At 40.9% G+C, this 144,179-nt stretch overlaps 1 protein-coding gene across 2 annotated transcripts; it reads left to right on the top strand.

Moving 5' to 3' along the window:
- The first annotated feature begins 30,037 nt into the window (after nt 1–30,037).
- Nucleotides 30,038–132,113, top strand: CDH24 (cadherin 24). Of its 2 annotated transcripts, none has more exons than XM_075828934.1 (12): nt 30,038–30,443; nt 34,741–35,113; nt 100,572–100,866; nt 102,703–102,822; nt 103,991–104,158; nt 105,423–105,610; nt 106,127–106,380; nt 107,518–107,654; nt 109,866–109,987; nt 127,774–127,882; nt 128,737–128,985; nt 131,236–131,352. In XM_075828934.1, the coding sequence occupies exons 2-12, from the start codon at nt 34,886–34,888 to the stop codon at nt 131,268–131,270; spliced, it is 1,905 nt and encodes a 634-aa protein (XP_075685049.1). In that variant the 5' UTR covers nt 30,038–30,443; nt 34,741–34,885; the 3' UTR covers nt 131,271–131,352. The 2 variants fall into 2 exon arrangements, with proteins under 2 accessions (XP_075685049.1, XP_075685048.1); XM_075828933.1 differs by having other exon boundaries at nt 30,040–30,443; nt 131,210–132,113.
- Nucleotides 132,114–144,179: the final 12,066 nt, after the last annotated feature.

Here is a 144,179-nt window from a genome sequence, read left to right as displayed (position 1 = left end):
GTCTATTAGAACACGTAACAAGGGGTTGTCTGATACAGAGTGTACCCTTATAGCGCTTCAATTTCCAGCTGAAATAGCTTTTTTTCCCCCCAAACATTGCAAGAGCTCTGTTTTCTAAAAGGAAATGATGTAATATACAGTATGTCAATCTTTTGTATTTTCAAATACATTAGTGGATCTCTACAGACTCAACAGATCTTGCCTTTGCATGTTCCCTCATCACTTTCTAGGTAATAGATTTATTGTTTATGATCACTTCTGTGAAGTCTGCCTCCCCGGCTACGCCTCACCAATAACTAGGGGCCGCCTCACCAATAACTAGGGGCCGCCTCACCAGTGAGGCCCACCTCAAAGTTTCAGAATGACATACCAAGAGGAGAAGCTATTTTCAAAATGACAACTGTGGATATAATTTAACCTCTTAAGGACGAAGTACCATTTTGGGGTACATAGAACTTACTGATTAACTTTTACAGATTTTTTTGAGGGGAGGTAAATAAAAAGAAACACAACTCTGGTTTCTCTTTTACCGTGTAGATAAATTACATGTTAATGTTATCGTATGGGTCGTAAAAGTGGCGGCAATATCAATTATGTATAGTTTTGTTTTTTTTAGGCGGGGCCTACATCTCGGGGATTAAACAGCAGAGTTATTTCTGTTCCCGGCTATTAAAGCAAGGTGTCAGATGGCTGATTGCACGGGCACACCTCCTGAGCCCATTGACGGAATTTACGGCGCTTTACAGAAAATACATCCTGCATTGCGGTACGCAAAGGGTGTTAAAAAAAGAAGGTCAAATTGGAAGTTAGGCTGCAGTAAATAATTGGTTTAGATAAAACATGGAAACTGAAATGTTTTCTTTCGCAGGAACAGCAGAGCCAGGAAACAATAGAGAATCACAGGCAAAGACAAGCAGCAAATGAAGGTATAAATAGACCGAGGGCGGGAGCTAGAACCGTCTGACCAGGCTGTGATAGGTTCTCCCACTCCTCAGCCTACCAGCCTGAGTGGTAGCAGATCGAGTCACTCTATTGAGTGGTAGCAGATCGAGTCACTCTATCAGACCTAGGAGCAGATGTAGACTGATTAACCACGGGCGTCGACACAGAAGCTGTGTCTGGCAGATCCTTTTTTTTTAAATCAGATAATTTTTTTATTGAAGTTTCAAAATTATATAGTACAAAACATACTAAACAAACCCTATCCCAAACCTTCCCCCCCAGGCACCGTCACAAAATTCCAAATTAGATAGTATATGAAATAGAAATTGTACCAAATATCGAATACATTATTCACAAAATACAAGGTACATGGGACAGATCATTTTCCAAATGTCAAGTAGCTTAATCATGTACAAGCATGTATAATACAAAACAGATATAATATATGGCATATATTTAATTTAATCCTCTCTATTTCCCCCCTTCTCCTTGTCCCACATCTATATACATAACCCAAATACCGTGTAAAGGCTGGCAGATCCTTTACAAAATGTGAGATACTGAAAGAACTCAGCATGCTCTGTCATGGTTAAATTTCACATATGTTTTCTATAAAAGAGGGTGAGCGTGCATGTACGTCCACCTCTTCGTGACAAACAGGGGACATGGAACAATGAATTTAATGTCTAAGGTCCCTATAATATGGTATGTTGACCACCATTGCTCTGTAACATACCTACCACACTAACATGTCCACTATTAAATGCCCATACACATCAGGTGATCCTGTCTGGTCAGCTTTGGCTGTATCATATGAAAATCCTCATGTCTATAGGTGACATCAAGCAACCCCAAGTTACTGCTATATATCTCCCAACCAATGGAAATTTGCTCCATTGGTAAGAACACTCATTGTTCTCTATTAACTATTTGTCTTGATCATTTGGATGAGGTCATTTTTTGGTTGCTCCCCCATGATCCCCCTTAGCTGTCTAACTGCTCCACCCCACATAGATATAAACATGTACCCTCATCATCGCAGGCCATGAACCTTACCATAGATGGGGAGCTATACAGTGATTCTGATGATCAAAATAGCTTTTTTATCGCACAAGAAAGTTTTACATGTTACAAACATTTTTGTCATTATGGGATCCTTCCTTTTTGTGAGAGAAGAGAAATGTCTGACCCACCTGCTGTGCTACAGTATCATCAGAAGGTAATAGAAAGGTCTCACAAACATATGTCTTAAAGGAACAGTGTCATGGCAAATAATTTTTTTTATATGTTAAAGATGTTAGTGCTTTAATAAAAACGTTTTTATTCATTTGTGTGTTTGTGTTTTACTTTTTCTTATTTTTACACTTTTTCTTCCCTATGGGGGCTGCCATTTTTTGTTCCATTTCTGTGTGTGTCGATTAACGACACACACAGACATGGAGTACGGCAGCCACAGTCCCATAGGGACTGCGAACGGCTCCCGTCCCATTGACTGCCGTGTACGGCGTCTGTGTGGGAACTGCGCATGCGCCGCTCCCACACAGTCCTATTCGAAATTGGCGCCGTCCGGCGCCATTTTCCTGTGGACCGGAAGTCGCGGCCGGACTGTAATATTACTACTTCCGGTCGCGGCTTCCGGACTTGTGCACATGGAACAGCGGCAGCAAACGGAGCGGACGGGCCAGAGGGAGCCGCGGCGGCAGGAGCAGGTAAGAGATTTCAATGTATGTTAGTGTTTGTGTGTGTTTACTACTATATGTAAACCTACTACACTGTGGGTTACCTCAAAAAATGGCGACACGCAGTGTAGCAGGTTAAACCTTTCAAACCCCTCGTTTATCCCGGCACTAGCCAGGATAAAGGAGGGGGGGATGCTGAGAGCTCACTAGAGCGAGGGCTTTTAACCCAATGTTGCAATGCTGCAATTTTGGGAACAGCCCCATCTAGTGGCCAAAAATGGGTAGTATTATAAATTAGAAATAATTTATAATATTACATGGCTCGTGCCAAAAAAAAAATAAAAAATTTGAACAATGTTTAATCACCCACACACTAAATGTTTAATTTTTAAAAAAAATACATGTTTTTAGGGCAACACCATGCCTTTAAGGTGCATGGCCACCTTTAGGTGAAAACCATCTGTACACAGCAGAAGACACTCTACACTACAAAGACCCCCTATAGACATTAGTTTTCTGAAAGATCCCACTAAAATTGGTGGTATCTGTCAAGAACAATTTGATGTCAATGACTTGTTTTACAGTATGGCTAGGAAGACAAAGATAATAGAACATGAGTATGTGAATTAACACATTAAGCATCTAGTTAATGTCTATTACACTTGTTCCGAATGTTCCTATCAGTAATTAAATCCTGTTGAATGTCCAAAATATGCAGACGTATGGGTAAGGCCCCATGGAGTGGCATTGACTGTTAATGACCACACGGCGTTGCGGTTAAAACTGCTGTTTACCTGGAAAATTCTGCGCCCAGATTTGCAAATTCTTACGGTTGCACGATTTTGCAAATCACCAGCAGATTTACCTGCAACACTACGTGACCATTAACAAGCAATTTTACAACCACGCCGAACAGCGTGTCAATACCGCTCTATGGTGCCTTACACTAACGCTAAAGCTGGTTTTATATCGCCCATGTTTACCACCTGTAAATGAGCGCCAATAGACACTACAGCTTGTCGGTGCTCCTTTGCTCTCTCCAAGCAATGATTGTTTGGTATGGGGACGAACTATCGTTATTGGGGCCTTAAGTGAACGACTGTGAAAATTTTGGCAAACATGTAGATTTTTGGATAAAGTGCTCATAAGAGGCAGGATTGCTTTGCTAAACTGTCCTATTGTCTCAGAATAAACGATAAATGGGCTGTGTCTGCACGCAGATTGCACTTTCTGTGCATGCCATTACACTGTGTCTGGTTGTCTGGTACACTCTGGGCACATGGTAACACTATACAATCTCTTTCACCCCGTCTAGAAGACGACTGTTTAAGAGGACCTTAGCAACAAACAATAAAGATAGGTTCTGTAGCGCACAGCCTCTTGCCTATCATCCATCTTCCTATCACCTTGTACTTGTTTTAAGGTCATATCACTAAAGGTTCATGTCCTTAACAGCCTTGTTAAGCAGAAGCCACTAGATGTTACGCTCACAATGCTGCAGACTTTGTGATAATAAAGGAGTCACGCTTTCTCAGGGGAGCCAAACCTAAAATATAAAGTGTTACGTTTGCTCACACATTTTACGTTTTTAGCTTATCAGAAACTGGAAGTGTAATTATTTTTATTCATGGGAGACGTTCTTTCAGCAAAGAAGCTGGGCACAGATCTGGAAGCAATAAAATGATTTCATAGATAAGTCAGTCTCATAGGCGTTAAGGCCCTTCAAACCAATCAAGCAGTTCTACATCCAGGTACAGGATAAGTTGGTCATGTCTGAAGGCAATGTCATAATTGGAGGATACCTAAACACTAATATAAATCTAAACACATCTATTGAAATGTCTTAGTAAAACATGTAAAGGAATTTTCTAATTAATTAAATCAATTAATTTAGCTGTGGAGAAAAATTCATTTGAAGCTGCCCATAGACATAATGATTATCACTAATGATCCAAACCTCTGTGGTACTAAAAATGATTGGTTCAACTAATGGAAATCTGTTCCATCAGTCAGAACACTTATCGTTCATGTGTCACAATTTTTCTTTTCTTGGTCATCAGTAGTAAACACTACAATAATATCGTCTGAGAAAGATGTACATGGGGCAAGGCAAAGGCATAATATTTCCCCAATACAAATTTATTTCTATGGGAAAAATAATTTATTTAATGGAAAATATAAGCTTCTTTTTGCCCCTCTTAAAACCAGTGTTCGGATTGAAAAAGACTAAACCCTTGTCGTATTTGCCTAAAGCTGGCCATACAAATTAGATAGCTGCCAGGTGAACAGTGTTTCAGCCAAATGCTGTTTCAGCTGACCGCTATATATCCAATAGGGCAAATTAATTTCAATGGGGAGAGGAGAATAAGCCATTTCTAGACACCACTCATCTTCCCGAGGAACAAAAAATATGGGCAAGTTGAAATCCAATATGTCCGATCTTATTTCGGGGCAGAGTCTGAGGGCCCAAGATGACTTTTATCTAATATGTATCGCCAACTTAAAACATTCAACATCTTTTTCACTTATAAATTCTCTATATATTAAAATATATCTAAGGACATGTTAACCTGCCAAGAATGCCTAAAGATCCATACCAATAGGTTATACTGAATGTGAAAAAAAAATGATGCAGGAACTAACTAATAGACCTAACCTTGTCAAACGTCTCATGGAAGAAATACTCTAGGCAACTGTTCCAAAAGAGGTAAGGTCTAGAGGTGAGGGAATTTCCTGATTCGGTCTGGATAAATTTGTCGTGAATCAAGAGTGCCCCGATTGCCCTGAACGTATGACACTCTGAGATCTTCTAGAACTGTATCCAACCCCTTTTCAAGTTCTTTAACGCCAAGACATCATTAGTAATTTAAAAGTCACAGCAACATATATGGCTATGGGTAAAGAGATGGTAGGCAACAAAAAGCCTGTTTAAAAACACATTGTACTGTCAGACTATTTTATGCTTTTTAAAATGTGAAAACATTTAAAAAATAATTTCTTTATGGGGATAGATACCTGCCGGTGCTTATACACACACACACACACACAGTGTTATCGAAAGAAGCAATGGTTTTTTAACAAGTGGTCCCAAAATTATCCCTTTATGATGGCAGATACTTGCTGGTGTTTATTCACACATAGTAGTATCGGGAGAAGCAATGGCTTTTTAACAGCTGCAGCAAAACTCACAGCGATGGCTGCCTGTACTTGCCTAACTAAGACCCCATGCACACGACCGTAAAACCGTGGTACGGTCCGCGGTTTTACGGACCCATTCGGTTCTATTGGTTGCGGACACCTTTCCGTAGCGCTACGTATGGGTGTCCGTGCCGTAGAACCGTCTCGGGAATTATGGAGCATGTCCTATTTTTCGTATTTTACGGGCTGTGCTCCTATACTTTGTAAGGGAGCACGGCCCGAAAATCCGGGCGGCCATGCCCGCAATCGTGGACTGTGATTACGGGCACGGTCGTGTGCATGGGGCCTAACACACTGACACTGACTCCTATCTCTCTCTAAAATCTATTTCCTTATCAAATTATTGCAAATCTAACTATCTATTCTCTTCTCACTATAAAACACATTCACTGACACTAATCCACTATCCATCTGTATTCTGTGTTTTACTATCTCTCACTCTCTGTCTGACGTCCTCTCTCTCTCTCCTCTCTCTCTCTCCTCTCTGTGTCCCCACAAAGCAGCAGGATTTACTGGTTGGGCTGTTTATAGTGACTATGACTCATATGACTGTCATCCTCCGATTCATCTGTGACTCACACCTATACCCCTCATGATTTGTTGTGCTAGAGGGAGGGCTGCCTCAAAGGCATTATGGAGAAACCTGTTGAGTGGGCGCTCGAGAACATGTGATCCTTTTTCTTTGTCAACATGTCTTTTTCTGATCTGTAAAATGCCAGCCGTCATTTTGAGCGATACATGCGGGACAAATCCCAAAGATTTCGGATTTGCGTAAAATACTAAAATAAAATTCGTAACAAATTTCATTCATGTAGAATCGATTCGCTCATCTATATTAAGGTCCGATCCTCTTTTAGCAAGCCTGCAGATGAAACTCTCCTTTCCAGCAACTAGACACATCATGAAATGCTGCAATTCAAGCCAAGTTCCAATTTGATGCACCAGTAAATTGTCAAACTGGACATGATTTGGTAGTTCAGTGCTTAGGCAGCCAAATTCTCAAAGTACTGTCAATCTATATACATAAATTGTTAGATTATATTAGGATTATATTTTCCTAAATAGCCTTAATAGAACATTTGCTGGAAACGATGACATACTAGGCAACCAAACACTGTCTACTCAATTTAGTATATTGAACAAGTCAGTGTCACGTGTTGGATGTGTCACGTGTTTGAATTACACTTCCTCCACTAAGTAAAAAACATAATCCCTAGTAGGACTCCTTCACACACACTTTTTTTTCAAAGTTTTTTTTCCTTTGTTGGAATGGAGCTTATATTCAGTTGCAGAAATTTGTGCAAAAAAATCTTCTGCGTTGTGTAAGTAGTGCGGTTTTTCCTCAATGGAATTTGTTGTGGAAAATCCGCAGCATAATACAGTAGCAGCAAAGTAGATGAGATAGAACAAATCTCGTCCACACGCTGCGTAAATACAGTGCGGAAAAAACGCTCAGAAATTGACATGTGGTGCAGAATTTTATTCCACAGCATGTCAATTGTATCTGCATATACGCCCTGCTTATTTGTTGCGGGTTTTCCCCATTGAATTCAATGGTGAGGTAAAACTCGCAACAAATAGCTCTTGTTGCGTTTATTGTGACGGAATTGCAGCGATTCCACAACAAAAAACGCTTCTCAGAAAAAAAAAATCTTATACTTAGCCAGAAGTCTGTGTTTCTTCCTCCAGGCCGGCCTCCTGGGATGACGTTTCATCCTAAGTGACTGCTGCAGCCAATCACAGGATGTAGCGGCGATCACATGGGATTAAACATCATCCCAGGAAACCGGCCTGGATTACGTCAGAGGGACAGCCTCCTAGGATGAAGTTTCAACCCATGTGACCGCCACTGGAGCCAATCACAGGCTGAAGCGGTCTCCAGGCCGCCAATCACAGGCTATTGCAGTTTTCCACAGCGGACATTCCGGGCGAAATAATGCACCACAGATTGGTGCGGTTTTCCGCCCGGAATTCCCCGCGGTCACCGGGACGGATATGCAGTGTAACTTTATGCAGCTTATCCGCCCCGTGTGAATTCGTGAGACTAAAAGTTGTGCAGCACAATGAATTGCCATTTATGTCCAAAATGTGATCTCAGGTGTTGAACACTGGGCCCCATAACAAACTTTTGACTGGGCTCCCCTCCCCAGGGTGCCACACGCAGCCTGGCATTGTAGATAGTGCCCCCCTGTAAATAGTGCCATACAGCCCCCTCCTTTAGGCAGTGCTATACAGCCCCCCTGTAGACAATTATATACAGCCTCCCCATACAGTGCTATACAGCCCTCCCTGTAGACTGTGATATACTTTCAAGTATCACTAAGAAGGACAATCGATGTGGCGCGCAGCATACATTTTTTTTCTTTTAAGCCACGCCTCTATTCCCACCCAATCCCCGCTCATACACACCCGTTCAGCCCACTCAGTATAATGCCCCCATAGCTGCCACCATACAGTATAATGCCCCCATACAGTATAATGCCCACACAGATGCCCCATACAGTTTAATGCCCACACAGATGCCCTATACAGTATAATGCCCACATAGATGCCCCCATGCAGTAAAATGCCCAAACAAATTCCCCCATACAGTATAATGCCCCATATCTGCCTCCGTGCAGCATAATACTCCCATAGCTGCCCCACAGTATAATGCCCCCATAGCTGCCCCACACAGTATAATGCCCCCTTACTGCCCCCACACAGTATAATGCTCTCCATAGATGCCCCCACACAGTATAATGCCTCTCATAGCTGCCCCCACACAGGATAATGCCCCCATAGTTGCCCCCACAATAAAATGCCCCCTATAGCTGCCCTACCGTATAATGCCCCCATACAGTATAATGCCCCCCATAGCTGTCCCCACAGTATAATGCCCCCATACAGTATAATGCCCCCATAGCTGTTCCCACAGTATAATGCCCCCATAGCTGCCCCCACAGTATAATGCACCCCATAGAGTATAATGGCCCCATAGCTGTACAAATTAAGCCAGAATTCGGGCGCACATGTTGCGTGCCACATTTATTAACTGTTTTAGACACTTTTTGTGTCATGCTTGACAAGGGGACATGGCTTAAGGGGAAAGGGGTGTGAACTATCAGAAAGAGGCATGGCCTAAAATGCGCCGACACGCAGCAAAATTGCGCCAAAACTGGCACAAAAAACTGGCCTAAACTAAGACAACCAAGGGGAGGTAAAAGGAAGAGAAAATTGTCTAGCATTATGCCCAAAATTTATCCTACAGCGATAAATTTGGTGCACCTTATAACTGTCTTGTCTAAGATTACGCTGTCTACATATTTGTGAGCATTAGTAATTCCGACCCAGTGTGCTAGTTATACGTCAGTTTTACTAATTAATGTGGACATGAAGGATTTAAAGTGGTTGGTCAGATATTTATGCTGCCCTGTCTGAGAGCAGTATAAAGTAGTGACAGACAAGCTGATTTCAGCGTGCTGCCCCTTATTAGTTTAATGTTAAGTAGTTATTGAGTATTTAGATCTTACACCGGCGGTGCGGGTCCGAGGCTGCAAGTATGAGTCCAATGATATTCATATATTCATGCACCCCCCCCCCCCCCGCCCTCAAGGCAATCATTAACACTTTCCTCCCTGTGCACAGTACTAGGGTGAAAATTGTCAATCAGTGGCCGGAGGGTAGGGGGAGGGGGAGGAGAGCGCAGAATAAATGTATGAATATGAACAGATTCGACTCGCAAATTCATCCATCTTATGAGATCATTGATAAATCTCCCCAAGTGCGTCCTTGTGGTTGATTCTATAATGTTTATAGGATGTTTTATAGATCCTAGGGGCAGACAAACAAACCCATCCAATTTTAAAAATTATTTCTAGTAGTCATAGAAAATGAAAGCATATCGGTAGTGTAGTAGCATGAATTTGTGAAATCTCGAAAATAGCGCAAATTATGACAAATTTATTATATTCATGCCAGCGGCAGTGTCATGGACAACAAAGGCTCATTGATGAGCGTGGGGAACAAAGGCTAGTACATCTGGTGCAATCTGACAAAGAACTAGTATAGCCCAAATTCTAAAACAGTTAATGCTGGCTGTCAAATAAAAGTGTCAGAACACACAGTGCATCACAGCTTCCTGCATTTGGCGATGCAGAGCCACAGACCGGTCTGAGTGCTCATGCTCACCCATGTCCACTCCGAAAGCACCTACAATGGGCACATGAGCATCAGAACTGGACCATAAGGGCAATGGTAGAAGGTAGCCTGGTCTGATGATTCACATTTTCTTTTGCATCGCATGAACGGCCGTGTTTGTGTGTGGCTGTGTCACTGATCTGATGCCACCAGGATGCACTGAGGGAAGAAGGCCAGAAGGCGGAGCCAGTGTGATCCCCTGGGAAATGTTCTGCTGGGAAACCTTGGGTCCTGGCATTCATGTGGATGTTACTTTGACACGTTCCACCTACCTAAACATTGTTGCAGACCAAGTACACCCCTTTATGGCTACAGTATTCTCTAATGGCAGTGGTTTCTTTCAGCAGGATAATGTGCCCTGCCACACTGCAAATATTGACTTGGCTTCCAAATTCCCCAGATCTCAAACTGATCGAGTATCTGTAGGATGTGCTGGAAGTTCAATCCACAGAGGTCCCACCTCACAACTTACAGAACTAACAGGGCTAACGTCTTGGTGGCAGATACCCCAGTACACCTTCAGAGGTCTTGTGAAGTCCATGCCTCGACGGGTCGGAGCTGTTTTGTCAGCACATGATGGCGATCTAAACAATATTAGGTAGGTGGTTCTTAGTTTTTAGGCTGGTGTAACCTTTTTAAATCTCAGCAAATGCCACAATACATTTACAATCACTTTTATCCATACGCATATAGCTATGGTAAGTAATTTTACATTTAATGCATAAAACTTAACGGTTAGGCCCCATGCACACGACCGTAAAAAAACGCAGTTTTTGCTGACCGCAATTGCGGTCCGCAAAAACTGGCCCATTCACTTTCATTGAACGCGGACACCTTTCCGTAGCACTACGGAAGGGTGTCCGTGCCGTGGAAATGTTCAGAGAATTATGGAACATGTCCGTTCTTTTGCATTTTGCGGGCCGTGCTTCCATACTTTGTATGGGAGCACGGCCCGAAAATGCGGCTGTCAGTCGGCGGCCGGCCGTGCCCGCAATCGCGGGCCGTGATTGCGTGCACGGTCGTGTGCATGGGGCCTAAAAGGTTTGTCAGAACCACTACTCCAAGCATATGGAAAACATACAATAAAGCTGCCTCAGTCATGTGACCGTTCCTGCTGCACGCTATGTAATCGCTGTACTACTGCTACAGCAATTACATAGCGTACAGCGGGGCCGATCACATGATGACGAGTCGTGTTGGCAGCACTGTATAAATCTATTAAAGTATCATAATCAGAGTGACAGGGGACCATATTAGCAGTATACTCACATACTGCAGTGAGTACACTGCTAATACTTTTCTGTCCCCAGATAACCGATTTCAGCTGGCTAAAGACATTACAATTATCATATAAAAAATCTGAATAGGGGAGAATTGTGAGTAAAATCCATGTTTTGGGGTCAGCTTTAGATTGCTGATGAATGGCTAACCATCTCAATAGGGGTGGCGTTACTGAAGATGCTATGGCCTGGAATGGGGAATCAGAGATATAGTCAATGTTGGGAACAAGAGCTTTTACACTCGGTTCTCTTCCATGCACATGTAGCTACAATAAAGTAATTTTTTCGTGCATGAAATCTTTAACCGATGAAGCATATATTAAAGTATGACATTACTCAAGTCAATGTGTCCAGCTTAACAGCTTTAGGGGATCTCCAGTCAGGATCTATTATTTATCCCTCCCCCATTCTAGTAGAACAGTGGACTCACATTCTCTGCACGGAGAATCATTGTTTGTGTATGATGGCATTTGTAGTTAGAGTGAATTTTCTAGTAAGCATGGATGAGTCTCCGGTGGCCTTGTAAATACTTACATCTGCATCCAGCATACTCATTACCCGGTAAATATTAATAAAATGATCACCATCTTGTATTTGTGGCACATCTGTCCTCCAGTGAGTCCATTTATACGTTTCCTTTCACACCTGTCATGACATTTATAGGCTTTATATTTTGTCACTGTCTTTGTAATGTTGTATTTGCCTTAGGGCTGTAGGCGGTTTACTTAAATCTTCACATTATCTGATGCATTCATTAACCTTAACTTGGTTTGTACTGCGTATAAGTTCCTGAAACATGAAATTTCGTTTTTCGATTGAGTTCAGAACCTTAATTTACCAAATTCTCTTCTGTTCTTGGGGAATTTGTACCAAATCCAATCTTATTAGTCTGTAATCCAATGTTATCTGTTTGTAGCTAACAGTTTCTGGTCTGTTACAAAATGTTCTGTCAGCTCAGTTAACACTGTGTATACTTGTAGAATACCAAGCTTTCCTAAATTGTTATTCTACGTCTTTTTTATATTGCTAGAGGCTACATAAAAGTTTAGTAACTTGGCAAATTATGTGCATTATACTGTGCTCAAACTAGTGTCGTGACTTTTACAGAATCCATGACAGATCTTTTATGATACATCATGATATGTTATGAGTTTTAGATTAATAAGTAATGATTTATCACGATCCACCCATTGATTTATAATGGATCCATGAGGCCTTTTTTTAATGGATAAAATATTAGTGCAAGAGAAACCTGATGGTAAAGACGAAGCAAACGTGAACAGAATCTTACTTACACAGCATGTAGTGTACCGTAGTCCAGAGCTGCATTCACAGTTCTGCTGCTTTTAATTAATCATCAGTCTCAACAGTTTATTGACACACATCCCTAACAGCTAAGCTGAGCTTTGCTAGACTGGCCTACTAGAGTATCCAAGGGTCCTCTGTGGACCCAGGTTCCAACACAATAATGGGCCCCAAACATCCATTAGAACACAACCCCATTTGAAGCTGATTTGTAGCCCAACACATGCTGCTAAGGACTTATGGGTTGATTCACTAAATAACTTACAATTTATTAACAACCTGCGTGCACAATGATAACAGCATCATTTAGGATGTTATTAATAGTCGACATGTACTTGTTCTTTACGGATTGACAATTAGCCCTCAGAATTGTTTCCTCCGGTGGATCCAAGGCATGCCAGTCCAACATTGACTGCATTGCATTTGCAATACCAAAAATGTTTATGTCTTATAATGTTTCATGCTGCTTATTAACAAATATTTTTTAATTCTGTTTGTTGTATTTTTTCTTTTTTGACTTTATTATTTTTTTCATTAACATTTTGATTTTGACTTGCCCAAATATATATTTTTTAACTGTAACGTACTGGCATATCAGTATATGGTTGTATGTCTGTGTATACAGTGGGTGACTGAATAACCAAAGACAGCTCTCCGCAGTTTCCAAAATAACTAATTATTCTTGACAACATAATAGGAAGAGAACAAACTGCTTCTCTAAGGCTAAGTTCACACTAGAGTTAGTTTACGTTTACCTCTCTTCCGTCAGAGGCAGAGAGGATCGAAATATTAAATGGAAAGCAACGGTTCTGTCAGAAATACCATTGATTTCAATGGTAATTCTTTTGTTTCAGTTGCTTTCTGTTTGTCTCCGTTCGCTAGGTTTCCGTTTTTGTTTCACGGAAACAAAAACAAAAGTTCTGCAGACTGCACGTTTGCAAAGGTAAAAGAGAGGTAAACGTATACTGACGGTAGTGTGCAAGAAGCCTAACATGTGAAATACTGTACAGGCACAGACAGAACAGAAGCATTCATGAGCATATGTACGTTTATTATTTGCACAGAGATATGATATAATATTTACAAACAAGCACACAGTTGATACATTTAGGGCATGTTCACACGTGGCGGAATTGCTGTTGAATTCCGCTGCGATCAGTCCGCAGTGGAATTCTGCAGCAGCCGTTTTTTATATTTATTTCTATACATTTTTAGGAAAGTTAGTTCAGACGTTGCAGAAAATAACTGTGTGGAAATTAGGCTGCGGTGCAGAATTATGACGTTGCGGAGAAGAAGCAGAATTTCACTGCAGATTTCAGCCTTTGCAATTCAAAAACTGAAATCTGTGGCAAGTTATCTGCAACGTCTGAATTACCTGTCAAATATGCAAATGTTGGTGCGGATTCGTTGCGGAATTGCCCCAAATCTGCACCAACATTTGCAGCGGAAAAATTCCGTCACGTGTGAACATGCCCTTAGGCTCTATTCACATTGGCATTGGGATTCTCAGTCATATGATGCCTTGGGGGTTCCAAGTCACTTTTGACGCCAAGAATATGGTAGCATGCAGTGCTATTGTAGACGTCAAACTGATGGACTCTTCTATAAGGCTGAGTTCACACGTCGCGGATTTGACGCAGATTTTCAGCGCAGATTTTACACTTTGCAATGCAAAAGGGTGGGATCTGCGTCAAAACCGCAATAAAATCTGCAACAAATCCGCAACGTGTGAAGTCAGCCTTAGTCAATAGGGTCCGTCTTTTGTCATTTGGATCCCTCATGAACAGAGCCTTACATACATACCTGCCATTTACAATTTATTACATACATACATAGGATTTATAATGCTTTATAAGAAATGATTGTTGATTTCAGTGATTTATTTGTTAATTTGTACCTGAAATGTATAGTAAATATAAACATACCATATCAAGATGAAATTTACAAAACATGTTATTGATGCAGATTGCAGTGTATGAAATAATCATATGCAAGATTTGCATTTAGATGCAAATGATCTCTGGTAACAAGTCTAAAATATTGATATCTAGATGTTGTATCAATTGCATTCTATTTATTAAAGTGTTAGCATGTCCTGTGGTTATGGTCAATAATTGTGTAATGACAGTGGCAAAACGTATACCACAGCGTGTATATTGATTTCTATGGTCAGGACGGATGCCCTAATAGTGTAGTTTGTGTATACGTTTTGTTTGCTTACGTTCTATCCTTTTTTTTTTTCATGTCCTGAATAGCGTAGTCTAACTACAATTTTCAGTACTTTTCCAAAACGTATACCACACATATAAATTTTTATCTGTATAGAAGTTGATGGCGACGTATGGACGACGTATGCAATCTTAAACCCTACGTTTGCATATGTAAAACGTATACGTTTTTGTCACCATATATGGGAAATTGCCCAAATTATGAGACAAAACAGTCCTTTCCTCTGCTAAGCCCCTCAATACTGCTGCCAGAAAATACTGCAGTGACTCCCTACTTCTTCCTTTATATTTTGGCTTTACAAATCTTAACTTTACAAAGTTTGATTTCGCTCAAGAACAAAAAACGTATAAGTTTTTAGAAGAACGGACACAAACGTATAAAAACGTATGCAACGTATACTACAAAAAAAGCGTATATTACAAATGCTTATGTTTTTGTAACTTTAACCCCTTAACGACTGCCAATATGCCTTTTCACTTTGGCCGTTAAGGGTACTTATGCCAGAGTGCCGTATTTTCACGGCGCTCTGACATAAGCCTGGCACGGGGGTCCAGTGCCGGCTAAAGCAGGTGTCGGGCGGTCTAAAGACGGCCGTGCACCTGCTCTAACGGGCTTGATTGATTTCAATATCAATCTCACCCGTTTAACCCCTTAGATGCAGCGCTCAATAGCAAGCGCCGCATCCAAGTCGTTTTGGAGGGAGCTCCCTCTCTCACCCCACCGGTACCCTGCAATGGCAATTGCTGGGTGCCGATGGCTTCTAGGGCAGCCTCCACACAGGCCCCCAGGTCTGCCTGTAGTGGATGCCTGCTAGGCCATGCCCCTAGTGGGACTAAAAATAAAGTTATCAAAAAGTTTAATAAAGTTTATAAAATAAAAATTCCAAATAAAAAAAATTAAAAACCCACTTTTTCCCTTTAAAATACTTTAATATGAAAAAACGTTTTTTTTTTTTTAAAAACCATTGCACATATTTGGTATCTCCGCGTCTGTAATGACCCCACCTATAAAGCTATTATGTTATTTAACGGTGAACGTCATAAAAAGTAAAATAAAAAACAATGCCAGAATTGCTGTTTTCTGTTCATCCTGCCTTCAAAAAAATTTGGTAAAAAGTGATCAAAAAGTTGGATGTACTCCAAAATGGTACCAATAAAAACTAGAAGTCATCTCGCAAAAAACAAGCCCTCATACAGCTGCATCAGCGGAAAAATTAAAAAATATGGCTCTTAAAGTAGTAAAACATATAAAATCTATATAAATTTGGTATCACCACAATCGGTATGACCCACTGAATAAAGTTATTATGTTATTTATACCACACAGTAAACGGCGTAACTCTAAGACGCAAAAAAGTGTGGCGAAATTTATGGGGTTTTTTCCATTACCTCCACAAAAAAGTTAATAAAAGTTAATCAATAAATTATATGTACCCGAAAATGGTGGTATAAAAAAAATACAACCTGTCCCGCAAAAAACAAGACCTTATACAGTTATGTCGATAGAAAAATAAAAAAGTTATAGCTCTTGGAATGCGACGATAGAAAAACGTAAAAAATAGCTTGGTCATTAAAGTGTAGCTAAACGTTCGACAAACTTCTGACATGTCATAGTGACAGGTCAGAAGTTTGGATTGGTGGGGGTACGAGCACGGAGACTGCCACCAATGGCTAGAACGAAGCAGATGAAGCACTCGTGTGAGCGCTCAGCCGCTTCGTTTCTGTTCGGCTTTTTCCGGAAAGCCGATGTATCGGAGTACGGGCTCATAGGCATGGTATTGAGTCCATACACCGATTCATTTATTTCCAGAAAAAGCCAAACAAACACGAAGCAGCTGAGTGCTTACACGAGCACTTCTGCTGCTTCGTTCTAGCGATTGGTGGGGGTCTCTGTGCTCGGACCCCACCAATCCAAACTTCTGACATGTTACTATGACATGTCAGAAGTTTGTTGAACGTTTAGCTACACTTTGAGGTCTAAAATAGGCCGACCATTAAGGGGTTAAAAAACATATACGTCGTCGTATACCACAAACGTGTGCCCAAAACTAGATGTGAATTTAGCCTTAGGAACCTTAAAACAGAGGCGTAGCTAGGTTCTCCAGCACCCGGGGCAAAGATTCAGTTTGGTGCCTCCCCCCCGAACCTCTTTTCCGACATCTCCTTCCCCCTCGCCATGTTTGTTTTCTCTACCAATCAACGAGGTGTCATTTATTTCCACTTTTTTTTATGTAACTTGAGCATAAAGCCATTTGTACATTTTACAAGCAATATAGTTCTATATAAAACACCAGAACCAAGCTCATTACATATATACAGCACCAGAACAAAGCTCATTACATATATACAGCACCAGAACCAAGCTCAGTACATATATACCAACTAACTACCAACCTGATTTATTTTTATGAAGAGTTGAGTAGAAGCCTAGACAGAGGGGCCACTGTGGCTATAGTGTTTTTGGACTTTGCAAAGGCATTTGACACTGTCCCTCATAGACGTCTAATGGGTAAATTAAGGACTATAGGTTTAGATAGTATAGTTTGTAATTGGTTTGAGAATTGGCTCAAGGACTGTATCCAGAGAGTTGTGGTCAATGATTCCTACTCTGAATGGTCCCCGGTTATAAGTGATGTACCCCAGGGTTCCGTGCTGGGGCCACTATTATACAACTTATTTATTAATGTTATAGAAAATGGGATTAATAGCACTATTTCTATTTTTGCAGATGACACCAGGCTATGTAGTAATGTTCAGTCTATGGAAGATGTTCGTGAATTGCAAGCGGATTTAAACAAACTAAGTGTTTGGGCGTCCACTTGGCAAATGAAGGATAATGTAAATAAATGTAAAGTTATGCATCTGGGTATCAACAACCTGTATGCATCATATATCCTAGGGGGAGCTATACTGGGGGAGTCACTTGTTGAGAAGGATCTGGGTGTACTTGTAGATCACAAACTAAATAACAGCATGCAATGTCAATCAGCTGCTTCTAAGGCCAGCAAGATATTGTTGTGTATTAAAAGAGGCATGGACTCGCGGGACAGGGATGTAATATTACCACTTTACAAAGCATTAGTGAGGCCTCATCTAGAATATGTAGTTCAGTTCTGGGCTCCAGTTCATAGAAAGGATCCCCTGGAGTTGGAAAAAATACAAAGAAGAGTAACGAAGCTAATAAGGGGCATGGAGAATCTAAGTTATGAGGAAATATTAAAATAATGAAACCTATTTAGCCTTGAAAAAAGACGACTAAGTGGGGACATGTTTAACCTATATAAATATAATAATGACACATACAAAAAATATGGTGAAATCCTGTTCCATGTAAAACCCCCTAAAAAAACAAAGGTTCAAGCGGCAGAGGCGACAAGCCTTCTTTACTGTGAGAACTGTGGATCTATGTAATAACCTACCGCAGGAGCTGGTCAGAGCAGGCACAGTAGATGGCGTTAAAAAAGGTAGATAAGTTCCTAGAACGAAAAACTATTAGCTCCTATGTGTAGAAATCTTTCCCTTCCCTTTTCTCATCCCTTGGTTGAACTTGATGGACATGTGCCTTTTTTCAACTGTACTAACTAAGTAAATATATACAGCACCAGAACCAAGCTCAGTACATAAATACAACACCAGAACAAAGATCAGTGCATAAATACAGTGGCAGAACCAAGCTCAGTACATATATACAGCTCCAGAACAAAGCTCAGTACATATATACAGCTCCAGAACAAAGCTCAGTACATATATACAGCGCAAGAACCAAGCTCAGTACATATATACAAGACCAGAACCAAGCTCAGTACATATATACAGCACCAGAACAAAGCTCAGTACATAAATACAACACCAGCACAAATACAGCACAATTTAGTGCAATCCCTGTTGTATAGGTGTACACTAAAGTGTATACAGCTCCCAACATGACACAAAAAATGGTAAGGATATTGTGGGAGATGCCGTTTCACAAAAAAAAAAATCATACCACCCATCATCTGACTGCAGATCATGCAGTGACTACAGTGCTGATTAGAGGCAGAATAAACATTTACATTAAGTAACTCACAGGTGACGTCAGATTCTAGTTGTTATTTTTCTCTTTTATTCTCCATCCGGTCCAGACCTCTATGACGACTTCTCCTGGCCACAGCCAATTTCTGCAGTTTGCAACTCAGATGTCTTCAGCTTCTTACTTTTCAAACATTTCTGCATCTATAAACAAAGATAACATTCTCATGGTACCAGACACTGTGCCACTAAATATAATAGCGCCATACACTGCACCTCTATTTATAATAGCACCATACACTGTGTCCCACACACACACCGTGCCCCCTGTAGATAGTGCACCCTGTTGATAGTGCCCTACATAGATCCCCCGGTAGATAGTGCCGAAATATAGCCACCCCTGTAGATAATGCCCTACATATAGCCCCACTGAAAATAGTGCCCCATATGTAGCCCCCCCTGTAGATAGTGCCCCACATATAGCCCCTCCTGTGGATAGTGCTCCACATATAGCCCATCCCTGTATATAGTGTCCAACATATAGCCCACCCCTGTAGATAGTGCCCTACATATATCGACCCCTATAAATAGTGCTCCACATATAGCCCACCCCTGTATATAGTGCCTCACATATAGCTCCCCCTATAGTGCTCCTCATATAGCCCACCCCTGTATATAGCCCACCCCTGTATATAGTGTCCAACATATAGCCCACTCTTGTAAATAGTGCCTTGCATATATCTCCCCCTATAAATAGTGCCCAACATATAACCCACCCCTGTATATAGTGCCTCACATATAGCTCCCCCTATAGTGCTCCTCATATAGCTGACCCCTGTATATAGCCCGCCTGTATATAGTGCCTCACATATAGCTCCCCCTATAGTGCTCCACATATAGTCCACCCCTGTATATAGCCCCCCTGTATATAGTGCCTCACATATAGCTCCCCCTATAGTGCTCCACATATAGCCCCCCCATGTAGATAGAGCCCCCCTGTAGATAATGTCACAAATTTTTATTAGGATAGAAAAAAAACAACTTTACATACTCACCTTAATTCCGTTCACGCGGCAATGCAGACCTGCTCTCTTCTGAGCAGGTCTGCTGGGGTTGAATGATGCAAGCGGTGTGATGACGTCATCGCACCGCTTGCGTCGTTGAAAGGCACCGATTGGCAGGGCACTATGACTTGCCCTGTCAATCAGCGCGTTTCAACAACGCAAGCGGCGCAAAGAAGTAATCGCGCCGCTTGAGTCATTGAAAGGCGCTGAATGGCCGGACACGGAACATACCCGGCCATCTCCTATAGTGCAAGAGGGAGTGGCTGCGGCTGGTTTCAGTGGCGCCACTGCCCCCTCAGAGAGGCAGCAGGCCGTCGTCATGGATGGTGCAGCCCTGGCGCACCCCCCACATTCCCTCTTAGTTGCGCCAGAGGCACATGCCCCACCTGCCCCCCCTAGCTACGCCCCTGCTTAAATCTATTATTATTATCATTTTGTCTTTTATTGTCAGATTTAATTATTAATTACATAAAATTTATATTTTATGAATGGGGAAATGAGAAATTGAAAACAGCTTGGGCACTTGACTCTATCAAGGGCACTGCTGCTATACAATTTGTGGTAACTTGGGGTCAAATTGGACTATACCATGGCTCTTCTATTTCTGAGGGTAAAATTGCTTCTTAATCAATAAACATGCAAAATAATGATACATGGAAGCATCTGGAGTGATCTTTATAATGTTTCATTACCTAATGTATAACTAAGCACTGCTCCTATGATGTGTTCCTGCTCACACTATAATGCAGGCCTGGATACTGATTTCAAATGTATCACAAGGCTTTTCAGAGCAGGAGGACTTCACAATAGGGGGTAAGATTTTCTTAAATTCTCCCCCAGTAAGAGAACAAGCCCCCCCCCCCTTTACCTTGGATTATCAGGTAGCAAGTACTGTGCATTAGGCTCTGTTCACAATGTGCATTGGTGCTAAGCTCACCATATATACCACGTGTCCAGTAACTAGATGCAAAAAAAATGTATACCACACAATTTATTTTTTCTTTTACAATGGGCGACAATGGCAGTACACATGCAACCCTATAGGCATATAGTTGCATACCACTAACACATACATTGATTTGCACACTTCAAACATGCACACCGAACATATGTGGAGGGTGAAAAGAGCCTATCCCATAGTTTATACCAGATACTCCAGCAGGGGCTCACCAAATGGGAGATTCTGGGAAAGCAGCTGAAGGGAGTCTCCTACAGAAAATTGTCACTTATTTTAATATAGAGAAAGGTAGTCAGTATTACAGTTAGAATTGACTTCAAGGAAAGATGGGGATAAAGTCAAAAGTTATCAAAAGTTTTCTCTGGCTCCCATCTCTTGAGGATTTTCCTGATCTAGGACAGGTGGTTTTGGTTCCTCTAACATTGTGCTTTATCCCTCTTTGGCCCAGGAAATTTGACAGATTTACCTTAGTCTAACCTCGGTTCCTCCCGACCCCCTCAAAATGACTTTTCCCCTTGTTCTTATTCTTGATTTTTTTCAGCCCACTTCTCCTTGTGTTTTGGTCTGTTGTCCTGGTCCTTTTTCTTTTGTAACCCCTATACCTTGGTGGGCACAGCAAGAGTTGATACGTGTCTCTAGTACAGTACACTTTTTTATTTTCTGCTTGCTTTTTTTATATTTGCCCTTGTGAACCTGTTCCCTACTGTTTATCTATGACATGCTGGCTTTGGGTATGTATATAATGCCTTTCACTAAAAACTTTGATTGACCCTAAAAGTTATATATCTGGTCACTCTCAAGTTTAGGTGTGAAGAACACTTGTTCTTGTAAATCAAAACTACTTCTGGATACTACTCAAGCTTTGTCTCTTGAATAACTTTACATGCACAAAAATACGAACACCTACGGTACAAGTGTGGACTAAATAATATAAGGGTCCGAAACTAAACAGAAGAGGTTCATCTGAGACACTTGCTGTCCACTTTTTTTAGGAATATGCTTAGTCATCTATCTAAACCAAATATTATGATCGATTAGGTCTTTATGATTTCTCAAACCCAAAAATGCAGGCCAACAAAGGCCATGTGATATTATTTGGCTGGCTACAGTCCCTGCCTCTAAAAGAGGAGATGTTGTCAAAAGCATGGCAGAAATATGCAGCGGAGTTCATGAGGTCTCAATTACATTTCTTTCCAGATGTAACATGTACACTGCTTCAGAGATCAGCATTGAAAATCTTTTTAAGAAAATTGCAAGAACATAGTTTTACCTTTTGCTTTGCAGGTGTGTCATAGTGCCCCACTGTTTATTTTACATCATCCCCAGGAACTGCAGATATACTGTATTGTTCACAGCTAGAACTTCCAGCTGTAGATCTTCAGGGTTGAAGTACGTTTGATTTCTATCCTTTTCTATTTTATAAAGTCTATGCTCCAGCTTCAACACACCCTTGACACCAGTCCACTAATGTATTAACCCAGGGTTCCCAGATAACCTTGAAGACGAAGATCTGGATATGATGAGGCCACGAAAAACTCTACCACATGAAGACTATCCATAATTTACCCTCCCCTGCCCCCACATACGTGTGTGTTATAGTGCGCCTATCATCATCATTATAACTGAAAGGCTTATTGTCGAATCATATAAGGATTCATGAGGTTTGAGAACGACTATTACCTGGTAGCAACGAGGGCAGGGGTGGAAGCAGTACAGTTATGTATTGAAGGCTTGCCTTTGCAGCAAGAGCAATAGGTACCTTAACTGTGGCTGCTATCAAAGGGCATCTGAAAAAGGGGCATTCAAAAAAGCACCATCCTCTGTGTGCGACGTGTACCTGTCTTAGTAGATCAAATAAGTCATGCTTCACAAAAAATAGATTCCATACTGAAAATGTTTGGACACTTCTATTTATTGAAAAATTGCTTTTTCGATATTTCAGCTTTTTCATAGGCCCCCTATTACATTACCACCCGAGGGGCCAAAGATGTTCTTTCGCCTTTCACCTAGTTGTATTTAACTCAGAAGTTTTTATCTTAGTGAAACAGTTTGTCTGTGTTTTATATTCCACCATATTATTTCTTAGTCTTCCAGTCCTTGACATTCTTTTTTTTTTCCTGTATGTTTTTGTTTGCAAAGTCTTGTAGTGTCCAAAGCTGGCCATGCACTAGAGCAGTGGTCCCCAACCAGTGGCTTGGGAGCCATATTTGGCTAGCAACCGCCTGCTGTGTGGCTGGCTATAGGAAATCTGAGTAGTAACCATTTGCTCCTGCTATAATATGACATCCACATTAACAATATTATAGACATAGCCTATCCGCAGAAAAGTGCCAGTTTGGGTGGTGGAATACCAGTGTGTTAAATTTCAAACTAAAATATTTACCTGCAAATTGAAATTTCATTATTTAAGTTATTTTTTTTCTACATTTTAAATTTACAATTTTTTACTAAAATGTGTCTCACTAGGCATAAAAGGTTCGGGGCCTCAGCTCTAGGGATTTTCTGCTGACCGTCGGTACCTTTTTCCAACACCCATGAGTGTGACAGACGTTAATCGAGGACAGATATCTGTGGAAAAGTTGATCTGCTGTGTTGGTTTTTATTTTCCACGTGGTTGCGGGTGAAATCTTTTAAAAAAAATTTTTTTTAAATAAATATATAAACAAGTACGGAAAGAAAAGGCACGCAGGCCCTACAGTACAAAGTACATATAACAATAAAGAAAACAAATTTGCAATTTGCTAAAAAAAAGTGAGTCTTCTATATCCCCACCAGAAATCTTTCCCCTCTCTGTCCAATTCAATTCTAAACTTATATCCCTTGTCTAATGTCTGTTTATGACCTAGGTCACTTTCAACTTGCCCAATGAGCCTTTTAGATTTTCCAGATGGTACCAATTTGTTAATGAAAAAGGTGTCATAATTTGCGTGATCTTTTCTGCCGTGAGATGCTGTGCAATAAAGATTCTCTAAAAAGATCTGTGCTTTGTTTTTCCTTTCAGCATCTGTCTTTTCTAGAAATAATAATTTCTTCATTTGGTCTAATATATCCTGTGTAGATGGAACTGTTGGCCGATGCTAATGTACTAATAAAACTCTTTTAGTAGCTAGGCATATGGAGTGAAACAAAATTGGTAAATGCTTCCTCGTGTTTGTTCCCACCTGTTTACCCATTTCGCAATAATAAAAAAGATAAGAGGGGTGCAGTCTTTTAACGTCATTCATGCCAAACAACAGATCCGCATCCCATCAATTGAAGCTCAGACCAAGCCACAGATCAAAGCAGAGAGATCGACAATTTATGGCGTTGTCATCCAGAATGACGACCTTCACAGACCAACCATGAACGACAATTTGTTAGAAAACGGCCATCCGAAATCCCTAATATATGGCCAGTTTAAAGGAGTTATCCGGGGACCAAAAATTGCTTTGCATTCATATTTTTATGTAAAAAGAAGTCACTTACTAATATACTTTAATTAAAAATTCAGTACTAAATGGTGCCGTTCAAACCCGGTGAACTGTTCCCGGAAGTCCTGGAGCTTTTCTAATATTGATTTTCTAATGGCATGACTGCAAGGGGCTGTCACGTTGCCTATGCTCGCGGACTCCAGCACTGCTGCCAACGTCACTGTCCATATATGGACAGTGACGTCTGCAGCAGTACGGGAGTCCCCAGGCAGAGCATCAGCTGATGCTCTGCTCGGGAAATCCAGCTATAGGAAACCCCTGAAGTCCCTGACCAATTGTCGGGTCCAGGGCTGGAGTCCCGAGCAAAGCGCTAGCTGATGCTCTGCTCGGGGACTCCAGCAATAGGCAACGTGACAGCCCCTTGCAGTCATGCCATTGATAACATGCCGACACGAACAGCATAGGAAGCAAACCCTCAGACACGTTGGGCCGTGTCGGCGCGTCAATATTAGAAAAGCTCAAGAACTTCCGGGAACAGTTCACCGGGGAGGGAGAGGGAGAGGGAGAGAGGCTGAGGGAGGGAGAGAGGGAGAGCGAGGGAGAGAGGGAGAGGGAGGGAGGAAGAGAGAGAGAGAGGGAGAGAGGGAGAGAGAGAGAGAGAGAGAGAGAGAGAGAGAGACTTTGCTCACATCTGTGTCCTAGGTTCTGTTTATAATGGAAACCAGGACGCAGTGCCAGAGCTGCCGTATGAGTGATACCAACATCACCCGATAGACTCAATTAACTTAAAATGTAGTCCGTCCGATTCTATCATGGTGTCTGCAGTTTTGACTAAAAAAGTTACTATCTATTTCGGAAAATATAATGGAATTTGCAAAGCAGTTGTGAACAGAAACTCATGCAGTTACACATACTTATCGATTTGGGATTTCTTTTCTGTCTTGCTGTTGATATTTACTTAACTGCAATACATATTTTGTGAGAAAAAACAAACAAATAAAAACAGGCTTAGGCTAGATGCACACGTTGCATAATTTGCTGCGGAAAATAGGCACCAAAACCGCAGCAATACGCAGGAAATTCGCAGGTGAAAACCACACCTTATCGTGCGTTTTTTCGGTGCGGTTTTTTAAATTTTGATGCGTTTTTCAGCGCGTTTTCATGCTGCGGATTTTGGTGTGATTTCCCACAGCACTAGGCAGATACAATTCGCAAGCGGAAACGCAAGATAAATTGACATGCTGTGGATTCTAAAAAACGCACCGCAGGTAAATTTCTGTCCCGAAAAATACCTCAGTGTGTACATGAGATTTCACAGAATCTCATTGACTATGCTGGTACTGTATTACGCTGCAGAATTGCTACACGCAAATCCGCAAATTGTGTGCATTGAGCCTTATAATGAGGCTTTTCTTTTGTTCTGGGTGAATTTTCAGGTTAACAGAAAAACATATGTCAGGATTTAGAATGGTAACATGCCACGCTCTCTGTTTGGAATATGACACCTGAGATATGTTAGCTCCATAACTCCGAGCATTGCTTGGTGTGCCGGTATTAACTTACCTTTCAAGGCTGACTCAAAGGAGTTTTCCCACAACATTAAATTTCTTCCTAAGATCACACAAAACAAACCAATTTTTCAATTGGAATTATTTTTTCAAAATGTTCCTATGTCTAGATACTGCTGTCACATATTTGTTATGGCGCCCCCTAGTGTCCTGAATTCCGATTTTTTTAAAATATATTTTGTGTGAACTAACGGAGAAATGTAAAATTTAGTCATGGGGAAAACACCTTTAAAAGCCACTAAACCTAAAACAAACATGGCATTTTATAAAGAGATATTAGCAAAATTCACAGGCTTTCTCAATGTATTAACATTTAACTATGAAACTGAGTGTAAACTCTTGCAGCAGCTATATACGCTTATGGAAAAGGTGGTTGCAGCGTCCTTTCATAATTACTAAAAAAGGAAATCTCTCCATTCAGGAAAATATTTTATAACTTTATTTCAAATATTGTCAGTTCTGCAACAAAGGGCTTGCAGTGTTTAGCCCTAGAGACCAGTCTGATAGCACACTATTATCTATCCAAATTCTAGAAGACAATTGTCACTAACTATAGCCAGCAACAGAAAAAAGTTATATAATAGGGTGGGATGGAGAGCGTTCATCTACCTACTAATCTTGAGTGCTGACCCCCAATTCTTTCAATTTGAAAATATATACAGTACTGTGCAAAAGTTTTAGGTAGTTGTGGAAAAATGCTACAAAGTAAGAAAGATTTAAAAAATAGAAGTGTTTTTTGATCAATGCAACAAAATGCAAAGTGAATAAACAGAAGTGAAATCTAAATTTAAATCAATATTGTGACCACCCTTTGCCCTCAAAACCGCATCAATTCTCCTAGGTACACTTGCACACAGTTTTTGAAGGAACTCTGCAGGAAGGTTGTTCCAAACATCTTGGAGAACTAACACAGATCTTCTGTGGATGTAACTTCCTCAAATCCTACTGTCTTTTCATGTAATCCCAGGCAGACTCAATAATAAGGCTCTGTGAAGGACAGATCATCACTTGCAGGGCTCCTTGTTCTTCTTTACGCTGAAGTTAGTTCTTAATAACATTGGCTGTATGTTTGGGGTGGTTGTCCTGCTGCAGAATACATTTGGAGCCAATCAGACGCCTCCCTGATGGTCTTGTATGATGGATAAGTATCTGCCTGTATTTCTCAGCATTGAGAACACCATTAATCCTGACAAAATCTCCAACTCCGTTTGCCGAAATGCAGCCCCAAACTTGCAAGGAACCTCCACCATGCTTCACTGTTGCCTGCAGACACTCATCATTGTACTGCTCTCCAGTGCTTCGGCGAACAAACTGCCTTCTGTTACAGCCAAAGATTTCAAATTTTGACTCATAAGTCCAGAGCACCTTGCGCCATTTATGTTGCTGCAATTTACCTGCTGCTATGTTTTGGTGCATAGTTGAATAGCTTGGCCTTGTTTCCACGTTGAAAGGTATGCCTTTTTGGTCGCAATTCTTCCATGAAGACTACTTCTGGCCAGACTTTTACGAACAGTAGATGGGTGTACCTAGGTCCCACTGGTTTCTGGCAGTTCTGAGGCGATTACGCTGCTGGACAACTTCCGATTTCAAAGGGAAGCTGTGTCTTTGATATGCTGCACTAAGTTTCTTTGGCCGACCACTGCGTCTATGTTCCTCAATGTTGCCCGTATCTTTGTGCTTCTTCAAAAGAGCTTGGACAGCACATCTTGAAACCACAGTCTGCTTTGAAATCTTTGCCTAGGAGAGACCTTGTTGATGCAGCATAAATACCTTGTGTCTTGTTTCTGTGCTCAGTCTTGCCATCGACCTGTGACATGAAACTGTCTTCCACAACTTCACCTTTGTAGCAGAGTTTGGCGATTCCTCACCCAGTTTTAAGCCTCCTACACAGCTGTTTATGTTACAGTCAATCACTGTTTCAACCTACATATGAAAATGATCATTATCACCTGTTTGGTATAATTGGTTAATCATATACCTGAATGTAATCCTACAAAATCCATGACTTTGTGCAGGTGTACCTAGAAGAATTGTTGCTGTTTTCAAGGCAAAGGGTGGCTACAACAAATATTGATTTGATTTAGATTTCTCTTCTCTTCATTCACTTTGTATTTTGTTAATTGATAAAAAAAACAATTAACACTTCTATTTTTGAAAGCATTCTTACTTTGCAGCATTTTCCCACAACTGCCTAAAACTTTTGCACTGTACTGTATATTTATAGGTTTCTGGCCAGGTCATATGAGCTAGCCCTGAACTAACAACACACGACCATGGTGGAAAATCAGAGAAATGTATGAGGAGACCATATAATGGAAGAAGTGGAACCTCCAGCATCATAGCCTTTTTCAGTGTTTGTTGCATACTTGATCCCACGATGTGACAAATGTATTAAGAGATGAGCGCCTCTTTAAAAATGTATTGCATCTTAGCGCAGTCGACTACGGTATTGATGGCCCCATGCACACAACCGTGTTCGGTCCATTATATACGGTCCGCATGTCCCGCACCGAACACACTGCAGGGAACCGGGCTCCTAGCATCATACTTATCTATGACGCTAGGTCTCTCTGCCTATCCACGGAACTACTGTCCCGTACTGAAAACATGATTACAGTACGGGACATTAGTTCCACGGACAGGCAGTGACACCTAGCGTCATAGATAAGTATGATGCTAGGAGCCCGGCTCCCTGCACTGTATTCGGTCCGGGACATGCGGCCGACATGTGGACCGTATATCAGGGACCGAACACGCTCGGGTGCATGGGGCCTTACTCTTGTGGCCTTGAGTCTAAGCCTGGCGTATAAAATTCCAGTCTTAGTAAATCTGCCCCATTATTACATTACTTTACTATGATGAAGCTATACGGTAGTTTTGTGCGGACACTGCATTATTATTATCCAAAGCACCAACATTTTATCTGGTAGTGTATGGTACTCTTATGTAGTCACTGTATCGCACTATTATTTAGGGACTCCATGACACTATAATTTGGCACTCCATGACACTATAATTTGGCACTTTATGGTACTAATATTTTTTTTACATAGAGATGAATTGGTTTTGAAGATTTAACAGATTCGTGGGTCCTAGCTATTGGGGCTGAAGTTTTCCACCTCACGTACTGCTAGCACTTATACAGCAATGGTAGGACTAGTACTAGTAGTACCTTAAACTCCTATGGTTTTATACTCTTTGTGCTTCGGATGGAGCTCATTATGTGAGATTTTCACACTCAGTCATGATTTCCAGTGTGATTTTCTTTTCTTGAGCCCATTTCTGAGTCTGAATCGCGTTCCTTTTTTGACCCACTACAATGCCGACTGTGTACTATAGCTGGTGATGTGCTGGCGCGGTGTATAGTTCTCAGCTACATATTCCATGTATAATATAGAAGCTTCTGCAGCAACAAAGTAGAAGACACTTGTCTGTCCTTTCACACAGACTATTATCCTCCTTCGCCCTCCTCTCTCCTCATCCCTGTTCCCCTCTACATCATGTACTGACATGCAATGCCAACATAATGTTTTATTTATTGTACTCTTTATTCAACTCACTAGCCCAATAGAATATGTATACTGGACATCTATCTTCAATCTGGCTCTAGCTATTTCCTTGTATACTGGAAATTGTGTATGTACCCCAGGGGCACAGAGTCACATCGCATCGAAAACCAGTCATGTCAGATGTCCAGTCACTAAACCCTGTAATCCATCACTGTACTGCTGTGTGCACAAGTATCTATCTATCTATCTATCTATCTATCTATCTATCTATCTATCTATCTATCTATCTAATATCTATCTATCTATCTATTTATCTATCTATCTATCTATCTATCTAATATCTATCTATCTATCTATCTATCTATCTATCTATCTATCTATCATCTATCTATCTCTGTAGTATCTATCTATCTATCTATCTATCTATCTATCTATCTATCTATCTATCTATCTATCTATCTATGTAATATCTATCTATCTATCTATCTATCTATCTATCTATCTATCTATCTATCTATCTATCTATCTATCTATCTATCTATCTATCTATCTATCTATCTATCTTATCTATCTATCTATCTTCTCCTCTATGTGCACGTCCTGCTGCTGTCTGCTTATCTCACTCCTTGTCCCTCTGCTTTCAGGCTGTCACTTTGTCTGTGTCTCTCTCTGTTCTTTGTGTCCTCTTGTATTAGAGGAAAGGAGAAAGAGGAAGAAAGAGGAGGAGAGATAGAAAGAAAGAAAGAGAGAGTGAGGAGAAGGAGGGGGAGTGCAGAGGATTTTATTTAGGGGGGAATGTCAACTCGTATTCTCAGCATCACTCGCTCTAAAACCAGGGCAGCATCTGCAAGAACCTGTGTGTGCCTGTCTCCCTATCTCTGCCCTCACACTGTCTGTGCCTCCTTATCACATGGCCTCTGCAGCAGCAGCAGCCTCTCGTAGATGTGGAGCTGTCTCTGCAGCAGTCTTCCCGGGCTCTCTCACATCTGCCTCACAGCTGGAGCGGTCTCTGTGGCGGGCTACGGTGTGAGCAGTCAGCGGTGTCTCTGCAGCGGTCTCTGTCACATCCCGACCTGTCTTTGGCGCGGTCTGTCTCACACGTCTGGAGTTATACGGTGCGTTCAAACTTCTGCCTGAGTGTGTGAGGATCATGTGCGTGCATGTATGTAGTCAGAGTCCGCCGGTGACTGCATGTATAGTGTGTGTGTGTGTGTGTGTGTGTGTGTGTGTGTGTGTGTGTGTGTGTGTGTGTGTGTGTGTGTGTGTGTGTGTGTGTGTGTGTGTGTGTGTGTGTGTGTGTGTGTGTGTGTGTGTGTGTGTGTGTGTGTGTGTGTGTGTGTGTATACATTACAGGGTCTATGGACTAAACAGCAGTGTATGGCACAGACACGGGCACAGGTGATGTACGCAGTGTGGGTGGGTGGGTGGTGTGGTATGGTAGTCATTCATGTGGGCATACATCATCCATAAACATTACACTTACATGGGACTACACGTATCATAGTATCCAGCTGTCTGCATGATCCCTCATACACAGTCACAGGAGGAGTTCACTCACTCGACGCCACAGGAGGCGATATAGAAAGTTCTATTTACTTGTAGTTAGACTTATATGGGAAGGGGCATATGGACCATACTTGGCATACACATGACGAAGCTTGGCATAGACATGACGTAGCTTGGCATAGACATGACGATTTTCACATGAGACCACAAATGATGAGAACAGCTCATCATTATTATTACATCTTTAGTACCAAAACTGTTCTATGAGATTTTCAAAAAACCCTTTAACGGCTTATATCACCAAAATGTACCCCTTACTGCACCTATAAGATGAAATCGGACTTATTGCCCTCAAATTGACACTCAATACTAGTAGAACCAAAGGACTATATGCAAAACCCATTCAGAAGTGATAAGAGGGTTCAATACATTCCCTGCAGCATATCCTGCCACCAACAAGTCTAAGGTGCGGGAAGACAACCAGCGCATCTGATTGGTTGAAGTGATAAGAGGGTTCAATACATTCCCGGCAGCATTTCCTGCCACTAACAAGTCTAAGGGGCGGGAAGACAACCAGCACTTCTGATTGGTTGCAGTGATAAAAGGGTTCAATACATTCCCTGCAGAGTTTCCTGTCACCAACAAGTCTAAGGCCTCATGCACACGACCGTAGCCCGACCGTAGCCGTGTGCACGCCCGTGATTTTCGTGTCGGCCGGCTGCGGACTGTCAGCGGACTGTCAGCCGCAAGCCGCCCGCACATGCACATGGCCGGGCCATTGTTTTCAATGAGCCCGGACCGCAACTCCGGACCATAATAGGACATGTCCGTACTTTCTGCGGTCCGGGTTCCCGGGCCGTGCACGGACCGCAAAAACTACGGTCGTGTGCACGGCCCCATAGAAAAGAATGGGTCCGCAATTCTCCCGTGGATTTGCGGGGGAATTGCGGACGCAAAAACACGGTCGTGTGCATGAGGCCTAAGTGATGGGAAGACAATCAGCGCTTCTGATTGGTTAAGAAGGCTAATTTAAAGGCCACATATTGGGAGTGCTACTCTCAACTCACCCGAATCCCAGCTGTTTGCTGTTAATTGGGTGCCCTCGAACATGTCATAGATGACCAGATGCCCCATTAGGAAAATTGAAAATCAATGGTTTTAATATTTTGATTGTTGTCAATCAGATTCATGAAATGATGCCATGTACCTGGCAGTCTGACAAGTCATGAGTGGCTGCAGTAAACATACAGGTCGTGGATTTTCACTACATGATCAAACACGTAACAATTCTTTACATTGTTACACTTAATTGTATCATTTATATGACACACTTATAAAAAATATATATCATTTATCTTTACTATAAATGAATGATGTACACAGCAGCTTTATAGACAGATGAACTGTAAAGAATGGAAATATTGTGAAAGAGGAGGGGCTTTAAGTGACGGTGACAACATATTGCGTGGCACATTTATTGCAAGGGGTTCAATTGGTAATGAACACAGACGTACGTGTAATTGTGGAGCAATTACAGGATTTATGTGGAGCAATCGGAGAGTTAAAGGCTGGATTGTGGAGCCGTATAATAAGTAATGGAAGAGTCACAGCGAAACGGCTTGAACCAATATAATGCATTGTAAAAAGAGAGATAAAAGGAGGTGCTGTCAGGAGAGATGTCATTGAACAATGGGATCATATGTAGCAAATGGTTTAATGGTTCATTAAGGGGAGCACTCTGAAGAGTTATAGGGACTATAAATGGGGTCTTATAAGGAGTTTTTGGGAGCAGTCAGACAGGTAAAGGGATTGGCTACGGGATGATCAATGCTTCAATTAGACGATCACATAGCACATTCTGTACACACTTCTGGCAGACAATCCACATGACATGTATATTTAAGAGTTTAATTTGTCTGATGCACAGATGCACACCCAGGAAAAATCGTATTTTATATGTGGAAGTTAATACCCAGCAGTCACCATCCTAGAATAATCCACTAAACCCTACAGGGAAAAGAGACATGAATTTTACAAGCAGTTGGAACAGAGATAGCGGGAGGGTGGCATTAAAAAAAACAGTGGTGTGGGGGGGGGGGGGGACTCAGACAGAAGGACAATGAAATATCTGAGTTTAGAGAAGGGAGACTGGATATCTCTTAACTGATATCCACATCCATGGTATGTGACTACATAAAACGCCACATAATACTATGATGGCCACTGTGACTTGTTTAAATTCTGGTCACCTGCTCAAGTCCCCTATGAGGGACTGCAGGAGATGTGTAGCCATCGCTGAGACGTGTCACCAGATGGTCATGTGTGTCCCTTAGAGCCACAGAACTTCTGCAGTGGCACAAATTGTGTCCAGGCAAGCTGCTGTCGTCCGGAAACCATTTCTGTCCCCTCGCCCTTAATGTCCCCTCCTCATGATGATCTCTTTGTTTTTCTCTCCTTTTTCCCCGTTTTTGTTTTGTTCTTCTTTACTGGTATCTTTATCTATCCCTCTTTCTCCCCCTCCTTTTCCTCTCTCGGTCTCTCCTTATGATTTCTTATCCTCTTCTTATTGCAGTAAAGCGTAAAGTGTTGAACATGACGGGCATACAAAGAGACAGAGGAAGAGGGGAGAAGCGAGGGGAGAAGGGGAAGGAGAAGTGGAGAGGAGAGACAGATGGTACAATTTGTACGCAGCAATCTCCTAGCAGGGGAAATAAGTTCTACATAAGGGGGAGCGCAATGGGGAGAGGATACAGAGGAGCAGAGGAAATCATATGAGACAGATATAGTCAGAAATAAGACCAAAACAAAACCTCCTATGGTCTGAGGGAAAAGCAGAGGTAGAAAAGAACAGTCAGAACCTTCTCACTTGAAATATCAGGCCTGCAGGGAGACGGGAGGTGGAAGAGGCGATGGTGAGAGGAAGAAGCGAGAGATGCGCACAGAAACAATAGCGGCAGTGCAGCACTCAATGAATCTACTCACATGAGTTCCCTTTGGTTTTTTTTATATTTGCCAGAGTTTTCTGCATTGCACAGTTTTACCACCTAAAATAACATTGCCGGTAAATATGAGTATAGGTGACCTTTTCTGTCAGCTTGTCAATTAGAAAGGTCATAAAAATAGGAGAAGTTTGGGTCTGACCCTGCCCCCTTTCCCCTGTTACCCAGAACAAGATGATGAAAGTGCTGATTCTCAACATAATCTGGCTATTTTTTGTCAGTCCCAATGATTTTTCTGGAGAGTGGCACCTTTTTTTCTAGCTGAGAATCGGGACTTTGTTCTTGGTGACGGTGCGGGTCCCACAAATTCGACAGTCACCCATTGTACTCTTATGACCTATCTAAAACAACCCCTTTACACATTTGTTCAGTTAAAAAGTGATATATCCCCCAATCCCATGACTCTGCATAGCTAGGCAGGTTTGCTATTCAGGACTCTAGGAAGTGGGTTGACAAAACTCTAGGAGTTGTAATGGCGGCCATATTAGATGTCATCCTAGAAATAGAGATACATAAGAAATGGATGAATAGGATTTGTTAACAACTTGGCAGAAGAAAACAACGCAAAGACTTTAGTTAGTGGTTACCATTTCTATTTTACAGAGAAACGCACAATGTAAATAAATGCATCAACAAGATGCCAACCCAAGATGCCCACTTTACGGCTCACTGAACCTGAATTCCAATGCTGATTTGCTGCTAGCATTTGACAGACAGGGTTCCCCTCACACACATCACTTATCTAGAGAATACAGTGTGCACTCAGCTTCCATGACAAAATCTAGCAGGTGAACATGGGTTAGGTCACGTAGTAACACAGCACAGTAAAACTATTTATAGCATTTACATATTAGATTGACATTGTAATCCAATTTATTTTTCTTTCCTTCTCATTTATTTTTGCCAGTTTCAAGCCTCATGGTTTAAGTTACAACCCAAACTAAAAGGACTTCACCACATGGAAGACTCTGACATACAGCATAGAAGTCGCAGTCTGTTGTGACCATTGCCCCTTGGCCCCATTGTGTTATTGCGGGGTCTCCATCCTCCCAATGCCTGCCCTCCAATTGTGTCCTCTACTTTCCTTACTACTTTTGGGCTGTTCCTCCACTGTTCCTGTCATGGAGGGATCTTCTCCAGGGCTAAGTGGAGATATTGGATCCCCATCTTCGCCTCCTCAGGGTCCTGGTCCTCCACTCCGATCTAAACGTAGCTGGGTCTGGAACCAGTTCTTTGTGATAGAAGAATATATGGGACCAGAGCCTGTCCTGATCGGAAGGGTGAGTAAGTTTATTTCCAAAAACAATATGCGCCAAAATGTTGGTATGAAATGAAATAAATTTGATGTTTGGGTAATAGCTGTTGCTGTAAATTTACAGACTCTGGAGTATCCCATAAATGAGAAGAAATGCTTCATTTGTCATAGTGGTCACAACACAGACCAGGCTTTCAGGAATGTCATTTATTCATTTTGCTTTGCCTTCCTCTGGATAAACAGTCAGACCTTTGGAAGGCTGAACTTGATGGACATGTGTCTTTTTTTCAACCTCTGTAAGGGTATGTTTACACAGCCTATTTTCAGACGTTTTTCGGGCCGTAAACGTCCCAAAACACATCTGAAAAATTGGAAGCAGAACGACTACAAACATGTACCCATTGATTTCAATGGGAAATACGGCGTTCTGTCCTGAATGGGCACTATTTTACGCCTCATTTTCAAATAACGAGGCGTAAAAAGACGCCCCCTAAATAAAAGAGGTGCATGTCACTTCTTGAGCCGTTTTTGGAGCCGTTTTTCATTGACTCAATAGAAAAACAGCTCCAAAAACGGCCGTAAAAAATGCTAGTTGCTTAAAAAACGTCTGAAAATCAGAGGCTGTTTTCCCTTGAAATCAGCTCCGTATTTTCAGCCGTATTTTGTTAAGCGTGTGAACATAGCCTAACAAGCTTTTGCATTGGCAGCTCTTTACCAGCAATAGATACATTGTAGAAAAGGATTAAAACTAAGGAACATTACTGACCAGAGAGTCCCATTTCACATCACATCCACAGGAAATAAGCATGAAACCTTTGTTTAGCCATCGTCAACAAAAAGTAATTGGCCTAACAGAATTGGGGTCCTATAGAGCAGTGTGTAAAGACAAGTACCCCCTACCCAAATAAAGTACATCAAAGTAACCCCAGGACTATCATCATACACTGTCCTGTGCCTATTTAAGCACAGCTTGAGGATAGTGTGAGTACCCCCAAGAAACATGGCATGTAACCCTTGAAGTACACATACCACAGATTGAGAACCAAGGCTAGCGGTAGTGTTTTCCATGGATGTTTGCTTTCATTTTGTAATCTTCACTTGGCGCATGAGAACAGGAATCTGACTATTCGCCATGGGTAACAACATTATCTTTATTTCTACTTGGTAATATATATGGTCACACTTCCTTCCCATCACATTCCATTATACTGGATACAAAAGAAAAAAATTCTGTGAAGAATGATCATTTCCAAAATGGCTGGAGGCAGCTACACATGACAGCCACCTGAGGTAAATCACGGAGAGATAGCTATAGCCACCAATAAAAAGCACTAATATAATACTGTTGCCCAATTGGCAAGTTAGTAACAGCATTGGAGCGGTATATGATATAAAGCTATCTCATGACAATTATTAGCATTCATAAGTAATATTGGTTCATGCATGTAATTCATCAGAAAGTGTATCTTTACAAATGGAATTTCATTACTTCCTTCTGAAAAATAAAGCTGCCGAAAAGCATATGATAAGCGACGGTCGCCGGAAATTGTTCCACTGGCAATTATTACCATCGACAGCCACCAATTAATATGCATATTCAGCTAGGCTAAAAGTGCATATTAATATCTATGACGTGGGTGGGGGAACGGCTGACTGCTCTGGAGATGCTTAAAACAAAAGAATCAGCTGAAAAAAAATCAAACATGGCTGATTCATTTCACTTTGTCTTCCGCCGACAACAGCCTCTATACACGAAGATCACTAGGAAATTCAGTCATTTACATAGACGGCTTTAAGCTGGCCATACACATCAGATATTTGTCGGCAGATACTCCTGATTTCAGTGGGATCCGCCTACAATCTATTGTGCGTGGGGGCAGTCCTATCCATGTGACTAGATTGTGCGCCGCTCAGATTGTTTTATAAAAACGTTACGTGATCTTTATTTGACAGTTATAAAGCACGTTATTATAAGCAAAATAGTCAGCCATGGGTATAGCTTCATGTGCACACAACAGTAATGCCACAGCTGGATCCAATCTTGTAAACAAATACTGGGTTTTGTATATTTTTTAGATTTGGAACAGTAATACAGGGTCAGTTTTGTCATTGGCGTGTCAGTTATAAAAAAAAGAGGGTCCTGGAAAATGCTATAGATAAGGTTGTGTTCAAATATGCGTTGTGGCTTCCATCTATACCGGAAGGCACAACGCTGTGATGGATCCCATAGACTTATAATGGGGTCTGTGGGGTTCCGCCGAGGTGTCCATGATTTTGAAGGAAAAAATAGCTCTGACGTTTGATATGCCAGTATTAATTTAAAATAAGTGTAAAAATATGCATCTAATTTATTAGGAGGCGCACGCCTCTAAATAAATGGATGCGCTTCTCTGGCCAACCATGCGCTAGAAAATCAAATTTACGCTAGCCAGGAACTGACATAGTTTTTCACTATACTTTATTGCAGTGTTCTTGCGTAAATAATAGTAATTTTATTTTTGGGCTGTGGTGGCACCTCTCCCGCAAAGCCCCACACATTTTTCTTTCAACTAAAAAGAAGTCGCATAATTTCTATAAAGGAGGTTGCTACGCAAATTGTGAGGGCGCGTTCAGACGTAGCAGATTTGTTGCGGAATCTGCATCAGATTTTCTTTCCTTTGGTCTCTAGCTTTTGCAGAAAAGAACTTTGCAGAAACTAGCTTGGGGTGAGGAGTCTGTTACGGTTTAAGCAGCAGATTTTCACTGCGGATTTCAGCCTTTGCCATGCAAAGGCTGAAGTCTACGGCAAGTCCACTCTGAAATCCGCCACGTCTGGACGATTCCTCAAATATGGTCATTTTTCGACGAATTTGCAGCAGAATCTGCAGCCTGAAATTTCCGCCATCTGTGAACGTGCCCTAAAGCTGGGTTCACACGTTGCAGCCACAGTTTATGCCATTAATCGTCTGAAAATCAGCGTGGTTTTCAAATTGATTGCGAATGACTGCGCGGTTTTGCATGTAAACAGCAGTTTTACCCACAAATCCACACGGCCAATAACAATCAATTTAAAAACTGTGACGATTTGCGGCAAAATCACATGTTTGAACCAAGCCTAATACATATTTACTAATGTTTAACGGATCTTTGTAGTCTTTCCACTGCTTTGTATTGCAGCACACAGTGGACAGCTTTTACATGTATGTGACTGAGATTTTGTATTTTGAAATTGCACCTTTATGTTTGTTTGTTTTTTACTCTTTTCATGTGCCTTTGTGGCACTTTTGCCCGTTGATTTTGGAAAACAACAATCTCGTGTTTTACATACAGTACAACAAAGTATTTCAAGGACCTGCTTCTTAAAAAAAAATACAAAATCGCAGTTGATGATTGCAGCAAAACGGCATGTATTAACTGGTATTTTTACACTATCTTTTTCTCTGCAGTGAAATGTGAACATGGTCCTAATCCTTCTACTAGTATTGATAAATCTGCCCCACTGACTACATACAGTGTAGGGATTAGACTGATGTTGAAGTATATAAATAAAGCATAGATGCCTTGGTCATGTTAAATACGTGATAGGAATGTCATGTATATACTTACTTTATTATGGTTTCATATACAGCGATGCTTTGATCCTGGACATCTGTGTCTATGATTTTACATGCGGCGGCACTGTCCACCTGGACCTGTGTACACAACAGTAACCATAAGATGTTACAAGATAATGCTGGTTTTCTTCTTTTTAGCATTACTTTATAATTACAAACTATTTCAATCTCTTCTTTTAAAGGGCTATTGTACTTTAAAAAAATATATATCTCAGTAGATAAATATTATAACGTTAATTTGTTTTCCTCACTGAACTGCTAACTGCTACAGTAATGCAAATATGTTTGCTCTGTGGTTGTCATGGTAGCATCAACAGACTTTTCTTTATGGACATCCTGTCATGTGATTGGTACTCTTGTGAAAGTCCATGTAGAGTTGTTGATGACACCATGGCAACCCCAGAGCAAGCAGTAGTGAGGAGAGGAGAAAAAAAAATTAATTAAAAGAAAAAAAAAAAGTTACAAATATTAAGCTACCATACAATACCCATTAAAATTGAACTGAAACATTTATGGATTATCCACTGAATATGCCATGAATGTCTGACAGATGCGGGTCTGGGACCTACATCTAGCAGACATTTATGGAATATCCCTTGCATATGCCATCAATATTTCGCTTGGGAATACCCCTTTAACTGTATTCAAACCCCACACAATAACCAGGATTATAATCTATCTGAGAGAGGGCCTGATTGTAAGCCTGACATCAATTTATCGGATCCACAGATACAGACAAGTAACAACACGAGGTCCAGCTTTGTCTGATAACTGGGAGATTTTTTTTCCTCCACTGTAGGAATTTGGGGAAGTGGACAGATTCTCTTTACATTTTCTTAGTTTAACTGCCTTTCTTATACAAGGTCTTGAATGGTGTCATTGGCACCCCCAAAATGTTTTGCTTATGCATTGAGCAGTCCAGAGCACAGTGGAGTTCCTATTCCACACCTCATGTGCCGGATTTTTGTGGTTGGGGCACAATGAAATTTTAGCTCTATTTGTCATGCACCGTTTTTTAGCCAATCGCAGGATCAGGAGAGGCAGAGCTCTTGTATAGCCAATGTGCATAGAAGGTGGCAGTGAGTCACTTTTTACAATAAATTGAAGAAGAAAAGGAGGTAACTACTTGAATTCGAAAGAGACCCTGTCATTTATGTTACTTTTCTATGGGAGGAAAATGTGACAGATCATTTTTGTAATTGCTTGAATGATGATGAGAACTTCCAATGAGGCCACTTTTAATATTACTCCTTTTTAATTCTGAATACCGAGGTTTCATAGTAACGTAGCAGTGACAATTCTATTAAAACAGGAACTGAAAATAGTAATTAGTATCGGTTGGCGACCATGCTTGATATACCGCTCCAATAAGAGATTTTTTTTCATATCATCTAGCCCTCCATATTGGTATGCATGGAAGAGGCTACGGATATTGCACATCATCAGCATTTTTATAAGGCCCCCAGGTGCAAAGAACAGCTAAACTGAATCGCTAAAGTGTAATCAGCCCATAGAGAGTTGTCCTTTACCAGGAGAATACCTCGCAGTACAATGTACTGACTAATCTCAGAGTAGTATATTCCCTTCTGACAAACTTGTCTGACCTATATATGCATGACTTTTCTTTTCTCTCAGTAGCTGTCAGCTGTGATTGCTACTTGCAATAAAATCAATATGCATTCTCACTGAGGTAAATAAAGATGTTTTCTTCTTTGTCCGGGACCTCCAGGTTTACTAAGTCCCAAAGGCATTTTTCCTATGGCTACATATGCATAACCCATATTAATTTGCATATAGGCAATAAATATACCCCAACCTTTTATAGCTCAAAAAGCACATTAAAATATAACAGGTGGTGATATAACAGGTGGTTTTTCCTTAGTTAACTTTTAAGATGTGTCAATCCAAGTGGTGGGACCTGCACTGATCTGGAGAAAGAGTGCAACCTGAGCCAAAGGTTCAGTAAAGTGTAGTATATACACTATATGGACTGCTGTATTGGGACACCTACACATTACACTACAGGAGCTTTTATGACATCCCATTCTAAATCCATAGGTATTAATATGGAGTTGGTCCCCCTTTGCAGCTAAAAAAATTACAAGATTTTGCAGTTTTTCTGTGGGAATTTTTGCCCATTCATCCACTGGTGTTGAACAATATTCAGCAAAAATTTGAACCATACACGGCGCTGCAACACATAAAACCAAAGGACAGTAGGTAAAGTAAGGAATATTCAATGATAATAGGGCTACGAGTTTCAACGCTGGACTAGCATCTTCCTCAGGCCATGCATAAAACAAACAATGATGTTCCGTAAATACTGTGAGAATATTTGAAAAAGAACCGCCAAAGCACAGAGGTCAGGGAGCAGCCATGACGTCATTACAAAATAAATACACTAAAACTAGCTCTCCAATTATCACATTAGTAGCAAGTAACATGAACATAGTATGTAAATAAGTCCACAACAAATGAATACAATATAAATAAATAAAACATCAGAGGAATAAATGACAAGCGCTAGAAGGGATAATGATACATTACAGACTACACAGCGCTACTAGAGCGCAACTTGAGTAGTTATACAATCTCCAAAAGCAGTAATGTTTGTTGTGCTAAAAGTAACACATTACTCAAAACTCAGGATAAAGGGGACTGAAGAAGGAAAGCGACAAACCTCCGCCGGCTGCACAAATACACAGGCGACGGCACAAGAATTATCACAATAGCATGCGTTGTTGGCATAAAAACGAGGGTAAGAGATACTCTTTAACCCCTTGAGGACCAAGCTCATTTTGGCCTTCAGGACCAGACCCATTTTTTAAAATGTGTCACTTTATGTGGTAATGACTTGGGAATGCTTTTACCTATCAAAGCGATTCTGAGATTCTTTTCTCATGACTTATTGTACTTTATGATAGTTGAAAAATTTGGTCGATAAATTCAATATTTATTAGTGAAAAACACCAAAATTTAGTGAAAAATTGCAAAAATTAGCATTTTTCTAAATTTAAATGTATGTGCTTGTAAGACAAGCAGTTATACCACACAAAATTGTTGCTAATTAACATCCCCCATATATCTACTTTAGATTGGCATCGTTTTTTGAACATCCTTTTATTTGTCTAGGATATCACAAGGCTTAGAACTTTAGCAGCAATTTCTCACATTTTCAAGAAAATGTCAAAAGGCTATTTTTACAGGGGCCAGTTCAGTTGTGAAGTGGCTTTGAGGGCCTTATATATTAGTAACCACCAATAAGTCACCCCATTTTAATAACTTCACCCCTCAAAGTATTCAAAACAGCATTTAGAAAGTTTCTTAACCCTTTAGACATTTCACAGGAATTAAAGCAACGTAGAGGTGAAATTTTCAAATTAAATTTTTTTTTGCAGAAATTCATTTTTAATCTTTTTTTTGTAACACAGAAGGTTTTACCAGAGAATTGCAACTTATTGCCCATATTCCGCAGTTTTTAGAAATATCCCACATTTGGCTCTAGTGCGCTAATGGACTGAAGCACCGGCCTCAGAAGCAAAGGAGCACCTAGTGGATCTTGGGCCTCCTTTTTATTAGAAAAACCATGTCAGATTTGAAGGGCTCTTGCGGTGCCAAAACAGGGGAAATCCCCCAAAAGTGACCCCATTTGGGAAACTACACCCCTTGAGGAAATTATCTAGGGGTATAGTGAGCATTTTGACCCCGCAGGTTTTTTGCAGAAATTATTGAAAGTGGGCCGTGAAAATGAAAATCTACATTCTTTCAAAGATAATGTAGGTTTAGCTAATTTTTTCTAATTTCCACAAGGTCGAAAGGAGAAAAAGCACTGCAACATTTGTAAAGCAATTTCTCCTGAGTAAAACAATACCCCACATGTGGTCATAAATGGCTGTTTGGACACACGGCAGAGCTTAGAAGGGAAAGAGCGCTATTTGGCTTTTGGAGCTCAAATTTAGCAGGAATTGTTTGCGGAGGCCAGGTCACATTTGCAAAGCCCCTAAGGGACCAAAACAGTGAAAACGCCAAAAAAGTGACTCCATTGAGAAAACTACACCCCTTGAGGAATCCATCTAGGGGTGTAGTGAGCATTTTGACCCCACAGGTGTTTCATAAATTTTATTAGAATTGGGCAGTGAAAATAAAAGAAAAACTTTTTCTTCAATAAGACGTAGCTTTAGCTCACAGTTTTTCATTTTCTCAACAAATAAAGGAAAAAAGAACCCCCAACACTTGTAAAGCAATTTCTCCCGAGTATGGCAATACCCCACACGTGGTCATAAACTGCTGTTTGGGCACACGGCAGGACTCAGAAGGGAAGGAGCGCCATTTGCTTTTGGAGTACAGATTTTGCTGCATTTGGTTTCTGGTCGCTATGTCGCATTTGCAAAGTCCCTGTGGGACAAAAACAGTGGATCCCCCCCCAGAAGTGACCCCATTTTGGAAACAACACCCCTCAAGGTATTCACCTAGGGGTGTAGTGAGCATGTTAACCCCGCAGGTGTTTTGTAGAAATTAGTGTGCACACGATGTTGGAGAGTGAAAATGGGATTTTTTCCATAGATATGCCAGTATGTGGTGCCCAGCTTGTGCCACCATAACTAGACAGCTCTCTAATTATTATGCTGTGTTTCCCTGTTTTAGAATCACCCTACATGTGACCCTAATCTTTTGCCTGGACATTCGACCAGGCTCAGGAGTGAAAGAGTACCATGTAAAATTGAGGCCTAATTTGGCGACATATAAAGTATTGGTTCACAATTGCAGAGGCTCTGATGTGAAATAATAAAAGAAACCCCTGACAAGTGACCCCATTTTGGAAACTACACCCCTCAAGGCATTTATTAAGGGGTGTAGTGAGCATTTTCACCCCAAGTGTCTTTTCCATAAATGATTGCGCTGCGGAAGGTGCAAATTATTTTTTTGCCCTAGATAAAAAAACAATAAAATGATCCATAGATGTGTGTTACGCTGTGATCGATCCTTTCTGCACAGGCCAGTGTCGCACTGATAAATGGCGTCCTTTCTTATCCCCCTTTTGGTCCACACTCCGCACCTTTGTAGTTTGGGAAATTTTGCCGGGAAAGTGTTGTCCTGGTATAATACGGGCGCCCTAGCTTCCAGCAGATATGTTTGGGTCCTCCCCTTCCTGGTTCCCTAATTTTAGTACCTTGATACATCGCCTTTTGAAACCAAAGAAATGTTCCCCTCAGACTGCAAAACTGGATATTTTTCTATCCTGAATTATTGGAGCCTTAACTTATTTTATTTTTTCATAGACGTATTAGTATGAGGGCTGTTTTTTTGCGGGACAAGCTGTAGTTTTTATTGGTACCATTTTGGGGTACATGCGACTTTTTGTTCACTTTTATCCTTTTTTTGGGAGGCAAGGTGACAAAAAAACAGCAATTCTGGCATAGTTTTTTAGTTTTTTTTATACAGCGTTCACCATGCGTTATAAACTACATGTTACCTTAATTCTGCGGGCCAATACGTTTCCGGTGATACCTAATTTATAGCACTTTTTTATGTTTTACAACTTTTTGCACAATAAAATTACTTTTGTAAAGAGAATGTATTTTTTCTGTCGCCATGTTGTGAGAACCATAACTTTTTAATTTTTTCGTCGATGGAGCTGTATGAGGGCTTGTTTTTTGCAAGACGAGTTATAGATTTTAAAGGCACCATTTTTGGATGCATGCGACTTTTTGATCACTTTTTATTTACATTTTTGGAAGACAAAGTGACCAAAAAACAGCAATTATGGCAGTATTTTTTAGTTGTTTTTTTACGGCGTTCACTGCACAGGATAAATACCATAAAATTTTTATAATTTAGGTAGTTACGGTCTCAGCGATACCAAATATATATGGTTTATAATTTTTTTCAATAATAAATGACTTGATGAGCGAAAAAGTGGGAGATTGTGTTTTATTTTATTACTTGAAACTTTTATTGTATTTTTACTTTTATTTTTACACTTTTTTTTACACTTTTCTTTAGTCCCACTAGGGGACTTGAAGGTCCAACTGTTTGTTTTATGTTCTAATACATTACACTACATAGGTAGTGCAATGTATTGGAACTGTCAGTTGTTCACTGACAGCAAGCCGACATGGAATACGGCACATACAGTCCCATAGTGAATGCGAACGGGGCCCGTTCTATCCACTATGCTGTACGCCGTCTGTGTGGGAACGGCGCATGCGCCGCTCCCACACAGTCCAAATTGAAGGTCTTCGGCCGAGCGACATCCGGCGCCATTTTCTTGTGGACCGGAAGCCGCGGCCGGACAGTAAGATTACTACTTCCGGTCGCGGCTTCTGGACTTGTGCACTTGGAGCGGAGGGTTCAGACTGAGGCGACGGACCGGAGGGAGCTGCGGCGGCAGGATCAGCTAAGTTAGGTCTGTGTATGTACGTGTTTTACTGTGTGTTTACTACTGTATGTAAACTTACTACACTGTGTGTTAGCTCAAAAAATGGCGACACACAGTGTAGGAGGTTTGACCGTTCAATCCCCTCGTTTCTCCCGGCACTAGCCAGGATAAAGGAGGGGGGATTCTGAGAGCTCACTAGAGCGAGTGAGTTTTCTCAAATTTTGCAGCATAATGCAATGTGGTTGCTTTACCACATGCCAATGCTGCAATTTTGGGAATTGCTCCATCTAGTGACCAGCACTGGGAAATGGAAATGTTATAAATTAGAATCTAATTTATAATATTTCCTGAATCGTGAAAAAATGAAAAAAATTAGAACAATGTTTAATCACCTATACACTAACTGTTTAACTAAAAAAAAAATGTTTAATGAAGCTGCCAATTGAGGACCTCAAACTAGAGACTCTAATGTACTTGTCTTGTTGCTCAGTTGTGCAGCGGGGCCTCCCACTTCTCTTTCTACTCTGGTTAGAGCCTGTTTGTGCTGTCCTCTGAAGGGAGTAGTACACACCGTTGTAGGAAATCTTCAGTTTCTTGGCAATTTCTCGCATGGAATAGCCTTCATTTCTAAGAACAAGAATAGACTGTCGAGTTTCACATGAAAGCTCTCTTTTTCTAGCCATTTTGAGAGTTTCATCGAACCCACAAATGTAATGCTCCAGATTCTCAACTAGCTGAAAGGAAGGTCAGTTTTATAGCTCCTCTAAACAGCAAAACTGTTTACAGCGGTGCTAACATAATTGCACAAGGGTTTTCATGTGTTTTCTAATCATCCATTAGCCTTCTAACACAGTTAGCAAACACAATGTACCATTAGAACACCGGAGTGATGGTTGCTGGAAATGGGCCTCTATACACCTATGTAGATATTGCATTAAAAACCAGACGTTTGCATCTAAAATAGTCATTTAGCACATCAACAATGTATGGAGTGTATTTCTGATTAATTTAATGTTATCCTCATTGAAAAAAACTGAGCTTTTCTTTTAAAAATAAGGAAATTTCTAAGTGACCCTAAACTTTTGAACGGTAGTGTATATATATATGTAAAAAGCAATTGTTATTATTGAAAATGGATGTGTAGATTACTACATATATATATATATATATATATATATATATATATTCTTCCTTTCGCTTTTCCTTCTTCAGTCCCCTTTATCCTGGGTTGTGAGCAGTGTGTTACTTTTAGCACAACAAACATAACTGCTTTTGGAGATTATATAACTACTCATGTTGCGCTCTAGTAGCGCTGTGTAGTCTGTAATGTATCATTATCCCTTCTAGCGATGTATCATTATCCTCTGATGTTTTATTTATTTATATTGTATTCATTTGTTGTGGACTTATTTACATGTATTTACTATGTTCATGTTACGTGATAGTTGTAAAGCTAGTTTTAGTGTTTTTATTTTGTAATGACGTCATGGCTGCTCCCTGACCTCTGTGCTTTGGCGGTTCTTTTTCAAATATTCTCACTGTATTTACGGAATATCATTGTTTGTTTTATGCATGCCCTGAGGAAGACGCTAGTCCAGCGTTGAAATGCGTAGCCCTATTATCATTACATTTTCCTTTCTTTACCTACTGTCTTTTGGTTTTATGTGTAGCAGCGCCGTGTATGGTTCAAATTTTTGCTGAATATTGTTCTATATGTTGTGGGGACATTCCTTGTTCACTGGCTCGGATCTTGGCAGCAGCACACCTCCTGTTCTCACCTTATCATACCTACATCAGAGTTGTGTCTGTACAAGCACAACCAATATAGCTGAGCTTATCTCTGTCTCTACCTATATGTCCATCTTTCTCTGGTTTACCTGCACTATGTGGCGCCGTGCAATTGTTCTTTTTCTCCTCATTTAGACACTGATGTTGGAAGAGAGGGCCTGGCTTGCAATATATTCCATTCTAGTTCATCACAAAGGTGTAGGATGAGGTTGAGGTCAGGGCTCTGTGCGGGTCAGTCAAGTTCTTCCACAATAAACTCACGCAACCATGCCTTTATGGTACTTGCTTTGTGTACTGGGGCACAGTCATGCTAGAACAGAAAAGGGCCTTCCCCAAACTGTTCCCACAACGTTGGAAGAATACAATTGTCCAAAATATCTTGATATGCTGAAGAATTAAGATTTCCCGTCACTAGAACTAAGGGGCCTAGGCAACCCCTAAAAATCAACCTCATAGCATTATCCCTCCTGCACCAAACTTTACAGTTGCCACAATGTAGTCAGACAGGTAACGTTTTCTTGACATTCGCCAAACCCAGACTCGTCCATCAGACTGCCAGATAGAAAAATCTGATTCATCACTCCACAGAACACGTTTCCACTGTTCCAGAGTCCAGTGGCATCATGCTTTATACCACTCCATCCGACACTTGGCATTGTGCTTGGTGATGTAAGGCTGACATGCAGCTGCTCGGCCATGGAAACCCATGTCATGAAGCTCCCGGTGCACAGTTTTTGTGTAGATTTAAATACCGGAGCAGGTTTGGAACTCTGCAGTTATTGAGTCAGCAGAGTGTTGGAGACTTCATTCACTATGCGCCTCAGCACTTGGCGAACTTGTAACTTCAGTTGGTCTGCCACTTTGTGTCTGAATTGCTGTGGTTCCTAAACGCTTCCACTTCACAATAATACCACTCACAGTTGATCATGGAATATCTGGGGGAGAACAAATTTCACAAACTGACTTGTTACAATGGTGGCATCCTATTACAGGGCCACGCTGGAGTTCAGTGATCTCTTTAGAACAAACCATTCTTTCACAAATGTTTATAAAGGCGACTGAATAGCTAGGTGCTGGATTTTATACACCTGTGGCAATGGGACTGAATGAAACACCTGAATTCAATGATTAAGAGGTATGTCCCAATACTTTTGTCCATATAGTGTAGTATCAAGGCAGTAGTAGTCTATTTATGCTATATACACATTGCTGCCTTGATATTACATAGCATTGGTAGCTGGCTAACTGACTTTTGAGGTTCATAATAATGGTTAGCTGCTATTCAGGAGCCGCAATTCGGGAAGTACAGTATACTGCGCACTGCAATGTACATGCCAAATAATAGTACCAGCACAGTAATAACATCCACACAGAACCGCCCACACCAGTGTGGCCACCACACAGAATAACTTATAAAATTGTGCCAGAAAATAGCGGTGATTATAGAATAGCACCCACTGAAGTGTAGTTGTCTTTTCCTGTGCCAATCTCTATGGGCAGACATCAGCACTGGAGAATTCCGTCATGTAGAAGCAAACGATGATTGCGTGCCGGGAGTCCTGTACAATTGTCTGTGATAAGCCATGAGCCGCACAAAAGAGATCCTCAACCCACACGTGGCACGAAAGAGGTCATTAAGCCGCATGTGGCTCCCAAGCCACACTGGCAACCCTTGCTGTATGGTAACTTGGCAGCAGTGTGCATATACTGTATACACGCTGATATTGTATAACATCAAGGTAGTAGTCTGTATATTCTATTTATACACTGCTGCCAAAGGTCCTTACATTAACATAGCAGTAGTGTCCATATACTGTACTATTTACTAAGACTGGCATTTTAAACGCCAGTTTTAGTACGAAGTTCGCAGAAGTAATATGCTCCTAATTTATTAAGAGGCACACGCCTCTTAAAAAATATGTTGCATCTTCTGCTGTCCGTGCACCAGAAAGGGAAATCTACGCCACAATCTGGCATAGATTTCCACTATAATATACATAAGTTAGCACCACTCACTATTTTAGGGAAGCCTCACCATGGATGGCGGAAAACGGCAAAAAGTCGCAAATTCTTGTGCAAATATGGCGCGCACCATAATTTGCAGCTTTTTTTTTTTAAACCAGAAAACTAACGTAAAGCCCTTCATAATTCCCCCTAATATACATTATGCTGCTCTGATAGTATGTAGTATCGGGGTACTGGCCTGTATATGTTATATACACTTTTGTGTAATTTGCTTTTGCCTGAAATTTCACTTTATTCACAACAATTTTCTTTAGGATCCTTCACACATAGATTTTTTCTGGTGCTTTAAACTGCATGAAAATGTGCATGTTAAAACGCCAGCCATTTGTAAGTGTAAGGGTATGTGCACACGACCTATTTTCAGACGTAATTGAGGCGTTTTACGTTCCACATCGTAATACATTACCAGGAAGGTAAATAAGAAATCTGATCTACACAGTGCAGATTTTGTTCTGCACGTAAATTCACCTGTGCGTATTTTAAAATCTGCAGCATGTCAATTTATCCTGTGTTTCCGCTTGCGAATTTCTGACTAGTTTTAAAGAAAAACGCACCAAAATACGAAGCACAAAACCGCGCCTATTTCGACATCAAAATGTACACCTGCAGTTTTTGTGCGGATTTTCCGCATCAAATTACACAACGTGTGCATGTAGCCTAAGACTCCACATGTATGCATATACACAGCTGCAGCTTGTCGTTAGTGCAGAATAGTGTCTGTAGATGATTAAAGCTAGGATGTGACACGCAAGAGGCCTAAAAGAATCGTATGGTGCAAGTCTCTAACTGGGAAATATTATTTTAGATAGTATCATGTTTTGCAACAGAAGTCAGATATATGGCTTCACTATCAGTTGACTACAGAAAGAGGAATTATGACTTTTTAAAAATGAAATATATTGCCAACTTCCCATTCTGAATCAGAAGGTAATCTCATTGCTGGGTAATGCACCATGGAGCATAGCGTAGCCGGGCAATGTCACTTATACTTTTCTCCTCTTCATACCAATAACATTAAGCTACTGCCCGATTTATTATTATTGTCACATATGCTGAAGTCTACAGTCAGCAGAAATACTCATTTTTTCAGAATTGAGTTACTTGCAGGTATAAAATAATAGATTTATAACACATATTACATGAACCATTAAATATTTCAAGGTTACCCTGAAGCGGAAATGATGTTGGAATTTTCTTTTACCTTCTCAAAGCCAATAGAAACTATTGACCAAATGATTTAATTTCCATTCAACAAGCTGAACATACGAAGTATATTCACAGTGGTGTATAAATGGATATATTATATAAGTTTGCTTTACATTAATATAATTTTAATTGTGTGTTTTGTACATATTGCTCCTGTTTAAAGAGGACCTGTCACCAGGTCATATAAGTTGAACTGGTTAACTCAATTGAATAGCGCTGTCTCCATAAGTCCAGCACTATTTTACTTTTTTCTTGCCCCCTCCCCGTTCCAGAGATATTGTCACGATCTAGGGGTATGTGGACTCACTAGACCGCTCTGCCGTAGCGGAGTGGCAGCTGGCCAAATAACAGTCTACACAGTCTGTGCAAAAGTCCTTTAGCACAAGAGTACCTGTATGAGTCCAGACAGTAGCAGAGGCTTAGGCACGGGTAGAACTTGACATGGCCGATGACAGCAGACATGGCCGATGACAGCAGACATGGCAGATGATACACACGACTCCAACTAAAGGCTTAGGTACAGGAAACAATACAGCAACAGGAATACGGGAACACTTAGAGCAGCATACAACTAAGGGACCTTTTGCAATGCGAACATGGGTAGACAACAACGCTCAGGCAAGTAATGAAAGGGTGGAGCCCTTTTTATAGCCCAGGGTGATTGGATAGGGAATTTTTAGTAAGCGCGCGGGCAGAGGACGAGCGCGCGCACTCTAACAGGCGGTCCAGGGCAGGACGGCCGCACGAGCTGGCGTCTCCTAGGAGGGAGACGCTGGCAAGCGGTTAGGAGTTTTCAGTCGTTGGCCTCCGACAGAGGTGAGCGCTGGCGGTCCGCGGCTATAACAGTCCCCCCCTTATGCCCCCTCTTATTGGATCCAGAGCGTAAGAGGAATTTTTTAATGAGCATTAAAATTCTCTTCTGTCTCCCAGGATCTCTCCTCAGGACCAAACCCTTTCCAGTCCACTAAATAAAAAATCCTTCCTCCTACTCTCTTGTAGTCTAGGATCTCCCTCACCTCGAACACATCAGTAAAACCACTGGGAGCAACTGCAGAACTAAGATCTTTACTGTAGTGGTTCAGAACCATAGGTTTAAGGAGGGACATGTGGAATGAGTTTGGAATCCTGAGAGTAGGAGGCAACCGAAGTTTATAGGAGACAGGGTTTATCCGTTGCAGAACTTCAAAAGTACCGAGGAACCTGGGAGCGAATTTGTGAGAGGGCATCTTGAGACAAATGTTTCTCGAGGATAGACAGACCTTGACTCCAGGAGAGAACTCAGGAGGAACTTTTCTTTTTTGATCGGCATGCTTTTTCATGTGGTCCACTGTCTGGAGGATCGCAGACTTTGTTTGCTGCCAGATGTGAATAAAAGTCCCAAATGAAGAATTTGCTGCTGGTACTTGAGCCATGGCTGGCACAGGAAGAGGAACTCGAGGATGCTGGCTGTAAACAATTTAGAAAGGAGACGAGGCACTTGTGGGATTGGTGTAAGAGAATTCCGTCCAAGGCAGAAGTTGTACCCAATTGTCATGTTGGGCGGAAACTAAATGACGAAAGTAATTCTCTAAAATTTGATTGGTCCTCTCCACTTGACTATTGGACTGTGGGTGATAGGCAGATGAGAAGTCCAGCTTTATGTCCAGCACGTTGCACAGGGCACTCCAGAACTTGGATGTAAACTGTACACCCCGATCCGAGACAATATGCAGAGGAAGTCCGTGCAGACGGAAGATGTGCAGAATAAACAGGCGATGAGCAGACAGGAGGCCAGTCAATGGAATAAAATGTACCATTTTAGAGAAACAATCCACTACTACCCAGATTGTAGTACATCCAGATGAGGGAGGAAAGTCAGTAATAAAGTCCATAGTGATATGTTGCCAAGGGGCATCAGGGAAGGCAGGGGTAGTAGCAGACCAGCAGGTTTGGGGCAGGTAGACTTGTTCGAGGCACAGTTCGTACATGAGGAGACAGAGTCCGCAATATCTCTAGGCAGAATGGGCCACCAATAGTGACGAGCTATCAAGTCCTGTGACTTACGGACACCAGAGTGCCCAGCCAGTTTAGAGTTGTGTCCCCAGCGGAGAATTCTCCTCCTGTCTGTAGGAAGAACAAAAGTTTTTCCAGGAGGAATGTCTCTAAATTTCAGAGGGTTAGCAGCAATAATCCTAGATCCTAGAAGGATTTATGATATATTGAGTTTCCTCAGAGTCATTGGTTTCAAACGAGCGAGACAGAGCATCAGCCTTCACATTCTTGTCTGCAGGACGGAAGTGAAACAAGAATTGAAATGGGGCGAAGAACAGCGACCATCTGGTTTGGCGAGGATTTAGTCGTTTGCCAACTGTAGGTACGTGAGGTTCTTGTGATCTGTATAGATGATAATAGGATGGACAGCACCCTCCAGCAAATGTCTCCACTCCTCTAAGGCCAACTTGACGGCCAGCAACTCCTGATCCCCGATGGAATAGTTACGTTCTGCTGGAGAGAATAACTTTGAAAAGAAGCCACAAGCCACCAACTTGCCTTTAGAGTTCATTTGGCATAGTAGTGTTCTAGCACCAAGTGAAGACGCGTCCACCTCCAGAAAGACTACCAAGAAGCATCGGGGCGATGGAGAACGGAGGCTGAGGTGAAAGCGCTCTTGAGGTTAGTAAACGCTGACTCTGCCTCTGGGGCCAAACCTTGGCGTTCACCCCCTTCTTTGTGAGGGCCGAGATTGGAGCAGTCAGAGACGAGAAGTTCGGGATACATTTCCAATAGAAGTTTGCGAATCCCAGATCGTTGTATGGACCGAAGGCCCCGTGGACGTGGCCACTCTAAGATGGATTTCACCTTCTCTGAGTCCATCTTGAGTCCATGGTCAGATACGATGTAGCCCAGGAAGGGCAGAGAGTTTTTCTCGAACACACACTTCTCGAGTTTAGCATATAGGCGATTCCCCTTAACAGTGAAAGAACTTGGCGAACATGCTTCCGATGCGTCATCAAATCAGGTGAGTAGATCAGGATGTTGTCCAGATAGACCACCACACAGATATACAGCAGGTCCCGGAAGATGTAATTTACAAACTCCTGGAACACAGCTGGAGCATTACATAGCCCAAAGGGCATCACGAGATATTCATGGTGGCCGTCTCGGGTGTTAAATGCGGTTTTCCACTCGTCACCTTTGCGGATACGGATCACGTTATAAGCTCCGCATAGATCCAGGTTTGTGAACACCTTGGCCCCACAAATTATATCGAAAAGTTCTAAAATGAGCGGCAGGGGGTACTTATTCTTGCCCGTGATTTGGTTCAGACCCCGGTAGTCGATACATGGATGAAGAGATCCATCCTTCTTCTTCACAAAGAAGAATCCGGCTCCGGCCGGGGAGGAAGATTTCCGGAATAACCCTCTCTCAAGTTCCTCCTTAATGGTCATGGTAGGGTCTCTGGCAGGGGGAGAGGATAAACTCGCCCACACGAGGTGGTGAGGCGTCAGGAAGTAACTCAACAGGGCAATCGTAGATGTGATGAGGAGGAAGAGTTTCTTCCTCCTTTTTGCTGAAGACGTTCGCAAAACTAGCATAATGTGAGGGTAGATTGGAGAGGGACTGAGGCAGTGGAGGCAAAACAGGACAAACCTGTAGTAGGCAGCGGTGAAGGCATTTGGACGCCCATTGGAGGACTTCTCCGCAACTCCAGTTGAGAACCGGAGAGAGTAGATGAAGCCAAGTCAGGCCCAGCAGAATAAGGTTGATAGCTTTAGGCAGGACGAGGAAGGTGATCCGTTCTGAGTGAAGAACTACGATTTGTAGTGTCAGTGGTTTAGTGATGGAAACGATAGGATCGTGCAATGGTAGTCCATTCACAGTGTCAACAGCCAGGGGTCTCTCCAGGGGAACTGTGGGTATAGTTACATAGTTAGTACAGCTGAAAAAAGACACATATCCATCAAGTTCAACCAAGGGATGGGAAAAGGGAAGGTAGAAATTTCTACACATAGGAGCTAATATTTTTTTGTTCTAGGAAATTATCGAAGCCTTTTTTAAAGCCATCTACTGTCCCTGCTGTGACCAGCTCCTGCGGTAGACTATTCCATAGATTCACAGTTCTCACAGTAAAGAAGGCTTTTCCCCTCTGCAAGTTGAACCTTTTTTTCTCCAGACGGAGGGAGTGCCCCCTTGTTTTTTGAGGGGGTTTTACATGGAACAGGATTACACCATATTTTTTGTATGTGCCATTAATATATTTATATTAATTAATGATGTCCCCGCTTAGTCGTCTTTTTTCAAGGCTAAATAGGTTTAAATCTTTTAATCTTTTCTCATAACTTAGATTCTCCATGCCCCTTATTAGCTTCGTTGCTCTTCTTTGTATTTTTTCCAACTCCAGGACATCCTTTCTATGAACTGGAGCCCAGAACTGAACTGCATATTCTAGATGAGGCCTCACTAATGCTTTGTAAAGTGGTAATATTACATCCCTGTCCCGCGAGTCCATGCCTCTTTTAATACACAACAATATCTTTCTGGCCTTAGAAGCAGCTGATTGACATTGCATGCTGTTATTTAGTTTGTGATCTACAAGTACACCCACATCCTTCTCAACAAGTGAATCCCCCAGTATAGCTCCCCCTAGGACATATGATGCATACAGGTTGTTGATACCTAGATGCATAACTTTACATTTATTTACATTAACCTTCATTTGCCAAGTGGACGCCCAAAACACTTAGTTTGTTTAAATCCGCTTGCAATTCACGAACATCTTCCATAGACTGAAAATTACTAGATAGCTTGGTGTCATCTGCAAAAATAGAAATAGTGCTATTAATCCCATCCTCTATATCATTAATAAATAAGTTGAATAATAGTGGTCCTAGCACTGAACTCTGGGGTACACCACTTATAACCGGGGACCATTCAGAGTAGGAATCATTGACCACAACTCTCTGGATACGGTCCTTGAGATAATTCTCAATCCAATTACAAACTATACTATCTAAACCTATAGTCCTTAATTTACTCATTAGACGTCTATGAGGGACAGTGTCAAATGCCTTTGCAAAGTCCAAAAACACTATATCCACAGCGGCCCCTCTGTCTAGGCTTCTGCTCACCTCTTCATAAAAACAAATCAGGTTAGTTTGACAACTTCTGTCCTTAGTAAAACCGTGCTGGCTGTCACTTGTAATACTATTTTTTGTCACATAATCCTGTATATAGTCCCTCAATAGCCCCTCAAACATTTTCCCCACGATGGATGTTAAGCTTACTGGTGTATAATTTCCTGGGGAAGACCTAGAGCCCTTTTTGAAAATAGGCACCACATTTGCCCTGCTCCGGTCCCTTGGCACTATACCAGTCACTAGAGAATCTCTAAATATTATGAAGACGGGGACAGAAATAACTGAACTAAGCTCTTTAACTCCTTCCCGACCGCCCACTGTCTTTTGACGTCAGGCGGTGCAGGTGCTTAGTCTACAGAAACGTCTTTTGGCGTCGCTGTAGATCAGGCTGATGAGCGCTCGTGTGAGCGCTCATCCTCTAAGCAGGAGCTGTAACTTACAGCTCCTGATCTTAGAGCAGCCTCCTGAACACAGCTGGGGTCGGCAAACATTCGGACCCCTACTGTTTAACCCTTTGATTACCGCGGTCCGTGACCGCGGCATGATCAAAGGGAATTCCCCTCTTTGATCGCATCACCGAAACGCTGGTGATGCGATCAAACACCGGGGAATCCCTCTGCAATCAGCCCTGGGGAACTACAAAGGACCCCAGGGCTGTCTGTTCCGTGTGCCTGCTGTTCGGGCACACTATGTGCTGCCCGATCAGCAGCCTGTGTCATAGTGACAGTGTGTAATGTTTTAGCATACAGGAGTATGCTAATACATTACAAGTAAAAAAAAAAATTACAAATAAAGTTATCCCTTGATGGGATTAAAAAAAAAAGTAACAAAACAAATAAATAAATAAAAAAAGTGCCAAAAAGAGTCTTTATTTTGCATAAAATACATTTTATTGCCCCAACACTAAATAAAAACAAAAAACCTACACATATTAGGTATCTACACGACCGTAATAACCTGAAGAATTAATCTAATGGGTTATTTAGCGTGAACCGTGAACGGGATAAAAAAGAAACAAAAAAAAACTATTCCGAGAATCGCTTTTTCCTATATTCAAGCCGTTAAAAAAAATTCTTTACCCCCAAACTGTGGGGAAAAAAAAATACTATTTCTCTCGCATAAAACAAGGCCTCATACATCCCCTGTGACCATCTCCCCATTACCACTATCTAAGGGTCCTACATGTTCAGACCTTGGCTTTTTTGCATTTATATACTTGAATAATTTTTTGGGATTTGTTTGTTTTACTATCCTTGGCCACCTGCCTTTCATTTTGTATTTTTGCTAATTTTATAAAAAATTTTACAGATTTTATTACGCTTTTTATAATTTAAAAAGGCTACAGATGTACCCTCAGATTTGCATTTTTTAAATGTCCTGTATTGACCTTTTTTAAATGTCTGTATTTTTTTTGTCCTGTATTGACCTTTTTACAGAATGTGTAAGCCATGTGGGGTTTAATTTTAGTCGTTTATACTTGTTATCTATAGGAATACATTTTGCACTATAATTACCCAAAGTAGATTTGAAAATCTCCAATTTATCATTTGTACCATTACTTGACATTAGTTCTTCCCAGTCTATATCCTGAATTGCAGCCCTCATCCTGGAGAAATTGGCCTTCTTATAATTAAGTGTTTTTGCCCTCCCAGCCTGTGTTTGTTTTTTACAGTATAGGTAAAATTTAACTATATTGTGATCACTGTTACCGAGGTTTTCACGAACATTGACATTCCCAACAAGCTCTGCATTATTAGAAATGACCAGATCCAACAGAGCTTCACCTCTAGTCGGGTCTTCCACAAAATGTCCCATAAAGTTTTCCTGTAACAAGTTGAGGAAATGTCCCTTTGCAGTTGAAGCCGAACCATGACCCCAATTAATATCCCTGTAATTCAAATCTCCCATTATCACTACAGTACCAGCCTGTGCAGCCTGCTCCATCTGTTTATATAGCTGACCTTCCATCTCTGCAGTTATATTGCGGAGCGCGGGACGAGGATAGGTGCGCGCACCCTAACTGACAGTCCAGGACAGGACGGCCTCACGAGCCTCCCTTCGGCCAGTGTTGTGGTTAGCCAACAGGGCGTGAACTACTGATTGGTCAGCATCAGAGACAGGGAAGATAGTTTCAACCCATTGGCTAACTACAGCAAATAAGCATATAGGGAGCCAATACAACAGTGGGCTAAATCTCTGGAACAGAGATTCTAATGACGTTAGAATTAGGAAGACGGTGCTATTCAGGTCAGTAAACCAGTTCATCTTTTATAACTTAGTGACAGGTCTTCTTGAACTGAAGAACATGGGTCTGTGCATCAAGCAAAAGGTGCAGTCACTGGCTGCTTACCTGGTGACTTTGCATGTCATCAAGAACAAATGGTTTTATTTTGCTGTTTCACTTCTATCTTTCTGCAGTTCTCATATAAAGCGGCACATTACATTATTAACTCCATGAATCTGAATCTTAAAATAAGATATTAATGTAAAGAGAGGATATGTCTTTAGCCCTATTCAGAAGACCGTACTTGCTTATGTATTTCCATTAGGCCATTCATACTCCTATATAAAAATATGGTGGTATGCTTTTGCACATTCAAATTCACATTAAAGAGGCTCTGTCACCAGATTATAAATGCGTAATACATAATCTCATCGGCGCTGTAATGTAGATAACAACAGTGGTTTTTATTTTGAAAAACGTTCATTTTTGAGCAAGTTATGAACAATATTAGATTTATGCTAATTAGTTTCTTAATAGACAACTGGGCATTTTTTAACTTTTTACTAATTGGGCGTTGTAAAGAGAAGTGTATGACGCTGACCAATCAGTGACCAATCAGCGTCATACACTTCTCTTCATTCATGTTTAGCTCTACTCACAGCACATAAGCTCACTTCCTTAAGCGCCCATCTCAATCTAATGTACAAGTGATTTGCATCTGATAGCCCATATTCACAATGTAACATTGTGAATGACTTAACCCCCTAATGACCAGGCCTGAAAAGGCCTTAAAGTGTAGCTAAACGTTTGAACGCTCAGCTGCTTCGTGTCTGTTCGGCTGTTTCCGGAAATAAATGTATTGTGTACGGACTCAATAGAAAGCCTATGAGCCCGTACTCCGATACATCGGCTTTCTGGAAAAAGCCAAACAGACACGAAGCGGCTGAGCGCTCACACGAGCACTTCAGTTGCTCCGTTCTAGAGATTGTTGGGGGTCTCAGTGCTCGGACCGCCACCAATCCAAACTTCTGACATGTCACTATGACATGTCAGAAGTTTGTCAAACGTTTAGCTACCCTTTAATGACAGCTACATTTTTCTGTTTTTGCCTCTCTGCCTTTCAGCAGCCATAACTTTTTTATTTTTTCATTGACTTGGCTTTACGAGGCCTTGTTTTATGCGGGAGAAATGTTTTTTTTTTTTTGCAGTTTGGGGGTAGAATAATAGTAATATACATTTTTTATTTTTACGGTTGTAAATATAGGAAAAAGCGATTCTCGGCATCGTTTTTCTTGTTTTTTATCCCGTTCACATTTCACGCTAAATAAGTTTAAATGTTAAATTAATTCTTCAGGTTATTACGGTCGTGTAGATTCCTAATATGTGTAGGTTTTTTGTTTTTATGTAATGTAGGGGCAAAAAAATATATTTTATGCAAAATAATGACCATTTTGGGACATTTTTTTATTTCTTTTTTTTTTTTAATAATCCCATTAAGGGATAACTTTACATACAACTTTATTTTTTACTTATAATGTATTAGCATACTCCTGCATGCTAATATATTATACTGTGCCACTTTGACACAGGCTGCTGTTAGGGCAGCACATAGTGTGCCCTAACAGCAGGCAAACTGAACAGACAGCGCTGACTGCAGAGGGATTCCCCGGTCTTTGATCACATCACTGGGTTTCCGATGACAAGATCAAAGAGGGGAGTCCCCTTTGATCATGCCGCAGTCACGGATCGCGGTGATCAAAGGGTTAAACAGCTGGAGTTAGAATGTTTTCCGACCCCAGCTGTATTTAGCAGGCCGCTCTAAAATCAGGAGCTGTAAATTACAGCTCCTGCTTAGAGGATGAGCTCACAAGAGCGCTCATCAGCCTCTTCTACAGCAACGCCAAAAGACTTCGCTGTAGATGAAGCACCTGCACCGCCTGCCGTCAAAAGACGATGGGCGGTCGTTAAGGAGTAAAAGAATCCTTCTTTATACAGTTGACAATAAATTGTTTGCCCTTCCTAATCCATTCTTCATATTTTTTTTGTTTCTCACCACATTTTAGAAGCGCTATGTATTAACGGAGAGAAGCAAAAACTACTTGGAATCCCCTTTTCACGATCTGTGAATATGTGGACCCACTGGGCCGTACCGCCGTAGCGGGATAGCAGCTGGCCAAACAGTGTACCAAGTCAATGTATATATATTTCAAGCACAAGGGTACCTGTAGCAGTTCAGACAGTAGTAACGGCTAGGCTCAGATGGGACCTTGACAGTAGACACCAGACATGGTGTAATACAGCAGGTGTGACTGGTGGCACAACACGACTCCAACTTTCTAAGGCACAGGAACAAAGGTAGCATGGGATACAGGTAGCAGGTACAGGAACACTGGGAGCAGGATAACACTAAGGGACCATTTGCAAGACTAACATGGGTAAACACAACAACGCTCAGGCAAGGAGCAAAGGGGCAGAGCCTTTCTTATAGTCTAGGGTGATCATGGGCTAATAGATGATTATTTTATGTACGCGCGCTGGCCCTTGCATGTCCATTTTTCCAAATGACTTCTATTTCTAATGTAAGTGTATCCTTGACTGCAAAAATGTTTTCATTTATTACCACAGGGATGTTCTTAAAAAGATAAATTGATTTTCACCAAACTAATCTTTGCAGCCATTGATAGACCCATTTTTTACCTCACCTTTATGTTAGTCCACCAGCTACGGGTCATGGGGACTACATTTAGATCTACATGTTCTTTAACTTGATCTGAAATATTTACCCCCAAATATTTTATGGATTCTGTACCTGTGAAAACCTTTAAAGTGGATGCAATCCTCTCCTCTCTACAAATAGCTCAAATTTGTCTAATGTTAACACTGCTGATATATCCCACTTAAGCAACAGGTCTGAAAAACGATCATAAATATGAATAATGTCAACAACCTTCCTTAAAGAGATCCAAGACCAAAAGATGGTCTGCGTAAAGCGACACTTTCTCCTCCACAGTACCAAACCTAAAACTCTCCACTTCTTTACTATCCCGTAATTTAGTAGCTATCACCTCCATCACCAGAGCAAACATTGGCAAAAGGGACAGCCCTGACGTGTGCCTCTTGACAGTGTGAATGTGAAAGATTTCTCTCCATTCAGACAGATCGATGCATAGATTTCTTTGTAAATCAGTTTTAACCAGCCAGTAAACTTAGGGCCATCATACACAAGGTTGCCCATAAAAAATCCTTTGATGCATCAAGGGACGGGATTGCTCTCGCTCCAACGCTCTCAACTTTGGCACATATATTCACAAAAAGTCTAGACAAAGGGAAACTCTGGCTTCTCAATTGTTTCCATTAAACAGGCCCAGTTCCTCAATTTGCCTAGCTTTATATGCAATGGGCTAGTAACAAAATTCTTACGTATGCCACAGTTATGAGGAACAAGTACCTGACTGCATGTACTGTTGTGAGATACATATAATGAACAACAGCATGTAATTAAGAATAAAATTGTCAGCTAGTGCTTATACTGTAATAATTGTTCTCCATGGACACTTAGTGAAAGTAGCTAAGAGAAAAATGTACTTATTATCCCATTTTCTGTAAAATAAAGCCATTACTTTGTGTATGACAGGTATCTTTGATTACCTTTAAATGATGTGCAATCCTATGTGCCATCACTCTTTTAAAAATTTGCATTTGTAAAAACTCCAAAATAAGGCACAAGGGACAAGCATTTGCTGTTCCAGCGCCAGTCACCAATTGAAAAACAACTCACTTAAGCATCGTTTCATCAAAGGTTATTACTCCCTTCACCTGGGACAGATAAAGTGTCTTAAATAGCTCAGCGTTGGATGAATGAGCTACGCAGAGAAGCATGATTTGGGAGAAATGAGATGCTCTGGAGAATAGTCCCTTAATCTCTTCTCTCGTAAATAAATGATATATAATGGGTAAACTATAGATACAAATATCTATATATTAAAAAGGATTTTGCAGGTGTTTTTTTTTTGTCGTGTATAACAATGCAGTGTGTTTAATGAGGGGCAGCGGTATCTACAGAACAATTCCACTTTGTCTAAACATAAAAGGTTTCGCCCATGGCCATTCATTTGGCAGGTGTAAAACAGAATACTTCAAAGACATGAAAAAGTATACATGTGTTCTCAGCTTTAATTTGGGGTTAACTTGGCTAATATATTAGAGGATTGCTTTAAAGGTAATTCCATATTATACTGTCATTAGCTAAATAGGACCATAGGGCATAAACCTACAGCAATTTGTATTCTCTGATGCTTCCCCCTCATATTAAAATGGATAACTAGACTTCTTATGGAGTTGTATCAAGTTACAGTATTAATTGGTTCCGGGGTGACGATTGTAAGTTGAAAATATTGTAACTTGAGACAATAACTCTATGTAAAATTAAGAATTGGTTCCAAAGCCCGCAAAATGTCAACCACAGCTAATAAAAAATAATGATTTAGCAGATAACTCATACAGATAAAGCAAGTTCTCACATATCAAAGTCAGAAATACTGTAGCTGCTGGAGGCTGTATATCACTTTCTACAATGAGGACAAGAACCTGTACAGTACACAGTGTAGCAGAAATATAACATGGAACCTCACCTGGTGTCTAAAGGAGCAACTCATACTGGCGCAGGAAAAGAGCAGTACCGGACATGTACCGTACAGAGGCGTGACTAGACAGCCAATCAGGGCATGCACTGCATTACAGCAGGTGTTTTACCAGTAAAATGCCCATGCTGATTGGCTGCGTCTTCCAGCCAATCACAGGTGCCTGAGATCCAGACATTTTGTGGTATTGCATGTTGAATGTGGTGTCAAGTTACAATGGCCCAGGAAAGACCATTGTATGTTGAAAATATTGTAACCTGAGGCCAATGTAACTTGAGGGACCACTGTATGGACAAAAGTGTACAACAGCTAAGGAGGTGTATCTCAAAGCATTTAAGTTCTATAAACACAAAAGAGGAAACCCCTATATCGAGGCATGTTAGGTTCTTGCACAATGGCGACCCTAAAGTTTTGAAATTTTGGGGTATTTGTCAGATCAAAATATGTTCAAGACATGGCAATCTCGATACGCAATTACTACATGAGAAAGCAGGGTTGATACACTGCCTCAGCAGCTTAAAGTGGCCCTCTGATCTCAGGACAAGATTATAAATGTAATGGGGTATATGGAGTAATATTAGCTGGTGCCCTCCAGTTGCCCCCCTCTGCTGTGCATCCACCATTTTAGGATCCCCTCTGTGTTGTCTCAAAATAACCGCAGCGCTTCTCAGACTGAGTCTAAGACCCTCTGTTAACGTATTGGACAGAACTGCTCATGTATACAGCTCTGGCCAATCTGAGAACTGAAAGTGTTTCAGACTCGTAGTCTAAGAAGCGAGGGGACCCTAAAACGGCGGATCCATGGCAGGGGGGCACAACTGGAGAGTGTCAGATATTATTACTCAATTTACATTATCATATTTAAAATGTTGTCCCAGATTTTTCCGTTAAGTCTATAGGATTAATGGCCCTGAAGAAAACAATGTTTGAGTAGGTGTCTAGCAGTCCTTAAACTGAATAATGAAGACATCTTCCTTATACACTGAGAACCTGTCAAGTATGATAGTGTATATAATATGAAAATATGCATACTAACTTACATTTAATTAATATAATGTATATATTTTTTATTTAAGTTGGATCAGGCTCAGCGTCATGGCTTTTTATGTGACGCAGCACTCAACTTCCTGAGCGCTGTATCACATACAACGTCCTGATGCTGCCCGTCGTCGGTACATAGTGTGACATGCGGCATGCTGAAAGTGCCTCAGTGGACCCGGAGGTGAGAAGCAAAGAGGAGTTGTGAGGTGAGAATATATATATATTTTTTTATTGTCCTCACAGAGGAGCTGGTGTAGATTTCCGCTATAATTTATACCGGTTTTCTAACATAAATTATAATAAATTTGTTGTGCTGTTGTTGCCCTGCCCACTTTTGGGAAGCCACGCCCCCTTTTCACAAACAACCGTTTCAAGGGCAGCATAAAATGCCCAAAAGTCGCAAATTGCAACTTTTAGGTTCCTTTAGCGACTTTTCTATGCCAGAAAACTGGCGTAGAAAGGTTGATAAATTCCATCCTAAGTTTCTGTCCTAGTTCCCTGCAAAGTATAAGTCCTGGAGTGTGTACTCTATAACTAGAAAGACTATTATAACATACATAATCTAACTAAAGTTCAGAAGTAAAAAATAGGTATCTTAAATATATATTGCTTGCTAACTAAACTCAAAGGGTAAGGCCACACAGTGCGTCGTTGACGCGGTTTTGTTGCATTTGAAAACCGCATTTGGTCAACTGCATGCGTTTTTTATCTCTGTAATGCTGCAGTTCTGTTGCGTTTTTAAAGGAAATAATTGATGGACATAGTTTTCACCCATGTTGAAGTTTGTTAGGTGCTTCCTGTATATAGTTCATTACAATGCATTGCAGAACTGTTATAAAAAACGCAAGCAGTTCAGTAACAACATTAGCAGCGCGGTCATTAACTGCATGCGGTCGGACATTATGAAGATGCAGTTAACTGCACAAAAAACACATTGTAATATAATAGCAGCAGTCTGTCCATAACCAAAATTTCGCCATGGACTTCTATTGAAAAATGATTTGCTTCTGTTTAAAAATGCAACATAGACGCACCGTGGCCGCACCGTGTGGCCTTACCCAAAGTGTCAGCGCAAGCCACCACTAAAAGGACTTGCTAGTAGGGCTGGGCGATTAATTTAATTAATTTGATTAATTCGCCCTCGAGGCCACTGACGATTCTGTTTTTTAACAGAATAGTTAAATCGATTTTCTAGTGCGCCGTACTGCAGGAGGAAGCTCCTTCTCGTCACCTGCCTGGTCTGCCCCGTCTGAGAAGCTGCGTCCCGTTCTGTCCCCATCTGCTCTCTGCTTCCCCACGGAACTTCTGTTTTGTATTGAACAAAATGATACAGCACGGAGAGAAGCAGGGACTCCTAGTATAGTGCCACACTACCCTGTTGATAGCGCCACCCCCCCCCTTGTAGATAGCACCACTGTAGCTCCCTCTAGGAGCAGAATCCCCGTCCAGAGTGTTGTCGACGCTCTGGCAGGGGATTCCGTTCCTAGAGGGAGTCCCTGCCGACACTGTCCATATATGGACAGTCACTTCAGGGGCTCCCTCTAGAAGCGGAGTCCCTGGCCTGAGCATTGCAAGATCTCTGGCCGGGGACTCCTGTCTTGGGAAAGCCCTTGACCTCACTGTCCATATATGGATAGTGAAGTTAGGGGCTCCTCCTGGAGTGGAATCCCCTGCCAACGATCTGGCAGGAGATTCTGCTCTTAAAGGGAGCCCTTGACGTCACTGTCCATAGATGGACAGAACACAAGAAAATGGCGACAGCACTCTGCGAACACTAATGCCACCTAAGCACTACAGATAAGTAAATATGCATTACTGCTGAATCTACTTACAAATAGTGAGGTTCTTAGCGCACATTTTAATCAAATTGTGTGAGCCCACCTGCCACGACAAGGCGTCCTCTATAAGGACATACACCCAGAACTGGGACTAAGCCTACATATAGCTGGGGATGGTAAGAACCAGTATTAAACTAATTTAAATCACCCAGGGCAGAATGGGAGGAGTGCAAGATCAAAAAATGGAGGCAGTCACTAGCCCCTAATATATGAATCACATAAACAACACAAAAGTTTGAACAGCACATTCCAGCAAAACGAAACAAAATGTGTATACAGGTGCAAGAACGCCTATGACTGCAAATTTATACAGCACACAAGAAAATGGGGACAGCACTCTGCAAACACTAATGCTACCTAAGCACTACAAATAAATAAATATGCATTACTGCTGATTCTAATTACAAATAGTGAGGTTCTTAGCGCACATTTTAATCAAATTGTGTGAGCCCACCTTCCACGACAAGGCGTCCTCTATAAGGTGGGAACCTACGCTGCACATACACCCAGAACTGGGACTAAGCCTACATATAGCTGGGGATGGTAAGAACCAGCATTAAACTAAGTTAAATCATCCAGGGCAGAATGGGAGGAGTGCAAGGTCAAAAAATGGAGGTTCTTGTCAAAAAATGTCAGGGAGACTTTGAGTTCAGTATTTTTAAGTATGACACATTGCTACTTTGACATGTTTCTGTATCGAGCGTGAACTGCCATCGGCTCCATGACAAATATATCCTCTGGGTGTTACTACTGCCGGCTGGCAAGAAAATATTAGAAAATATACATTCGTTTTCTGATGATCTGTGGTAGCAATCTGTCAGGTTATTAAACCATGTGGCTTTTAGCGAATAAAATAAAAGTTATATATTTATTTTCATTACAGTATAATTTAAGTAGATTGGAAATTAGGGCATTATTTGCCTTTTGGCAATTTGCATTAAAAATGCTCACTACACACCCAGATGTATTCCTCAAGGGGTGTAGTTTCCTTAATGGGGTCACTTTTGGGGGTTTTCTACTGTACTGGTAGCTCAGGGGCTTTGCAAATGGAACATGGCATTAGAAAATTCCAGCAAAATCTGTGCTCCAAAAGCCAAATTGCTCTCCTTCCTTTCTGAGCCCTGCCTTGTGCCCAAACAGCAGTTTAAGACCACATATGGGGTAATGCAATACTCAGGAAATTGCTTAACAAATGTTGGGGCTCTTATTTCCCTGAATTCCTTGTAGAAATGAAAAAATATGAGCTAAAACTATATATGATTGGAAAAAGTTGTATTTGTCATTTTAACATCCTGATTTTATAAATTCTATGAAACACCTAATGCTCACTACACCCCTATATAAAATCCTTGAGGGGAGATGTTTCCAAAATCCTAATAAAACGGAGGCCCCAAAATCCACTATGTGCTCTGTCATTTCTGAGGCCTGTATTTGAGTCCAGTAGCACACTAGGGCCACACATGGGATTTCTGAGAACTGCAGATTATGGGTAATAAATATTGATTTATGTTTCTCTGTTAACAACGGCAGTGTTACTGAAATAAATGGATTCAAATTGGATACATGCAAAAAAAATTATTTGTAAGTTTCACCTCCACATTTTTTTAATTCTTGTGAAACACCTGAAGGGTTAACAAACTTGGGGGGATTTAGGAGTATTTTTTAATATATAGGCCCCTCAAAGACACTTCACAACTGAAGTGGTATCTAAAATATCCTATCCTATATCTGATCGCAATTATAATGCTTTGGTATACTAAGTATACCAAAGCATTATTGCCTGTCAGTGTAAAACTTACAAACAATCTATTAGGCCTCTGGCATGGCCTAAGAGGCAGTTGCTGAAGGCAGACCTGGGGGCCTTGTTAGGCCCCCGGCTGCCATGTCACACCATCGCGTGTGTGCCGATGGGTTGACAGAGGGAGCTCCCTCCCTCTGTCAAACACCTTAAATGTCGCAGTCGCTATTGATAACGGCATGTTGAGGGGTTAAACTGCCCGAATTGGAGAGCTCTTCCATTCCGGCAGTTAAGGCAGGAGCCTGGCTGTGTATAACAGCCGTGCTCCTGTCGCTGATCTCGTGGGCACAGTGGCAGTACCCACGAGATCAGAGTTACGAATATATCCGTCACGATGTGGGTACTAGCACCTGCTTGTGACGGATATATCTGTCACTCGTCGTTAAGGGGTTAAACGAGTTGTCCCGGAATTAATGAAAAAAGAAAAGAAAATCATACATAATATATTTCATTACAATTTCTTTTTAACACAGGTAGAACCAGCCCTGTATCTTACATGGATCTAGAGATCTCCCAATTCATTGCTTCAAATGCTCTGCTAGATTTTCTTCAGACTGACAGTTTAGGGGACGTGTACTTTCTGCTACAGCTCCTCCTCTTCTATGTCATAGCTTGTATAGGCAGATTGTTCTGTTTCACTGCCTCTGCCTCCTCTCTAGGAGAAGACTTACAAATGCCCCCATTACATGTCTTTTTAGAGAATGAGCCCAGCCCTATATAAATCAAGAAGAGGGAGAGCCTGCCCAGTACTGGCTGTGAAATCAAACACCGATCGACGATACTGCACGTCGATTGGCGGTCGCTAGCTCCAATCACATGGAGTAATCGTCGGTAATGTATGGGGACAAACGATCGGTACTACGATCGCTCATCCCTATGCATTGGCATCATGTTGGTAGCACATCTTCCTATTTACACAGATGTAATGTGCTGCCGACTAGCAACCACTTTTTGGTTTGCATAAAAGATGCGATCCGCTAATGAAAAAGCGTTTACACAGGGTATGATCGGGATCAAGAGTTCGTACAAGCGCTTATTTAACTAATCATTGGCCTGTCTAAAAGGGTCTTAACACACAGTGAGAGGATGAGTAGGAGAGAGGAGAGCTCAATGCTGTATGTAAGTAGTGCTGTATGCAGGCTCTCTCTTCATCTTTTTCCGCTGCAAATGTTGGTGCGGATCTGGGGCAATTACGTAACGAATCTGCACCAACATTTGCATATTTGACAGGTAATTCAGACGTTGCAGATATCACAGCGGACTTGCCACAGATTTCAGTTTTTGCATTGCAAAGGCTGAAATCCGCAGTGAAATTCCGCTTCTTCTCCGCAACAGACAGTGCATGCTGCGGAGGGAAAATTCCGCACCGCAGCCTATGGTCCGCAGCAGAGTTTTCCGCAACATCTGAACTAACTTGCCTCAAAATGTATTGAAACAAATGTAAAAAACGGCCGCTGGAGAATTCCACTGCGGACTGTCCTAAAAGCTTCTTTTCTACTTCTTTAGTGACAAGCAGAGAAGGTATTTTCTATTTGGCTGGTGGCAGTTGGAGAGTGGAACTGAGCATGTGCGTCCTCCCTCATTCATCTCAATTTAAGGCCCCAAGCACACAACCGTATTTTCATATATCCGTAAATACGGTCAGTATTGAATCCGTTTTTTATCCGTATATATGGACCCGTAAAAAAAGAGGGAGGCTGCAAATTATGTCACCAACATGTTGCATAGCAACGCTACGAATCCGTGCCGTAATTACGAACAAGAATAGGACAGGTTCTATCATTTTTTCAGCACGGACACCCATCTGTAAAAATAATGAAAGGTGGACAACAGAAATTAATGGGTCCATAATTACAGACCGTAATTACGGTCTGTAATTACGGATGAAATATACGCTTGTGTGCATGGGGCCTAAGGACGCGCACATTACTATACGGATTGAACATCAGGGGACGCCATTATAATGAAGTAAAGGGAATATCTCGCAACTGGAGCATTTATGTAACAATGGTAATGGTAATAAGGTAAATTACAAAACTATTTACATTTTATTGCTAAATTATATTGCAATAACATTTAAAAGTTGGACAACCCCTTTAACCCCTTAACGCTCCAGGACATACTATTATGTCATGGTAAGTGCATCGTTCGCGCTCCATGACATAATAGTATGTCATGGAGTAAACACGGCGCCGTTCGCGCGGGGCGCGTTCATGAGCTGTGATAGCTGCTGTTTCCGACAGCAGACTATCACTGCTCAATGTGTCGGGACCGATCGCGGAGCTCCCCCGCCGATTAACCCCTCAGAAGCCGCGTTCAATAGCGATCGCGGCTTCTTAGGGGTTAATCCGCCATCGCCGGCCTGCTACACGATAGCGGCCGGCGATGCTGACTATGGCAACCGGACACCAAACAATGGCGTCCGGCTATGCCATAGACGGAAGCCTAGTGGGTCCTGACAACGTCAGGTCCCACTATGCTTGCTGTCAGTGAGTAGCTGACAGTTCTAATACACTGCACTACGCATGTAGTGCAGTGTATTAGAATTGCGATCAGGGCCTCCTGCCCTCAAGTCCCCTAGTGGGACAAAGTAATAAAGTAAAAAAAAAGTCAAAAAAAGTTGTGTAAAAATAAGAAAATAAAAGTTTTAAAAGTATTAAAAGTAAAAATCCCCCTTTTTACCTTATCAGTCATTTATTATTAATAAAAATATATAAACAAACAAATAAACTATACATAATTGGTATCGCCGCGTCCGTAACGACCTGAACTACAAAATTATTTTGTTATTTATCCCGCACGGTGAACGCCGTAAAAAAAATAAATAATAAACCGTACCACAATAACAATTGTTTGGTCACTTCACCTCCCAAAAAATGGAATAAAAAGAGATCAAAAAGTCGCCTGTACCTAAAAATGGTCCTGATCGAAACTACAGTTCGTTACGCAAAAAATAAGTCCTCGCACGGCTTTATTGATTGAAAAATAAAAACGTTATGGCTCTTAGAATAAGGTAACACAAAAAGTTAATGATTGTTTACAAAATGTATTTTATTGTGCAAACGCCATAAGACATAAAAAAAAACTATAAAAATCTGGTATCGCCATAATCGTATCGCCACGCAGAATAAAGTGAATATGTCATTTATAGCGCACGGTGCACGCTGTAAAAAAAATAGAATAAAAAAACAATAGTAGAATTGCTGTTTATTAGTCACCACGCCTCTTAAAAATAGAATAAAAACTGATCAAAAAGCCGCATGCACCCCAAGAAAACTACAATGGATTCCTCAAGGGGTCTAGTTTCCAAATTGGGGTCACTTTTGGGGGTTTCCAATGTTTTTGCACCACAAGACCTCTTCAAACCGGACATGGTGCCTAATAAAAAAGAGGCCTCAAAATCCACTAGGTCCTCCTTTGCTTCGGAGGCCGCTCTTTCAGTCCATTACCGCACTAGGGCCACATGTGGGATATTTCTCAAAACTGCAGAATCTGGGCAATACATATTAAGTTGCGTTTCTCTGATAAAACCTTTTGTGTTATAAAAAAAATGGTATAAAAGAGGATTTTCGGACAAAAAAAAAAAAGTAAATTTCACCTCTACTTTGCTCTAAATTTCTGTGAAACACCTAAAGGGTTCATAAACTTTCTAAATGCTGTTGTGAATACTTTGAGGGGTCTAGTTTCTAAAATGGGGTGTTTGATAGGGGTTTCTAATATATGGGCCCCTCAAAGCAACTTCAGAACTGAACTGGAACCTAAAAAAATAAATAAATGAGGCAATACTTCGCTTCTTACATTATACTGATAATGAGCCGTGCCCACCCCGAGATGGCCCCAGTTTTGACCGTTTGTATAAACGGAGACCCCTATTAGACCGTTCCAGTGCCCGGTTTTCCCAAGCATACACCCCCGAGAAGTGTATTTCTATTGAGGAGTCCCTTCCGCCAGTACCTGCCGGGTAAGAGGGCAAGGTATGGTGTGAAGATGTATAAGCTGTGCGAGAGTGCATCAGGGTATACCTACAGATTTAGGATATATGAAGGAAAGGCCACTCCCAAACCAGACTGCATCCTGGACTACAATAGGTACATGGGAGGGATGGACTTGTCAAATCAAGTCCTGAAGCCCTACAGCGCCATGCGGTGTGATATAAGAAGCTGGCCGGGCACATCATACAGATGGCTTTGTACAATGCGTACGTGCTACGTCGATGTGCAGGCCAGAGGGGAACTTTCCTGGAATTTCAAGATCTAATCTTTAGGGACCAGGAAGGGGGGGCACTCAGTACTTCTGGAAGCGAGGCCACACGCATCGTACCAGGGCAACACTTTCCAGGAGAAGTTCCCCAAACTCGTGGAAAGGGAAAGAGTCAAAAGAGGTGCAGAGTCTGCTATAAGAGGGGGATAAGGAAGAACACAATATACCAATGTGACACGTGTCCCGAAAAACCAGGGCTCTGTATAAAAGATTGTTTTAAAATGTATCATACATCCCTTGATTTTTAATTTACCCTGATGCACTCCGCACAGCTTACCCCCCTCATCTTTCCCTTCTGAGCCCTGCCGTATGCCCAGGCAGCTGATAACAGCCACATGTAGGGTATTGCCCTACCCAGGAGAACCCACATTACAATTTAAGGGGTGTATATCTCCGGTGGCGCATGCTGGGCACAATATATTGGACACTGAAATGGCATATATATATAAAATTGCAAATCTCACACTGCACCATCTGCTGCGCATTATCTTTTACACAATACCTGTGGGGTCAAAATGCTCACTACACCTCTAGATGAATGTCTTAAGGGGTGTAGTTTTTAGAATGGGGTCACTTCTCGGGGGTTTCAACTGTACTGGTACCTCAGGGGCTTCTGCATACATGACTTAGCACCAGAAAAGCTCCAGTAGGCCAAATGGTGGTCCTTCCCTACTAAGCCCTGCCGTGTGCCCAGGCAGCTGATAACAGCCACATGTAGGGTATTGCCGTACCCAGGAGAACCCACATTACAATTAAAGGGGTGTATATCTCCGGTGGCGCATGCTGGGCACACTATATCGGACACTGACATGCCATATATATATAAAATTGCAAATCTCACTCTGCACCATCTGCTGCGCATTATCTTTTACACAGTTCCTGTGGGGTCAAAATGCTCACTACACCTCTAGATGAATGTCTTAAGGGGTGTCGTTTTTAAAATGGGGTCACTTCTCGGGGGTTTCAACTGTACTGGTACCTCAGGGGCTTCTGCATACATGACTTAGCACCAGAAAAGCTCCAGTAGGCCAAATGGTGGTCCTTTCCTTCTGAGCCCTCCCATGGGCTCAAACGGCAGTTTATCACCACAAATGGGGTATTGCCGCACTAAGGACAAATTGGGCAACAAAATGGGGTATGTTGTTCCTTGTGAAAATAAGAAATTTTGATCAAAAATGACATCTTATTGGAAAAAATATCATTTTTTTCATTTCACAGCCCAATTCAAATAGGTGCTGTGAAAAAACTGTGCGGTCAAAATGATAACAAAAACCATAAATTAATTCCTTGAGGGGTGTAGTTTCCAAAATGGGGTCACTTCTGGTGGGTTTCCATTGCTTTGATACCTCTGGGGCTCTGCAAATGCGACATGGCACCCGAAAACCAATCCAGCAAAATCTGGACTCCAACAAACACATAGCGCTCCTTTCCTTCTGAGCCCTCCCATGGGCCCAAACGGCAGTTTATCACCACAAATGGGGTATTGCCGCACTAAGGACAAATTGGGCAACAAAATGGGGTATGTTGTTCCTTGTGAAAATAAGAAATTTTGATCAAAAATGACATCTTATTGGAAAAAATATCATTTTTTTCATTTCACAGCCCAATTCAAATAGGTGCTGTGAAAAAACTGTGCGGTCAAAATGATAACAAAAACCATAAATGAATTCCTTGAGGGGTGTAGTTTCCAAAATGGGGTCACTTCTGGTGGGTTTCTATTGCTTTGATACCTCTGGGGCTCTGCAAATGCGACATGGCACCCGAAAACCAAACCAGCAAAATCTGGACTCCAACAAACACATAGCGCTCCTTTCCTTCTGAGCCCTCCCATGGGCCCAAACGGCAGTTTATCACCACAAATGGGGTATTGCCGCACTAAGGACAAATTGGGCAACAAAATGGGGTATGTTGTTCCTTGTGAAAATAAGAAATTTTGATCAAAAATGACATCTTATTGGAAAAAAATATCATTTTTTTCATTTCACAGCCCAATTCAAATAGGTGCTGTGAAAAAACTGTGCGGTCAAAATGATAACAAAAACCATAAATGAATTCCTTGAGGGGTGTAGTTTCCAAAATGGGGTCACTTCTGGTGGGTTTCTATTGCTTTGATACCTCTGGGGCTCTGCAAATGCGACATGGCACCCGAAAACCAAACCAGCAAAATCTGGACTCCAACAAACACATAGCGCTCCTTTCCTTCTGAGCCCTCCCATGGGCCCAAACGGCAGTTTATCACCACAAATGGGGTATTGCCGCACTAAGGACAAATTGGGCAACAAAATGGGGTATGTTGTTCCTTGTGAAAATAAGAAATTTTGATCAAAAATGACATCTTATTGGAAAAAATATCATTTTTTTCATTTCACAGCCCAATTCAAATAGGTGCTGTGAAAAAACTGTGCGGTCAAAATGATAACAAAAACCATAAATGAATTCCTTGAGGGGTGTAATTTCCAAAATGGGGTCACTTCTGGTGGGTTTCCATTGTTTTGATACCTCAACACCTCTTCAAACCTGGCATGCTGCCTAAAATATATTCTAATAAAAAAGAGGCCTCAAAATGCACTAGGTGCTTCTTTGCTTCTAGGGCTTGTGTTTTAGTCCACGAGCGCAGTAGGGCCACATGTGGGTCATTTCTAAAAACTGCAGAATCTGGACAATACATATTTAGTAGTATTTCTCTGGTAAAACCTTCTCTGTTACAGAATTTTTTTTAATAAAATTGAAATTCAGCAGAAAAAATTAAATTTGAAAATTTCATTTCCACTTTGCTTTAATTCCTGTGAAATGCATGAAGGGTTAAAAAACTTTCTATATGCTGTTTTGAATACTTTGAGGGGTCTAGTTTTTAAAATGGGGTGTTTTATGGGGGTTTCTAATACATAGGCCCCTCAAATCCACTTCAGAACTCAAGAGGTACCTTCAAAAAAAGGCTTTTGAAATTTTCTTAAGAATATGAGAAATTGCTGTTTATGTTCTAAGCCTTGTAACGTCCAAGAAAAATAAAATAATGTTCAAAAAACGATGCCAATCTAAAGTAGACATATGGTAAATGTGAACTAGTAACTATTTTGGGTGGTATAACCGTCTGTTTTTCAAGCAGATGCATTTAAATTCTGAAAAATGCTATTTTTTGTAAATTTTCTCAAAATTTTGCAATTTTTCACAAATAAAGTCTAAATATATCGAATAAATTTTACCACGACCATGAAGCCCAAAGTGTCACGAGAAAACAATCTCAGAATCGCTTGGGTAGGTTTAAGCATTACGACGTTATTACCACATAAATTGAAATATGTCAGATTTGAAAAATGGGCTCTGAGCCTTAAGGCCCAAACTAGGCTGCGTCCTTAAGGGGTTAAAGAGGCTCTGTCACCAGATTATAAATGCCCTATCTCCTGCATAATCTGATCGGCGCTGTAATGTAGAGAACAGCAGTGGTTTTTATTTTGAAAAACGATCATTTTTTAGCAAGTTATGAGAGGTTTTAGATTTAGTTTCTTAATGCCCAACTGGGCGTGTTTTTACTTTTGACCAAGTGGGTGTTGTAAAGAAGTTTATGAGGCTGACCAATCAGTGACCAATCCGTGTCATACACTTCTCATTGTTCCAGCCCATCTTCTTTCACTGCAAAATCTCACTGTGCTGTGGATCATGCTGGGCTGGAACAATGAGAAGTGTATGTCACTGATTGGTCACTGATTGGTCAGCCTCATACACTTCTTTACAACACCCACTTGGTCAAAAGTAAAAACACGCCCAGTTGGGCATTAAGAAACTAAATCTAAAATTGCTCATAACTTGCTAAAAAATGATCGTTTTTCAAAATAAAAACCACTGCTGTTATCTACATTCCAGCGCCGATCAGATTATGTAGGAGATAGGCCACTTATAATCTGGTGACAAAGCCTCTTTAAGGGTGTCCAGTAAATATCTGTATTTAAACTGACACTTCCTTATAACAGTGGCACTTTAACTGTATGCTTCTCCCCATGTCATACTTGCCTGAACGACTCCCCAACTCCCTTAGAAGAAATGCATTAAGGAGTTGGATAGGTGATCCCTCTTGACCAATTAACATATATTATGCACATTCTTTATAGCGGCCAATTGGGAGTTTGGAGGGTAGCTCATTGAGCTTCATTGCTTTTAGCTGTAACTATACACCGACAGTAATACTATTACTTTGCTAAGGTATTTTATTTGATATTGTTCACAGAACTGTATTTAGTTGTTAGACAGGTAACTCACGGTGTTATTCTAAGGTGAATCAAGATTAGACTTTATAAATTAACTGCATTCTATGAGAATAAGGCTGTTGGTACCACATTATAGCTATAGCTGAGTGTGCTGAACATAAAGTTAAATTTATATGAACACATAATTACTGCAAGTGAGGAGCAGGCTTGAAACCAGGGTCCCAAAAGATTTGCGGTTTTCACAAACCTTATACCATTACAATATCCTTACAACACCATAGGTTTGATACAGTTTCCCCAGAACACTACTCTCTTGAGCCACTCAAAATTTGCAATTAAAAATACTTCCATCTGGCAGACTGCTGTAGGCCTTAGGCTGGATTCACACACTGTTTTGCTGCATTTTTCACAGCTTTTTTTTTTAGGTAAAATAACATTGTGGCCAGAGGTTACTTTGTCACTTTACCTGGCGAGGATGTATTGCTAGTAACGGCTCTAACCTAGGCTAGACCATAGTTCTAGTATTGTTTGAAAGCTAAGATCCTTGGCTTTAAAACAAGGCCTAGATCATTGTTCTAGCTGTGATCTAGCCTCGCTTAGAATATATGATCCTCCTCCTGTCCCTGCATGGTTGTAGATGACCTCAGGGGATAAGTAAAATGTGTTAATGTAATCCCCCCCCTTTATCTATCAGAGAGCATACTTGCTCTCGGTTTGTCACATATATATGGTGGGTCTTTTTTATTTTATTTTTTAGAAAAGGTTTCAGAAAAGGAGTGAGAAGATGAGCAGTAGCCCTCTACGACTAATTAGGGCCTTTATTCAATCTATGACGCAAAAGTTTACCGCCGTCTAATCATGGTATCAAATAAGTCGCACCCAGGCACTTGTGCCACACTCAAACATCAATAAAGTTTGTACATTTACTATCCTATGCATAAAATCCGCCGGCTGCTTCTCTAGTGATACACATTACACACTACAGTCACAGCTATAAGAATTATCACTAGAGCAATGTCTTTTACATTTCTGATGGATGGCAAAGATTTCAGAAAATACATTTTCATCATCTGAAGGTCGCCATAAACGATTGTTTCCAACTAGTTCCACTAAAAAAAAATCAGTATTAGTTAAAGCATTAAATGGAACCGGTCACCAGCATTTCACCTATTAACCCCTTCGCGCACCCACATGTGCTATTACGTCAGGGTGCGGGAGTGATGTTTGGAGCATGGTCACGCACTGAGCGCGCTCCATATGCTGCGGGTGTAGGCTGTATTTTAAAGCGGACACCCGGGACTAACAGCCGGGAGCAGCGATCGCGCTGTACCTGGCTGTTTAACCCCTCAAATGGTGCGGTCAATCGCAGGAGTCTTTATCAAGCATAAAATACATATGGCATAAAGTGAGTTATATATACATACCCCTGTATAAATCACATCCAACCCAATGGAGCTGAATGCTAATGAAGGCCCCCAGGACTTCCTTCACTCTGCCTCTGTTAAGACCTGCTTGTGGCAGGGCTTAATAGAAGCCTGTAAAAATGACGATTTACTGCAATACGTTAGTATTGCAGTATATTGTAGCAACGATCTAACGATTGCTGGTTCAAGTCCCCTAGGGGGGCTAATAAAGTGTTTAAAAAAAAGTGACAAAAAGTATTTAGTAGAGAAAAAAAAATATTAAAAGTTCAAAAAACCCCCCTTTTCCCATTTTCCCCCTAAAGTAATGTAAAAAAAGTAAATAAAATTGGTATCGCTGCGTCCGTAAAAGTCTGCACTATTACAATATATCATTATTTAATGCGCACGGTGAACGCCGTAAAAAATAAAAATGTAAACCGCCAAAATCGCTGTTTTTTGGTCAACTTAACTCTCAATAAAAGATTTTAAAAAAGTGATCAAAAAGTTCTACGTACCAAAAAATGGTACTGATAAAAACAACAGCTCGTCCCGCAAAAAAAATAAGCCCAGGCTCTCAGAATGTGGCGACACAAAACATTTTTTTTTTAACAAAAAGTTTATTATCAATAAAAGTAGTCAAATATAAAAAAAACCTATATAAATTTGGTCTCACCGTAATCGTATTGAGCCACAGAATAAAACTAAGTTGTAATTTTTACTGCACGGTGAAAGCCGTAAAAACGAAACCCAAAAGACAATTGAGGAACCGCATTTTTTTCCAACTTCAGCCCGCAAATAATTTTATTCAGTTTCCCAGTACATTATATGGAACTATAAATGGTACCAAAAGAAACTACAAAAAATAAGCCCTCACAAAAAATAAGCCCTCACACCACTCTATTGACGGAAAAATAAAAAAGTTATGGCTCTGGAATGCGGGGAGTGAAAAACGAAAATGAAAAATCAAAAAATGGCTTCATCCCGAAGGGATTAAACCAGCAGTACCTGGTGGAAGTGGGTGAAAAATCATTTTTATGTAACCTATAATTATTTTCTAAGTCGGCTCTGTAACTTTAGTATTCAGTTTTTTAGTGTTCCTGTGCGTATGCTAATGAGCATAAAAGAGTTATATCTTCATTCGAAAAGTCATATCTTCACTCCTCAAGCCTTCGTTAACCCCGCCACCTTACTTTTGATTGACAGCTCCTCGCCCCCCCAGCACAAACGAAATCCCACACTTGCTTATCGATGTCCTGTTGTTGTGCATGCGCGCAACAGGACACCATAGAGGTGCATGTGCAATAACTAGATTTGAGGCCCGGAGGAAGGAGGGAAGGGTATCGGACCATACATGACGAGTGCATGCACGCTATCTCAGACAAGATTTCGAATTTAGGAACGAACGAACGAACGAACGAACGAGACTGCCGGATTATTACCATAAAAGGAGCTAAATGTTTGCAGACCGTGATTTACAGTCGGAGGAGGAGTTTAAGACGGCAATGAACTTTTGACAGCAGCAGCCAGCAAGGGGTGAGTAGAGTTTAATATGTGAAATGCTGGTGACAGGTTCCCTTGAAATTAGGTTTATGGATTTTCAATTATTAATAAGGGTTATGCTCTGTTTTCACATTGCGGTCAAATTTGTGTGTTTTTTGCCGCAATTTTCACAAAATGCGATTTGACCATGACGCGTGAACACAGCCTTAACCCCTTCCCGCAAAATCATGTACAGTTACATCATGGGACGTACAGGAGCTGAACCAGCGCCATCACCGCCTGATGTAACGGCCAGGACCGAAGCTAGCCTCCGATCTGGCCGATTAACACCTCACATGCTGCGTTCAATAGAGATTGCAGCATGTGAGGAATTTTTAGCTACCGGCACCCCAGCAACGTGATCACTGGAATGCCAGTGGCTGCAAAGGAGGCCTAATACTTACCACCCGGTCTGCCAGTAACGGAAGCCTCCTATACCCCGCTCGGCAGCGGGGCCTAAAAGGCTTCCGATACCATCGGCAAGATGGCACCGGCTCAGCTTCCGGCTCAGAAGCTGAGCCGGCATCAACAGCAGTGGGTGTCCGCTGTATGTTACAGCGGACACCCCGATGTATCGGCAGGAACAGGAGCTGGCTCCGATTCCTGCTATTAACCCCTTCGATGCAGCGATCCAATGCAATCGCTGCATCTTAACGGTTTGTAGCAAATCGGCAGCCTGCCATGCGATGGCAAGGCTGGCGACTGCTACTATGGCAACAAGAGGCCTAACAATGGCCTCCTGTCTGCCATTACGGAAGCCTATTAGGCCCCGCCCAGAGGCGGAGCCTGATCGGCTTGCTGTCAGTGAGCAACTGACAGTTCCAATACATTGCACTACATAGGTAGTGCAATGTATTAGAACATCAAACAAACAGTTGGATCTTCAAGCTCCATCGACGAAAAAATTTAAAAGTTATGGCTCTTACAACATGGCGACAGAAATACTTCTTCTGTTTCAAGAGGCAAATTGTCAAGGCACTAAAATTAGGGAACCAGGAAGGGGAGGACCCAAACATATCTGCTGGAAGCGGGGGCGCCCGTATTATACCAGGACAACACTTCCCAGCAAAATTCCCCAAACTGCAAGCTCACATATGCCCCACATTATAAACGGAAACATCAGTAAGACTCCAAACAAAACTACTACCAAGCAAATCTACGCTCCAAAAGCCAAATGGCGCTCCCTCCCTTCTGAACCCTACAGCGTGCTCAAACAGCAGTTTACTTCTACATATATGGCATCGCCATACCCGGGAGAACCCTTTTAACAATTTTTGGTGTGTGTGTCCCCAGTGGCACAAGCTGGGCACAACATATTTGCCACTGAAATGGCATATCTACGGAAAAATGTAAATTTTTACTTTGCACCTTTCGCAGTGCAATCATTTATGGAAACGACCTGTGGGGTGAAAATGCCCACTACACCCCTTAAAGGACAGGTGTCGCGAAAAAATTTTTTTATATCAATTTGCTTTTAGTGTGTGTAAAATAAATTTTATTTATTTGTGTGTTTGTGTTTTACTTTTTCATTTTTTCTAACTTTTACTTCTCTATGGGGGTTGCCATTTTTTTTTTTCATCTCTGTATGTGTCGATTAACGACACATACAGAGATGGAATACGGCACATACATCCCCATAGGGAATGCGAACGGGAGCCGTTCCATTCACTATGGTGTACGCCATCTGGTGTACGCCGTCTGTGGGAACGGCGCATGCGCCGCTCCCACACAGTCCAAAAGGAAGGTCTTCGGCTGAGCAACATCTGGCGCCATTTTCTTGTGGACCGGAAGCCGCGGCCGGACAGTAAGATGACTACTTCCGATCGCGGCTTCCGGAAATGTGATCAGAAGCAAGGACTAGGAGCGGACGGAGCGGCGGCGGCAGGAGCAGGTAAGTTATGTTTGTGTATGTTCGTGTTTTACTGTGTGATTACCACTGTATGTATTGATATATTATGAGAGACCCCAGTAGCTGGCAGGTCAAAAACTGCAATAGAAAGGACTAAAGTGCCTGAGGCACAAGAAAACCCATTTTCCCAACTACCAACAAATTAGTAATATTTACCTTTTATTATTGTATTTCTAAAAGGTCCAGGAGGGACAAAGAGCACACACGGTTAAAATTAGCTAAAGACCAACTGCAAAGCACTCTATGAGATTACTGCCGTACGAGGCAGAATTCGGTGAATGAATCCTATCACAGACAGGAACGTTAAGTCAACAGCTGCAGACTGCCTGACAGTGCAGGTGGCACAGTATAGCAGTGTATTAGAGATGGAAGCCAGTGGATCGTAGCAGTTAAAATTATAAGTATAGCCCCCCCGACATGTTTCGTTGTCAACACAACGTCCTCAGGGGATAACAACGGAGCTAATAAACGCGCGCTCTACTTCCTTGTGTTTTAAAGCTCAGCTGAGCCTCACATAGGAAACACCTGTGTGAGGACCAATGGAAACGATTGAAAGTGGCAGGCCCCTATGAGATAGGATTGACAGCTCACAGCGCCAATCAGAATTTAGGTGCAAATGCACCAATTGATATATAATTACGGCGCATGGGTATAGGCACACAGAAAGGACTTAGCCGATTTCGGCTGTGAAGTATTGCCAAGGAGGCATAGATACTGCGAAGGCCAATGGGATCACTGGGCGATAGTGTGCCTTCCCGTCAGTGAATTTGACAGGAGCCAATCAGAAGTACCGCCTGACTGTCAGTCAGTACGTATAAGTGGCGCATGCGCAGAGAGTTTCAGAATGAACTTTGCCGATATACAGAAAAGTGGCGCATGCGTAGATAGTCTCTCGTTGGACTTAGCTGATCTAGGTAATTACTAACGAATCACCTGACTATCAAACAGTGAGTGCATGTAACGCATGCGCAAATAGTCTCAGAGAGGACTTAGCTGACGGCGAAGTAGATCAGAAGGGCTCTGCCAATGTGTGGGAGCGGCGCCTGCGTAAAGGATCCTTCGATGGACATAGCCGATTAGATGATTTTTTATTATTATTTATTATCCTAGATGACATCTCCACATACACCGTTCTAGATAGCAATCCCACTGAACGTTATCTCCTGGAGCTACGCTCCCTACTCAACGATGCGAGATCTAATGGCCTTATCTCCTTGGAAGAATTTAAGTTATTATTTAACCCTAATCCTACATTGGCAACCTTTTATGCGCTGCCTAAAATTCATAAAGAGGTATTACCCATACCCGGCAGACCAATTGTATCAGGGAATGATAACCTAACACAGGGGATAAGCATGTATGTCAACGAAATGCTCTCCCCTTTTGTGACAGCCCTTCCCTCCTATTTACGTGACACCAAAGACACCCTCACCAAGATCCAAGAGATCAATGTCTCTTCACATACACTAATTGCCAGCATTGATGTGGAATCCTTATATACCAACATCAAGCATGACCTGGGCCTTAATGCTGTGCAACACTTTCTGAACACGAATGGCACCCAGTTTCAGGCACATAACAGTTTCACTTTATCACTATTAAAGTTCTTACTCACACATAACTATTTTCTTTTTGATAATAAGTTTTATCATCAACTTAAAGGCACTGCCATGGGCACAGTTTGTGCACCCACTTATGCAAATCTTTTCTTAGGGTGGTGGGAAGACACTTTAATTTTCAATGAGTATTTACTTTTTTTCACATGTCACATCTTATTTTGGGGGAGGTATATCGACGATATACTGATCTTCTGGGATGGTGACATCACTCTTTTCACTGATTTCATGGATATCATTAACACCAATCACATTGGTATGAAGTTTACCCACACCATACACACCAATGAATTAAATTTCCTTGACCTTAAGAGCTCCCTGGATCTTGGTGGCGGTGTCCAAACTAATATTTTCCGGAAGGAGACTGCTACAAATAATTTCTTACATTGGGGGAGCTTCCACCCACCAGCCCTAAAGAAGGGTATCCCAGTTGGCCAGTATTTGAGAGCTAGGAGAAACTGTTCTGACGAACATTCCTTTAAATTTGAATGTGATACCCTATATAATAAATTTCGAGCACAGGGATACCCCAAAAAAACTCTACATAGAGCGTTCGCTAGAGCTATGGTAACACCTAGAGAAGAATTACTCTATGGTAAGAGTACCAATGTGAACAGCACCATTCAGGAAGTTAAATCTTCCACCATTAGATGTATAGGGAACTTCGATACCCGCTCACATCAAATTAGGAATGTTCTACAGAAACACTGGCCAATTCTACAGGCGGACCCTGACCTACGTGACGTGATCTCTAGTGGCCCTAAGATTACGTACCGCAGAGGTAGGAACCTTCGGGAATTCCTTACTCATAGCCATTACTCTAGACCGGTTATTGAGCACAGCATCTGGCTTCCACATCCCACAAAGGGTTCTTTCACGTGTGGCAGATGTTCTTTCTGCACATTCATGCCTAAAACTAAGATCTTTTCCAATCCACTCGATGGCAAGAGATTTACCATTAAGCAATTTATTAATTGCCAAAGTAGCGGCGTTGTTTACGCTGCTCAATGTCCCTGTCCTAAATTGTATGTAGGCAAAACAATTCAACAGCTCCGAAGGAGGATCTCTAAACACATTAGTACGATCAACAAGAAAGAGGATACTCCTCTCTCCAAACATATGAGGTTTGTACATCAGGGGGACATCAATGTCCTTAAATTCTGGGGCATTGCCCAAATCAAGCTAGGTCCTAGAGCTGGAAATCTGGCCAAAAAGCTCTTACAGGAAGAAGCTAAATGGATACATAGATTGAATACCCTAAATCCTAATGGTCTCAATGAAGGCTTCACTTTTGTCGCCTTCTTATAGCTTCCTGTAAGTCAGACCTACTCTATAACCTTATACCTGATTGACGTTTCGTCAATCCTCTTTTACACCATAAACTATATATTGATATTTGCAATACTTTTACTTGTGCTATTTAGCATAACTAATTTATAATATTGAACAATTGGAGTCCATTGTGTTGGAACATAATCTTTGTATACTCAGCATGGTTACGTATGTACATATAGAAATATTGTAAAAGTGTTAATTCAACTTTGCATCAAGGTTAATATTGATGTATCCACTTGAGGACCATTTGGAGTCTAAAAATATCTTCACGATACTTGTACTCTGACAGCCCCTTGTTGATCTACACTTTGCGTCCTAACAGATGAATGTCGTTTGTAAATATATGCATATTACCTACTTTCTGCGCTAGAAATCTAAACATATGGGCCTCGTGTCTATTGACATATATACCTGTGTTTGACCTTCCCTCTCGGAATCGGCAGAACCCACTTCATGGCCTCATATGTATATACCCTTTCCCAGATTGGCTAAGTCCCCTCTGGTGACCATCCACGCATGCGTGACACACATCTACTAATAAAAAATCATCTAATCGGCTATGTCCATCGAAGGATCCTTTACGCAGGCGCCGCTCCCACACATCGGCAGAGCCCTTCTGATCTACTTCGCCGTCGGCTAAGTCCTCTCTGAGACTATTTGCGCATGCGTTACATGCACTCACTGTTTGACAGTCAGGTGATTCGTTAGTAATTACCTAAATCAGCTAAGTCCATCGACAGACTATCTACGCATGCGCCACTTTTCTGTATATCGGCAAAGTTCATTCTGAAACTCTCTGCGCATGCGCCACTTATACGTACTGACTGACAGTCAGGCGGTACTTCTGATTGGCTCCTGTCAAATTCACTGACGGGAAGGCACACTATCGCCCAGTGATCCCATTGGCCTTCGCAGTATCTATGCCTCCTTGGCAATACTTCACAGCTGAAATCGGCTAAGTCCTTTCTGTGTGCCTATACCCATGCGCCGTAATTATATATCAATTGGTGCTTTTGCACCTAAATTCTGATTGGCGCTGTGAGCTGTCAATCCTATCTCATAGGGGCCTGCCACTTTCAATCGTTTCCATTGGTCCTCACACAGGTGTTTCCTATGTGAGGCTCAGCTGAGCTTTAAAACACAAGGAAGTAGAGCGCGCGTTTATTAGCCCCGTTGTTATCCCCTGAGGACGTTGTGTTGACAACGAAACATGTCGGGGGGTCTATACTTATAATTTTAACTGCTACGATCCACTGGCTTCCATCTCTAATACACTGCTATACTGTGCCACCTGCACTGTCAGGCAGTCTGCAGCTGTTGACTTAACGTTCCTGTCTGTGATAGGATTCATTCACCGAATTCTGCCTCGTACGGCTGTAATCTCATAGAGTGCTTTGCAGTTGGTCTTTAGCTAATTTTAACCGTGTGTGCTCTTTGTCCATCCTGGACCTTTTAGAAATACAATAATAAAAGTTAAATATTACTAATTTGTTGGTAGCTGGGAAAATGGGTTTTCTTGTGCCTCAGGCACTTTAGTCCTTTCTACCACTGTATGTAAGCCTACTACACTGTGCATTCGCTCAAAAAATGGCGGCACACAGTGTAGGAGGTTTGAACATTCAACACCCTCCTTTCTCCTGCCACTAGCCAGGATAAAGGAGGAGGATTAATTGAGCACACTAGAGTGAGTGTGTCTTCTCCAATTTTGCAGAATAAAGCAATGAGGTTGCTTTACCACATGCCAATGCTGCAATTTTGGGAATTGCTCCCTCTAGTGACCAGCACATGGAAATATTATAAATTAGAATCTAATTTATAATATTTCCTGACTTGTGAAAAAATTAGAACAATGTCTAATCATGTATATACTAACTGTTTAACTAAAAAAATAATAATAATTCTAGCGACACATTCCCTTTAATAAATGCCTTCAAGGGTGCAGTTTCCAAAATGGGGTCACTTCTCAGGAGTTTCTTTTATTATTTCACATTACAGCCTCTGCAATTGTGAACCAATACTTTGTAAGGCCTCAATTTTACATGGTACTCTTTCACTCCTGAGCCTGGTTGAATGTCCAGGCAAAAGATTAGGCAAAAGATTAGGGCCACATGTAGGGTGATTCTAAAACCGGGAAACACAGCATAATAATTAGAGAGCTGTCTTGTTATGGTGGCACAAGCTGGGCACCACAAGTTGGCATATCTATGGAAAAAAAAAATCCCATTTTCACTCTGCAACATCGAGTGCACACCAATTTCTGCCAAACACCTGCGGGGTTAGTATGCTCACTACACCCCTAGGTGAATACCTTGAGGGGTGTTGTTTCCAAAATTGGGTCACTTCTGTGGGGGATCCACTGTTTTGGTCCCACAGGGACTTTGAAAATGCGACATGGTGCCCAGAAACCAAATGCAGCAAAATCTGTACTCCAAAAGCAAATGGCACTCCTTCCTTTCTGAGCCCTATTCTGTGCCCAAACAGCAGTTTATGACCACGTATTGCCGTACTCGGGAGAAATTGCTTTACAAGTGTTGGGGGTTCTTTTTTTCCTTTATTTGTTGAGAAAATGAAAAATTTTGAGCTAAAACTACGTCTTATTGAAGAAAAATGATTTTTTTTATTTTCACTGCCCAATTCTAATACAATCTATGAAACACCTGTGGGGTCAAAATGCTCACTACACCCCTAGATGGATTCTTCAAGGGGTGTAGTTTCCTAAATGGAGTAACTTTTTGGGCGTTTTCACTGTTTTGGTCCCTCAAGGGCTTTGCAAATGCGACATGGCCTCCGTAAACCATTCCTGCTAAATTTGAGCTCCAAAAGCCAAATGGCGCTCTTTCCCTTCTAAGCCCTGCCGTGTGTCCAAACAGCCTTTTATGACCACATGTGGGTTATTGTTTTACTCGGGAGAAATTGCTTTACAAATGTTGCAGTGCTTTTTCCCCTTTAGTCCTTGTGGAAATTATAAAAAATTAGCTAAACCTAAATTTTCTTTGAAAGAATGTAGATTTTCACGGCCTACTTTCAATAAATTCTGCAAAACACCTGCGGGGTCAAAATGCTCACTATACCCCTAGATAATTTCCTGAAGGGGTGTAGTTTCCAAAATGGGGTCACTTTTGGGGGATTTCCACTGTTTTGCCACCGCAGGAGCCCTTCAAAGCTGACACGGTGCCTAAAATATTTTCGAATAAAAAGGAGGCCCCAAAATCCTCTAGGTGCTCCTTTGCTTCTGAGGCCGGTGCTTCAGTCCAGTAGCCCACCAGGACCATATGTGGGATATTTCTAAAAACTGCAGAATCTGGGCAATAGATATTGGGTTGTATTTCTCTGGTAAAACTTTCTGTGTTACAAAAATGTTTTATTAAATATGAATTTCTGCAAAAAAAAAATGAAATTTGAAAATGTCGCCTCTACATTGCTTTAATTCCTGTGAAACGTCTAAAGGGTTAAGAAACTCTCTAAATGCTGTTTTGAATACTTTGAGGGGTGAAGTTTTTAAAGTGGGGTGACTTATTGGGGGTTTCTAATATATAAGGCCCTAAAAGCCGCTTCACAACTGAACTGGCCCCTGTAAAAATAGCCTTTTGACATTTTCTTGAAAATGTGAGAAATTGCTGCTAAAGTTCTAAGCCTTGCAATATTCTATAAAAATAAAAGAATGTTCAAAAAACAATGCCAATCTAAAGTAGACATATGGGGGAAGTTAATTAGCAACAATTTTGTGTGGTATTACTATCTGTCTTACAAGCAAATACATTTAAATTGAGAAAAATGCTAAGTTTTGAAATTTTTCACAAAATCTTGGTGTTTTTCACAATTAAATACTGAACGTAACAAGCAAATTTTGCCAGTAACATAAAGTCCAATGTATCACGAGAAAACAATCTCAGAATCGATTGGATAGGTAAAAGCACTGAAGTTATTACCACATAAAGTGAAACGAGGCTCTGTCCTGAAGGTCAAAAGTGGCCAAAGAGGAAAGGGGTTAAGGTGGTTAAACACAGGGAGATTTTCAAATGTGGTTAACCACCCTTAAGAGCGCCGATTGTAAATACAGAAATGCCATTTTTATGGCTGTATAAAAGATCAGATCAGCAGCAGTGATCGGAACTTGTTCACCCAATCATTGGCCTGTGTAAAAGTGCCGTTAAAGTTTGTATGGGGTGATTAAAAAAATGTTTCAATTTAATTGCATGAAAAAATTGTCTGGTGCCATCCTGCGGTTTTGGCGTTTCTTTAAAACATGCACCTGTGAACATAGACATAAGTGGTACGTATGAATGCCTCAAATCTTAGGGCTCATGCACTCGACCGTAGTGGTGTGCGTGGCCCGTGACTTGCATGTCGGACGGCTGCAGAGTGTCATCTGCGGGCCGCCCGCAAATCACGGGCCGTGCACATGGCCGTGTACATTCATTTCAATGAGCTCCCGGTCGTGTGCATTGCCCCATGGAAATGAATGGGACCGCAATTCACCCGCGGATTTGCGGGTGAATTGCGGCCTCAAAAACACATTAGTGTGCATGGGGCCTAACAGTTTTTTGCAGCGTACATTTTGTTTGCATAAGTGGTCTGCTTGAGTAAGCGTTTTAGTCACAAAGTTACATTTTTAGCAATTTTTACTTATAATCATTGCAATCATTTTAGATTTTGTTGGCATAGTAGCTGTTTACGATGTGCAGAATATATATTTTACACTTTCGTGGATAATGGCCAAATATTACATGGCCTCTGTTTCGGTTTTAAGAGCACAAGCTCTTGTTGATGTAGATGTTTGTGGTATATATGAACTTTGCACATCTTGGTCTATTATTTTTACATTGTTTTTATGTGTAAACCTCTGCTTTAAAAAAAAATAAAAGTTCACAAAGTTACGTGAGGGTGGGCATGGCTGACAAAAGCATGTCAAGATAACTGCATTTATCAAGTTTTAGGGTGCACTCACTTTTTAAAGTTTGTAAACCCTGTGTTTCATAGGTTGTTACTTTTTGACATTTCCAGCTGAAATCCCGATTTTTGGTCTTAAATTCTGTTGATTTTATGAAGATACGTGTATGTAGAGATAGGCATAAATGGCATGTATGAACTCTGCAGATATTGAACTTTTTTTTTATAATATGTGATGTTCATCTTATTTTCAGCTTGGGTCATATTTTTTGCCACAAATATAGATATTTAGAATTCTTTATGAAAAATCATATTTTGACACAAAATTGCATAATGCTGCTGAGTGGCATTTTGACATTGTGCCAGGTGTCTACTTTCAGAAAATATATATACGTATGAGGGTTTAGTATGATTTTTTTATTTAGTCATTTTTGACATATTTGTACAGGTCAAATGTGTGAAAATTCTCCTGGCTACCAGAGGTGCAAAATGTCCCAAAACCCCTGGCAGCGAGCGTGTTAAAATTTATAGTGAAATATTGAAAGGTCTTCAGACACATAGTTTTGGTTTGTGGCCGTTTTGCTGGCTTTTTTGAGTTCAATGTAATTTTTTTCAAATGCAGCATGCTCTAGGTACGTCCATCTCATTTTGTGTGGCTCGCGAGGTCTGCTGCATGTAAAAACCTGAATCAGGTTTTAAATGCAGCCAGGGTTGCCAACCGTCCGTAAATTGTTTTTTTTCTGCCGTCCATAGTATCCGGCAGAAAAAAGCACCGTCCGGGATTTTTTTCTCATTCTCCCGTAACCTTGCACTGCGCATGCGCCAAAAGGCAATGCGCAAAGGGAAAATTAGACCGCGGACATATTTTCAGATTTTGATTGACTTCGGCTGAATCTGAAAATATGCAGACCGCTGCCAAGTGAATGACAGTCGAGTGAGGTGGGTGCTGGGAGTGGACCATTCCAGTTTCCTGACCTGTCACTTGACCTCACGTGGGTGACGTAAGGTCAGGTGACTCAGGTCAGGTGACTGGACTGGTCCACTCCCGGGTCGGCACCGACCCCACTCAGACCGCTGCCGCATGACCTGCTGCTCATAATGGTAAGTCACGTCTGGCAGAGCGGAGAGTGGTAGCGGTAGGCTACCGCTCTCCGCTCTGGGAGCTGTGTGGCACTAAGTACAAGGAGGGGCTGTGTGGTAGTATCTACAAGGGGGGCTGTGTGGCACTAAGTACAAGGGGGGGCTGTGTGGCACTAAGTACAAGGGGACTGTGTGGCACTAAGTACAAGGTGGGGCTGTGTGGCACTAAGTACAAGGGGGGCTGTGTGGCACTAAGTACAAGGGGGGCTGAGTGGCACTAAGTACAAGGGGGGCTGTGTGGAAGTATCTACAAGGGGGCTGTGTGGCACTAAGTACAAGGGGGTCTGGGTGGCACTAAGTACAAGGAGGAGCTGTGTGGCACTAAATACAAGGGGGGCTGTGTGGCACTAAGTACAAGGGTGGGCTGTGTGGTGCTATCTACAGGGGGCTGTGTATTTTGGACTATCTACAGGGGGCTTTGTGTGTTCGGCTATCTACAGGGGGCTGTGTCTGTTGGGCTATCTACAGGGGGTTGTGTGTGTTGTGCTATCTACAGGGGGCTGTGTGTGTTGGGCTATTTACAGGGGGCTCAACTGGGGCATTATTACTGTGTGGTGGCACGGTTACTGAGTGGGCCTTATGGTTGTCTTCAAAGGGCTGATTGTAATTATAAGACTGTATAAATGTAACTACTCCTTAACAGTTAAGCGAGCTGTTACCTTTATACAGTCTTACAATTACAATCGACCCTTTGAAAGCAACCATAAGGCCCTCGGTGAAAATGAGTTTGACACCCCTGCTATAGGATTTCAATGGGAGGTCAGAGGCGGTACCGCAAGAAAGGACATGACAATTTTTTTTCCCGCGAGCAGCTAAAAGCCGCTCGGTAAAAAAAACGCCTATGCCTCCCGCTGAAATCAATGGGAGGCGGTTTTCGGCCGTTGTTTGACGCTGGTTCCGACGCGGTTTCCTCGTCAAATTCAGTGCCAAAAGACTTAGTGTTAACTGGGCCTAAAGGAACATCTAGATAGAATCTACATTTATACAGTTTTATGTATTAATGCATAATAAAAAGTACGTATTCCACTATTTAAAAGTATTCTAATATTTCAATTTCTCACCATTTAATGTATCTACTTGCTGTCAATGAATATAATTATTCTTGTTTACATCACAAGTGCAAAGCTCAGTTAACCCCTTCCTGTATTTGGACGTACTATTACTTCCTAATTGTGGTGTTCTTACCGCAATAGGACTATAATGCCGGGGTAGGGAGACAGACAGGTGAGCCCTAATCTACCCGCCACTCAGTCCCTGCCTACTTGCAACGGCCCGTCCTAGGCGACGGCGTACAACTGAGCGACGGTCCCTATTCTCACTATGTGCACGACAGACAAGGGTACAAAGAAGCTAAGGGAAAAGGGGCAGATGCCCACGGCAACACCGTGAGCTACAAGAGTAGTGAACGAGCCGAGTCAAACCAGGAGTGTACGAGGTACCAAACGCAGGGCAAGAGAGTAGTCAGTAAAGCCAGGGTCAATATCAAGCAGAGGACAAATTGTACAAGCAGCAGCAGCAGAGCCAGGAAACAAGCAGAATTACAGGCAAAGGAGAAGCAGGAAATGAAGGTATAAATAGACAGAGGGCGGGAGCTAGCTCCGTCTGGCCAGGCTGTGATAGGCTCTCCCACTCCTCAGCCTCCCAGCCTGAGTGGTAGAAGAAGGAGTCACTCTACCAGACTTAGGAGCAGGTGCAGACTGAGTAACCACGGGCGTCGACACAGATGCTGTGTCTGGCAGATCCTTTACAAGGACATAATAGTAAGTCCAGTGGATGGCACGGCCACAGGAGCTGTGCCATTAGAGTAGGTGCCGGCTGTAATATACAACCAACATCACGCTGCAATGGCTGGGATCGGAGTTAAGCCACTCTCGGGCAATTAACCCCTTAGCGGTCAATAGCAACTGTGGCTTCTAAGTCACTACAAAAGGAGGGGCTCCCACTGTCGCCCCATCAGCGCCCCACGACATCAACGCATGGATTGTCATGGAAGCCGGAGACCTAAGCCCCCAGGCTGTCATGGCTGTTTGCCTATTAGGCCGTTCCAAAGGCATGGCCTAGTAGTAGTCAGTTTTATTACTGACAGGCAATAATGCTTTGGTATATTCAGTTAACCAAAACATTATTATATCAATTGCTATTTTTCCATTAAACCTAGTTTTCCGTATTTTTTTCCATAAAAAGTGCATTTAATGTGAATAAGTGTTTATCGCCACAATCGTAACAACCCATAAAATAAAGTTAATGAATTATATGTGCCGCGTGGTAACCAGCATGAATTTAAAAAACGAAAAATTATTATTAAAACTGCTGATTTTTTTCCATCCCCCCGTCAAAAGTTATCAAACTTTAATAAGTTATATGTACTCTAAAATGGCGCACAACGCAGAGCCCCAGGAAAAGATTCTCCAGCACAGTTATGTTACATGGAATGAAAGAACCCATCAAAACTGACCTGTCAAGAGAGCTGACAGGTCCCACTTTTATTTGTATTTTTTTAATCAAGTAATTTTTTATTTTCAGCAAAAAGAAAACAATTGTGATACAACATCACATCCCAAATACCCACTCCCCCCTCCCCCAGCTTTCAGAGTATGTATGATCATGAAAACACAATATGAGCACATAAAACAGTACCGAATACATTACACAACATAGCTAAATCTATGACATACATATAAATCACATGCATCCAAATCCCCCCTAGGTCTAACAGGTTACCCTAAACAGCACGCATTGTCCACAAGGCTATGCCGTTCCAGAAGGGACCTCAGCTGCAGCATCAGGCGGTGAGTTCCGACCCCGTCTCTCCACCCATGGAGACCATATTTTATCAAATGTATGTGAAGCATTCCTAGCCGTATAAATATATTTTTCCATACGTCAGCCACGTGACTTTGTTACAAAATTCTAATATCGTAGGCGGTCGATCATCCAACCAAAGTTGTGCAATAAGCTTCCTAGCCACATATAACATACGGGCAACAGCCAAGTTGACATGGTCAGAAACAGAGATATCTTCCACGTACCCCAAAACACCTACAAACGGTGTCAAATCCACTGACACCTGGTATACAGAAGAAATATTGTCCATTACCTCAGTCCAAAACTGTCTCAGCTGCACACATTGCCACATCATATGTATCAACGTGCCAGGTTCCCCACCACATCTGGGACAGTCAGGGGAGTCCCTGAAGCCAATTTCAGTCAGAAACACCGGTGTTCTATAAACCCTATGTATCAGAAATATGAGATCTACGATGTGCCTCATTCATAGATAATTTAGGAATCCGCAACAGTATATCCCCCCACTGACTTTCTTCTATGGGCCCAAGATCTCTTTCCCATTTACTCCTCAACATGGAAGGAAATTCACCTAGAAATCTTATCAGCAGGCTTTTGTACGAAAGAGAAATAAGGCCAGAGGTGCGACTAGCCTTGCTAATAACTCCTATCAGGACACTGTCCATTTCTGTGACTGCAGTGTTCCTACTCTCCCTTCCGTACGCATGACGGACCTGAAGATATTTGTAAAATTGAGTATGCGGGAGACCAAATTCTGATTGCAGACAGGAGAAAAGCTTCAGTTCCTGATTTTCCAACAACTGATTCATTCTATGTACCCCTTTATTCTTCCACAGATCAAAATCATATGAGATAACCAAGGCGTATCCCAAATAGCTGTATATTGTGTACATCCCACAATGCCTTGCATATCCCTAATACACCACCATAGTTTGTGCATCAAATATAACGTTGGAAATTTTTTCGTATGCTGTTGAAATTTATGAGCCTCAAGCGCCTCATATAAAGAATCCGAACTTAGGAAATGTTGTAGCAGCAACTTATTGGAATCCATCGAGTCTGGTCCCACTTTTTTGATTATTTTTTAATATATATCTCAATAAATATTCTATGTATATTACTTTAAATGTACCACCTTTTCCTTACCAACCCCCCATTCTTCTTCCTTTCTCTTCCCAGATCTAAATATTTTTAATCAATTCCTTCTTTCCTTGCTATTAAGCCAATATTTTATCAAACTCACACAACTTCTCGTTTCTTTGATATTAAATATATTCTATCCAATTCCCTGCCGAGACTTTTTCATATGCACATTTTTTCAAAATTAAATTTCTAGCACAAAACAACGCCTTATTTATTTCCAATTTAACACCCCTTGGGCTACTAATTTTGGACAGCGCGAAAGAAGATGAACCATGTCATTCTGCTAAATATTACTATTAAAGGGGTTGTATGAGATTAGAAAAAAAAAATGTCTGCTTTTGTTCCAGAATCAGCGCCATTCATGCCCACAGGTTGTGTGTGGTATTCATTTGAATAAGTCTGAGCTGAAATACCAGACATCGCCTATGGATAATAGTGGTGCTGTTTCTGGAACAAAACCAGTCCCTTTTTTTTTTTTACAATAAATTACTACCCCTTTAAATAATTTCAATGCTAGAGTATCCCTCCTTTTAGTTGGCTTTCTTATTGTTGTGGTTCAGTAGTTTGGCCTCCGATGCAATGACCATTCTGCATAAATTTATGGATTGAGAACAATAACTATATTTGGTCCTAGAAAGCACAATTTCAGTCAAAACTGTTAAACATTGTATGGAGACAGAAGAAAAGCAGAATTCAAGCACTCACACTTTACAACCTGAAATAATCCAAGTACTCCGATACTATAATAGATAAATGCCGCTTAAATGGGTCAGCTTAACCAAAAACCAATACTTGGCCCTATGAGAGTAATTTTCCAATTGACTATGATCACTGCCAAGTATCATCTATTTTTGGGGACAACTTTTATACTCAATGAATGAAAATCCAATTGTTCAGATGGTGGACCGAAAAAGGGCTGAAGTTTGAATTGGGTGTCAGGTTATTTTGTCTCTTACCTGTGGCTGCATTTCCCCTAGTGTTGTCTATGCTTCTTCCCAGTCTCTTAAAGGGCTGGTATAGCACACAGGTAACATCATATGGTTTGTCACTTAACTGTGACTGCATATCACCTAGTGTCTTGTATGATTCTTCCCAGTCTCTTAAAGGGCTGGTACAGCACACAGGTAACATCATATGGTTTGTCAATTACCTGTGACTACATATTACCTAGTGTCTTGTATGCTTCTTCCCAGGATCTTGAAGGGCTGGTATAGCACACAGGTAACATCATATGGTTTGTCACTTACCTGTGACTGCATATCACCTAGTGTCTTGTATGCTTCTTCCCAGGATATTGAAGGGCTGGTATAGCACACAGGTAACATCATATGGTTTGTCACTTACCTGTGACTGCATATCACCTAGTGTCTTGTATGCTTCTTCCCAGGATCTTGAAGGGCTGGTATAGCACACAGGTAACATCATATGGTTTGTCACTTACCTGTGACTGCATATTACCTAGTGTCTTGTATGCTTCTTCCCAGTCTCTTAAAGGGCTGGTATAGCACACAGGTAACATCATATGGTTTGTCACTTACCTGTGACTACATATTACCTAGTGTCTTGTAAGCTTCTTCCCAGGATCTTGAAGGGCTGGTATAGCACGCAGGTAACATCATATGGTTGTCACTTACCTGTGACTGCATATCACCTAGTGTCTTGTATGCTTCTTCCCAGGATGTTAAAGGGCTGGTACAGCATACAGGTAACATCATATGGTTGTCACTTACCTGTGACTACCTATCACCTAGTGTCTTGTAAGCTTCTTCCCAGTCTCTTAAGGGGCTGGTATAGCACACAGGTAACATCATTAGGTTTGTCACTTGCATGTAACTAGATATTACCTAGTGTCTTGTATGCTTCTTCCCAGTCTCTTGAAGGGCTGGTATAGCACGCAGGTAACATCATATGGTTTGTCACTTACCTGTGACTACATATTACCTAGTGTCTTGTATGCTTCTTCCCAGGATCTTGGAGGGCTGGTATAGACACAGGTAACATCATATGGTTGTCACTTACCTGTGACTACATATCACCTAGTGTATTGTATGCTTCTTCCCAGGATCTTGAAGGGCTGGTATAGCACACAGGTAACATCATATGGTTGTCACTTACCTGTGACTACATATTCCCTAGTGTCTTGTATGCTTCTTCCCAGGATCTTAAAGGGCTGGTACAGTATACAGGTAATATTATATGGGTCATTCTAGGGCTCACTCTTCCAGGCTCCCTACTATAATAAAGGATTTTATTCCCTGCTACAATGTTCCTTTAGTCCAGCTTTATACTGATATACAGATAAAAAATGAGTCTCCAAGGCGCTGCTGCACGGGGAAGCAATGAGCATAAACGAAGTATCAGGTATAGGTGATTTATTAGAAACAGGGCTACGCGTTTCAATGCCGCACCGGCATCTTCATCAGGCCATCTTCATCAGCTTGACATTTGACTTGTAACATCACTTCAACTGTGACCTACTCCATATGTCTGTATAACAGCTTTTTCTGTTCTACTCAACATCACCAGTCCACAATGGTGACAGTTTTGATGGCTGCAATCTGCAAGTCTTTTGCAGTGCAGTCTTTACCCCCTTTTGACGTTCCTTAGTGAAAACCAGAGTCCTGTTAGACTGCCAGTGCCAAGACAAGGGGGCATAGAGGATTCACTGAGCTGCTTTACATGTGTTAACATTTTAGGTCTAGTTCAAACGGCGGATTTTGCGTGGCGGTCCCGCCGCAAAACCCACCGCAGAACTATTCCTGCTGACTGCAGGAAGATTCCTCCCATTGACATCACTGGGAGGTTTGGGCGTAATCTGCCCGAAGATCAAGCACAAAGCTTCTTTTTCCCGCTAGCTGAAATAATCAGTTCACGGGAAAATGAAGCGTCCAACTCCCATTGAAATGAATGTGAGGCGGAATTTTGTGGCGGAATCTGCGGCCGATTCTGCCTGCAAAATTCCTCCATGTGAACATACCCTTAGAAGTGTGTGTCAATTACCAGATTGAAACAAAGTTAATTTCCTTCAAAGCTTGATAAACAAAATATATAATATAATGGTGTGCGCCCAATATAAAGCTATTTGTTTACAATCAATAGGGAGGGAAAGACATATAGAAGTATCTTTAATATTTAGTAGCCTGGGTAAATAGATGGACTTAAATCTATATCCAGTGTATCCTATAGTTGATCATGGACAAAATGTTGAAATCATTAGATCCTGTAATTCTGCAGCACTCCGTCTAGATCTGGTACTCAGGAACTGTCCTTGAACATGGTGAATAAAAAAAAGGAAATTTGTGGATATGTTTTTCCTTTGTTTCTTACACTTTCTTCTTCCCTTTTCTCATCCTCTTCACATATACTATTTGTCTTCTTTTTCCTTAAATCTGCAGTACTTCTGTTATCACAAATCATAACAAAAATATCTTATTTTATCTTTATCTGTAGTTTATGTCATGGCTCAGGGTGTATTGAAAATGTATAAATGTTAGCTTCAGAACGCGTTCAGTGAAGAATCACAACGTGACATTATACGTTCTTTTTCATAGCCCACCATTTACTTACCATCCTATGGTTTTGTAAGCAATTCTTATGCAATCAATTATATTTAGGTATATACATTTTGAACTAATTTTAATTGTATAACATCAATTAAAATCACTAAATGCTCTATTACACGGGCCAATGATCGGGCAAACAAGTATTTATATGAATGCTCGTTCCCGATCATTGCCCTGTGTAAACCGGGCAACCACTAGCTGATGAATGAACAAAAGCTTGTTTATTGGCTGATGTGCTCCTTTATGCGGCCAATAAAATGGTCGCTAGTCAGAAGCACATCTTCCTGTATAATATTACTTAAGATTAGTATAAGACTAGTAAATCATAGCAGCGTCACTCAGAACATATTTAGCAGACTTTATCAACTTTTCTACACTCGTTTTCTGGCGTAGAAATGTTGCAGACTACACAAAAGTCACAATATGCGGGAAAAATTGCGACTTTGAGCTGTTCACGCCACTTTCGCTTTTTAGGAGGGGCAAAAAAGGGGAGGGCCATCATAGCCCAACACATTTATAAAAATTTATGACCAGAAAACTGGCGTCAATTTTAGCGGAAATCTACGCCTGCTCCTACCTGGTGTAGAGTCTACTCTGTCGTCAGGGGTGTAACAGGGACAGGCAGGCCCCGTACCGCCCCCTCGAAAATCAAATATTCAAATAAAATAAAGTAACATTAAAAAAACATAAAAAAATTTACTTTACTCACCTCATTGCAACGCTTCGCCCCCAAGGATTTCCTCAGGCTCCATTATCATGCCGCGGCACACACAATGTTCTGACACTGGACGTTGTGAGCTGCGTGCCTGCATTTTTTGGTCTATTGGGGGGGGATGAGGAGAGAAGGATGGGGCCGGGCCGTGTGACCACGATTGTTACACCACAATTGTGGCACACAGCTAGTGTAAAAATGCAACCGTTTTGAGGGGCAGGCTCCAGCAGCAGAAAGCTAAGACTGGCTTATGAAACGCCAGTCTTTGTAAATCTGCCCCGTTGTTCCCAAAAGTGAACTAAAGCTGGCCATAGTCAGCTATTCTTCTTGACTACCCCATAAACATCCATTTTTGGATCAGCAGAGCGTGCTTGTGTTTTCATTGGGAAGAGGGGAATAAGCCGTTGTCAGACCCCTGTGGCAGCAGTTTACACCGCGTTCCAAATTATTATGCAAATGTTATTTTTCGCTGATTTTCCTAAATAGTCGCTGCAAATGACAGTCAGTATAATCTTCAAGCCATCAACCGTTGGAGTATAATGCACATTTTATTGAACAAATCTCCTAATGATAACAAATTTTTTTTTAGAAGTAAAAAACTCAAAATGCACTGTTTCAAATTATTATGCACAACAGAGATCAAAACATTTTAAAGGTTGTAAAGAGAACTAATGTGGTAATTTGTTGAATTTGCAGCATCAGGAGGTCATATTTACAGAAATCAAAAGCTCTTTCAATCAAAAAAAACGTAACAGGCCAAGTTACATGTTAACATAGGACCCCTTCTTTGATATCACCTTCACAATTCTTGCATCCATTGAATTTGTGAGTATTTGGACAGTTTCTGCTTGAATATCTTTGCAGGATGTCAGAATAGCCTCCCAGAGCTTCTGTTTTGATGTGAACTGCCTCCCACCCTCATAGATATTTTGCTTGAGGATGCTCCAAAGGTTCTCAATAGGGTTGAGGTCAGGGGAACATGGGGGCCACACCATGAGTTTCTCTCCTTTTATGCCCATAGCAGCCAATGACACAGAGGTATTCTTTGCAGCATGAGATGGTGCATTGTCATGCATGAAGATAATTTTGCTACGGAAGGCACGGTTCTTCTTTTTGTACCACGGGAGAAAGTGGTCAGTCATAAACTCTACATACTTTGCAGAAGTCATTTTCAGACTGTCAGGGACCCTAAAGGGGCCTACCAGCTCTCTCCCCATGATTCCAGCCCAAAACATGACTCCGCCACCTCCTTGCTGACGTCGCAGCCTTGTTGGGACATGGTGGCCATTCACCAACCATCCACTACTCCATCCATCTGGACCATCCAGGGTTGCACGGCACTCATCAGTAAACAACACGGTTTGAAAATTAGTCTTCATGTATTTCTGAGCCCACTGCAACCGTTTCTGCTTGTGAGCATTGTTTAGGGGTGGCCGAATAATAGCTTTATGCACACTTGCAACCCTCTGGAGGATCCTACACCTTGAGGTTTGCGGGACTCCAGAGGCACCAGCGGCTTCAAATACCTGTTTGCTGCTTTGCAATGGCTCCTAATCCTATTAATTTATCTGGCAGAAACCTTCCTCATTATGCATTTATCTGAACGAACCCGTCTGTGCTCTGAATCAGCCACAAATCTTTTCACAGTACGATGATCACGCCAAAGTTTTCTTGAAATATCCAATGATTTCATACCTTGTCCAAGGTATTGCACTATTTCACGATTTTTGGCAGCAGAGAGATCCTTTTTCTTTCCCATATTGCTTGAAACCTGTGGCCTGCTTAATAATATGAAACGTCCTTCTTAAGTAGTTTTCCTTTGATTGGGCACACCTGGCAAACTAATTATCACAGGTGTCTGAGATTGATTACAATGATCCAAAGACCCCTAAGACACAATACTATCCATGAGTTTAATTGAAAAACTAATAATTAAATGTTTATGACACTTAAATCCAATGTGCATAATAATTTGGAACACGGTGTATATGTGAACGCAGCCTAAGATACTGTGCCATGCTACTGTATACTGTTTTCAAGTTTGACATTTATAAATACACCTGGCAGATTTGTGATATGACCTGCCACTACCTGACTGATGTACTACACTCACAAGAAAATAATACAAATAAATAGGCATCATTTATATGGTAATTTCTTTGTAAACTAAGGAATCATTTTGAAGAATTAAGAGCCATCTGGATAAAACTACAAATATGTGAGAAATGTACATGTAAAGTATACAATACAGCAACAAAAGGGAGTCAATGAAGGTATAACGTTCGGCAGGACTGTTTGAAATGGCATTCGTATGCCCCAGATGTATGACACTGTATGCCTACACGGTAGCATGCATCTGCCATTCAATTAAAAAGTATATACCAGACAGTAAACATATTTCTGATGCAATTGTATTAAAAAAAAACATAGTCAACTGTGTGGCAAATTCCTACATAAACTGGCCAAACATATGCCAAAATGACACACTTTTGACCTACGTTTGGTTATTGATGTCTATGGGGATGTCAGGAGATTGTCCCGGCGCTGACACTAAACGTGCACCACAGGAGTGCTGTGACTCTTGCTTGATATATTCTAAAATGACTACTTTAAAAAGCTAGAGGTAAAAAAAAAACCCTGCAGACTATGAGGATGGAGGAGTTGAACAGAATAGATGTTGGCTGAATATCTAAGCTCTATCGCCAGTTTTGGCAGTCTGCAAACAAACACTTCTGATTGATATTGCAAGGATTTATAATTACCAAGAAAGTATTTACATAGGCCCACAGTACATAGTTACTCCACCACTATGTATGAATATTGCATTGTATCAGTTTGCTATTTGAACTCATTTAAAGAGGATCGGTCAGCTCTTCTGACATGTCTGATGTAGTAAATACTTGTATTCATTATGAAATAGCACTTTTTCTTTATTATTCTTCCTGGAAATCTATGACTAAATGAACAACTAAGTGTTAACATATAGCCATTTCCAGGAAGAATAATAAAGGAAAGGTGCTCTGCAATTATTTTATAATAAATACAAGAATTTACTGACACAGACATGTCAGTATGTAATAGGTTTTTGTACACAACTAGGTGCGCAGATCATTCATAGAACTAAGCTAAAATGATCACTTATTTGGATAGGTAATGGCATTCCACTGTTGTGTGCCCGTTGAGGCTTTAGTAAATGCAGAATAACAAGCTAGCTATGGGACAACTGCTTAACTGAAACATGGAGGCCTGGATAAAGCATACTAATGACACTTATACTCTTCTTCTCACTTTATATAATGCATCCTATGGCTTCACAGCTCCACACAGATGCGGATCGTGGAGAAGGACGAGCCAAGTACCTCCTGACTGGAGAAGGCGCCGGTTCTGTGTTTGTCATTGACGATAAAACTGGCAATATCCATGTTACCAAGTCCCTCGATCGTGAAGAGAAGGAGGAGTATGTGCTGTTGGCGCAGGCTGTGGACAAACTTACCCTTCGACCACTTGAACCCCCTTCCCAGTTCATCATCAAGGTGCAGGACATTAATGACAACCCCCCTGTTTTCCTGCACCCTCCCTACAGGGCCTCTGTGCCGGAGATGTCCAACGTAGGTGAGGGGGGAACTGAGGTGTTTGTGTTTAAACATAAGTTAGCAGTAAAGGTACAGGGATGCTTTTTTTGGTAATAGCAAAAGTGACAATGATAAATGCATCGCTATCCTATTGTGCTGACAGCTTGCAGAAGATAAGTAGCAATTAATGAATGCAGAATTTAGAGCCATTTTTGAAAACAAAAGTCAATGAACCTAATAAAAACTCCTAACTGCTAAGAAGGACAACAGTCCTATATATTTTTTTTATTTATAGCGCAATTAATTGTCAATACTAAAATGATGAACATCATTGGTAGTAGTGCGAAATTGCTACATTCTGAAGCATACATAGTACACGTCATGTATGGTTTCTTTTTTTTTATATTTATATGTTATCTACTCAAAATATATTGAGAACAATTTAGACTTGTATGAAGACACTCCATACTCCATAATGAATAATGTCTTCAAGAATCAAGCCCACAAGGCTGTGCTCAAAGGTGACTGCAGTCAATATCCATGCTCTTGTGGATGCCATTATGGTGCCAGTCTATATTTCAGGCAAAGATGGCCACTTTTTTCTCGTACAGTAGGGATTATTAGGTAAGGGAATAAAGAGAGGCTCCAGCAGGAGACAGTTTTCCAATAATACTGCTTTTTTTCACTGTGCACCATATTTTCTAAAAAATAAAAAGCCCAGGTGCCATATACAGAGTATTTTAGGTAAACTTCTACAGCAGGTCCTCACCTTAGGTGCAAGTTAGTTATTTTTTTACAGCACAAAAACTTTACTGTATTATATATATCTCAAAAAATATATTTTAATTAAGAAACTAAGCTAGATTTTTGTATAGTTATTGTAAAAGTTGGTTATGACAGACAGTGTAGTGCAGTGGTGGTCAACCTGATATAATGTGGGCAGCCCATCAAAATGCCCTAGATAACATTCTACCAGGTAAAGGGGTAGGTGCACACACATGCACACACAGATATATTAACCTGGTTTATGACTACTGTTGTGCCAGAATTTTGGCACATTTTGTTTTCTCCTCACTTATTATATTTCGCGCCCAAAAAAAGGGATTTACGACACTTGCCACGATGGGTTCTAAACTTCGAAAATAGGCGTAGTTGTGTCAAAACTAACATTTTGACACATTTATGAACGTTTCTGCAGCAAATGTTTGACACAAATTATACCAACGCTTACTTGGTCTAAAATTAGACTATTAGACAGTTTGACCGATTTACCTACACGCAATATTTTTTTTATACAGCTGTATTTGTGGCTGAGCCTTTTCTTCATATAATTATAAAACGAAAAACAGTCTTGAACATAAAAAAAAAAAAATGTGCAAAACAGATCATAGGGAACATAGACCACAGGCACATAAAAACCCGTACAAAGATACATATATACGGAAAAGATACCACCCTGCCCTATAACAAAGGAGTTAACTGGTCTTTATAGTTGGGCAGAGCACACCACGTACAGAACTGCTCATTATTGATCATTATCCTGGGGAAGGCAGCTGCACCATATGAATTTGCCATCCCCTGGGGGCACATATTTCAGGCACCTGAGGGCCACCATTTGGGCATCACTAGTGAATTGTATCTTAAAAATGTTCCTGCTTTTGATATTAAGTATTTATTATGGAATTAAATTTTACATATAAGATTAGAGTCACCAAAGGTTAACCAACACATTAAATATCAAATGTGGCTGAAATTCATAATTATAGAGCACATTAAATAGGAGTTGCTAAAGGCTAGTACCGAGGATAGTTATCAATGCATAGTAGCATTTCGTATAGTCAAAATAAAAACGTAGTAAACAATTTAACTCCCATAGGAACCTCTGTGATCCAGGTGACAGCCATCGACGCTGACGACCCAACATATGGGAACAGTGCCCGACTTGTTTACACTGTGCTGGAAGGGCAACCATACTTTTCTGTGGACCCTCAAACAGGTAACATAAATCAGGGCTCAGATTAATTGTACTCTAAATCGAGATAAGTAGAGATGTAAAAATTGGCACATTATCAATTTTAGTCATTATTAGTTGTTTATTATGTTTTCATTATAATTATCTCCATGCTCATATATTTTGGGATAATGATAATAAAATCAAAAGGGGTATTATGCAAGCTTAATCATTGTTTAATGAAAACGTATGCAAATCCAGACGCTAAATACCCGAGACCTTATGTTTCTCATAGCCAAGAGCTTGCAACAGTTTTATCCAGTCTTAGCAATCTTCTATGAGCTTAACAACCTGGACTCCATTTCACCTACACTGAAACATCATATCAAACTACAGGAGAATGTTTTGTGCAGCTGATGTAAAGATTGCCAGAACTGGATACAACTGTAGAAGTATTCAGTGTGCAGGGCTAATTTGTTAAATATTAAAGTGAACCTGTCCAGTTGAACCTGCTTGAGCATATTATAGAGCAGAAGGAGCTGAGAAGATTAATATAGCTTTGTGGGAAAAGATTTAGTATAGCTTGTCATTGATTGATATAAATCACTCCTTCCTCTTAGCTTAAGAGTCTAATGGGCAGTTCTACTCAGTGATTGACCGCTATTTCTCCCAGCACAATCATACAGGAATGGCAGTCAATCATTGATTGAGACCACCCACTGGACTCCTAAGCTAAGAGGGAGCAGTGATATATCAGCATGTTCAACATGACAGATTGCCTTTAAGGAAGCTAAAGTACTTAGAAATATTCCTGAGAGATATGCTGTGTACTAGCATCATAGCAGCTAGTCTGCTTCCCCTCCTCGCCTCTCCATAGACTTCTATGGGCAGTTGTAACCTGATCTCTCAGTGAAGCAGTGAATCTGTCTCTTCTTTGACCTACAGATTCTATCAGTGAATTCAGAGTGAGTGAACAGACAGGGGGAGGAGAAAAGGAGTCTGATAAGTGGAGAAAGAGGCATTTTTTTGTAATAAGATATATTGCAAAGTTTCTTGTATTTGCTTCTGCTATTGATTTCTGGAAAGTTGTTTATAGAAGGAGGTATACTTTAATAACGTGTGAATTGTTTTAGTCATTTTTTTCCTCTCACCACTGAACACAGATAACTGAGCTAGGTCTACTTATTATAAATTATGCTTACTCTCTTCTCAGGGGTGATACGCACTGCAATCCCAAACATGGACCGGGAGACCCAGGATGAGTTTCTGGTTGTCATACAGGCCAAAGATATGGGAGGCCATGTGGGAGGGCTTTCAGGCTCCACTACTGTTACTGTGACATTGACAGATGTCAATGACAACCCACCCAAATTCCCTCAAAGTAAGAGCAACACTGTTATGCTGTTATAAACTATATTTCTTTAACAATGCTGTGTTGCTCAGGTTCAGAAGTTATATAGGTATTCAACATACACTCTTTACAACATGCTCTTTGGACGCAGGGCACATTATTAAACAATGGACTGTCCAATCTTTAATGATTGATGGAAGTAGTCAGTAGGGTAGTAAACCATGTCCCCAGACCAGTTATGGTATTTGGGGCAGTAAGATTTTCGTTGACAGTTAAGTGAGACTCGAATGACAAATCTCATTCTCCATGGAGACAGCCCAACTGTCCGTTCACGTCTTTTATTAGGGAAAACAGGCATTGGATAGCTTTTATCTATCTGATTTTACTGTATTTTTTTAAAAGATATAAGTGTCATCAAAGTTGTATTATCACCCTCTTACCTAGAAATGGAATGCCAAACTGTCTGAGCCTAAGCGCTCATTCACACGAACGTGAATCTCATCCATGTGATGGCCGTTAAAAAATGGCCGTCACACGGACCCATGCATTTCAATGGGGCCGTTCACACGACAGTTGTTTCAACGGAGTGTGTGCACGCTCCGTTGAAAAATAGGACAAGTCCTATTTTACTGCATGTCAAGCATCCCTCCATAGACTCTAGTCTGTGGGGAATCAGTGACAACGTGTCCTGCACGGGTCCACCTCGGACGTGGAAAATGGCAGTTTTTCACGTCCGAGGTGGGCTACATTCGTGTGAATGTAGCCTTAGGGGTTGATGCGGGCATCATGGAAAGTAGCAATAATTGCTCAGTTTATAACTATCTCTATGGCCAGTTTTAGAGCTACAGCTGAAAATTCTGTGTTGTCTGTGACAGGTAGCAAATAAATAGTAACTAACAATTGTAGCTAATGCAGGTTTCCTTTGCTATTCACGTAATAATTGAGATCTTTGCACTGCTATGCTTTATTAGACTGGAGGTAATGGGACAGGGAGGGAAACTGTGGGTGTAGCTGGCAGGTCAAACATTGTTTGTGTGCATTAGTGGTCAGCCATAGTACTTTTTTAATTATATTTTGAGTTTTATAATATTTGTTCTGATGCATACCTATTTAGTATAGAGTAAATTTAGGAAGGCAATTAGCAAATAATGATGTTGGGAGGCTAGAGGACCTTGCCACATTTTGCCACAGAACCCAAGGTTTCATAACTACTTTTTTATGTAAATAAAAATCTATCAACTAAATGTCTATGGCAAAAAAAAAAACAATGAGTACTCCTTTTATTCTATTACAGGTTTGTATCAGTTCACTGTTTTAGAGGAAACCGCTCCTGGATCTGTAATTGGAAGACTGCGAGCACATGACCCAGACATTGGAGAGAATGCAGTGATGTCCTACAGCATTCTGGATGGTGATGCTGGGGACACTTTTAGTGTGATGTCAGACTCTGCAGGACAAGATGGAATTCTTAGAGTACAAAAGGTGAAATTACTATATTCAGAGAATCAAATCTCTTTTAAGTGAAAAAAACACTCATATTACTCAAAAAGAGGCCAAAATACTACTGTATTAAAAAAGAAACGGCTATGTAGTCAGTCAACCAGCCGCTTTCTGGGGGATATGATGGCTGCTCAATAGTATATGTTAATAAAAAAATTACTTCTGAGGGATGCAGGTCTTAATGGTACATGTAGTGGACAGGGCTGACGTATGGTGGTCTGCTTAGCACACTAATATTGATCCTTTTTGCTTCTTTTGGACCAACAATCCTGTATGAATCTGACAAAATGAAAAACCCACACCAGTACATGTGATACTTTTCTTACCTATAACATTATGCGCATATTATACTGTCTGTTGCTACTATGTACTCGAGGCTTTATATGAGTCACAGCAATCTTTGCATTGGATATCACCCATTATCAATACCATTCCATACTCCCTATTACCATCTAGCCAGCACTTCTTATTAATTAGCAATGACCTCTTTTTTTTCAGCCTCTAGATTTTGAGTCCCGCCGCTCTTTCACATTTCGTGTTGAAGTGATGAACACTGTGATTGATCCTCAGTATATTCGTCGAGGACCATTTAAGGATGTCACAACTGTGAGGGTGACTGTGGGAGACGTAAATGAGTCTCCACTTTTCTCCCAAAACCCTTATACCTTAAGCGTGTTGGAAAACCAGCCTCCAGGGACACTAGTAGGGGTAGTCCAGGCCCGTGATCCTGACCTACAGAGCAGCTCTATCAGGTAACAGGCTGACAAATATCATAAGATTCTCAATGATTAGATACCAAAATGATAGCATGTTTTAAGTTGGACAGTAAGTTGGCCGTATAACTTAACAGGCACTGTATCATGTATTTCATTTTAGTTTAATCAATTAGATTTCTAGAAGAGAAATATGTTTTTTGAAATGTTGTAGCTATTTATTTTTAAAAACTTCCCTGGGTGTGACCACATTGGAGGCACACATTTCCTTCCTGTATTTTCTGTATAGACAGTGCAGCAGACTGTGTCTGCTTTTAGACTGCTGCAATGAGTTGCCCTACCCCTAGAGACCAGGGGCTATGCATACAGGGCTTTATCTGTGTGTGTAGTGTTGCTATCCTGCCTTATATAAGCCTCCATCAGTACAAAAAAGCTGCCATCTGTTAGTAAATTCTCCACTTTTTAATGATAATGAGATAATTGCTGACCCTGCCCAAGTCTACACAGCAAAGCTGACACATGAGGTGTAGGTTGCAGAAAATGTCAGTGATGTGCTCGGCTGTTTCCATCAGTCCCAAAGAATAGAGAGACAGCGTGGCAGCTTAACCCCTGATTTATTCAAACTCCTCTTTGCTGCGGTGGTGCGTGTGAGGAAGAACAGGGAAGTCAGCATCCCTGTTATAGTGATTGGTGATTGGCTGATATCATACATTTATCACCAATGCAGTGGATAGGTGATAACTGTATTTGGTGGAAAAACCCTTTAATGAGATTTACTATGTTGGGCAATTTTAGGGAATGCGATTTGAAGTATATTTTAATGGATAATAGATCACATGCCTCTAGTATTCAATTTTTAGTACTGTAACTGCTTTAATAGGTAATTATCCTAATATCTTCTGTTTAGCTATTCACTAGGGGAACCTAGACTATCTCTTTATATTTAAAAAGTGCTAATGTACTGCACTTCTCTATATTAGTTATTAAAGTCCAATACTGAGCTATTGTAGAGGACTGCACTATGGAAGGAATATTAACTACCACTCCTGTCTGCCCAAATCAAGACCTAATGCATATGAAGGGAGAAAGCAGAGAAAGAAGACATTACAATGCTATCAGTGTTTACTCTATCCTAAACACAGTTCTCATGTTTTTACCATATTGTTTTTCAATTAGTTATTCTATTGAGCCACTGTCCAATCCTGAAGAATTGTTCACAATAAATCCAGAAGATGGGACCCTCAGAACAAGCATGTTTTTGGACAGGGAGAACAAGAAAGAGCACAACATCACTGTAACAGCTAGCGAGACCGGTGAGAGGGATCATCAGTGTGTTGTAGGGCAGCTATCCACTCTTTATGAATACAGAGGACATATTAAATCTCATGAATGTATATTGGTAGTCCCACATTCTACATTCCTCTTATGCAGTCAAAGAACATAAATAGTAATGGGCACATTGTTATAATATGGTTACATGGTCAAAAATGTTCAGATAACTATACAGAAATGTGTTAATAATGAATTCACATTTTAAGTTCAGATTGTTAAAGAGACTGTTTGCCGTTTTGGATAACCTATTTTGAAATTTGCTTTAGGCCAGGATCACACACACAGTTTTGATGCAGTTTTTGGCTCAGGTTTTTTAGCCAAACACAGGAGTGGATACAAAAGAAAGTCTTTTCTTCATACCTTTCATTCCTTATGGACCTATTCCTGGCTTTGACTCCAAAAACGGCATCAAAACTGTGTGTGTGATCCTGGCCTAATGGGCATTCTCATGCCTTCAAGCACCAATTAGAGTATATTCACACGTGGCAGATTTGTTGCAGAAATTTCTGCAACTGAAAATCTGTTCCATACAAATGAATGGGGTTATTTTTGCAAAATGTACATGGATTTCTGCAGGACGCATTCACATGAATGGGACAGTTGTGGAATTTTTTGCAACAAATCTGCCGAGTGTGAATATACCGTGCAATATAAGGGACCAGAAAGGATTAAATAAGCACTTACTATAGGAATGCTCTCTTTAACCTAAAACCGGAAAGCCCCTTTAATTGGAGGCATAAAATATCTCATACACTCCAGACCAGTAGGAGAGGAGAAGAGGTTACCTGTCTGCCCAACCCAAAACTATAATATTTAAGAGCGTGTAGTATGATAAAAAAATATATATAGCGTAGAACACGGCTTCTCAATCTTTTTCTACTGGCATCTTACCAACAGTGTTAACAGGCCTAATTGCATGGTTTGGAAATATTAACTCTATCTTCTCCAGAGCACACAGCTTAAAGAGTACAGTGCTCACCAGCCAGAACATGGTGATGCCTGGCCCTCACCATTTGTTATAGTTAATGCCAAAAGTTTTGAAATTGACCTCAATGTATCTTAAAATTTTTCTCCTGAAGCACATAAAAGTAAGCAAAAAAGGAGTCAGTTATGTTGGTAAACCAGAGATTGCTGCAACTATAGAAAGTCCTGTGCAGCATATAATCACTTCTGTCCAAACTGCCTCTCCAGCTACGGCTTTACTAGTGTGGCTCTCCTTACAGTTTGAGAAGCAGTGATTTAGAAAATGTACCAGCATGGTAAAAGTTAAGTCACCCAAAAAAGAAGTTATGGACCTAGTAGATGTTGATCAGTTCCATTAGGTAGACTAAGAAACTGTCCCTTTTAAGTTCTGGGATGCTAGATCAAAGAGCCATGCAGAGGGTCGGAGTGTAGAGCTTGTGGTCATCAACAGCTCCAGAAAAGGACAGTTAACTAAGCCAGTTTTAGGAATCTCAATGGAGACAACCTCCAAAGTGATGGAGCATGTGGATAAAATTGGGCTTAGGAAGGTGTTAGATTCCATATAGGCAAGGAGCCATCAGAAAGATTTATGCCATGTACAACAAAGAAATAAACACAAGTCATGTACGTTAATGGGGATGGCAACATGCTCCTCATAATGCTCTGATGAGATATTTTCTGGTATTTTCTTTGGGCGGGTAGCCCTCGGGGAAAATACCAGTTCCCCATTGGTGCACCATAGGGTAGTGAACAACAGCAGCTCACAGGAATGCTGCAATCCGGATGGTAATTGACAGGTAGGCCCATCATGGCAGAATTTCAAGGCGGCCACATTGAGGGTTACTCCATTTTTAAATCGGGTTGTCTTAAAAGGCTTTTAATAATGAAAATCAGATAAAAATGTTGTTTTGATTGTGTGTATATATTAAATATACTGTATATCCACCCAATCAAAATAAAAAAGGAGACACAGAGAAGGAAGATAACAAAATTGCTAACCAAGTAGCAACATCTGTCTTCACTTCATTAGTAGAAGTTCAATGATTTTTGTACATTAATGCGTAGATTCACTAAAAAAAATTTGTGTGTTCTTTTTTTGTATTGTGTATTTCTGTATCATGCAATGTTTTTATACATTTGTTTTATGTATTTGTGTTGTGTATTTTCTTTTGTCTCTGTGTTGTTTTTTTTTCTTTTTGTTGTGTCTCTGTGTTGTGTTTTTGTTTCAGACAGCCCCTTCCAGGCGTCACAAGTTGAAGTTGTGATCCAGGTTTTAGATATAAATGACAATCCCCCAATCCTGGCAGAGATATATAAGCCACATGTGTGTGACAACGCACAACCTGGACAGGTGTGTTTCTCCATTGTGAAAATAAATAACTGTATTTTATAGTGTTTGCAAACTGTGTTAATTTCTTGTAGCATTTGTTTAAAAATCTATTTATTTTAAATAGAGAATTACAATTCATAATTTTATTCTTGCTTAGTCGCCTTTAGTGCTGTATACAGCATAATATAATATATGCCTTGGTATAACATAGCAGCAGACTAGCCACAATAGACAGGAGAGCATAAATAAAAGGTCAAAGGTGCCTTCTGACACAGCGTTTTTAGGAAATATGCCACGTTTTTTTGCCGAGTTGAAAATATTAAAAACACTACAAAAAGTGAGTTTATATTTTTTATGCAATCGCATAAAAGGGTTGGTTTAGCTTTTTTTTTAGCCCGTTCTTGGCATTTTTCTCCCATAGACATCCATTGTGTTTTTTACCTGATCCAAAAACTGGCTTGTCTTGCGGTTTTTTTTCATGACGGTTTTTGTGGCATTTTTTCTGAATAAATCTTGTGTTGCAAAAAGGAATCTTCTTCTTTGAATCACATGATTTGCAATGTCAGAAAAGCCACATGAAAAAAGCCGCATTTAAAACGCAGTATTAATAAAATAATGAATAATAATAATAATGGAAAAACACTGCAAAAAAAACTATGTGTAATGGAAGCTTTAAAGTATAACCATCGTTTACATCCCCCCCACCCCCATAAATTGAGAGTACAAGTAAATATAAGAAACTTTGTAATACATCTTATTAAAGAAAACTGCCTCTTTCTTCAGTTATCAGACTCCATTCCCAAATCCAACTGATCACTCACTGATGCTGGGTTCACATGACCATGTTACGTCCGTAATGTACGGAACGTATTTCGGCCAGAAGACCCGGACCGAACACACTGCAGGGGGCCGGGCTCCTAGCATCATAGTTATGTACGACGCTAGGAGTCCCTGCCTCTGCGTGGAACTACTGTCCCGTACTGTAATCATGATTACAGTACGGGACAGTTGTCCTGCAGCGAGGCAGGGACTCCTAGCGTCGTACATCACTATGATGCTAGGAGCCCGGCTCCCTGCAGTGTGTTCGGTCCGGGTCTTCCGGCCGAAATACGTTCCGCACATTACGGACGTAACATGGTCGTGTGAACCCAGCCTAAGAATTGACTGCTAAAAGCCATATTCAGTGAGGCAGAGATGAAGACAGCTCACTGAGGGATCAGGTTACATGCTACCATATATCATAGGTATATGGAGAGGGGAGGGAAGAGCAGGTGGAGAACAGAACTGCTGAAGAGAGAAACAGACAGACGTTACTGTTTCAAGTAAATGTTTTAATGCAATACAGGCCGTTTTGTGAAAAAACAGAACGGGCTCTGGAAAAGTCTGCCCCCTAAAATGCCATCACTATGCCACCTGTAACCACTCTATCCCCTGTATGCAAGCACTGTCCCTGTATGCCACCCCTCTGTCCCCTGGGTATGCCACCACTCTGTTGCCTGTATGTTATCACTGTTCCCTGTGTGTCACAACTCTACCCATTGGGCAAAAAATACAATGGGCTCTAGAAAACTCTTTTTGGTCAGTTCTTTCATCTTTCTTAAAATATTTAAAATACAAAATGCGGAAACACTTTCAGGATGATAATCCTCCCAGGGCAAGAAACGTGGACCCGCGTAATGCTTCATAGGTTTTTTTAATGTTTTATTTATTTCTTTGTTCCTCTCATATCTATTATACTGACTGTATCCACACAATTACCTTCAAGTAGTGATAGACCCCCTACTCAATACCTTTCTACTGGCACAATGTAACCCGATCTACCCCCACGCTGGTAGAGTCAATTACTCAATACACCTCTTTTTGTAGCGGAGTAGAGGGGGAAGAGGGCTATTGAGTGGTGGACTTTCTCAGCGTGGTTGAAGAGTGGGTTGCCATGTGCCCACTTCTTTAACAAGTGAGTCGTTGGAAACACACGGGGATTCCGCTCCTTCAGGGAGCTAAAGTGGGGCTAGCACATAGCAGAGCAGGGAGATACCTCCCTGCTCTGCTATAGTGGCATCACTACAGCAGCAGCTGCTAGCGGCGCCATCGGAGGTGCTATAGCGGCAGCGATGCCTGAAGAAGCTCCCGGGCGGAAAGGCGGCTGCTGATTCGCCGGGCCAGGGCGCTAAAACAAGCAGGGGAAGGGAGCCGGCGCAGCGCCACCTTCCACCTGCTGTACACCCCGGCCCTGCCACACAGTACCCTTGTATAACGGCACCCCCACATTGTAGAAACTTACCTGCAGCATACAGCGCTTCGTCCGAATGGCATAAACTCCTCCTCACATGCACTCTGTGCTGTGAGGAGGAGAGAGAGCGAGCGACGGTAGACACGGCCGTCACTCGGGACACATTCCAGTGATGGCCGTGTATTACCCGGCCCCATAGACTTCTATGGGAGCCGGGCGGCCCGGTGAACGGCCGAAAATAGGGCATGTCCCATTTGTTGACGGCCAGGTTTCCCGGCCATCAAAAAATCGGTTGTGTGAATAGCCCCATTAGGGGTCTATTGTTCCTACTGCGGCCATGTGACAGCCGCTTTATGAACGGCCGTCACCCGGCCGGGAAACCCTGTCGTGTGAATACGGGCTTAGAGCTGTCCATGGATAAACGCTGGTTCCAGAAGGTAGATACCTACTTTTCTTTCTGTTTGACCTTGAGATTTATTAATGGTCATAGCAAAGTCATATGAAATATCTTTCTTAGCCTTTCCTCTTTTATGTTAAAAATCACCCATATATATCAGCTCCCCTTCCTTCATGCTGGTTAATAAAAAGAATCAACAGTTTTCAGAGATATTCAATAGGTGCAGATTAGTAACTAGTTTATTATATCCTAACTAAGGACCAGTAACTGGAGCCTACTTGAGTCTTCACAATAGAGCCCAATAAATCTTTATTTCTTCATTTTTTCTACCATCCAACACTATAAAACTACCCGTGTATATTGCAATTTCTCTCCCATTGTATGTCATACTCTGTTTAACTTGGATATTTGTAAAACAGTACTGACAGTCTACAAGAAAGATGGAAATATGAAAACAATTTCCATCTTACAAAATGTTGCACAGAGCCGGGTTACTCATTGGCTCTGTTATACGGAATAACTCACCTGTTCCCTAGTAATTCCCTTACCGCCTGTTCTGCTGTGCTGTAACGTGAGGAAAAACAGGTGGAGAACCAGGTTCCTGGAAGAAATTATTTAGAGTTAGAGTTCCCCAAAGAACCACAAAGGGTCTGAAAATAAATCTAGTTTTGAAACAAAGCCTGGTTTTTAAGTTTGTACTGCTCTGCTATATAAATCTTTATGTATTCGTAAAAAGGCTCCTGAAACCCTGCTGAAATGGATCCTGGTAATTTACTAGTTGTGTGTTTTGTTTTAATTACTTCTTAACAATTCCAAAATAGTTTACTTAATTATACTACCATTTTTTGGTAATTTATGGTAATCAAGGTAAAAGCTAATTTATAAACTATAAAATCTGTGAATTGACAGCAATATAAAAATGTAATGTGGAACATGGGCAGCTCACCAACAAATTGATACAATGAAAAAGATGTAAAGTGCACTAGTGAGATCTCATATCTCCAAAAATGCTTAAAAATTGTTTCCAGACATCTTTTCTTGTGGAAAAAATTATTCTCATACAGGTCGTCAAAACATATCAATTTAATAATTAACACCAGACCCCAAAAAACCCAAATGTAGTGAATTAAAACAAACTTAATAAAACCCTAATTTTCAAAGCAAATTCATCATAAAAATTCATCAATTTAGAACTTCATCATACAAGCTATATGTATGTAACCCAGTTCAGGGAATAAAATTCATATATACATGACGTGGGGCCCTCGCAGCATTCAAATTAATCTTAGTGATGTTGTAGCTATACCACGGGCCTCTTTTATAAGTACTTAGTATAGTAAATAATTCATAGTTTATATGAACCTCTTTCAATGTTGGTACTTAAAGAGGCTCTGTCAACACATTATATGTTCCCTAGCTTCTACATAATGTGATCGGCGCTGTAATGTAGATTACAGCAGTGTTTTTTATTTAAAAAAAACTATCAATTTTGACGGAGTTATGACCGATTTTAGATTTATGCTAATTAGTTTCTTAATTGACAACTGGGCGTGTTTTTACTTTTTGACCAAGTGGGCGTTGTGGAGAGAAGTGTATGACGCTGACCAATCAACGTCATACACTTCTCTCCATTCATTTACTCAGCACATAGTGATCCTGCTAGATCATGATGTGCTGTCACTTACTCACACATTAACGTTACCGAAGTGTCCTGACAGTGAATAGACATCGCCTCCAGCCAGGACGGGATGTCTATTCACAATCCCGACACTTCGGTAACGTTTGTGTGGGACTTAATGACAGCAAGCGTGATCTCGCGAGATTACTATGTGCTGAGTACATGAATGGAGAGAAATGTATGACGCTGATTGGTCAAAAAGTAAAAACACGCCCAGTTGTCTATTAAGTAAGTCATTAGCATAAATCTAAAATAGGTCATAACTCAAAATTAAATCGTTTTTCTAAATAAAAACCACTGCTGTTATCTACATTACAGCGCTGATCACTTTATATAGAAGATAGGGCACTTATAATGTGGTGAGAGAGCCCCTTTAAAAGCTATGTACATCTTTGAAATTGTTGGGGGTTTTTTTCTTCGTTTTTTTTTTAAATGATAAAATTGTCTATCAGTGTGATTGGTGCAACTTTTATAAAAAAAATATATTGAATTTTTCTGATACAGCTGCTTTGTATACTGTTTACAGAGCAGCTGTATCCAGCGCCGAAACCTCTATTTGTCAGGTCAGCGACACTGACGGGTTCAGTAACAACGTGTCCACGCAGGATCGAGCTGTTACGATCACATCTAAGTTCATAACGTAATCGATAACAGGTGGATCCTGCGTTTCAGAGACGTGCAGAGCCTGCTAACACTGACCCCGTCAGTGCCGCTGACCTGACGGATTCAGGTCTCAGCGCACGATACAGCTGCTCTGTATACAGAATACAAAGCAGCTGTATCTGAAAAAAAAAATTTTTTTAATAAAAAGTATTTAGAAAGTTTTACAAAACACACTGATAGACATTTTTATTTAAAAAAAAAACAACAAAATAAAAATGATTTCAAAGGTGTACATAGTATTTAAAGCGTACCTTTGGTTATAAATAACTTTCCATAAATCAATAGTACAAGCGAAGATAAGAAATTATGTAAAATATCTTATTAGGCTGGGTTCACACACACTATTTACGGACGTAATTCGGGCGTTTTAACCTCGAATTACATCCGAAAATATGGCTTCAAAGCGCCGGCAAACATCTGCCCATTCACTTGAATGGGTTTTACGATGTTCTATGCCGACGGTCATTTTTTTTTACGCGCCGCTGTCAAAAGACGGCGCGTAAAAAAGACGCCCGCGTCAAAGAAGTGCCTGTCACTTCTTGGGACGTAATTGAAGCCGTTTTCCTTTGACTCCATAGAAAAACAGCTCCAATGGACGCAACGAAAAACGCCTGCAACATGCCATTACGTCTGAAATTCAGGAGCTGTTTTCTCCTGAAAACAGCTCCGTGATTTCAGCCGTAATGGACGCTGCCGTGTGAACATAATGTCTCTTTCTCCACTTATATGGCTAGGTTTCTTAACTGTTTACACACTCAGAATTCACTCATAGAATCTGTGTTCAGAGATACAGACACAATGCAGCTTATGGTAAGTGTTAGGGTATGTGCACACACACTAATTACGTCCGTAATTGGCGGACGTATTTCGGCCGCAAGTACCGGACCAAACACAGTGCAGGGAGCCGGGCTCCTAGCATCATAGTTATGTACGATGCTAGGAGTCCCTGCCTCGCTGCAGGACAACTGTCCCGTACTGTAATCATGTTTTCAGTACGGGACAGTTGTCCTGCAGCGAGGCAGGGACTCCTAGCATCGTACATAACTATGATGCTAGGAGCCCGGCTCCCTGCAGTGTGTTCGGTCCGGGACTTGCGGCCGAAATACGTCCGTCAATTACGGACATAATTAGTGTGTGTGCACATACCCTTTAGGGTATGTGCACACGAGATCTGGCTTTTACGTCTGAAAAGACAGACTGTTTTAAGGAGAAAACAGCTGCGTCGTTTCAGACGTAAAAGCTCCTCCTCGCATTGCGCGAGGCGTCCTTGACGCCCGTAATCTTGAGCTGTTTTTCATTGAATTCAATGAAGAACGGCTCAAATTACGTTTCAAAGAAGTGTCCTGCACTTCTTTGACGAGGCAGTCATTTTACGCGTCGTCGTTTGACAGCTGTCAAACGACGACGCGTAAATGACAGGTCGTCGGCACAGTACGTCGGCAAACCCATTCAAATGAATGGGCAGATGTTTGCCGACGTATTGTAGCCGTATTTTCAGACGTAATATGAGGCATAATACGCCTCGTTTACGTCTGAAAATAGGTCGTGTGAACCCAGCCTTACTGTCTTAGCCCAGTGCTTGATTTACAGCTACACTGCTCCTTACTGCTGTTAGCAAGTCTCCTGCATCTGCTTCTATGGGCAGATGTAACCTGACCTCGCAGTGAAGCTTAGAATCTGTCTTTAAATCTGCTCTAGGGATTCTAGAAGTTAATTCTGAATGAGTGAACAAAAAACAGAGGCTTTTTCTCCCTAATAATATATATTACAAAGTTTCTTATATTCGCCTGTACTATTGATATATTGGAAGTTGTTTTATAATTGGAAGTACATTTTAATGTATTCACAATACATCCAAGTATGTCTCAGCAAATATCTCAGCAATCCGGAGATAAATATATACTGTATATAATTTGTATGTCAGTAGCATTTAACCACTGTATGTATGGCTCTCCTACTGATAGTTAATCCTACGTATCTGTGCACTCCAACTTCTGGGACAACGACCTGTTGGTGAGATGCACTTGTAGAATAGCACGCAGTCTGTGATGGTGTGTACAAGGCACTCTACCGTAGATGCGCATTCGCAGTACTGCGGCTTAAGCAGGCAAAATCTTGTTGTGCCACACGTCGGCTATGATGTTATTTCTTGATCATGCTTGCAATAAGCATAAGTGAAAATCCGAATGGTTTTGAATACATGATGATAAACTTGCAAGTTATGAATAAGAATAGATGTCAGGTGGTATTTTTATTCCTTCCACCAAAGGTTTTTTATAGCATAAATACTCTATTTAGAATTAGTAAAGAATCACTGGAATAATGATAGAGCTTTATAAAATATAACTTTTACTTCATATTGTTTAAAATAATGTGCAAAACATACACACAGGACAAATTTAAAGGCTAAAAATGTGCTCTCTTTTGTGAGAGAAAACTGACATTCTGTACGTTTTGTGCAGAGTAAATGCAAAGCTCCAAATATTACTGCATAAAGGAGGAGGTTTTTTCAAAGGTATATTTTGGGGTAATCCACCCCCCTACCCATTCTATAGTGTGTCCAAGTCCATCTTGATCCTGTAGCTGGGGACTGGGAAACCTCCTATTTTCCTTTTATATGTGTCCAGGCAGATAATGCTGTTCTCCCAAAGAACAGCATTATCTGCCTGGACACATATAAAAGGAAAATAGGAGGTTTCCCAGTCCCCAGCTACAGGATCAAGATGGACTTGGACACACTATAGAATGGGTAGGGGGGTGGATTACCCCAAAATATACCTTTGAAAAAACCTCCTCCTTTATGCAGTAATATTTGGAGCTTTGCATTTACTCTGCACAAAACGTACAGAATGTCAGTTTTCTCTCACAAAAGAGAGCACATTTTTAGCCTTTAAATTTGTCCTGTGTGTATGTTTTGCACATTATTTTAAACAATATGAAGTAAAAGTTATATTTTATAAAGTTATGAATAAGTAAATAAAACAGTGCTGTCTCGTGGTGTGCCATTTGTTGATTATTACTTAATAGCTAAATACATTTCAGAGCTATCTCAGCCCCTTATTTAGTAGCTAAATTGGGGGTTAAAACCCCTTATGATCTCACCTTATATTGGTGGCAAAAAAAAACATTTTGAAAAGCTGAACTGGATCATTATTTGTTATACAGGAAGACATTTTTCTTACCCTCTATCATGTAAGCACAAAAATTAACAAAATATGCCCTCAATAAATACAACATTCTTATTTTATCTGCCTCTAGAAATACTCTACGTTCCACACTATACAAAATGTTATAAAATGTATGACAATGTCAAGGTCTGTGGCAGATTTGGAGCCCAGTGGATGAACGATCAGGCAGGAGTGGGCAAATAGCAATAGTCAAGTAACAGTTCAGGTTCTGCACACATATAAGCGGCAATAGGTAGTAACATGAGGCAGAGACATGGTCCGAAAACAGTCCAAGTTCGGTACACATATAAGTGGCAATAGGTAGTAACATGAGGCAGAAATAAACTTATCACTCATAACATTGCTGTTTTACCATCTAGACCTCCCATAGTGTACACGAGACCAGCAAATATAGGACTTAAAGTGGCACCGTCTGTTAGGGTACCGCCATCGAAACAAACGTTAATATCTTGGCAAACATTTAAAGGTTATTAAAGATGTGGATCCTGCAGTAATTGTGGGGTTACCAATTTTCCCAGGAAAACAGAAGTTATAAAATTAACAGTGTATGATTATCAATACAAAATAGAGGAATTACTTACCTGCCGTAGTGAGAGGGTCATCTACATGATACACTGTCCATGCAAGAAACAATGTGTAGGAAGGACTTTAAAAAAAAAAAATCTGAACATATACACAATGATAATATTGGAAAACCTACAGCATAACTTCTACTTGCTATACGACAATATACAAAGATAATGTATCTAAGTGGATCATATATCAAGATATCCTTATTACATATAGCACATCACACCTGTAAAAAGACACTTACTAAAAACTTAAATGGGCAATGTTAGGTGCAGGTTACGGCGTCCAAAGAATTAACATTGATTGATATAATAACAAATATATAGTGGGGAACATGCACTTCAAGATCTTTGGCCACTTTTGACCTTCCTGACAGAGCCTCATTTTTCAAATCTGACATGTTTCACTTTATGTGGTAATAACACCGGAATGCTTTTAGCTATCCAAGCGATTCTGAGACTGTTTTCTCGTGACACATTGGACTTTTTGTTACTGGCAAAATTTGCTCGATACATTCAGTATTTAATTTTGAAAAACAAAAAAAGTTAGCAAAAAAAATGGCAAAAATTAAAACATTTTAAAATTTAAATGTATCTGCTTGTAAGACAGGCAGTTATACCACACAGAATTGTTGCTAATTAACATCCCCCATATGTCTACTTTAGATTGGCATCGTTTTTTGAACATCCTTTTATTTTTCTAGGACGTTACAAGGCTTTGAACTTTAGCAGCAATTTCTCACATTTTCAAGAAAATTTCAAAAGGCCATTTTTACAGGGGCCAGTTCAGTTGTGAAGTGGCTTTGAGGGCCATATATATTAGAAACCCCCAATAAGTCCCCCCATTTAAAAAACTTCACCCCTCAAAGTATTCAAACCAGCATTTAGTTTCTTAACCCTTTAGCATTTCACAGGAATTAAAGCAAATTAGAGGTGAAATTTACAAATTTCAGTTGTTTTTTTCAGAAATTCATTTTTAATCCATTTTTTTTTAGTAACACGGAACGTTTTACCAGAGAAATGCAACTAAACATTTATTACCCAGATTCTGTAGTTTTAGGAAATATCCAACATGTGCACCTAGTGTGGTAATGAACTGAAGCACCGGCCTCAGAAGCAAAGAAGCACCTAGAGGATTTTTGTGCCGTCGTTTTATTAGAATATATTGTAGGCACCATGTCAGGTTTGAAGGGCTCTTGCGGTGCCAAAACAGTGGAAATCCCCCAAAAGTGACCCCATTTGGGAAACTACACAACTCTATTAAATTAACTAGAGGTATAGTGAGCATTTTGACCACACAGGTTTTTTGCAGAAATTATTGCAATTAGGCCGTGAAAATGAAAATCTAAATTTTTTCAAAGAAAATGTAGGTTTAGCTAATTTTTTTTTCATTTCCACAAGGACTAATGGGGGAAAAGCATTTGGCTTTTGGAGCTCAAATTTAGCAGGAATGGTTTGCGGAGGCCATGTCACATTTGCAAAGCCCCTGAGGGGACAAAACAGTGGAATCCCCCACAAGTGACCCCATTTTGGAAACTACACCCATTGAGGAATTTATCTAGGGGTGTAGTGAGCATTTTGACCCCACATGTGTTTCATAGAATTTATTAAAATTGGTCAGTGAAAATAAAAACTTTTCTTCAATAAGACGTAGCTTTAGCTCAAAATATTTAATTTTCTCAATAAATAAAGGAAAAAAAGAACCCCAACATTTCTAAAGCAATTTCTCCCGAGTATGGCAATACCCCATTTGTGGTCATAAACTGCTGTTTGGGCACATAGTAGGGCTCAGAAGTGAAGGAGCGCCATTTGGCTTTTGGAGTGCAGATTTTGCTGGATTGGTTTCTGGTTGCTATGTCGCATTTGCAAAGACCCTGTGGGACCAAAACAGTGGAAACCCCCAGAAGTGACCCCATTTAGGAAACTACACCCCTCAAGGTACTAACCTAGTGTTGTAGTGAGCATGTTAACCCCGCAGGTGTTTTGCAGAAATTAGTGTGCACTCGATGTTGCAGAGTGAAAATTTGATTTTGTGGTGCCCAGCTTGTGCTACCATAAAAAGATAGCTCTCTAATCATTATGCAGTGTTTCCCGGTTTTAGAAACACATTACATGTGGCCCTAATCTTTTGCCTGGACATTTGACATGGCTCAGGAGTGAAAGAGTACCATGTAAAATTAAGGGCCTAATTTGGCAATTTACGAAGTATTGGTTCACAATTGCAGAGGCTCTGATTTGAAATAATAAAAGAAACCCCTGAGAAATGACCCCATTTTGGAAACTGCACCCCTCAAGGCATTTATTAAGGGGTGTAGTGAGCATTTTCACCCCACAGGATTTCTCCATAAATGAATGCGCTGCGGGTGGTGCAAAGTAAAAATTTACATTTTTCAGTAGATATGCCATTTCAGTGGCAAATATGTCGTTCCCAGCTTATGCCACTGGAGACACACATCCCAAAAAATGTTAAAAGGGTTCTCCCGGGTATGGCGATGCCATATATGTGGAAGTAAACTGCTGTTTGGGCACGCTGTAGAGTTCAAAGTGGAGGGAGCGCCATTTGGCTTTTGGAGCGCAGATTTTGCTTGTTAGTAGTTTTGTTTGAGTATTGCTGGAGTTTCCATTTATAATGTGGGGGCAAATGTAAGCTGGGCAGAGTACATCAGGGGCATATTCAGGTGGTATTATAATGGGGTAAAAAAAAAACATTAAATAATCCATAGATGTGTGTTTAGCTGTGAAGCAATCATTTCTGCATAGGCCGGTGTCGCACTGATAAATGTCCTTCCTTATCCTCCATTTGGTCCACACTCCGCACCTTTGCAGTTTGGGGAATTTTGCTGGGAAGTGTTGTCCTGGTATAATACGGGCACCCTCGCTTCCAGCAGATATGTTTGGGCCCTCCCCTTCCTAGTTCCCTAATTTTGGGGCCTTGATAATTTGCATCTTGAAACAGAAGAAATGTTTCCCTCGAGCCTGCACAACTGCATATGTTTTATTTCCTGACTTATGGAAGCCTTAACTAATTATTTTTTTTCATAGACGTAGTGGTAAGAGGGATTTTTTTTTTGCGGGATGAGCTGTAGTTATTATTGGTAACATTTTGGGGTACATGTGATTTTTTGATCACTTTTTATCCTATTTTTTAGAAGGTCAAGTGACCAAAAAAACAATTCTGGCATCGTTTTTTAGGGGTTTTTTTAAACAGCGTTCACTATGCGTTATAAATTACATGTTAACTTTATTCTGCGGGTCAGTACGATTCTGGCGAAAACTAATTTATAGCACTTTTTTTATGTTTTACAACTTTTTGTACAATAAAGTTACTTTTGTAAAAAGTTGTCGCCAAGTTGTGAGAAACATAACGTTTTAATTTTTTCACCGAAGGACCTGTATGAGGGCTTGTTTTTTGCGAGACGAGCTATAGCTTTTATAGGTACCATTTTTGGATACATGCGACTTTTTGATAACGTTTTATTCCAATATTCCAATAATATAGTAGGTGACCAAAAAACAGAAATTCTGCCCTAAGTTTTTTTTTATTACGCTGTTCACCGCGTAGAATAAATAACATAATATTTTTATAGTTCAGGCCTTTACTGTCATGGCGATACCAAATATGTATGGTTTACGTTTTTTTTCACTTTTTTATCCACTTTTTTTTTTCCACTTTTTTTTTTCCACTTTTTTCCAAGTCCCACTAGGGGACTTGAAGGTCCAACTATCTGTTTTTTTTTTTAAATACATTGAACTACCTATGTAGTGCAATGTATTAGATCTGTCAGTCATTCACTGACAGCAAACCGATTAGACCTAATCGGCTTCCGCAATGGCAGAGCAGGAGGCCATCTTTAGGCCTCCTGTTGCCATAGCAGCAGTCGGCAGCCCTGCTATCACATGGCAGGGCTGCCGATCTGCTAGCAACCTCTAAGATGCAGCGATCGCTTTCGTTCGCAGCATCTAAGGGGTTAATGGTAGGAATCGGATCTAGCTCCAGTTCCTGTTGTTACAGGTGGATGTCAGCTGTAACATGCAGCTGAAATCCACCGCTGATGACGCCAGCTCAGCCCTTGCGCTGACGCCATCTTGCCGTCGGCTACGGAAGCCTTTCAGGCTCCGCTTCCGGGTGGGGCCTGGAAGGCTTCCATGCAAGGCAGACCGGAAGGCCAGTATGAGGCCTCCGGTTGCCATTTCAGCCACTGGAACGCTGGCAATTTCATTGCTGGGGGGCCGATGAGCTGCAAACAACTTAAATGCAGCGATCGCGTTTGACCGCTGCATTTAAGGGGTTAATGGCGGAGATCGAAGCTAATTTTGCTCCCCGCCATTACAGCCAGATGTCAACAGTAATACACCGCTGACATCCGGCGATGATGGCACCGACTCCGTTTCTGGCCGGTGCCATGCATTTGTCGTATGGATACGGCAAAATGCGGGAAGCACTAGCTTTCCATGACGTATCCATACGGCAAATGTCGGGAAGGGGTTAAAGAAGATAATAGAAATATAAGCTCAATACGATTCAATGTTTAAATGCCATACCCTTGGGCCAAATAATATCAGGAAGATATATCTGATATTGTTTGGCCCAGACTATAACCATCACACTGATGTTTCCTGAGGCGAGTCTTGTTGCATACTAAATCTGTCCATTGAAATAAACAAGAAATATCAACAAGTCAGTATGTCACAGGTTTTTGGAGAAATTATTGCTGTGTGTGAAATTGGAGGTAGTTCGGGTGAAAATCATTGATCTTATGTGTGAGGGTCATTACAAGAAAAATCCATTGTGTACATAGAAGTTGTTATACATTCCATAAATTTGTATATTGTGCGTATGTATTTCTGAAGGGAAATCAATATTTGGTTTTTACTTTTTGATTTACATACTAGACAGTAGAAACAAAATGTCTCCCTGTATAACAAATAATGATCCAGATCAAATTTTCAAAATAGTTTTGTCACCAATTTAAGGTGAGATCATTTGGAGATTTAACACTTGATTTATTTTTCTACTGAAGAAGGAGCTGAAATATCTCCAAAATGTTTATAGCTATTAAATGGTCATTAACTTTTCAACAAACTTTGCATAAATCAATAGTACAAGAGAATATAAGAAAATTTGTAATATAGTTTACTATAGAAAAATACCTTTCTCCACTTATCAGGCTCCATTCCTCCCCACCTCCAACTGTTCATTTACTCTGAATTTACTGCTTTTTCCATCTCCTTAAGACGAGATGGACTATCAGATCACCTAAGGATCAGGTTACAGCTGCTCATAGAAGTTTTTGGAGAGGAGGAGGGAGAGGGTGAGAGAGAGAGACACATATAGAGATGCTGCTGCAGCTTTGGTGTTATATCTCAGCAAGTTCTGGTTTCGCAGCTACACTGCTCATTACTGCTGTGTAATGTCCTCCATGCTGCTGCTTCTATAAATGTGATAGATAGAGATAGGAGAGAAGGATTCTGTAATGACAGGGATAGGGAAACCGACAAGTGAGCCCTAATCTACCCACCACTCAGTCCCTGCCTACTTGCAACGACCCGCCCTAGGCGACGGGGTACAACTGGGCGACGGTCCCTACACTCAATAAGTGCACGACAGACAACAGACAAGGAAACACAGAACAAAGGGAAACAGGGCAGTTGCCCACGGCAACACCGTGAGCAGCAAGAGTAGTAAACGAGCCGAGTCAAACCAGGAGAGTACGAGGTGCCAAACGTAGAGCAGGAGAGGAGTGAACAAGCCGAGTCAAACCAGGAGTGTACGAGGTACCAAACGCAGAGCAGAAGAGTAGTCAGTAAGCCAGGGTCAATACGAAGCAGCGACAAGTAGTTCAAGAAGCTGCAGCAGGGCCAGGAAACCAACACAGAAGAATCCCAAGCTAGGAGGAACAGGAAAGGCAGGTATAAATAGACAGAGGGCGGGAGCTAGCTCCGTCTGGCCAGGCTGTGATAGGCTCTCCCACTCCTAAGCCTGCCATCCTGAGTGGTGGAAGATGGAGTCAGTCTCACAGACATAGAAGCAGGTGCAGACTGATTACCTATGGGCGTGGATACAGAAGCTGTGCCTGGCAGATCCTTAACAGATTCTTCTCTGTGTGTTTAGTGTATAGAAGACATGATAGCCGTTAGCCTTCACCCACTAGCTAAAAAAAAAACCCTGAGAATTAGAGATAGGGCCTGCAGAGACGAAAATTTCTAAATAATGCAGGACACAAGTCATATAATGGCCAGAAATAGTGTTATTCCTCATGTACACACACAGCAGCTTATTATGAAAAGTCGCCTGAAATGTTAGGTACGCTTTAACCCCTTCCCGACATTTGACGTATCCATACGCCAAAGTCAGGTAGGGGAAGTATGGAACGGGCTCACGGAGTGAACCCGCTCCATACGATGCCGGTGTCAGCTGTATGTTACAGCCCACACTTCAGAGTAACGATCAGTATCGCGCTCATTTAACTCGTTAAATGCTGCGGTCAATAGCGACCGCGGCATTTAAATTGTTAGAAAGAGGGGGGCGACCCCCTCTAATAGCTCATTGCACCACCCGCAACGCAATCGCGGAGGGGCAATGGTTGCCTGGGTGTCTAATGAAGGCCCCCAGGTCCGCCATCTTTGTGCTCCTATTAAGCCCTGCCTCCTGTCAGAATCACAATATAATGCAATACATTAGTAATAAAAAAAGCAAAAATTAGTTAAACGTTTTTTCTTTATGTAAAAAAAAATATAAAAAATTAAAAGTTCAAAAAACCCCCCTTTTCCCATTTTCCCCTTAGAGCATAGTAAAAAAAAATCAATAAATAAACATAATTGGTATCGCCGTGTCCGTAAAATTCGGAACTATTACAATATATTAATTTTAACCCGCACGATGAACGCCAGAATCTCTATTTTTTGGTCACCTCATCTCCTACAAAAAAAGAAATAAAAAGGGATCAAACCGTCGCATGTACACCAAAATGGTATTATTAAAAATGACAGCTTATCCCGCAAAAAATAAGCCCTCATACAACTTGATAGACGGAAAAATAAAAAAGTTATGGCTCTCGGAATTTGGCGACACAAAATAAATATTATTTTTTACACTTAGGTTTTTACTTGTAAAATATAGAAAAAACTATATATATTTGAAATCGCCGTAATTGTATTGACCCACAGAATAAAGTTAACATGTTGTTTTAATTGCACAGTGAATTCTGTAAAAACGGCGCGCAAAAAACAATGGAGGAATCGCTGTTTTTTTCATTTTGTACCCCACAAATAATTTTTTGCCCATTTCCTAGTACATTATATGGCACAATAAATGGTGCTACGAGAAACTACAACTCGTCCCACAAAAATCAAGCCCTTACAGGACTATATAGACGTAAAAATAAAGAAGTTATGGCTTTTAGAAGGTGGGGAGGAAAAAACAAAAATAAAAAGGGCTTCGGCGGGAAGGGGTTAAGTAATAATCAACAAACAGCATACCACAGGACAGCACCTTTTGTTACTTATTCATAAATTGAAATTCTATCATCATCTATTTCTTCAAAGAAATTAGCCTATTAGAATTTTCACCTATGCTTTTTGCCAGTGCGAACATAGAGTAACATCATAGCCAACGTATGTCACTACAAGATTCCAGTCTTGGTTGCCGTGTACACACCATGATAGACAACGTGCTATTCTACAAGTGCATGTCACCAGCGTCTCGTCGTCTCTCATGCGGAGGATTAACAGTCAGATTGTATCTGTAATTATCCTTAGATCATTGAGATATTTCCTGAGACATACTTCGATATTTTAATTGTGAATACATTAAGTACCAACATTGAAAGAGGTTCAGGGGAGTGGCCGAGAGACAGCATTAGCATCAAAAGCTAGAACAGGGTTTAGGGTGCCCCGTTCTAGAGATAGGTGCGGGTCCCAGAGGTGGGACCCGCATCTATCTGACATTTATGACATATCCTGCGGATATGTCATAAATGTCCTTCATAGGAAAACCCCTTTAATGTCTACTGGATTGACGGAAACAGCCGAGCCATGTACTCGGCTGTTTCCGTTATTCCCAACACTTTGAATGGAGTGGCAGCGCGCATGATCGACCCTCACTGTGGTCGATCAGTGTGGCTAGGTGGTAATTGTCGATTCTGTGAATACTTGTTTAATGTAGTGAGCAGAGGGGCTGTTACTCTGAGTTGACCGGCAATACATCTGCCTTATTGCTTACTCCATTAAAAAAATACAGCCTGTAAGGCTTCATGAACTGTATTCTGCAGATTCCATGTGGGGCAGCAGCAGGCGAATTGTCTTTCCTTTCCTATAAATTAAAATGAAACTGAAGTAGAAAGCCACACAACAACCCCAACCCCCCCCCAAAACACACACACACACACACAAACACAAACACTTTTTTCAACCAAAGCAATGAATGCTCATACAAGCCTTTCACACTATTGGAGATGTGACAGTTTTTGTTATATTTGTGTATTTGAATCCCATTTTACTGTTTGTTTACACTCTACTTAAAAAGTTGAATAACATTGTAAATATACGGTATTACAAAACTTATCTTGTACTAATCCTAAGTTACATACTATAATATAGCCCAGAGCTGCATTCAGAATTCTGCTGGTTGTCATTGGAACAGCTCAGCTGTGCTCCTATAATTCTTTATTACTGTACAGTGTCTGGTCTAATGATGACTAGAATACAAATAACAATAACAGGCTCTGTCCAGACATTAAACCATATATAAATCTGAAGCCTGCAGAATTGTAAATTAAACTTATGATCCATGCAAGATATGATGCAACGTATTCACAAGGTTACTCAACTCAATGCATTCCCTATTTATAATAATTTATTAGTTCAGGTCATTGAAAGTGGCACTTTTACTATCTGCTCAATTTCCCTCCTGTTTCTCCACTGTAGTTACAGTAGTGGAAATAACTAGTAGAGAATGACCCAAGACGTTTAGTACATGTAATATGTGGTTATGATCATAGTTTTTTCATCAGTGTTAGAGATATATGTCTTGTAGTTGTGTGTCCAGCCCTATCTGCATTTTATGTGTCAATTGTTTCTAAAGGTCATCCAGACAGTCAGGGTGAAAGATTCTGACATTGAAAATGGTGTTTTCCATATTCAAAGCCCTAGCACTTCATCTGATGGAAACTTCACTCTTCAAGACAACAAAGGTATTGTCACTTGCTGCCACCTTTCCATGCAACTCTAAAGGTGTTGTCCAGGTTGGGGGCTGTTTTTTTATACTAATGACCTATCCATGGGATAGACCATCAGTATATGATCGGTGGGGGTCCAACACTCAGATCAGCTGTTCCGACTGCCTCCGGGCGTCGGGAGCTATGCAGGGGTCGATGATGGAAGCAGAAGGCTCTGACCACTGTATAGCGGCCGTGCTGCAGTACTGCAGATCTGCTCATATACAAGTGAATAGGAGCAGAGCTGCAGTGACCTGGCCCGATGGTTGGAGCCATCTGCTTCCTTCACCGACCCCTGCATAGCTTCAGGAGGCAGCCATAACAGCTAATCGGTACGGGGTCCAGGTGTCGGACCCCCACTGATCATATACTGATGACCTATACTGTCGATAGGTCAACAGTATAAAAAAACAGCCCCCAACCTGGATAACCCCTTTAGTCTACTTTGTATGAAAGACAGAGATGTATTAACCTATGGTCCTTTTACACGAGCCAATGATCGGTTGATTGAGCTCTCGTACGAATTCTCATTCCCGATCATTGCCCTACGCATCTTTTATGTGTACTAAAATATGGTCGCTAGTCAGAAGCACATCTCTTTGTGTAAACGGATATGTGCTGGTGACATGATGCCAATGCATGGGGATGAACGTTCGTAGTAATGATCATTTTGTCCCCAATCATTACCGACGATTGCTCCTTGTGAATGGAGCTAACAACCGCTGATCGAGCTTTATCGTCGATTGGCGCTCGTTTTCATGGCCAGTATCGGCCCATCTAAAAGAACATTTAATGACGGAACTGTCTTAGTTTATTTTTTTTATTTCTAGATGGAAGTGCATCACTGCTGGTGAAACACAGTGGATTCTGGAGGTCACAAAGAGACGTATTCTTAGTGCCTATAGAGATTAAAGACAGCGGGGATCCTCCTCTTAGCAGTACCAACACTCTGACAGTCTCTCTGTGTCACTGTGAGGCAGGTGGAGCTGTATTGACCTGCCATATGACCACAGGTTCAGCTGCTGGACTGAGTACTCCTGCTTTACTGGCTATATTGGCTTGTGGATTTAGTCTTCTGGGTAAATATCCAGTTGTCTTTTCATCTTTTGTTTGCAACCACGTTCTGTTTTTAAACTATTATTTTAAGGCATATCCAGTTTATTCTAAGGGTATGTTCACACGGCAATGCAAAATACGTCTGAAATTACAGAGCTGTTTTCTGGCGAAAACAGCTCCTGAATTTCAGACGTTTTTACAAGTGCACGCGTTTTTCGCAGCGTCCATTACGTACGTAATTGGAGCTGTTTTTCAATAGAGTCAATGAAAAACGGCTCCAATTACGTCCCAAGAAGTGTCCTGCACTTCTTTGACGCGGGCGTAATTTGACGCGTCATCTTTTGACAGCGACGCATAAATTACAGCTCGTCTGCCCAGAACATCGTAAGACCCATTGCAAGCAATAGGCAGATGTTTGCCGACGTATTGGAGCCGTCTTTTCAGGCGTAATTCTAGGCGTAAAACGCCTCCATTACGTCTGAAAAGAGGTCATGTGCACATTCCCTAAAGATTACCTTACAGGGTCAAAAAATGTCTACAAAAACAGGGACCTTTTGATTAACTTTTATTATTAAACTTTTGTTATTATTATTTATTATTAAATGTCTGGTTGCTGGGGCTCTACCGCTTGGACCTCCACCGATCATGAGAGTGGGGGTCCCGAAACCCAGATCCTCCACTGTGAGGAGGAGTTTGAATGGAGCAGTGCTTGAGCATTCGCCCGCTGCTCCATTCAATGCAGGACAAACGGAATCAGCCAAGCGCTGTACTAGGCTTTTTCCGACATTCCGTCAGACTTTGAATGACGCGGGATGTTACCGCTGCTCCATTCAATGCCCTCTGTACTGCAATCGAGCAGTGAGGAGGAACAGGGGGTTCAGGACCCCATTCTCGCAATTGGTGGGGGTCCTAGTGGTGGAGCCCCGAGTGAATAGGCAATTATCAACTATTCTGTAGATAGTATTATCACTAAAATCAATATGTGGGTTCCTCAAAGAAACAAGTAGTATCACAGAGTGGCAGCACTTCATAAAACATAACCTTTATTCATTATTCAGATTAAAATACTCTTATGTAATTCTTTTAAAATACAAATACCCCTGACACAACCAGGGTTGAATCAAATAAGCAATCCACAATAATCACCTGGATGGTATGGTACCATACGCCACCTATGGACAAACTCCAGGGATACAAAAGATTATATCACGCACAATTAGTGTAATTTCTAAGCACCAAATATTGCATAAAATGACCACAACACTGAAACTTCATAACCGTCCCAACGCGTTTCCCGACCTAGTTGGTTCATCAGGGGACAATATTGGAGAATTTGTGTGTAATTGGAGACCTATAAGGTATATATACATATGTGATAAATATTTTCTTGTATTGGCACATTTGTGGCCCACACCTCCCCAGGAAGTCATCACAGACCATGTGGAATGCCAAGCCTCCATCTACACCTTCTACAGACCAGCACTATCATCCACATGTTCCTTCCTCAACCAATTGTCATCTTTACTCCCAGGAGTTGTGAGTTGTAATCTGGCACAAACGTGCCTATACAAGCAAATATTTAGCATATATGTATATATACCTTTATAGGTCTCCAATTACACACAAATTGTCCAATATTGTCCCCTGATGAACCATCTGGATTGGGGAAACACGTTGGGACGGTTATGAAGTGTCATTGTTGTGGTCATTTTATGCAATATTTAGTGCTTAGAAATTATACTAATTGTGTGTGATAGAATTTTTTGTATCCCTAGAGTTTGTCCATAGGTGGCGTATGGTACCACGCCATCTAGATAAAATTTTCTGGATACTCCAGGTGATTATTGTGGATTGCTTAATTCATTCAACCCTGGTTGTGTCAGGGGTATTTGTATTCAAAAGAATTACCTAGAGTATTTCAATCTGAATAATGAATAAAGGTTATGTTATATGAAGAGTTCCCACTCTGTGATACTATTCTGTGGATAGGTGATAATTGTCGATTCTGTAAATACTCATTTAACTGTAGTGCAAAAAATTATAAAATAGCCTTGTGAAACTACCCTAAACTGTCACATATAAAGTTCAATGATAATAATATAACGTTTGTTCTTTCTTCTTATTCATATTCTTTTATACCTTTTTCACCACCACAAATCTTCTTGATACATCTTTTCACCTTTTTTGTTTTTATAACTTTGTATACTTTGTCCTTCATGTTTCATTCATCATCATCTTCCACATCAGCCCTGGTGTCCCTTTTTTACTTGCAGCGAAGACACAAGCCATCTCCTCTGTCTTTGTGTGAGGATGAAGATATCAGAGAAAATATCATTACTTATGATGATGAAGGTGGCGGAGAGCAAGACACTCAGGCTTTTGACATGTCAGCCTTGCAGCCTCCACAGACCGGCCTTACTGGTGGCTTCTTCCACCCCCCTCGAATGGATGTCCTCCCTCGAGTTCCGCACCAGCCAGCCCCACGCTCACCTCAAACTGCCCCTGTTGATGTGCCACGATTTCTGGCACTTCGATTGAGAGAAGCAGAAAGAGACCCTGTGGCACCACCCTATGACTCTATCCAGGTTTATGGTTTTGAGGGTGGAGGTTCCTCTACTGGGTCACTCAGCTCTTTGACCAGCAGCTCTGGAGGTTTAGGAGAGGAAGAACTCGTGGGTGAAGACATATGGGAATGGGGACCACATTTCCGGACACTAGCAGAAATCTATGGAGCAAAAAGAAGAAACTCTACTGCAGAAGATTAAAACTCTCTGCCAAATGATTGTTTACTTTTTTTCCTTGTGAGTGACCTGCAGAATGATCGTTATTTTCGTCCTGTCGGCAGAAAGGCTTAAAATAGCAGAAGTGAATTTCTTCCCTCTAAAGAAAAAACTGTAGACTTGTTTAAGGGGAATCATGGATTACTCTTTTTGCTACCAGAAACCATAATGGTTTTGGTCTGAGGGTCACGCAGACATTAAAAGTTCCTAGAGGTATTGTGTTTACAAAATTGCATTAAATTCCTGTCTTCCCACCGCTTGCTGCGGGTGTCTCAGACACAGTCAGACGTGCCATTTGTGGAAAGCAAACATTTTATTTTCAAAATAAAAAGCTTAAATAAGCATTGTATTATGTCAGGGCGTATAATATGTGAGAGCGTATTTCTTGTGTGTGTATGTTTTACCAACACTGTGACTATGTTTGTGTTCAAAGCAGCAAGATACAAACCAGTAAGTTTCTGGTTAATTTACTTTGACTATTAATTATTTCAAGAACTTTCTTTTTACAACAGATGTCATTCGTTTCCTGTGACTGGATAGGCTGCATTGTAATAAATATTGGTTCAGCACACAAATTGGCTGGCCCGCTGGGTGAACGTGTACGTTAAGTTTTGTACCCTCGGAGTTTGCATTGCTAAATAGCTTATGATATTGAGTTTGAAAAATCTGTTTTAACCAAGACAATATTCACTGAGGCATAATTGATTTCAATCCTAAACCATTCCATGTGTGAACCAGTTGTTTGTGCTCCCTCATGCATTGTCACTTTAGATACAGTGAAAGAAATCAAATAAAAGTGTCTGACATGATCTCCTTCAGTAAATCCAGGCTGTCTTGGATGAATAAGTCATAAAGCTTTAGATGTGTTACATACTGAAAGTAAGAGTATGTGCTCGATCTTTGATAGCGAGAACAAAACATTATTAGAAATTTTTTCAAAACCATCTGTGGAGAATCAAAGCCAAAGCTTTTCAGAAAACTATGACATTACTTGCTTTACTCAGCACTGGAACAGAATTAAAGCAGCTTTTTTTGTGTACAATAAGAGGTACGTGGATAAAGTCTCCTGCAATCTCCTGACCACTACTTTTAGTCCTTGCTCCACACCTGGGATTTTTTGTGAGGGAAGGGCTCATTGAAATCAGTAGCTATCACATGTACATTAAAGTGAGTCCCTTTTTTTTACGAGCTGTGTTTGGTCAGCAGTGCTGTTAGTATGCTGAGGCTGTTACCTAGCAACAGATTGAGCAGTCAGTAAGTGACCACATTGGATCTCCTTGCTCCTGTGGAGATCAGAGTAGTTATGAACTGGTCTACACAAGCGCTGATACTGATAACAAGGTATAGATAATATATAAAGCTAGCATTTATTTATTTTTTACACGTGCATGTTTATCAGAGATAGAGGAAAAACTGGAAGTAGACATTTTATCTCACAAAATTGTTATTTTTTTTACAACATTTACAAATAAAAGGGAAAGAAATATCACAGCAATAATAAACTAGCATAAAATGTAGATTTTATACACTGCTGCAATCACCTCAAAGCACTAAAATATTCAATGTTATGGGATGTTATTACAAATTTGGAAGGCAAAACTGCACTTTTAAAGTGTGTCACCACTTTTGGAGGTACGTTGGCTAAATGTGCAATTTCCAAAATATATTGTTAATAGCCCAATCACTTCTATTGCAAGCAGGAGCCATCCAAAATCTCGTGGGATTCATGCGATAGTCTGATACAAAACAGTTTATGGTCTGTTGGTTGGCTACGGGGAAGCTATATCCTTTGTTTGTATTGTTTCTGCTATCTAGTTTACCACTAATATATGTGTAGATATACTGCAAAAGTTGCACTTTGCACACTATACCATATTTTTGGGACTTTAGACACATTTTAGTTTAGACATGAAAAAAAAACCATTCAACTTTACTGCTCATTACTGAACTAGTCTGTTGTGCAGCTAAAGGATCAGCTAAGTAAAATGGGACTTCTCTGCCACTGCTGTTATGTCTGTCCTTGTAAACGTAGAATTATTCTATTGTTACGAATAACTACACTTCACAATTAAATCTGGTTCCTTATCTGTAGATCTACAGCGGTATATGCACAAATGACCATACTTTCACTAAAGGGAGCTGTCTGGTTTTATACACCCATATGTAAAAACTTTACCAGTTATTAGAGGGAGGGGGTCCCGAATCTATAAGCCAGAGTGGAGAAAGACTAAAGGAGCATCGCTCACTCACGAGGACTCAGTACATCTGTGCATCACATGGACAATCCATTGCTTTCAACGGGCACAATGTAATTCTTCCGTTTCCCTGTTACATTTGTTGATGATGGATCCCTAGGAGTTAACAGCTGATCGTTTGGGTTCTCTTCATACAAGAAGGCATTGTTCAAAGTGGACAGCCCCTTAAAGTGATTGTCAGCTTTTTTGTTTGAAGGGAATCTTAAGAATAGGCTGCTCGTAGGTTATGATCAGCTAAGCTAGAATATGTTGCTTGTAAAGAAGCTGTGATTATAAGTATAGACCTATACATGTCAGCAACTTACAATAAAAAACATGCTAAAATAAATGTCCTGCTCTGTTCTAAATAAATATGGGAAAACAATGCTATCAATCATATCTGTTTACCTTTGCTTACCAGTGTACATGGCTTCATAGCTTATTGCAATTTTCTAAGCCATACATATGGGTGAGAAGTTTAATATATATGTATATTAAATACCTATTTCATATCAACTATTTGTGTACTGGAACGCCTGTTTACTGTTCATGCGCTGAGCCTTCTGTCAGATGTGACTACTTCATCGGTATATTAATATGTATCATTCGATTCCGCAATCCCACTAAAAGCGGCTTGCTATGCTAAGAAAGGCCATTATTGCTCAGTACTAAAATGATGTGGTGTCCAGGCAAATATCCCACATGTGTAATTATGTCTTTGTTCTATGTTATTGTCAGCTGCAAGGTGGGACACACTTCTACTTATAGTCTTTAAGTAGAAATAGTTATCAAGCTGAAAATAACATTCATCAGCATTGGCGCTGCAGGTGTATGGTGTACTGCATGTCTTATTTAGGAAAAGCAGACAGCACTGAAATCATGATAATTGTTTAGCTATTTTAGCCGGTTTCATTTTTATTTGATACTTGCTTTTAAAGGGGCCGCCTAGTTTTCACAGATAAGGTTTATATAACCAAGCAGGTATAATGCAGAATCCTATGAACTTCTGTATATCCATACAGCTGCTTATATGAATGTATTGTATGCTTTCATGTACATAGGTGGTTCAGTGTACACAGTGTCACATTATTCACTGTGGCCTGAAATCAGTCCATACAAATTTATATAGCCTTTACACAAAATAAAGTAATGAATTTAGCCAATTAGTTTCCACAAGACTGGCTATGTCAATGGTTGGGTTTACACACACAGATTTTGCCGACCAATTAGACCAATATCAGTTGGATAAAGGTGGCCATACACATTAGATGACATACAACAGAAGAAATAGCAGCTGATGTAGCCGGTGTCAGTGCTGTTAATGCATCAACCAATATACCGAATTGGCTGAATGTAGATATGGTCTAAGTTAAATAAAATAAATGTGCACAAGGCTCCGGGACCAGATGGGTTGCACCCTAGAGTTCTTAAAGAACTTAGTTCAGTTATTTCTGTCCCCCTCTTCATTATATTCAGAGATTCTCTAATGACTGGTATAGTGCCAAGGGACTGGCGCAGGGCAAATGTGGTGCCTATTTTCAAAAAGGGCTCTAGGTCTTCCCCGGGTAATTATAGACCAGTAAACGTAACATCCATCGTGGGAAAAATGTTTGAGGGGCTATTGAGGGACTATATACAGGATTATGTGACAAAAAAATAGTACTATAACTGACAGCCAGCACGGTTTTACTAAGAACAGAACTTGTTAAACCAACCTGATTTGTTTTTATGAAGAGGTGAGCAGAAGCCTAGACAGAGGGGCCGCTGTGGATATAGTGTTTTTGGACTTTGCAAAGGCATTTGACACTGTCCCTCATAGACGCCTAATGGGTAAATTAAGGACTATAGGTTTAGAAAGTATAGTTTGTAATTGGATTGAGAATTGGCTCAAGGACCGTATCCAGAGAGTTGTGGTCAATGATTCCTACTCTGAATGGTCCCCGGTTAGAAGTGGTGTACCCCAGGGTTCCGTGCTGGGACCACTATTATTCAACTTATTTATTAATGATATAGAGGATGGGATTAATAGCACTATTTCTATTTTTCCAGATGACACCAAGCTATGTAGTAACGTTCAGTCTATGGAAGAGGTTCGTGAATTGCAAGTAGATTTAAACAAACTAAGTGTTTGGGCATCCACTTGGCAAATGAGGTTTAATGTAGATAAATGTAGAGTTATGCACCTGGGTACGAACAACCTGCAGGCATCATATGTCCTAGGGGGAGCTACACTGGGGGAGTCACTTGTTGAGAAGGATCTGGGTGTTCTTGTAAATCATAAACTAAATAACACCATGCAATGTCAATCAGCTGCTTCAAAGGCCAGCAAGATATTGTCATGTATTAAAAGAGACATGGACTCGCGGGACGGAGATATAATATTACCACTTTACAAAGCATTAGTGAGGCCTCATCTAGAATATGCAGTTCAGTTCTGGGCTCCAGTTTATAGAAAGGATGCCCTGGAGTTGGAAAAAATACAAAGAAGAGCAACGAAGCTAACAAGGGGCATGGAGAATCTAAGTTATGAGGAAAGATTAAAAGAATTAAACCTATTTAGCCTTGAAAAAAGACGACTAAGGGGGGACATGATTAACTTATATAAATATATTAATGACCCATACAAGAAATATAGTGAAAACCTGTTCCATGTAAAACCCCTCAATAAACAAGGGGGCACTCCCTCCGTCTGGAGAAAAAAAGGTTCAATCTGCAGAGGCGAAAAGCCTTCTTTACTGTGAGAACTATTTATCTATGAAATAGCCGACCAAAGGAGCTGGTCACAGCAGGGACAGTAGATGGCTTTAAATAAGGCTTAGATCATTTCCGAACAAAAAAATATCAGCTCCTATGTCAATGTGTAGAAATTTTTGTTTCATCCCTTCCCTTTTTCCCATTCCTTGGTTAAACTTGATGGACATATGTCTTTTTTCAACCGTACTAACTATGTAACTATAAATATAGGCCAAACTCACTGACTTTGGTGGGACCGTCCAACCATCTAATCTGTATGGCGGTGTCCCGACTCTCCATAGATGGCAGGTGTCAAGGGAAAGTAGGGTCACGCATGTTTGATTTCAACATGCCCGATCCTTTTGTTTGTACGGAGAAGAGTCCCTGCCATCAGCGTATGATGAGCAGCCTTTTACCTTCTATCTATTGAGAACACATGCACGCTCGGCCGAGCCCAATGTGCATGGGGGAGTTGAGAAAAATAGCTGTCAGCCAAGCGTTCAGCCGCTAGCTATCTAAAGTGTATGGTCAGCTTTAGGAACCCATACATGTTATGTTAATTATTACAGATTAATGACCTGCTTAAATTTTTTTCTCCTCAGTTAATACTGATTAAATGCTAGGGCTGTAATGTTAAATCAGCTGTTGTACAAAAAAATGCATGAACATTAACAGTATTTTCTGATCTCAATAAAGGTGTATATACCATAGAGGCAGTCATATTAGGGTGTGTTCACATTATGCTGTACCATTACTTCCACATTATGCACCAGGAGCTTTGGATTTTTTCATAGGGTACCATTGATAAGGCATGTGCCAAAAGAGTGTCCTTTTGGCATACGCTGGGTCGGTATTCGTTGGCATATCTTTTTTCTTTAACTGTATAGAATAAGGTAATAGACTATATAGTGGCATACTTTAGAGCCTTACCTCGGAAGTATATGTAGAGAAATACTCCCAACTTATACTTCCAACAGAAGGCTCAAATGCATTATAAACAGAGCCTTAGTTGAAATATGCTTATACTCATAATAATTGATACAAAGTGGAGAACTATTGTCAGCACTCATCTCTAGACGAGGTCTTGATCTATATCAGGACACTTGGAGGGGGGGGGCACAATCTTGGCTAGTCCAATTTCCTTTACTTTTAGGTGTAAGAACTGAACTGCACTGTTAGAAAAATTATTGGCCCGAGCGTCATGAAAAGGGTGTGGAAGGAGAAACAAACACCAGACGCTTCTGTCTTGTGTGGCAAAATTTACCACCATAATGGTGGCCCAGTTTGATCTATGCTATGGGGCCCCTTCTCGTCTGAGTGTGCCACTGGCGGCAGACATCTTGCATTGAATGCACGGGAGATGTGCTGCTGACAACGATAATATTTTCATTTTTAAAAACAATACGACCAGCAGATCGAGCGTTTGTCCGATACTTGACCAGTATAAAACCCTCTTAAGTCTGAGCTGGCAATACACACATTCAGTAGAGTTGGATTTTTTCCAGGAAACATTTTCCTTCTAGCAATTTTCCATCACCATATTCTCCTGACAATTATACAACTTGTTAGGCATGTTGGAGATACTTTGGTTTCTTATATCTCCTCATAGTTGAAGTATATGTACACCAGTATTTTGCATTAAAAAATGACATCTTGAATAAATTAGGCATGATTCTGCTTAGCCACACCCTTTTCAACATTTTTAAAATCTGTCAAGGTAGGCGTAAAAGCATCAAGAACATAATAAATGTTCACACACCATGTATTCCATTTCTCCCTCAAAAGAAACTGCCAGACACACAATACTCTGTGTGAATCCCTCTCTTCGTCCCCTATCTCTTTTCCCCCCATTCATTACTGGTGGACAGGGCATAGTCTATTGGGACTGATTAACACATGTGTGGGTGGTGTACGGAGTCGCTTCTTAAAAAGGCTCTGTCACCACATTATAAGTGCCGTATCTCCTACATAAGGAGATGGGCGCTATATTGTAGGTGACAGCAGTGCTTTTTATTTAATAAAATGATCTGTTTTCACCACTTTAGATTTATGCTAATGAGTTGCTTAACCCCTTCAGGACCCAGCCTGTTTTGGTCTTCAGGACCCAGTCGATTTTTTCAAATCTGACATGTGTTAGTTTATGTGGTAATAACGTTGGAATGCTTTTCCCTATCCAAGCGATTCTGAGATTGTTTTCTCGTGACATGTTGTACTTTATGTTAGTGAAAAAATGCCGATAATTTTGGTATTTATTTCTGAAAAACACCACAATTTAGAAAAAATTAGCAAAAATTAGCATTTTTCTAAATTTAAACGTATCTGCTTGTAAAACAGATAGTAATACCACACAAAATAGTTACTAGTTAGCATTTCCCATATGTCTACTTTAGGTTTGCATAATTTTTTGAACATCCTTTTATTTTTCTAGGACGTTACGAGGCTTAGAACTTTAGCAGCAATTTCTCTTATTTTAAAGAAAATTTCAAAAGGCTATTTTTTCAGGGACCTGTTCAGTCTGAGGTGGCTTTGAGGGCCTTATATATTAGAAAATCCCCAGAAGTCACCGCATTTTGAAAACTGCACCCCTCAAGGTATTCAAATCAGCATTCACAAAGTGTTTTAACCCTTTAGGCGTTTCACAGGAATTAAAGCAAAGTAGAGGTGAAATTTACAAATGTTTTTTTTTTTTTAAGAAATTAATTTCTAAAACATTTTTTTTTAGTAACACAGAAGGTTTTACCAGAGAAATGCAACTCAATATTTATTGCCCAGATTCTGCAGTTTTTAGAAATATCCCACATGTGACCCTAGTGTGATAATGGACTGAAGCACCGGCCTCAGAAGCAAAGGAGCACCTAGTGGATTTTGGGCCTCCTTTTTTTAGAATATTTTAGAATATATTTTAGGCACCTTGTCAGGTTTGAAGAGGTCTTGTGGTGCCAAAACTGTGGAAACACCCCAAAAGTTACCCCATTTTGGAAACTACACCCCTCAAGGAATTTATCTAGGTGTATAGTTAGCATTTTGACCGCACAGGTTTTTCGCTAAATTTATTAGAATTAGTCTGTAAAAATGAAAATCTTTTTTCTGAAAAAACATAGAAATTTTTAATATTTACAAGAAATAATAAAGAAAATGCACCCCAACATATGTAAAGCAATGTCTCCTGATTACAGCAATATCCCATATGTGGTAATAAACTGCTGATTGGACCCACAGCAAGGCTCAGAAGGGAAGGAGCGCCATTTGGATTTTGGAGCATGGATTTTGCTGGATTGGTTTTCGGTTCCATGTCGCGTTTGCAACCCCCTGAAGGGACCAAAACAGGGGAAACCCTCCAAAATTGACCCCATTTTGGAAACTACACCTATCAAGGAATTTTTCTAAGGGTATAGTTAGCATTTTGACCACACAGGTTTTTCGCTAAATATATTGGAATTAGTCTGTAAAAATTAAAATCTACTTTTTTTCTGAAAAAACATAGAAATTTTTAATATTTACGAGGAATAATGAAGAAAATCACCCCAACATTTGTAAAGCAATGTCTCCTGATTACAGCAATATCCCATATGTGGTAATAAACTGCTGATTGGACCCACAGAAGGGCTCAGAAGGGAAGGAGTGCCATTTGGATTTTGGAGCACGGATTTTGCTGGATTGGTTTTCGGTGCCATGTCGCGTTTGCAACGCCATGGAGAGACCAAAACAGGGGAAACCCCCCAAAAGTGACCCCATTTTGGAAACGACACCTCTCAAGGAATTTATCTAGGGGTATAGTTAGCAGTTTGACCACACAGGTTTTTTGCAGAATTTAGTGGAATTAGGCAGTGAAAATTAAAATCAACTTTTTTTCTGAAAAAGCATAGAAATTTTTAATTTTTACAAGGAATAAAGGAAACAAGAACCACAAAATTTGTAAAGCATTTTCTCCTGATTACGGCAATACCCCATATGTGGTAATAAACTGCTGATTGGACTCATGGCAGCGCTCAGAAGGGAAGTAGCGCCATTTGGATTTTGGAGCACGGATTTTGATGGATTGTTTTTCGGTGCCATGCTACCTATGCAACGCCCTGGAGAGACCAAAACAGTGGAAGCCGCCCAAGTTACCCCATTTTGGAAACCCCCCTCAAGGAATTTTTCTAGGGGTATAGTGAGCATTTAGACTCCATGGGTCTTTTGCAGAATTTATTAGAATTAGGTGGAGAAAATTAATATCACAATTTTTTTCCACTAAAATGTTGAATTTTCTCATTTTCACAAGGGATAAAGGAGAAATAAACAACCAATTTTTATAAAGCAATTTCTCCCGGGTACGGAAATACCCCACATGGGGTCATACATTTTTTTCATTAGAAATGAATTAACCCTTTCAGGACTGATCCATTTTTTGCTTTCTTATTTTCGTTTTTCACTACCCGCCTTCCAAGAGCCATAATTTTTTTCTTTTTCTGTCAGACTGATGTGAGAGCATATTTCTTGCGGGAGGAATTGTATTTTCTATTGATACCATTTAAAGAGCCATAAAAAGTACTGGGAAACTGAAAAAAAATAGGAAAATATAGGAATATAGGAAAAAAATCTGATTCCATTTTTTGGGGTTTTCGTTTTTACAGCTTTCGCCGTGCGGTAAAAACGAAAACTACAGCGATTTTGGCGATTTAAATTATTTAAGTTTTTTACGGTGTTCACCGTGCGAGTTAAATAATGGTATATTGTAATAGTTCGGCCGTTTACGGACGTAGCAATATCAATTCTGTTTATTTTTTTACATTACTTTTGAAGAAAAATGGGAAAAGGTTTTTTTTGTAACTTTTTTTTCTTTCTCACTACTAATAACTTTAATTCTTCTACACATTTTATTAGTCCCCTTAGGGGACTTGTACCAGCGATCATTGGATCGTGGGTACAATATGCTGCTATACTAATGTATTGCAGTATATTGTTATTCTTACAGGCTTCTGTAACCGCACGATCGCTGTTCCTGTCCGTTAGTCCTGGGTGTCAGCTCTAATACACAGCCGACACCCGCAGCGTATGGAGCGGGCTCAGTACGTGAGCTCGCTCCATACATCACCCCTGCACCATGACGTGATATTAAGTCATAGTGCTAAAAGGGGTTAATGCACAGCGGATGGTGTGAATATTGCAATTTTGCACTGATGTGCCATTTTAGTACATAATATGTTGTGCCCAGTTTGTGCCACTGAAGACAAATACCTCATAAAACGTTAAGCGGGTTCTCCCGGGTATGGTGATGCCATATATGTGGGCACAAACTGCTGTTTGGGGACGCTGCAAGGCTCAGAAGGGAGGGAGCGCCATTTTGCTTTTGGAGCGCAGATTTTGCTTGGTAGTTTTTCTGTTTTGGGTTTCGCTGGTATTTCAGTTTATAATGTGGGGACATATGTAATCTGTGCAGAGAACATCAGGACATAATAAGAGGGTATAATAATGCGGTAAATAAATAATAATTCATAGATATGTGGCTGGTGTCGCACTGATAAATGGTGTCGGATGTTACCCGCTTTTAGAAAACACTGCACATTTTGCATCGCCATATTCTGAGAGCCAGAACTTATTTATTTTTTCTCCACTGGAGCTGCGTGAGGGCTTATTTGTTGCGGGACAATCTGTAGTTTTCATTGGTACCATTTTGGGATACATGCGATTTTTTTGATCACTTTTTATTAAAGTTTTTTGCAAGCCGGGTGACCAAAAACAAGCAATTCTGACAGTGTTTTTTAGTTTATTTTTTGCGGCGTTCACCGTGCACTATAAATGACCATTATATTTTATTCTGCGGGTCGGTAAGATTACGGCGATACCATATGTATATAGGTTATAAAATAATTTATTTTCTGTGTCACCAATATTCTGAGAGCCGTAACTTTTTTATTTTTCAGTCAAAAAAGCGGTGTAAGGGCTTGATTTTTGCGGGACGGGTTGTCGTTTTTATCGGTATTATTTTCGGGTACATGCGACTTTTTGATCACATTTTATTCTCTATTTTGGGAGGGGTGGTGACCAAAAAATAGCGATTCTGGTGTCGTTTTTTATTGATTTTTTTGGGGTGTTCATCGTGCGGGAAAAATAACATTACCGTTTTATAGTTTGGGTCATTACGAACGCGGTGATACCAGATATGTGTACTTTTTTTAACGTGTTAATTTTTTTCCTATAATGAAAGACTTATTATAGGAAAAAAATGAAGTGTTTGTTTATATAACTTATAACTTTTATTTTTACACTTTTTTAAAACATTTTTATTATCTTTTTTTTACTTTTTCACTTGTCCCACTAGGGGACACTTAGACTTGCAGCTCTGATCGCTGCTGGAATGCATTACACTACAAACGTAGTGTAATGCACTCCAACTGTCATTGTGACGTGACAGTCACACTGACAGGAAGTCTCGGAGGAGCGGCAGGAGACTGCTCCTCCGAGGCTTCCGTACATGGCAACCCGGAGGTCATTGTCTGACCTCCGATTGCCGTGACAATCATCGGTAGCCCCCACGATCACTTCGTGGGGGCTGCCGATGTGCTTCAAACCACTTAAACAGCTGACCTCCCGGTTCCCGGACACTGTCCGTTAGGACAGTGCGCCGGGAAATACTCCGCAATAGTACGTCTGGATGCGGGAACTAACCCCTCTGCAGGACGTACTATTGCGGAGCAGCGCGGCAGGAGGTTAATGCCCAAGTAAGCGTATTTTTACTTTAGACCAAGTGGGCATTGTACAGAGGAGTGTATGACGCTGACCAATCAGCGTCATGCACTCCTCTCCATTCATTTCCTCAGCACATAGGGATCCTTTTAGATCTTTGTGCTGTCTTAGGGCGGGTTCACACATAGCGGAATTTCACTTAAATTCCGCTGCGGACACTCCGCAGCGTTAATCCGCAGCGGAGCCGTTTCTCCATTGACTTTCACTTTAATTTAGCAGTGTTCGTTTACACGATGCGTACAATTCCGCTGCGGAGCATAGGCTGCGGAGCGGAATTTGGTGTCCGCAGCATGCTCTGTCTGTTGCGGAGCAGTGGCGGACTGGTTGCGGACTCATGGCGGAATTTCTCCATTGACTTCAATGGAGAGTCAAAATTCCGCAATGAAGTCTGCAGATCTTATGTGTGCTGCGGAGCGTATTGTTTTTACTACCATGACATTTCTTCATTCTGGCTGGACCTATGTATTTCTAGGTCTACAGCCAGACTGAGGAAGTCAATGGGGCTCCCGTAATGACGGGAGCGTTGCTAGGAGACGTCTGTAAATAGTCACTGTCCAGGGTGCTGAAAGAGTTACGCGATCGGCAGTAACTGTTTCTGCACCCGGGACAGTGACTACCGATCTCAATATACATGTATCTGTAAAAAAACATATAAGTTCATACTTACCGAGAACTCCCTGCGTCTGTCTACAGTCCGGCCTCCCAGGATGACGTTTCAGTGTAAGTGACGGCTGCAGCCAA

The sequence above is a fragment of the Rhinoderma darwinii genome, chromosome 1 (genome assembly GCF_050947455.1).
Source record: "Rhinoderma darwinii isolate aRhiDar2 chromosome 1, aRhiDar2.hap1, whole genome shotgun sequence".
Lineage (NCBI taxonomy): Eukaryota > Metazoa > Chordata > Amphibia > Anura > Rhinodermatidae > Rhinoderma > Rhinoderma darwinii.
The sequence above is the reverse complement of the archived record's forward strand: the minus strand, read 5'-3'. Positions and strand labels throughout refer to the sequence as shown.

Excerpts from the sequence above, each read along its gene's own strand:
- CDH24 (XM_075828933.1), top strand. The coding sequence starts at position 34,886 with ATGCCTGCCCTCCAATTGTGTCCTCTACTTTCCTTACTACTTTTGGGC. Across the intron at positions 105,611-106,126 it reads GAATTCTTAGAGTACAAAAG|CCTCTAGATTTTGAGTCCCG; the intron begins GTGAAATTACTA and ends CTTTTTTTTCAG. Across the intron at positions 106,381-107,517 it reads CTACAGAGCAGCTCTATCAG|TTATTCTATTGAGCCACTGT; the intron begins GTAACAGGCTGA and ends TTTTTCAATTAG.